At 43.3% G+C, this 130846-nt stretch overlaps 7 protein-coding genes, 1 long non-coding RNA gene and 1 pseudogene across 19 annotated transcripts; 6 read left to right on the top strand and 3 right to left on the bottom strand.

Moving 5' to 3' along the window:
• Positions 1–9254: 9254 nt before the first annotated feature.
• Positions 9255–17306, top strand: LOC111951284 (interferon regulatory factor 5). Of its 3 annotated transcripts, none has more exons than XM_023969339.2 (10): positions 9255–9344; positions 11291–11332; positions 11606–11839; positions 13887–14073; positions 14285–14310; positions 14423–14450; positions 14576–15055; positions 15626–16015; positions 16436–16557; positions 16659–17306. In XM_023969339.2, exons 3-10 carry the CDS (start codon positions 11663–11665, stop codon positions 16827–16829), a joined length of 1581 nt encoding a protein of 526 aa, XP_023825107.1. In that variant the 5' UTR covers positions 9255–9344; positions 11291–11332; positions 11606–11662; the 3' UTR covers positions 16830–17306. The 3 variants fall into 3 exon arrangements, with proteins under 3 accessions (XP_023825107.1, XP_023825108.1, XP_023825109.1); XM_023969341.2 differs by having other exon boundaries at positions 9292–9344; positions 11288–11332; XM_023969340.2 differs by lacking the exon at positions 11291–11332.
• A 918-nt stretch (positions 17307–18224) lies between these two features.
• Positions 18225–34826, bottom strand: LOC111951283 (transportin-3). Of its 2 annotated transcripts, none has more exons than XM_023969336.2 (23): positions 34563–34826; positions 31983–32183; positions 31569–31642; positions 31148–31304; positions 30485–30628; positions 29980–30155; positions 29647–29785; positions 29404–29550; positions 29093–29200; positions 28878–28969; positions 28593–28732; positions 28109–28300; positions 25932–26023; positions 25696–25772; positions 25473–25533; positions 25070–25210; positions 23208–23324; positions 23004–23098; positions 22621–22777; positions 22197–22364; positions 21770–21882; positions 18844–18935; positions 18225–18694 (listed from the first exon to the last, which is right to left on the bottom strand). In XM_023969336.2, exons 1-22 carry the CDS (start codon positions 34674–34676, stop codon positions 18875–18877), a joined length of 2766 nt encoding a protein of 921 aa, XP_023825104.1. In that variant the 5' UTR covers positions 34677–34826; the 3' UTR covers positions 18225–18694; positions 18844–18874. The 2 variants fall into 2 exon arrangements, 1 of the variants encoding a protein (XP_023825104.1); XR_011474013.1 differs by having other exon boundaries at positions 18456–18694; positions 21770–22074.
• A 7992-nt stretch (positions 34827–42818) lies between these two features.
• Positions 42819–44965, top strand: LOC111951390 (putative violet-sensitive opsin). The gene is made up of 5 exons (XM_023969443.2): positions 42819–43191; positions 43343–43511; positions 43860–44025; positions 44142–44381; positions 44536–44965. The coding sequence occupies exons 1-5, from the start codon at positions 42852–42854 to the stop codon at positions 44623–44625; spliced, it is 1005 nt and encodes a 334-aa protein (XP_023825211.1). The 5' UTR covers positions 42819–42851; the 3' UTR covers positions 44626–44965.
• A 1132-nt stretch (positions 44966–46097) lies between these two features.
• LOC111951391 (calumenin-A) lies at positions 46098–53242 on the bottom strand. Of its 6 annotated transcripts, none has more exons than XM_023969445.2 (7): positions 53138–53242; positions 52092–52313; positions 48403–48596; positions 48026–48192; positions 47841–47901; positions 46852–47051; positions 46098–46685 (listed from the first exon to the last, which is right to left on the bottom strand). In XM_023969445.2, exons 2-7 carry the CDS (start codon positions 52310–52312, stop codon positions 46581–46583), a joined length of 948 nt encoding a protein of 315 aa, XP_023825213.1. In that variant the 5' UTR covers position 52313; positions 53138–53242; the 3' UTR covers positions 46098–46580. The 6 variants fall into 6 exon arrangements, with proteins under 6 accessions (XP_023825213.1, XP_023825212.1, XP_023825216.1 ...); XM_023969444.2 differs by having other exon boundaries at positions 53216–53239; XM_023969448.2 differs by having other exon boundaries at positions 48415–48596; positions 53216–53239.
• Positions 53243–58401: 5159 nt separating this feature from the next.
• Positions 58402–75929, top strand: LOC111951397 (regulator of nonsense transcripts 2). 4 transcript variants are annotated; one of them, XM_023969462.2, is made up of 23 exons: positions 58402–58488; positions 59358–59726; positions 59870–60649; positions 60829–60989; positions 61190–61378; positions 61473–61616; positions 62103–62206; positions 62363–62448; positions 62737–62845; positions 63000–63113; positions 64247–64363; positions 64923–65108; positions 66369–66572; positions 66997–67272; positions 67462–67645; positions 70712–70872; positions 71319–71423; positions 71497–71595; positions 71692–71865; positions 72862–73003; positions 74527–74647; positions 75516–75563; positions 75726–75929. In XM_023969462.2, exons 2-22 carry the CDS (start codon positions 59359–59361, stop codon positions 75520–75522), a joined length of 3831 nt encoding a protein of 1276 aa, XP_023825230.1. In that variant the 5' UTR covers positions 58402–58488; position 59358; the 3' UTR covers positions 75523–75563; positions 75726–75929. The 4 variants fall into 4 exon arrangements, with proteins under 4 accessions (XP_023825230.1, XP_070290845.1, XP_070290846.1 ...); XM_070434744.1 differs by having other exon boundaries at positions 61473–61628; XM_070434745.1 differs by having other exon boundaries at positions 61473–61628; positions 75729–75818.
• A 4666-nt stretch (positions 75930–80595) lies between these two features.
• Positions 80596–88371, bottom strand: LOC111951520 (uncharacterized; annotated as a pseudogene).
• Positions 88372–97214: 8843 nt separating this feature from the next.
• LOC111951535 (serine-threonine kinase receptor-associated protein) lies at positions 97215–106874 on the top strand. The gene is made up of 9 exons (XM_023969709.2): positions 97215–97732; positions 97970–98105; positions 99539–99620; positions 99824–99896; positions 99984–100083; positions 100430–100567; positions 100871–101007; positions 102511–102660; positions 106063–106874. The coding sequence occupies exons 1-9, from the start codon at positions 97621–97623 to the stop codon at positions 106128–106130; spliced, it is 996 nt and encodes a 331-aa protein (XP_023825477.1). The 5' UTR covers positions 97215–97620; the 3' UTR covers positions 106131–106874.
• Positions 106875–107084: 210 nt separating this feature from the next.
• On the top strand, positions 107085–124766 carry LOC111951451 (lamina-associated polypeptide 2). The gene is made up of 6 exons (XM_023969544.2): positions 107085–107634; positions 115311–115428; positions 115830–115979; positions 116199–116308; positions 123534–123637; positions 123849–124766. Exons 1-6 carry the CDS (start codon positions 107404–107406, stop codon positions 124210–124212), a joined length of 1077 nt encoding a protein of 358 aa, XP_023825312.1. The 5' UTR covers positions 107085–107403; the 3' UTR covers positions 124213–124766.
• On the top strand, positions 121955–122927 carry LOC111951452 (uncharacterized). The gene is made up of 3 exons (XR_002875604.3): positions 121955–122043; positions 122620–122685; positions 122839–122927. It is a non-coding gene; the product is annotated as an uncharacterized lncRNA (long non-coding RNA).
• Positions 124767–130846: the final 6080 nt, after the last annotated feature.

Raw genomic sequence — 130846 nt, 5'->3', positions numbered from 1 at the left:
GAATGTGTTCACTGTTCTATGAAGTTGGTGTGTGTTGTCAGTTGTGTGTTTGATTTAATCTCGTTCCCAGACACTTTCGCCCAAATGTGCAAACAGTCTGGTGGTTCATTGCGACAAACTGTGGTCAGAGGGGGCTGGATTTCGGTTTCGATTGTCTTTTACTTCGAGCAAAATAATTTTTTGCTAAATTCAAACAGAACCTCTGCAACTGAACAAGGACGTTTTATGAGACTCGGTGGACTCCAAGTTGTAGAAACATCTGAAGGATGATCAATGGAAACAGGATGCACCTGAGCTCAATTTCGAGTCTCATAGCAAAGGGTCTGAAGACTTATGTAAATTAGGTATGTTTTTTATTTTTAGTAAATTTGCACAAAAAAAATGTTTTCACTTTGTCATTATGGTATTGTGTGTAGATTGATGAGTAAAAAATTATATTTAATACATTTTGGAATAAGGTTGTATAGTAACAAAATGTGGAAAAAGTCAAGGGGTCTGAATACTATACTCACTAATTACTATATGATTGAACGATCTATCTTAATTCCTTTAATCGCTGCCATTATTAGGTGGAGCTAATTTCTTGACAAAAAAACGAATTCCAAACAAATAGACATAATTTTTCTGTCAAACTGAATCTATGGTATTATTGACGATGCTAAAGACATAARCTTATACTTTTCTAAATAAAACTAATTGTTTAAACAATGTTTGGTGTGGTTTCACTTAAAACTATTTTCTACATAATATGCCTTGGCTGGTATTCAACCCCATTCCCTTGTTCTTGTTCACCCCATTCTCTTGTTCACCTGCTGAGCTACCGTTCAGGTGACACTATATGAAAAAATCCCAGGTRTTTGAAAGAAAGCCCCGGAACCACAGCAGAATTCAGGGGGATCTTGCATTTAGCTAAATACAGTTTGAAAAACCACGTGATCAAACAAAGCTTCTGATGTCATTGATCGCGTGATAATGTTACTTTGAAACAAGCTTCCGTACATTGTAGCGCTTTGAAAACTACGTCGGGAAACTCCGGTATCAATCATCCCATCACTCGGTCTATCCATAGGTGTGTATCATGACTGTGGGAAATTTCCCCCMAAATTATTGCCTGCAATATTCAACAACAGATTACATTAGTGTTACTCAAATCTTGCAGATGTTGGTGGACTGTATATTCTTCAGATTAGGTTTTACTTTATGTGTTTGCTCCCGTGTGCTGGTAAGGGCACAGATGACAGACAGGTAGAATTCCAGTTGAGGTGGTTTAATAASGCTGAAGATGTACAGGCATGGAACAGCACCACACACTGTATGTAGTCGATGGGATATAAGGCACTTAGTGGTCTGGCATCTTGCTTCAGCCAAAGTGTGTGTGTGTGTGGTCTGCAAATAAAGAGAGAAATAAAGATACAATAGTGAATGACAGAATACAAAACACATATCCTATAAACAATATGCATGGCTATAACATGACTGTGATGACTTAATGATATACAKGACCATACAGCGCAATAAAACGTGAATGTGACTGCACTAATTTAAGATTAAAGTGGTGCTGCTGCATTAGTGATGGGCATTCCGGCTCTTTTCAGTGAGCCGGCTCGTTCGGCTCAGCTCACCATAAAGAGCCGGCTCTTTTGGCTCCCAAACGACTCTTTAAAAAAAATATATGTTTTGTATTTTTTCAAGTCAGACAGATAGCGATAGTTTGACTATGATTGGTGTTAAAACAATTCTAATGAAATTATTTAATGAAATCATACTCTACCTTAACCACAATGTATTTAAAAATGATTTGGTTTGTTATGAAAAGAATGCTATTAAACATTTGCATTTAAAGTATAACTTTTTAATGTATATAAACAAAGTGCATATAAATCTAACCATTCAAAACTAATATAATCTGAACAGCATAATAATATAATATTGCACCATATCAAAGAAAAATAAATAATGTGCAAAACTGCAGCATCCCACTTAAAACATTAACCTGGTCCCTCTTTTCTCTCTTCTTCATTGCCATGTTATAACCAGCAGCACACAGCAATGCTGACTATATTTTGCTTTTATGAGAGATTTGCATTTAGAAATGCAAGCTGCCTCACTTGAGGGGCTGATGCGGTTTCTTCTCAGTAATTATTTGTCCCGTTTTCGAGAAGACCCTCTCAGAGGGAACAGATGTGGCCACTTTCATCACTGTCATGACTTTAGTAAGCCGTGGGGAGACAGAGGCCTTGTTCTTCAACCAGCTCAGAGGATCGGACCTCCATTATGGCATCTGCTGAGGGATTCCTGCTGAGGGATTCCTTCGTGCTGCATCCCCAGTTGCTCTCGTCAAACAGCATCTAAACAGCAGATGTTTGTGCCACTACTGCTGGTGCTTCTGCTCCATCTGATCCCTCTTCTTCCTGTTGCCCTGGTGCCTAAGTCAGCTGACTGCTGGGGCTGTCCCTCCCTGCTGCTGAGGTTATTCTTTGAAGAGCCTCGTCAATCGCTCTGGCATCACTGAATCACTGATGGCTAACTTCTTAAACCTGGGGTCAAGTGCAGCGGTTTCTGATAGCACGTGATTATATTCCATTCTGTGGAACTTTCTGTCCATTGATGAACATAGGGTGTCCATCAACTCTGTCACATGTCCTGTGGTTACATTTGCTTCTCTCTGGTGGCTGGCTGTGATTCGCTGCAGACCCTCACACAGGAGTATCATTTTTGAGGCTGTCACATAGTTGAAAAGAGAGAACAGTAGTTCAGGTTCATGTTTTGTCTACTGATACTACATTATCATCTACTGCTCATATATATACAGTTGAAGTCGGAAGTTTACATACACCTTAGCCAAAGACATTTAAACTCAGTTTTTCACAATTCCTGACATTTACTCCTAGTAAAAACKCCTTGTCTTAGGTCAGTTAGGATCACCACTTTATTTTAARAATGTGAAATGTCAGAATAATAGTAGAGAATGAWTTATTTCAGCTTTTATTTCTTTCATCACATTCCCAATGGGTCAGAAGTTTACATACACTCAATTAGTATTTGGTAGCATTGCCTTTAAATTGTTTAACTTGGGTCAAACGTTTCAGGTAGCCTTCCACAAGTAATCCCACAATACGGTTGGGTGATTTTTGGCCCATTCCTCCTGACAGAGCTGGTGTAACTGAGTCAGGTTTGTAGGCCTCCTTGCTCGCACACACTTTTTTAGTTCTGCCCACAAATGTTCTATGGGATTGAGGTCAGAGCTTTGTGATGGCCACTCCAATACCTTGACTTGTTTGTCCTTAAGCCATTTTGCCACAACTTTGGAAGAAGTATGCTTGGGGTCATTGTCCATTTGGAAGACCAAGCTTTTGTCTTGAGATGTTGCTTCAAAATATCCACATAATTTCCCCTCCTCATGATTCCATCTATTTTGGTTAAATGCACCAGTCCCTCCTGCAGCAAAGCACCCCACAACATGATGCTGCCACCCCGTGCTTCATGGTTGGGATGGTGTTCTTCGGCTTGCAAGCCTCCCTTTTTCTCGAAACATAATGATGGTCATTATGGCCAAACAGTTCTATTTATGTTTTATCAGACCAGAGGACATTTCTCCAAAAAGTATGATCTTTCACTCCATGTGCAGTTGCAAACCATAGTCTGGCTTTTTTTATGGCGGTTTTGGAGCAGTGGCTTCTTCCTTGCTGAGCGGCCTTTCAGGTTATGTTGATATAGGACTCGTTTTACTGTGGATATAGATACTTTTGTACCTGTTTCCTCCAGCATCTCACAAGGTCCTTTGCTGTTGTTCTGGGATTGATTTGCACTTTTCACACCAAAGTACGTTCATCTCTAGGAGACAGAACGCGTCTCCTTTCTGAGCGGTTATGACGGCTGCGTGGTCCCATGGTGTTTATACTTGCGCACTATTGTTTTTACAGAATGAACGTGGTACCTTCAAGCCATTTGGAAATTGCTCCCAAGGATGAACCAGACTTGTGGAGGCTCTACAATTATTTTTCTGATGTCTTGGCTGATTTCTTTTGATTTTCCCATGATGTCATGCAAAGAGGCACAGAGCTGAAGGTAGGCCTTGAAATACATCCACAGGTACACCTCCAATTGACTCAAATGATGTCAATTAGCCTATCAGAAGCTTCTAAAGCCATGACATAATTTTCTGGAATTTCCAAGCTGTTTAAAGGCACAGTCACTTAGTGTATGTAAACTTCTGACCCACTGGAATTGTGATACAGTGAATTATAAGTGAAATAATCTGTCTGTAAACAATTGTTGGGAAAAATTACTTGTGTCATGCACAAAGTAGATGTCCTAACCGACTTGCCAAAACTATAGGTTGTTAACAAGAAATTTGTGAAGTGGTTGAAAAGTTTTAATGACTCCAACCTAAGTGTATGTAAACTTCTGACTTCAACGGTATATAATACTGGATTAAATAATGTAGAATAACTGCTTACTGTACCTCTCTCCACTGTTCTCCACAGTGACCTGCTCAAAGGGTTCCAGGACTCTGCACACCTCCATCACCACCTCCCATCCTCTTGGGTCAGAGCATCAACAGGTGCATTGACAATGGCCAGGGTAGAGATGATGGTATCCTTTGATCACAGAAACCGCTTCAACATATAAAATGTTGAATTCCACCTTGTAGTGCAGTCTTGTTTAGGCCTCAGCTCAGGATCCACATCTGGCATTGTGTAGACTTTAGTTTTTCAGCACCTACTGTGCTCCTGTGAAGTATTCCACAGCTGCTTTCACTTTTGTCCCGTGGGCTTTCATCACCTTCAGAGCATCTCTAACAATCAGGTGATTTTGAAAGGGTTTTCCTGCTTCGAAATTGTGTATATTGGATGTAGGCTATTGCTATAATTTCTAAAACCTCTGTCCTCCACGATCAAACATGGCTGGAAATCGGTGGCAATCATTTTAGCCAATGCAATATCAATTTGGCCTTGTTTGCTACTGACATAGACTTTTGGGCATAAAACTGTGCCATAAACTGCAAGCTGTGGGTCGCGAGTTAGGCCTACTTGACTGAGTGGATACATCTCCACGTGTGGAGGTGCTGGCTCCACCACTATCACTAGCAGGCCCGCTAGTTTCTCGAAGCTCCACTACAGCTAGCTTCACAGTTGGGTGCACAGTTCGCATATGCCGGTGTCGGTTGTGCGTAGAACCGGCTTTATATGAGATTTTGTTTTGGCAAATTCTACACTGTGCTCTAACATTGTCTACATTATTAAAATGCATCCAAATGCTACTGTGCTTCCGACTCATTTTCMAGCTGTTGTTTTCACAGCTGTCCTTCCTCTGTCTCMTCGGCTGCTAAGTGTGTGACTAAGTTGGCTCGGCCCTCCCTCACGCATCTTTGGTTTATTCGTTGACACTGCGTGTCTGATTGACAGGAACAACAGGTGAGGCTGTTTGTATGAGCAGACATTCAGAACGAATGTGTGTGCGCTTGAGCATTTAGGCCTATATTATTTTATTTCTTTTTTCGTTCTTTGAATTAGTTAATTCTATTCATTTAAATCTTTTGATTATTCATATCTTCATTTTTAAAATATTTGTATAAATAGATTCGGCTCTTCTGATATGTGAGCCGGCTCCCAACGTTCACTTACAAGAGCCGACTCGTTCGCGAACGACCCATAACTACGCTGCACGTGTACTACAAAGCATAGCACCATCTTCAGTACAGGGCTACAAATGCACAATGAACTTGAATACCTCTAAACAGTCAAATACAATGTAATACTCATATAATAGTGTACCATACACGTATACAATTACAGGGCATATAAATGACGCACTGGGGGACATTATCCTATACAAATACAGGGTTAAAATGTCCGAAATGATTTGACAACCAAAGCAGAGCTAGCCACCTCACAATACTAGCTAGCTCGCAGTAGAAAATACTAATTAGCATAACCATAAATATGACATTATCGTTGCAAGGTGCATCTTCAGACATAAATACCTGAAAGATATGAAATATTTACTAACATATCAACAAGGACACACACTGGCCTTGGCTAACACTATGAMATCTAACTAGTGGGAATGGATGCAAGGATGGCTGGAACTTTCTCTCACTTTACTTCTCATGAGCTGATCTTCTCTGAGCTGGAGATCGCCCAGCATGCTCTGCTCCACTTCACCACTGGGCGGAGCTACAGCTCTGATATGATGAACTAACATTACTGATATGATTAACTACAAAGTCTTCACAGCCTTTTGTACAGCCGCCCCTAAATTCACTATATTAATTCACTCCTAAGAAAGGCTCAATAGTTAACTTGACTATCTTGACTTACTTAACTCTTACTTACATATCTTACCCAAACTTAACAGGCATGAGACCAGATGTCTAGGGATGTCTAGCCGCCCCATCAACAGATGGCCTGGCTAGRTAWAACCACTAATAACAAATAAACTCTAGTCCAGTACTTAAACGATGTAAAGGGTTCTCTGTACTAGTAGAGTAGAGGAGCTGCTGTCCGTAACAGCCGGGCAGGAACACTTAGTCCATCAGKGGCACACTGTGGTGAGAATGTCCTCCTGGGAGAGGGGTGAATGTCATTGATGGAACGCTGCATTGTTCCAACAGCAGGAAACAGTCCAAACAGTCACCTGGCAGGAAACTAGGGGGAACACCTGACTGCTTAGCTAGTASGGCACCAGGGACACCTGAAAACCCATGCTGAGGGCAAATGAAGAACCAATGGCAGGGACGGGTAGACACACCCTGGCACCGTAAGCGGGCTGGTACTTCACACTGGGAGTGTTTAGGAGCTGACACTGGTGGAGGAGTAGCCTCCTGACAGGTGGAGTGAGCGCCGGGACTGAGGGAACTCAAACATTTSATTTGATTTGATTCATAGCTCCGGCGGGTGGGTCTTGGTAGCCGCACTGTAGGCTTGGAGTGTCACTCTGATGACACAGCAATAGTGACTTATCACTTGCTGGAGGTCACATTGGGGGGGGGGGGGGGGGGGGGTTAGGCCACTCACTGTTGTCATACTGTCCATCGCAAGCTGTATCTTATTGTTGGGTGATGGTTTCGTATGCTCAACCAGCTCTGACGCGGACCGTTGTGCTGCCAGCAGACATCTATCTGCTGGAAGGGTACCTCTGGGTGAGGGCTCTGTAGGGGCTGGCTTAGTGGGAGAGAGACTAGCTATTGACTGGGATGTGAGCTGTGGCAGCACAGAGCTGTACCATCTCTTCTTGTTGCTCACGTAGCTGAGTGAGCCAGACTTGTATGGCCCGCTGGGACTGCCGCAGCTGGGCTCTCTCTTGCTCGATGTACTCTCTCACTAGCTTGTGCTCTGTAGGTGGCTTCCTGTGTTCCCAGTGACTGTTGTAGACCATGGACAGACCTCTGTTTCTCCTTACTCTGCTTACTGTGGCTCATCCTTCTGCTCACGTGGGTCAGATGAGGGTTTAGGACAGACCTGTACTCTCTGAATGTCTCCCACTCATCTGGAGTTGTGTCCCATCTGGCCTGGCTGGATAGGAAGGGACTGGGTGGAGTGAGGGGTGTCATCTTGGCAGCTTCCTCCATGTGAGGCTGAAGGTCATCTTCTTGCCAATGGACATACTGTGCTGTGCTAGTATACCTTGGATAAGGTGAGGCTTGGTACCTTTGATGATCAGACCAGGTCCAGGCTTCACCGGTAACATGCTGCATCTAGAACCGGGAGTAAACACATTTATCCGGCTCGAACGGACCCCTATCTAAATGAGGACTTGGTGGACTGTATATTTCTTCGGTTAGATTTTACTTTACGTGTTCATTCCCGTGTGCTGGTAAGAGCACAGATGACAGGCAGGGAGGATTCCAGTTGAGGTGGTTTAATTACGCTGAAGATGCACAGGCATGGAACAGCAACGCACAATGTACGTAGTATGGATAGCACCATCGTCTTCATTGCACAATGAATGTGAATACCTATAAACAGTGAAATACAATGTAATACTGATATAATGATGTACCATACATACACCTATACAATTACAGGGCATATAACGAGGCACTGGGGGACATTATCCTATACAAATACAGTGTTAAATGTTCCCGAAATTATATGACAACCAAAACAGAGCTAGCCAGCTCACAATAACTACTAGTAGCTTGCAGTAGAAACTATAATTAGCTTAACCATAAATATCACATTATTGTCGCTGAGTGCGTCTTCATACATAAACACCTGAAAGATATGAAATATGTACTTACATATCAACAACACTGACCTTGGCTAAAACAATAATCTAACTGGTGGGAAAACATAATGATGTCTGGAACTTTCTCTCACCTGACTTCTCTCAAGCTGATCTTCTCTGATCTGGAGATCGCTCCCCCAATAATCTATCCTTATTGGCATCAAAATTGACAGTGGTGTAAAAATACTTTAAAGTAATAAGTCGTTTTTTGGGGTATTTGTACTTTATATTTGTGACTACTTTTACTTCCCTACATTCCTAAATAAAATAATGTACTTTTTACTCCATACATTTTTCCTGGACCCAAAAAGTACTCGTTACATTTTTTATGTATAGCAGGACAGGAAAATGGTTCAATTCACACACCTATCAAGAGAACATCTCTGGTCATCCCTACTGCCTCTGATTTGGCAGACTCACTAAACATACATGCTTAATTTGTAAATGATGTCTACAATAAGGAATTTGAAATTATTTTTTACTTTTGATACTTGAGTATATTTTAGCAATTACATTTACTTTTGAAACGTAAGTATATTAAAACCAAATACTTTTATACTTTTACTCAAGTAGTATTTTACTGGGTGACTTTCACTTTTACTTTAGTGATTTTCTATTAGGGTATTTTTACTTTTACTCAAGTATGACAATTGGGTACTTTTTACACCACTGAAAATGTATACATTTTCAACCACTAGGGTAGTACTTTAGCCTATCGAAAATGTAGCCTATCGAAAATGAAACAATGTTTGCATATTACTTCTGTCTGTCAACCGGAAGGGTGGTATCTAGGCAGGTTCAGCAAACACACGCGCACCACGTTTGTTCATGTTTAAAGTCAAATCATGTTTGGCCRCTGTTTGTGGAAAGTCTTCTGAATAAGCCTTGGACTTTCTGACTGTCATTCTCCCACACACTCCTTGAACTTGTGACGGTGTTGGGCAAGGTTTTTGTCAGTTAGACTACCAAGTAAAAAGCTTACCTGTGGCGGCGCGCATACTCTGCCTGGCCTGTTTCTGTTTGTGGAAGGAGGGATCACTACAGTCAGCGTTCTTGAACTCTTCGATACAAGGGAGCGAAATCATTTTGTGGAGAAGACCTATCGTTAAAAGGTGGGTGCCGCTTAAAGTTGTACTTGTTTCCTAAAACAACTATAGTAGCCTATTGAGATTTTTTTCAGACCGATTACAAATCTTTTATTTTTTGAAGATTGTTTACATGATCATGTCAGTGTCAGGCAGGCGGCCTATTTTCAACTTTTGTTGTCGGTTTATGTATAAAAAAAAATGTTTATCAACCTGTCTTCTGCACACCCTGAATGAAACCTAGTGAAGCTATTACTGTTTTAATATGTTTAAATAAAAAAAAATGTATCTATATAGTTTAGACAATGTAATTCAGACTTGCGCAATTATTGTTAAGTTCTTAAAACTATTGGGAAGTCCCTATTTTAAAGCACACCATGTCCCCACCAACATTGTAGTTACTCCACAATACTAACCTAAATGACAGTGTGAAAAGGAAGCTTGTACATAATAAAAGTAATCCAAAATATGCATCCTGTTTGCAATAAAGCACTAAAATAACACTGCACTAAAAAGCTATGTATTGAAAGTGTTATGTTTGGGGCAAATACAACACATCACTGAGTACCACTCTTCATATTTTCAAGCATGGTGGTGGCTGCATTATGTATGGGTATGCTTGTCATCAGCAAGGACAAGGGAGTGTTTTTTAGGATAAAAAGACATGGAATAGAGCTAAGTACAGGCAAAATCCTAGAAAACCTGGTTCAGTCTGCTCTCCAACAAACACTGAGAGACAAATGCACCTTTCAGCATCACAATAACCTAAAACACAAAGCCAAATATGCACTGGAGTTGCTTATCAAGACAACATTGAATGTTTTTCCGAGAGACTTAGTTACCGTTTTGACTTAAATCGGCTTGAAAATCTATGTCTAGACTTCAAAATGATTGTCTAGCAATGATCAACAACCAACTTGACAAAACTTGAAGAATGAGGGGGGCTAGTCCTCTCTCTCGCTCTCTCTCCTCCCCCCTTGTCCGCAAGTTGGACAACTTAGCATTTTTCAAATACCTGAAACAGCCTTTACCTGCAATCTAGAGCCATAATCATTATTCTTAATTYTATGTAAAAAATAAAAAGCATATACAGTATTTTGAGCTGCCTGTGTCCCCCTGGTGTTTTTATTTATTTTAAGAAATATGCTTCTCTGGATTTCTGCAACAATCTGTATGAAAGATTCAAAGGAATGTGAGTCTTATTTAGTAATTGCTTGCTTTTCGAAAGTCTAACAACCTTGCCGGCAGGCATGCCAGCTAAGAGAAAGACAAGCTAGTTACTCTAACTTGATTGAAAGCCTGAAATAACTTATTGGTAGCTACTAGTTATGAGGTTGAAAAAAGGCAAACCTATCTGGACTAGTTAATGCCAAAAATAAACACATGCCCCTTTGCCCCCTATGGCCATGACGCCTCTGCACCCAGTTGTTGTTCTGTGTTGCATACTCATTAAAGTTACCTTGCCCTTTTCAACTCACACGTGTGTGTGTGTGTGTGTTGGTACAAGGGCTCAGAAGGACATTTGTGGCAGCCTCGGGAAGAGGACATATTCTATCTAGATGCATTAGTTTGTCTCCGCGCATCCAGCGGCAAATACAAGTTGGCCTTATATTTGACTCTGATGTGYTGCTTGAGACAGAAGTTGGTCTTTGGCTGTAAAGGAGTTACCTGTATACCTCTGTTGTTCATATGATCCTCTGTGATCTCATTGTGTGACAGTGGACTCTGCATCTGTGCCCGGGGGGCCTAGGCTTGTTGTCCTAGTATCAAATCCATCATTTTAGGATGACAAAAGCAAATTTGGGACTGTCATGAAATGGAGTAAAGGATTAAGGAATAGCCTACAACTGTTGCATGTTGTGTATGTTAATTCACCCAACTCTATGATGTTGTTTTTTATTGCCTTAAGTGTTTTTGTTCTGTTTTTGTTTTTTGTATTCTTCAACCACGGAACACTTTTTGTTTCCCAGCAGATCATTTCCTAATCAGGCCTGTTGCCATCATAAATAAAAACGGTAAATCTGACTTGTTGACTACTCTCTCCACCTTCATACCTCTCTTTTCCCCACCCATCCTCTCTATTTTCCCCAGCCTTCTTCCTGCAGATGGTAGGGAGTATCTTCTCTTTCAACCCTCCCCCACGTTCCCCTACCCCCATTGCCTCATCACCCATCTGAACCATTACTATCGTATCACGCTTCAAGACAATCCCTCAGTGCCCACTCTCTCCCCTACCCCCAGTGCCCAATCACCCATCTTAACCATTACTTTTCTCTTCACCTTTCCAGCCCCTTCACTCACCCCCTCTGAAGCCCCTTTCTCCTCCCTGCGTGGTGCCCTGCCCCATGATGAGTGTGCAGCCTCGGAGGATCCGCCTGAAGCCCTGGCTGTTAGCCCAGGTGAACAGCGGGAGGTACCCCGGCTTGCAGTGGCTCAGCCCGGACCACCGGATCTTCCAGATCCCCTGGAGGCACGCCACAAGACACCTGCCCACCTCTGAGGAAGAGAACACCATCTTCAAGGTGAGAGGGGGGGGTTCATGTTGAGAATGGCATGACAGATCTGGGTACTTCAACTCTGTCGTCATTCTGATATCACAATGTAGTTAGATCAAAGTTCTGCTTACTTTGAATACGTAGATCAACTTTTTCTAGTAAGTAGCACATTTCAAGAGTATTTCTAAGGTACTCAGTTACTATGTCACCCACACACTTCCTTATCCCATTCAGCGATAAATGTATCAACTGTTTTAGTGAACTGAAATAGCCTTAGTTTCATTTCCACTGAATCTCTTAGTGTCAAACCTCTGGGTTTTTTGACCTCGTGTGTAAGGATGTCCACATGATATCCACTGCACTAACAGCGGCAATAGCCTACTCTCTGCCTCTTTTGACGAGTCATTTCCTCATTAGTCATTACCCTGTTCTCCATTTACAGTGCATTCTGAAAGTATTCAGACCCCTTGACTTTTTGCACATTTTATTACATTACAGCTTTATTCTAAAAATTATTAAATTACTTTTTTGCCCCATCAATCTACACCAGTATCCCATAATGACAAAGCGMAACCGTAAATATTTTTGCAAATGTATTAAAAATAAAAAAAATACCTTATTTACATAAGTATTCAGACCCTTTGCTATGAGACTTTAAATTGAGCTCAGGTGCATCCTGTTTCCATTGATAATCCTTGAGATGTTTCTACAACTTGGTTGGAGTCCACCTGTGGTAAATTCAATTGATTGGACATGATTTGGAAAGCCACACGCCTGTCTATATAAGGTCCCACAGTTGACACTGCATGCCAGAGCAAAAACCAAGCCATGAGGTCAAAGGAATTGTCTGTAGAGCGCCGAGACAGGGTTGTGCCGAGGCTCAGATCTAGGCAAGGGTATCAAAAAATGTCTGCAGCATTGAAGGTCCCCAAGACTACATTGGCCTCCATGATTCTTAAATGGAAGACGTTTGCAACCACCAAGACTCTTCCTAGAGCTGTCCGCCCGGCCAAACTGAGCAATCAGGGGAGAAGGGCCTTAGTTAGAGCGGTGACCAAGAACCCGATTATCACTCTGACAGAGCTCCAGAGTTCCTTTGTGGAAATGGGAGAACCTTCCTGGACGACAACAATCTCTGCAGAACTCCACCAATCAGGCCTTTATGGTAGAGTGGCCAGACGAAAGTCACTCCTCAGTAAAAGGCACATGACAGCCCGCTTGGAGTTTACCAAAAGACACCTAAAGGACTCTCAGACCATGAGAAACAAGTTTGAACTCTTTGACCTGAATGCCAAGTGTCACATCTGGAGGAAAACTGGCACWATCCCTATGGTGAAGCATGGTGGCGGCATCATGCTGTGGGGATGTTTTTCAGCGGCAGGGACTGGGAGACTAGTCAGGATTCAGGGAAAGATGAACAGAGCAAAGTACAGAGAGATCTTTTGATGAAACCTTCTCCAAAGCACTCAGCACCTCAGACTGAGGCAAAGGTTCACCTTCCAACAGGACAATGAACCTAAGCACACAGCCAAGACAACGCAGGAGTGGCTTCGGGACAAGTCTATGTATGTCCTTGAGTGGCCCAGCCAGAGCCCGGACTTGAACCCGATCGAACACCTCTGGAGAGACCTGAAAATGGCTGGGAAGCGACGCTCACCATCCAACCTGATGGAGCTTGAGAGGATCTGCAGAGAAAAATGGGAGAAACTCCCCAAGTACAGGTGTGCCAAGCTTGTAGTGTCATACCTAAGAAGACTTGAGGCTGTAGTCGCTGCCAAAGGTGCCTCAACAAATTATTCGAGTATAGGGTCTGAATACTTATGTAAATGTGATATTTCTGCTTCAGTTTCTAGTGTATTGATGAGGGGGGAAAAAACGATTTAAGGCTGTAATGTAACAAAATTTGGAAAAGTCAAATGGTCTGAATACTTTCTGAATGCACCCTAGTTGTGACTAATTGATTTTAAGTTAATTTAACCCTCACCCATTTGATTCCATCCAGATGTGACTCCTTCTCTAATTCATTTAAAATGTAACTTCCTTCTCTTCCTTGCCTCCCCATCTCTTCCCCCAGGCCTGGGCTCTGGAGACAGGGAAGTACCAGCAGGGTCTGGATGAGCCGGACCCTGCCAAGTGGAAGGCTAACCTGCGCTGTGCCCTCAACAAGAGCCGGGAGTTCAAACTGAAATACGACGGCACCAAGGAGACACCCGCCCAGCCCTACAAGAACTACGAGGTCTGTGACCAGCCCTGCAATGGAGGTAAGAGTGCGTGCGCACACGTGCATAAGCATGCAGGCTCATTGGCAGCTTTGCAAGTCTTATCTGATTGTCTGTCTTCAAATTTAAATTAGTTCTTTAGAATAACTTTGTTGAACTGAACGTCAAATAATCTCAGATATTCATGTTTTGTGAAATTTAATGAGATTTTCTCCTCCATGTTGATGGCATATTCCTTTTGATTTGGTTTCAGACACAGTTGATGAAGATGAGGAGGAGGTAAGGTGTAGAAAAGTAGACAATTACTTTTCCATTATCTCAGAGCAATCTGAGAACAATACCCATATATCAGCTTTGTWACATAAACATTCAATCTTGTCTTTGTTTTCAGATGCCGAATATTGTTGATCTCTCCATTGGTAAGTGTCAATACACCTTTGCTACTGAGCCCTCTGTGAATTAGGCAGAAAACCTTTTGAAATGTGTCACTATTGACATTATGCAAGGTCTAATGTGTTTGTGTTTGTCCTCTTGTCTCTCCCAGACCCCAGAATTAGTGACCCACGCATTTATCAGGCATTCCCTACCTCACATAGGATAGACCTTCCCTTTAGCTCCCCCCTCAATGACAGATATGGCACATCCCACCACGCCCCTATGTACCCCAGTCCCAACATGTACGCCAATCCCAACGGGGGCAATACCATGGCAACGGATCTCCCTCAGCCAACCATGGCTCCCCCAGAGTTTTCTGCCCACGTTCCATTGGTGGTGAAGTTGGAACATGGGGTCTTTGTGCACCATGGACCCGCAGAACACTCCAACGGCCTGGGGATGGGTGGAGGGAGCATGCAGCCTCCTATGGTCACTGAGATGGCCACCATGGTTCCTTCTGCTGCATCTGTGGCTCTGGTTGCCCCTAACCCAGATGCCGCCCCAATGGAGGCCATGTCGGGAGTCCAGAACCAGGAAGAAGGGCAGGCGGTGCCACCCTACAAATATGACCTGCTGAACAGCTTGCCATGTGAGTGGAGTAGCACCTATGCTGTGTTGAGAAGAATACTGCTTTATGTACTATGGCTTTACTTTGGCAGTCAGGCACTTCTGCAGTAGTTCCTTGCATGTTATCCCCAAAAAATATTCATTGTAATTCCCCTACCATAAAAACAGGGCGTCAACTTTATTTGGTATTGCTGCATGCAACACAATGCCAACATTGTAATACATTCACTCAAAACAGTTGCCTCCAATTGACTCATTCGATGGATTATAGGCTATCAGGCATTAGTGTAGTAGTCTGGAATAGCTGTCTGTCTGTCACACCCATCAAATGGAACACACTGGCAGCTGTCTGGAAGTGTGGGGGATGGTAAGACAGGTTCTGTAGTTAACTGGAATAGGCAAAATCGAGTTTTACCCTTTTGTAGCTAAAGCGGTAATGTGTTATTCATTGATAAACACCCCTTTTTCAGTCTTATGATAACTTGGTGTCAGMATACTGTTAGGCATGATTAGAAAGAGCTGTATTAAATGTTGACTATTGTTGAAGTGCTTACAATTCTTCCAACACTACATTCTTTGACTCTGGTTTCAGTGACTGACCTAGACATGAAGTTCCAGTACCGGGGTCGCAAGATGGGCTCCCTGACGGTGAGTAACCCCCAGGGCTGCCGGCTGTACTACGGCCACTTGGAGCCCACCCCGGAGCAGGTGGACCTGTTCGGCCCTGTCAACCTCAACCAAGTTCTCTTCCCTGGCTCGGCCGACATCCAGAATGAGAAGCAGCGGTTCTACACAGAGCACCTGCTGGATGTGATGGATCGAGGCCTGATCCTGGAGATCTGGGAGCAGGATATATACGCTATCAGGTTGTGTCAGTGCAAGGTGTATTGGTCTGGGCCGGGCGTTGACGAGCAGGGGCCTCCCAACCCTATGGAGAGGGAGAGGAAGTACAAAGTGTTCAGCCTCAATAACTTCCTGCACGGTGAGTCAGTCAATCCATTTTATTCCTTGGTATTTTAGTCATCTAAGGCAGCAGTTTCATAGTGTTTGAATCCCCATCTGATYCCTCAAAAAACCTTTTTTTWTTTTTATTGAGATCAATTAATCACATAACACCAAATGATCCTGTCAGATAACAATGCTGGACTCCATTGTCATGATTTTTCAGTTCACTTGAGGCTGTCTGAGTTTGTTGATCCTTGAATATTTCAGTCGATCCCTGAATATTTCAGTCACAGGCCCTTTCTGTGAGTAAGCTCTTGAGTAGTACTTATTGCTTGTACTGCTATTGTTGCACAGCCCAGGCATCCAAATGGATTAGCTGTAGAACAGATATCACATACACAGTGATTATCGCATTACAGGAGATTCTCTTTCTCCCTCTCATGCACACCAACAACAGGGCTCATCCTGTTCCAGAAGGGTGAAACTCCCACCCCACCCCCGTTTGAGCTCTGCTTCTGCTTCGGGGAGGACTGGCCAGACCAACGGAAACCCAAGGAGAAGAAGCTCATCGTTGTGCAGGCGAGCAGAACGAATTGACCCCATACCCATCAGATACAGTACACACGAAATTATCACATTGACTTAACAGGGACCCTCTCCTCCATCCATTTCATGTCCAGGTGGTCCCGGTGGTGGCGCGGATCCTAACAGAGATGTTTTCTGGAGAGCTGTCCTGGTCAACAGACAGCATCCGGCTGCAGATCTCCAACCCAGACCTGAAGGACCAGACGGTGGAGCAGTTCAAGGAGCTCCAGAGGCTTCTCCAGAGTCAGCACGGCCTGGGATCCTAACAGGGCTTGTCCTGGATCAAGGCCTCGACTGCTCATGGACTATTAATAGCACACTGCACTTGGATTAATAACCTTATTCAACGTTTTGTGTGTGGGGATATTAGCCTTCTTTCAACCCTGAGCCTATGGTAGATGCCTAGAGCCCTGTATGTAATTAATCTTAACTGGATCTTAGGCAGAACTACTTGTACATCATCAAAACCCAGACTGCTGTATCCTCTTTTTTTGGTCCCTTATATTATTTTTTTGAATTTCAATAAATACCATTGCAGTATTTTTTTTCTAATGGTGGCAGGTATTACTCAATTGTCACTTTAATTTCTATCCATTTTCTTTTGCAGACACCTGCTACTGTACTAGAACCCTGTAACTGAATGGACACGGGTGCCAAAAATGGGACTTAAGCCATACATGCAATGTAAAAAGTATTGGAATGTTTTTTAAATAAATGAATAAACTACTACATTAATCAGCAAAGTGGTAATTTATTCCATGACAGGACAATTTTGTACTTTTTGCTGTGAAGGTGCTTTGGTGAATGGGTGAAAGCACCCACCGGTATTGTTACTTCACCCTCAGATTCTAGGGAGGGGGGGGAGGTGTTCCAGAACAGTGAAACACCTACCTCCATGTTCACTTTACAGCTGGAAGGGAACCTGTTTGACTTGAACACAGACCGGGTTGTATTGTGGACTTGGCAATGAGGGTGAACCTGTGAGCAAATTACCCTTGGAAGGGTGGTGAGTGACATCAGCTATATGGAGTTCAACATGCAGCCMCTGAATGTTATTGATCGAAAAGTAGGGGCTTGTTAGCATGTGTGGAAATGTCTCTGRATATTTATCTAAGTAGAACAACACCTATAGCATACTACCAAAGTGTGTARTGTGTCTGACGGACAGCAGTGGCTCTGCAACAAAGAACACCTTGGCTAACTGGTTTCTGCCAGAGAATGAGTGRGGTTGTGGGTCTGGGATGAACAAATGTCTAAACTCTAAAACATGATACACAGACAAGGGCACGTTTGTTCCTCACTGYCGTTTTTATTGTTGTTCACAACATGACGGTGTCTGCCTCCCCAAGAATGGACGATGCCAGAGGTGGAACACAAAAAAAAAAAAAAAAGAATATATACTATTTGCCAGAGTCCCACTCGACCGGTCACAACTCTCCTTCCCTGGCAATAGAGAACAGTAAAACTCCAGCCAACACGTTTAAAAAGGTCAAAGGTGACGCCAAATCTCCCAGCATTCCCTTCAACCATTTCCTAAATTCCTCCACAAGGCAGTGGTGACCAATTTGTGAAGGGCATCGTGGGTTTGCTATTTCTTTTTCTATATGGCACCGACAGCAAGACCATGTTAAAGTTCTAAAGACACATCCATGAAAATAAATCATTTCTCAATTTAAAAACGTACAAGTCTTTTTTTGATGCATTATGATTTGCAACCAGGCACATCCTTTGTTTTTTTTTTCTTTGTTTTTTCCTTCCCTTCTCTTGTTCTTTTTGAAGATGGATCCAGAACTAATCCCATTCCATTTCTTTGAGTCGGTGAATTCTCGTTCCTCCTTGGACATGCCCTCCTGCCCCGCCCCCTTTCAACCCTCATGCCACCTGTTACTGTGGCGACAGTGAGGCAGGGGAGCGGAAAGGGGGCGTCTCTTCTCACACGGCCAAAGTCGAAGGCGCGTTTCATTTACGGGTTCACCCTGTCACTCCAATCCTTGCGATGCGTCTTGATTGGCTTTCCACAGTGCCAAGTCCCGCCCATCTTCTGTCCAGTAGGAGATCCCTTTAGATTCTCGTCTGCTGCGGTCTTCAGCCTCTTTGCCGTCACCTCTGAATGTTCGCCAAAATATTTAACCTGAGGAAGAAAAACAATGGCGATCTTACTGACACTACCAATGTAAATCAGATCAGATTTTTTTTTTTTAACCATCTAAAGACATGGAGCGAGAGGAGTCTGCAGATCCCAGTGTGGGGGCTGTTTGGGTTTCTGGGTTGATGCCGTACCTGGTGTTCTGGCAGAGCTCTTTGGGCGTGGCTATCGGAACAATCTAGTGAACTCCCGGATAGCCCAGCACACCTGCTTACACTCCTCCGCACTGGAGAGATGGACAGATGGAGAAAGAGGGGGTGGCAGGGAGAGAAAGGGCAACGTTATTAATGTGGTGCATTTACATGGTAAAGGTTATTTCAAATGAAATCGGAAAAGAAAGGTCATTGAACACATTCAGGCTTSCCATTTATTCAAGGTCACTTTATATTAATCTGAACTGAAATGAACCCATGTCTAGCCTGCAGTTTGTCTCACAAGTCTCCTACTGTGAACTCAAGGTGCTCCCTCAGAAATACTATCGGATTCCTGCTTACAAGCCAAATTAAAGCAGGAAGCACCAGTGACTACCGGTATATCAATAAAAGAGTGGTCAGATGAAGCAGATGCTCAGCTRCAGGACTGTTTTGCTAGCACAAACTGGAATATGTTCCGGGATTCCTCCAATGGCATTGAGTAGTACACCACATGTCATTGGCTTCAATAAGTGCATCGATGACGTCGTCCTCAGTGACCGTACATACATACCCCAACCAGAAACCATAGATTACAGGCAACATCCGCACTGAGCTAAAGGCTAGAGATGCCGCTTTCAAGGAGCGGGACTCTAAACCGGAAGCTTATAAGAAATCCCGCTATGCCCTCCGACGAACCATCAAACAGGCAAAGCATCAATACAGGACTAAGATCGGGTCGTACTGCACCGGCTCTGACGCTCGTCGGATGTGGCAGGGCCTGCAAACCATTACAGACTACAAAAGGGACGCACAGCCTACTGGACGAGCTAAACTACTTCTATGCTCGCATCGAGGCAAATAACACTGAAATATGCATGAGAGCACCAGCTGTTCCGGAAGACTGATCACCTTTAGACAGGTAAACATTCGCAGGGCCAGGCGGATTACCAGGACGTGTACTGCGAGCATGCGCTGACCAACTAGCAAGTGTCTTCAATTACATTTTCAACATCTCCCTGTCCGAGTCTATAATACCAACATGTTTTAAGCAGACCACCATAGTGCCTGTGCCCAAGAACACTAAGGTAACCTGCCTAAATGACTACCGACCCGTAGCACTCACGTCTGTACCCATGAAGTGCTTTGAAAGGCTGGTCATGGCTCACATCAACACCATCAACACCATCATCCCAGAAACCCTAGACCAACTCCAATTTGCATACCGCCCCAACAGATCCACAGATGATGCAGTCTATTGCACTCCACACTGCCCTTTCCCACCTGGACAAAAAGGAACACCTATGTGAGAATGCTATTCATTGACTACAGCTCAGCGATCAACACCATAGTGTCCTCCAAGCTCATCAATAAGCTAAGGACCCTGGGACTAAACACCTCCCTCTGCAACTGGATCCTGGACTGCCTGACGGGCCACCCCAGGTGGTAAGGGTAGGTAACAACAAATCCGCCACGCTGATCCTCAACACAAGGAACCCTCAGGGGTGCGTGCTCAGTCCCCTCCTGTACTCCTGTACTCCTGTTCACTCTTGACTGCACGGCCAGGCACGACTCCAACACCATCATTAAATGTACCGATGACAACAGTGGTAGGCCTGATCACCGACAATAACGAGACAGCCTACAGGGAGGTGGTCAGAGACCTGGCCGTGTAGTGCCAGGACAACCTCTCCCTCAACTTGATCAAGACAAAGGAGATGATTGTGGACTACAGGAAAAAGAGGACCGAGCACGCCCCCATTCTCATCGACAGGGCTGCAGTGGAGCAGGTTGCTTGGTGTTCACGTCACCAACAAACTAACATGGTTCAAGCACACCATGACAGCCGTGAAGCGAGCACAACAAAACCTATTCCCCCTCAGGAGACTGAAAAGATTTGGCATGGGTCTTCAGATCTTCAAAAGTTTCTACAGCTGCACCATCCTGACTGGTTGCATCACTGCCTGGTATGGCAACTGCTCGGTCTCCGACCGCAAKGCACTACAGAGGGTAGTGCGAACGGCCCAGTACATCACTGGGGCCAAGCTTCCTGCCATCCAGGACCTCTATACCAGGCGGTGTCAGAGGAAGGCCCTGAAAATTGTCAAAGACTCCAGCCACCCTAGTCATAGACTGTTCCCTCTGCTACCACACGGCAAGCGGTACTGGAGCACCAAGTCAAGGTCCAAGATGCTTCTGAACAGCTTCTACCCACAAGCCATAAGCCTCCTGAACATCTAGTCAAATGGCTACCCAGACTATTCACATTGCCCTCCCYTCTCCACTGCCACTCTCTGTTGTCATCTATGCATAGTCACTCTAACTCTACCTACATGTACATACTACCTCAACTAACCGGTGCCCCCGCACATTGTACCGGCACCCCCMCTGTATATATTGTTATTTTTTTTACTGCTCCTCTTTAATTACTTGTTACTTTGATCTCTTATTCGTATCCGTATTTTTTGAAACCGCACTGTCGGTTAGGGGTCATAAGTAAGCATTTCAGTGTAAGGTCTACACCTGTTGTATATGGCTAATGTGACAAATCAGATTTTAGCTGTCATCTATCTGAAGCACCCATTCCCTCAGAGACACTGCGTGGGAGGGAGGAGCGCTGGACAACTGGAGCAGGGACGCTTCTAGGCGAGCTTGAACTTGTGGCAGGGAATCCATGAGGTTTCCCTACTCCGGTTTCCCAGCGTTCCACTGGAGCAGCTTGTTTGAGCACGCCCAGTGACACATGAGCTCTTCCCAGAGTCAGAACATCGACAGCTGACAGGGAGGAAACTACTATGCAGAGTTTCACCTGACATAACTCCTGAACCTATGAGGACAACATGTGGCTAGTTAGATCATTTCTGGCAGGAAGGAATGCATCTGATTACATTTGAGAAGAATGGAAGGAGCGTGGTTGTGATATGCTCACCTGGTGACCTGCTTGTGGAAGTCTGTGAGCTGTTTGTGTGTGACGGTCACCGCCCCGCCTGACGTCTCTTTAGGAAGCCCCTTCAGCGCATTCTCCAGCCAGCGGCAGAACGTCTAGAAAACATATCCGCAACGTTTAAACATCAAACGCACATCAGGACGCAATGCAATTGAAGCACTACAACACTTATCTCACGAGTGAAAGTGCTGTCATGCCAATGTCATTGGAAGAGTGTGTGAATATGAATTGTGGTCCCTGTTGAAAGATGTTCTCTTATCGCCATCTTGTGGTATGACAGCGAGCACCTGTTGAAGACACCAGTGTATGTGTACATTCAACTGCATATGTATTGTACAAGTACTGTCAGAACCGAAAGAGCTAAGTGTGTGTGTGTGTGTGTGAGGTAATGTACGTGTGAGAGACTCACCGGCCTGTCGAACACCATGATCTCCCAGAGCACCTCAGCCACATCGGGGAGTGTGTAAGGCGGCAGGCAGAAGCAGCATGTGTGCATGAGCTGGGTGACCAACTGCTGCCCGTGCTGCCCCATGGCCTGGCCTATTAGCTGCTTCCGCAGCTCAAAGTCATCCTCGTGCTGAAATGGGGGGGAAAAACATGACAATCTGACTGACTGTTGTTATTCAGAGGAGACTTGATTGATCGTCAAACAGTGAATCCCCATGTTTGAGGGGACCAGTTTGAGCAAGGCGAGGCACAGATTTGCTAATCTTGATGACATAAGGAATAATTTGGGATACAAATATATTTGTAGATCAGGGATTCTGTGCATTATGCAACACGAGACGTCAAACAAACTGACTTGAAATAGATTGACTGTTGGGCTGACTCACGTCGTTGCTGACGCCCGTGTGGATGAGGTCTCTGACAAACTTCATGACGCTGCAGTTGGCGTCCCGGTGGTCCAGTGTGGTGGCCGCGATGGCACACTGGATGATGTGGACGATGATGCCACTGCTGAGCAGGGTGACGGGACTACGCTGGACAAACCTGCAGAGAGAAGAMGCGAGAGAGACAGACGGGAAGACAGACATGTCAGAGAGAGAGAGAATCTTCTTTATAACCTGAACGCTGTAAAACAAGTACGCCTATGTCAGGTCCCCAGCAATGGTTAGGTTTCATTCCTGCCACTCAGACAAGACCCATTGAAAGTAAGTGAACTTATTATTTCGAGGGAGAGGAGCAACAGTTTGAACTGTGTTCCAGTTGATYATACCTGGTGGCGAGTCTGAAGAGGTCATCTACTGTGTCTGGGTGGTTACGGAGGCCGTTGGTCTGCTCCAATAGCTGGAAGGTGGGCATACAAAGAGCCTACGGGTAGAGAGAAGGGACAAAGTCAGGTCAAAACCAATAACAACCAGAGTTCCACTGCCACTCTAGTGAACTATGAGTACCTATGAAAGTGGTGTGCGTCCCCTACCTGTAGCATGTCCAGTAGACCTTGTCTGCAGCCCTCCTCCATACCGTACTCATCCACCAGGATGCTGCCCAGATACAGGAAGCAGGAGTGGGGATACACCTGATACACACTGACCATCTGAAACACAACATCTTTACACCTGATACACACATTTTTACACCTGATACACACTGACCAGGGCTTGACACAAACTTTTGTGACTGAATTTTTACCTGTCCAAAAGCTCAGTCTCAGTCCCCCCCCTCCCCCCTCCACACAAAAAAATAACACCAGGGCCAAAAAGTTTCCTGAAAATTGTTGTATAATGCAAGGAACCACTTCACAAAATAACATTCATTGTAAATCACTGGTGTTGACAATGGAATGCTGCTGGTCTCTGATCCCATGTATTATATCTCCTACGGTTGGGCCTTGAGCATCCCCCACAAAGTAAAAAATACTGGACTGATAAGTTACTGGATAAAACACATGGTCCGTCAACCCTCCATCTGGAGAACTACTGGGTGTGCGGGATTTTGATCCAACCCTGCTCAAACACACCAGTCAGCTTATCWAGGACCTGTTGAGCAATGTGGTGTGTTCGAACAGGGAAGGAGCAAAATCCTGCACACCCAGTAGTTCTCCTGGATGAGGGTTGGCCACTCTGCAACATTACAATCAAATACTTTGTCTTTATAAAATAATTCCCTCATTCAATGAACCAGGGATTAAATGGTTAAGGTGGGCGAGGTAGAACATTTAGAAGTTTATCTATTTGTAAGGTTAAATTATTTAGTGTTCAGGGGAGATCTTGACAGSATAGGAGTTACTTGTCAATTAGGCTATTCTAAGAATAGTTGTTACTATTGAACAGAGGAGAATCCTAGACAATTTTGAGCGCGAGACGGTTTTACAACTGGAGTACGCAGTATTGGTTTCATCAACTGCGCACCCATATCAAATGCGCGTTGGCCATTTGCGGTTATACCGAATTGCCGGTGGAAAGTTATTTTAGGATGTCAGACATGACATTTAAGGCATGCTAATAGTTAATATAGTTAACTARCGAGATTGAAATTCAAAACATTGTATAGTTTGGCTGGTTATCGAGTCTGTCTTTTGCATATCATTATTTTWCCTGCTGCGCAAATGTCCCTCTCCGTCTCGCTCTCCCTCCCTCCCTAATCCGGAAACTGGCACACAGCTGACAGACACCTTTACTTTACCAGGATTCTTGTTACTGACCAAACATTTGCTATAACTGGGCAATTAGCTCACTAGCAATTATCATCAACAAATGTTCTAACGCGGCTCGCTATGATCTCAAAAACACACCTCGCGACTGCATGATTGAAACACCACTTTGCGTGTCAGTGCAGGCCTACAATAATTATAGAGTACTCCGTTGTCTCTGCAGAAATTGGGAGGACAGTGAGCAAAACATCGTATCCGGATGACAGTAATCAAATTATGATCGAAGTAACCTAATTGTTTGATAGTGATTTGTGTGTTTTTTTGTTTTTTTTTTTTTACTTTCCCCAGGCAAGCAGACAAGCGTTAATGTTAAGTTCCGCTGACCATCTGAAACGCACACATTATATTAAGGACCTATACTAGAGTAAAAAATTCCAGTAACTTCACAAATTCCCAGAAATCTAGWTTCAAGAGAGAATAATCAGAAAACCAGGGAATCCTTCAACCCAGGAGTTTGGAAAAGTTGCAACCCTATACTGTACAATCAGCCAAACTGACAGTCACCAGCTGCCCTGGGCTCAACAAGCACCCGGTGGCAAAGGATTTTGTATACACAAATAACAGACGCCATCCAAGACTTATCCATCTGTATATGGGGCGTATCGTGAAMCAAACACAGGGACACGCACCTGTGTGACGAGTGGCTGTAGTAGAGAGGCAGAGCCCTTGCCCACRCAGCGCACAGCAAACCGCAGGCAGCGACAGCAGCGTTCCACGATGCGGTTATCAGCCTGGTGTGTGTTCAGAGTCTCTGATAGGACCGGCCAGATCTACAGAGAACCAAGGAAACGCCCAATATAGATTTACCCTGAGAAGCTGCTGGGAATGACTGTACTCAATCATGGACCAAAGTTGAAGTTAAAATCTGCAGGTGAGAGGAGCACCAAAATTGCCCTATTTGAGCCCCGTTAAAACATCGTCCAATTAATGGGTTGAACAAAGCAGGGTCGTATGCAATGGTAGCTTTGTCCAAATACAACAACAAAAATTGATATAAAAATCTAGAGGGTGAAAAAACTGACAGTTGCTTACCTCCTGGATAACTTTCTGACATGGGTGTGTCTGTCCATTCTCTACGATGGGGTTTGTGTGTCTGGGGAAAAAAAAAAAAAAAAAACATTAAGTTGAACATTTCTGCTTAAAATATTAAACAACCAACCCAAATCATCATATCTGTATAGCTACATAAGACAGGTCATGACCTGTGCAACCAGGATATATATAGTATAATGTGTTATAAATGGGTTGAGCGTACCGGAAGATGACTGCTAGTCTGTCCAGCCAGACAGTGGGGTCAGCAGCTTTCCCATTCCCGGGGTCCTGAGAGAGAAGCTGAAGATAAGAGACAAATAAGCAAACCTGTTGGTATCACACAAATACCCAATCCACAAAACTGTTCGTAGAATTGTGCAACACTACAATAGTGTTACACAATTCTACTAAGGTACCTCATACACACAACCAACAACCAAACGGCAGAACACCACACACCTTTTTGAGGGCCATGACCTGCACAGCACACAGGTCACTCAAACACTCGGCGATCTTCTCCAGGGGCAGGCGAGCCAGGACCAGGGCTGTACCTGCAAGGTAAAACAACCAGCGTTACCACGGTGACAGAGCAACACCGCTGTTTAATACAAATCAACCTCAGTAGGCAATCAAACAAAAAGACAAACGGAACGTCGAGCCACAGTTCAGAATGAACAAATTGCTGACAGATATGGAMCAGCAATTGAGACACATTCATAAAACAAGAGATTGAAAGTGAGAGACAGAATAGAGAAGGAGYGGAGCAGAAAGGTGTCATGGTACGCTGACGATTCATGTTTTTAAAATCGGCAATTCTCGTCGATGGGGCTGTAGTGGAGCAGGTTGAGAGCTTCCAAGTTTCTTGGCGTCCACATCACAAACAAACTATCTTGGTCCAAAAATAACCAAGACAGTTGTGAAGAGGGCACAAAAACCCATTTTACCCCTCAGGAGACTGAAAAGATTTGGCATGGGTCCTCAAAAAGTTATACAGCTGCACCAGAGAGCACCCTGACTGGTTGCATCACCTGCACAACCTCCAACCACAAGGCACTACAGAGGGTACATCACTGGGGCCAAGCTTCCTGCCATCCAGGACCTCTATACCAGACAGTGTCAGAGGAAGGCCCTAAAAAATTGMCATGGGCTCCAGCCACCCTAGTCATAGACTGTTCTCTCTGCTACCGCACGATAAGAGGTACCGGAGCGCCACGTCTAGGTCAAAAAGGCTTCTACCCCCAAGCCATAAGACTCCTTAACATCTAATCAAATGGCTACCCAGACTATTTGCATTTTCCCCACCCCATCTTTACACGGCTGCTACTCRATCCCTGCAGTGTCACTTTACCTCTACCTACATTTGACCTCGACTAACCGGTGCCCCTGCACATTGACTCTGTACCGGAACCCCCTGTATATATAGTATCATTACWGTTATTTTATTGATGCTCCTTAATTCATTTGTTATATTGATATTTTTTCTTAAACTACATTGTTTGATAAGGGCTTGTAAGTAAGCATTTCACACCTGTTTTATTCGGCGCATGTAACAAATACAATTTTAWTCGATTTTTGATCCTTTTTCGARCCTCGCTGGATTAAATGCACCATAKTAAAAACATTAAATACAACTTTAACATTAGTGTGTATTTTACCAATAAAATGGTCCRACGGTGAAGTGGAAATACTCTGTATTCATATCCCAAAAGAAATAAATTCTCTCACTACAATAGAAAGTTACCCAAATTAGAGAAGATCTTGCTACCATGGAAAGGACAACACCTGTCTATTTGAGGAGAAAAAATATATATAAAAACACCCGATTMATTATTTARTCATATCCCAATTTACCTTTTTACTCGTGGCCCTACCTACACTCAATTACTTTTTTTTATTATTCCACTTCATTTGGAACGGGCCTATTTATATAAATAAATACGAATTAGGAAGGCAGAAATGACTAAATATTAAAGCATTGGACCTCTCACTTAAGGCATACAAAATCTATACTTATATCCGAACTGGTTCTCTAGCAGATTAGTAAGAATGGCTCACCCAGTGTTCAAGAATGACCTTTTTTATCTTCATTCAGAATTCAACTTMACACTTTCGGATATTTTTTAAAACAAGACATAGAAAGCTGGTTTCAATTTCAGTTTAATCCACCAGAAAAGACAGAACAAATATTTCATAGTTTTGATGTCTTCACTATTATTCTACAATGTAGAAAAYAGTAAAAATAAAAACCCTTGAATGAGTAGGTGTCCAAACTTTTGACTGGTACTGTATGTAARTGTATATATGGCAACTAGATATCAAAACGGGATGATCTTCAGAGATAGAWGGGAGGGGTTGAGGGTAGCTGAAGGATGGGACTAAAAAACAAACAAAAGATAAGTCATGTAAAATATATTGTGTCCGTAAAAGGTTAACAGTATGTATAAGCTGGAAGTAGAAGCCTAAGTATTGTTTTCCATTAGTTTACTACAATTAGGGGAGGGGTGGTAGGGTTAGGGGAAAATATACATACAAAAAAAAAGTGGGGGATTGAAAATACAGACAATTACACTGACAGATTGTGGCTTCTATCTACACCATACAAATGATGTAAAAAAATAAGGGTGGCATAAGGTTACCTTTGAGGAGGCCTACGGCGGCTTCGGTCGTCAGGGCGAAGGAGTCGAGGGCACGCGCGATGTCCAGCAGGCCCTGGAAGTGCTGGGCCATATGGTCCCGACACACAGAGCAGATGTTATGGATGGCCTTGGCCGCCACGGAAGCCAGGGTCTTCTCCCTCAGGCCCTTCATCAGGTAGTTCAGCACGGGGTCTGAGACATAGAGCGGGGCTAAGGTCATGCACACATCCAGAGTATACAGCCGACAGAGGCGCACAGACAGAGGCGCGCATTCGTAACACAGCAGGGACATAACAAAACAGAGCGACAGGCATTTGACACAGGAAGGAACAAGGAAYGGAAAAATAACRAAAGAAAAATGACAAGGAAATRGAGATGTGCTCAAAACGAGGGGCACATGAAGATGAACCTCTAAAATCGACGAACTCAAAATCACTCAGGACCCGAGCTAAGATATTGACCGTAACGTGACGACTGAACCTACCTAGGAACCGCGGGTTGCGGTCAACGACTTCGCTCATCTCCCCCACCAGCTCAATGCTGGTGTAGCGCACGGCGATATGGACAGTCTCTGGCAGCAGCACCACCTGCTCCAACACCTCTGTCAGAGTGGGGTTGTTCTCACTGACAGGGGGAAAGCATTAGCATGTTACACAAACACCTTGGTGGAAGGATATACAAATCAACAAGTAGCTGTACACATTCTACACGGGAAGCGATTTAGTCGCCGCACATTATTGCTCATTAACAGAACGAAGAGGACACTCACGGGTCTACACTCTTGGCGATGGCGGCCATGATGAAGAGAACAGCCTCGGTCACCTCCCAGGGAGGGTTCCCTTCTTTTAGAGTGGAGTACAACTGAGAGAGCAAGAGGGAGGAAGGGAGAGAGAGAGAAAATAAATAAAAAAAGAGAGAAGGAAGTCGGTAGTTTGTCATCTTAATGACGTCATTTGAACTTGTAATTTCCAAAAAGGTAGCTACCTGGGAGAAACATTCCATGGAGCCCACAAGGAAAATGACATCCTTCACAAGATCAGACACCCTCATCCTGAACTCCCCAAAGTCATCAGTGTCTTCTGGGATGCCCTCCTGTGGATCAACACAAAAGTGGACACCGTGAGTGAATGATACTATACTACCAAAGCTAAATGATGTACTGAACTACTTCGTAATACGTGCACATGGTTAAGGGATTCTACAATCAGATACGACATAAGCAGAGTATTGGGGAGTATGCTTGGCATCACTGGAATTGGTTAAGGACTCCTTGTCATGTGGCGGGTGGTCCTTACGTGGTCGGGGTCTAGTTGGCAGTGGCGGGCCAGGCCGTGCAGCAGTCTCTGGATATAGGGTCTGAAGATGCCGTGGAGGGCAGGGTCGTTGGTCTTATACAGGTTCTCTCCCAGACGATACCAGAAGTTAAAGGAGATCTCCACGACCTGAGATGAACCAGAAGAGAACGCACACACTTGAAATCCACCCAAAGCAACAGAGTGTGTGCGCGCGAGCGTGTGTGTGTGTCATGTGTTGTGTACCTCATATTGAGGGTGTCCTGCACAGATGAGCAGTAGCTCAAGTGTCCGCAGGTCTCCCATGCCCTGGCCTGGACTCCTGACTGTCGTCTCYAGAAACGTCTCACACAACTCAGTGAAGATCCTACAGTAATTCAACACTCTGAGAACAAAAGGAGAAGGAGAGAGTTGTGGATAAAAGTTAGTCTTTTCTTCCACACAGAGGACAGCCGAGAAGAGACAGAAGAGCTCAACWTCAAGAGCAATGGAGAGGGATAGGTTTGGGGCAGGAAGGGGTGTGGTGATTGGATAGGTGATCTTGGTGTACGTATGAAAAGGGRAGTAGCGTGTTTGTACTTGTCGAGGTCCTCCCGTGCCACGGCCATGTGGTAGGCTGTCTCCAGCGTGAGGACGCCCTGGAAGAGCTGCAGGGCCAGGGGCATGTGCGTGTCCACGTTCTCGATGGCGTACAGCGCTGAACACACGCAGTCAGACGCGGCCTCGTGCAGGTTAGTGGASGTCTCGTCTCTCTGCTGCCAAACAAAGACAGACAAAAAAAAAAAGAGAACAGTACATCAAAGAGATGTTCCGGCTGAAAACTATAAACCATGCACTGTGCATACAAGCGACTGGCATTCTAAACCGGCATAAATTATTGCCCTGCCCCCCCATGGTTGTTGCATAAATAAGGGTTAGGAACAAATGCCGCTACAATGTTGAGACTTTGGGAGTATTCTAAAAGTTGTTTGTTTTTTGGGAGTGTGTCACTAGCACTGTTAATTTGTGATTCCAAAATGCGATGAGAGAAAGCGAGAGAAAGCMAGACAAAGAGGGAGAGAAAGAGACCGAGACACAGACATACCAGCACTTGGAAAAGGACCATGAGAAGCTGGTTGTTGGCCATGAAGTTGCTGTCCAGGACTCCCAGGTTGAACCAGCTGCCCAGACAGCGGAACACCTTGATCAGCATTTTCTCATTGCTGCCAGACTTCTCCACACACGTCACCTGTAGACAGAGTGACAACACACACACACACGCGCTAACACAGATCCTTATCAAAACCACAATGCTGTGTTCAAAGCCAAATGCACAAGGAAGTTCACCCAACAAAACAGTCACGACAGGTGTAATCAATATTGACTCCAGGCAAATTGTTGATTGAAGTAACCCTCAACAAACAGTATAGTTCTGTTTCTTTTCTGTTCGTTTTGGGAGGACAACTCCTACATTCTTACACTTAACATCTACAGTCAACCTTGGACATTCTGCAGAGAAAGATATACTACAAAGTGAGTGGTTCAGTTTGTCCCTCTAAGGTAGTGGTAGTAGTTGAAAAGCATTGTGATAATGAGGCTGTACACCCCAGGGTTTTAAATTGAGATGATGAACCCAYGGGAGGTCTGCTTATCCAGTAAGGGGGAGTGGTGGCGGGTGCTCTAGTTTAGACCAGCTTAATCAGGTGGGTAAAATAGGCTAGTATGTGAGAGTGTTGGCAAGAGRAAGAGGAATGGATAGAACTCTCACCAGTAGGGTGACCACAGTACTGGAGTAATAGGCCAGGTCCTCGATGATCTCTGTCCTGCGATTGGCTCCGATGCGTAGGGAGCGGCTGTGGACCTCCTCGGGGAGCACTGTAAGGATCTCTATCAGAAACGTCATGGAGCTGACGTCATTGCTATACCTGAAAAAAAAAGAGAGACAAAGAGAGAAAGAGGGGCAAGGAGAGTGGAGGAGAGACGGCAGCAGTCGGTTATGAGAAAATGAGCATGAAGGAGATGTATTTTAAGCTTAATGTCACCTCAAACATACCAACATTAACTATTTTCAATAGCATTCAACTTTATAGAACCACCTACAGTGGTCTAATATCCTGTAAATCTTGCATTCTGTTATCCACAGCGGTGATCCGAGATGGGTGGTTGAGTGCTAATGGGAGGGGTCTTACTTTTCAATGAGGGTGTGGACACAGCCCTTCCAGGAGGCCATCTGTAGGGCGAGGTCTGCAATGGCCAGAGCGAGCTGAGAAYGGGACAAGAGAAATGAGACAAGCAACCAGGAAGAACTTGTAAGGATTAGAGTATCTTAATGCCACATAATATTGTACTTGTTAAATTGTACCACAGCTACTCCTCTGTAGTGGTACATTGGGGTAAATGCTAGATTTCTATTGTGCATTGTTAATCCTTTGGGACATTTAGATGTTCAGTGGGACATTCCTTGAGAGCATTCTAGGCGCATGAAGTCKGCAGACAGAAATCCAAGTCATCCTGGAGTTTCAGTGGTCACTGTGACAGGGTGGACAATAATTTGATGGGAAGTGCATTACTCCAAGTTACATTGAGGGCGAGGCTGCCATTACCTGGGTGACGATGATGGGGGAGAGGTCTTTGAGGCTCTGTATGTGTGAGAGCAGGGAGTCTCGGAGKGCGATATGGGTCTCTGGGGGGAGCTCAAAGAACGACATCTGGATCTTCATCTTCATGGTCTGGGCGGCAAAGTAACAAGATTCCACGTCCTGTTTCAGCTGGAGGAGCTGGTCTGCCATCTCCCACGCATACATCTGCGGGGAGGGGAGACGGGGAGCAAAGTTAGCGCCACCATTAACTTTATTCAGACAGTACATTATTCGTACTCATTCCTTTACACTTGTGTGTATAAGGTAGTTGTTGTGAAATTGTTAGGTTATATTACTGCATGGTCTGAACTAGMAGCACAAGCATTTCGCTACACTCGCATTAACATCTGCTAACCATGTGTATGTGACAAATAAATTTGATTTGAAGGTTACCGAAACAAGTAAGTCAAAAAAACGGGATACTGGTAAACCCGCCAGTTTTACACACACAGGCCTACACAGCTAAATGGTCTGTAAAGGATACCCAGGAACAATCAACTGACTAAACAGGGTGGAAAGGACACACATTGCTGCTTGCAGGACTGGTAATAAAATATTTTATAACATTCCTTTTTGTAATAACTGCTACAGTGGCAAATATGAAAATCAAAGCTTATTCCAAAATAAAACAAACCCCCACCTCATTGTTTGTAACTTGCTATAAATGGACAATATATATGGGGCAATTTAGCAATTAGGATTTGTTATCTGTTATGGTTATGATAAATTAGGCATTGTTGCACACTGTTGGCATAGGCCTACAAGAAAAATATGAACATTGTATTTTTTATATATTTTTTCCCCCCATTCGAGAACTCAGAAAAAAATTGTGAGTACTCGAACAGTCRAAATGTTTTTAAATGCCCATCCTAGTAAATGGATCACTATGCTTACATTCTCAGTTCTGCATCCCAGCCTACTCAAAATATTTCTAAACCCTATTCWCGCAAAGACCCAAAAGGAGTAGGCCTATTTACAAATACAGTAGGCCAAATCTGATATCCTTCCTATCAGGTGTCTTTAGCTAGCTGCCTTCATAKAGGGCTTGTTGCCTTAACCAACAGTTGGTCTGCTGTTAGACATTCTGGAGTATGGTATAAGGACTGTAAAGTATAACCTGGTAAAAATGTGTATGAGAATTTATATAGTAAAGTTTAATAGCCAAGCCCCTTCCCCATTTGTCCCCAGTGTCCAGTATGTCCTGGCAGCCTGGGTGAAAAAGCTGCTGACAGCACAGACCACATACAGTACTCATCACTCAGATGGCTCCTGCTCTCCCAAATTAGACCGTTCAGATCCCCATGTGCCAGCAAACTCAGGAGGTTGCTGGTGTCACAGTCTAACGTGTTTAAAAACGTGTTAAGCAACATTGCATTTTTTTCATAGGGAATCAATATTTGACTTTGTGGGGCCTTTCTGTGGGAACTTCATGATAGTGGGGGGAAATTGCGTTTTTGAATCAAGTTACCCTCAATGCAACCTGCGGGAAGGCCATTATTATATAAATTATTACAGTMATAAATTAAAGTTGGTAGGAATACGTAGCAGCAACATGTAGGTGGGCCGTATTTCAATCACTGATTGTCCGATGACAGACAATGATTGCATTTCCTGCAGGAGTCAAGGCAGTAACCAATGAATATGCGGAAACCAGAACGATGCAGCACCATGGGAGGAAAAAAAACAAACAGATGCGGAAATAATAAAACGGCTAACGTTAACCAGCAGCAAACAACTAAGTGGCACATACCATTTACCCAACAGTATCAACATAAATGGAAGTTGTTAGTGTAACTAGCCAAGTTAACGTTCGCTGACTAACTCAAAGCAAAAGCCTACATGGCAATATCGTTAACGCGCTAACGTTATCTAGCGAGACAACACGCCCCTCTACTTAGCAATTTAGCCATATGTGGCTAGAACAGCAAGTTTCCTAGCAAGTATTGGACGCTATCATGGTAGCCACCCTCGCCTCGCGCTCTTCCTGTGCTATGACCGGCTAACGTTGCTGTCATTAGCGCGAGCTACTAATTATGTAAAGACAGCTACTGTAGTTGGCTAGGGTTAACTAAACAACTAGCTAGCAATAACTGGATGTTAACTTGGTGTGTGGCTAACTAGCTAGCATTTTCAAACACCATGGATTGTTTGACTACACGCGAGAAAAGCTACCTACTGTTTGCCTTCATTATCTTCGTTGCACCGAGAAATCCCCCATAGATTTATCCCCGTTTCCATTTGACAGTTACTAGSGGGCTAGTAGTAGAAAGGGGAACTGTGTGGCTAATGCTAACTAGTTAGTTATCTAACGAAATAGCTTAACTAAGCTAACTGGCTAATGCTATGCAGTTTGTTGCTAGCTAGCGTGTGAATCTATGCTCATTCATTCGTTGTTGGGTTAGCATACACAAATCAGATGGTTTTATATCACCACGGTATTACGCATTCTGATGCAATGTTTTGTTTTCGGCCTCACACGACCTGCCTAGCCATGTCTTGTTCTAGGCCCATTCCAAGTCCCCCCCATCTCTCAAGTTTACTTACCGATCTCTGTAGCTCCCCCAGCCACACAGAGGCTCGCTCTTTGCCGGCGGGGTCCGGATCATGATAAAGAGCCTGAACAGCTTGATACACAAGCGCGACTGTCGGTTTCTCCATAGCGCTATGCTACGTTCCGGGTTACAGTTTAGGGTAAATGCGAAGGCGCTACAAGTTCCAMRGTTTATGTTCAGACGGGGTAATATTTATTCGTTAGTTGTGCTCGCTGTTCCGACCGCCATCTCAATCGCACACAGGTTCCCCGTGTGTGTCACCGACAAACGCCCCCGTCTAGAAATACAGATACAGGAACTAAAAGCTATACTTCACATATTCGAGGGACACAATGGGTCTCTTTTACTGTTATTGTAAAACAAGTAGTAAAAACGAGAAACACCATATCAATGTAATTGAATTCATGGTTGCAATGTATAACTATGTAGCTAGGCGGTATGTAAATTTTTTTTTGTAAGAGAACCCCAATATTCACTGAAAGACCACTAGATATCAGCAAAGCGCATGATTTACAACAGTTGTTCTCAAACTGGGGTACCTGTACCAAAAATACCTATTAATCTGTGCTAGGAGTACCTACCTGGTCTATCCACAGGAGGTGTTTGGGAATATGCATAATAACATTTTCTTAACTATCAGATGGACGTGAGGGGGGTACTTCCGTTCAGACTGAGTGAAACGTGGTTATAGTAACCAAAAAAGGTTGAAAACTACTTACAGCAATGAACCAGATACATCAAATCAAATCAAATGTTATTGGTCACATACACACGGTTAGCAGATGTTAATGCGAGTGTAGAAAAATGCTTGTGCTTCTAGTTCCAACAGTGCAGTAATATCTAACAAGTAATCTAACAATTCCCCAACAACTACCTAATACATACAAATCTAAAGGGGTGAATGAGAATATGTACATATAAGTATGTGGATGAGCGATGGCCGAGCGGCATAGGCAAGGTGCAGTAGGAAGATGGTATAAAATACAGTATATACATGTGATATGAGTAATGTAAGATATGTAAACATTATTTAAAGTGGCATTGTTTAAAGTGACTAGTGATCCATTTATTAAAGTGTCCAGTGATTGGGTCTCCATGTAGGCAGCAGCCTCTCTGAGTTAGTGATTGGGTCTCCATGTAGGCAGCAGCCTCTCTGAGTTAGTGATTGGGTCTCCNATATGAGTAATGTAAGATATGTAAACATTATTTAAAGTGGCATTGTTTAAAGTGACTAGTGATCCATTTATTAAAGTGTCCAGTGATTGGGTCTCAATGTAAGCAGTAGACTCTCTGAGTTAGTGATTGCTGTTTAGCAGTTTGATGGCCTTGRGATAGAAGCTGTTTCTCAATCTCTCGGTCCCAGCTTTGATGCACCTGTTCTGACCTCGCCTTCTAGATGATAGCGGTGTGAACAGGCAGTGGCTCGGGTGGTTGTTGTCCTTGATGATTTTTCGGCCTTCCTGTGACATCGGGTGCAGTAGGTGTCATGGAGGGCAGGTAGTTTGCCCCCGGTGATGCGTTGTGCAGACCGCAACACCCTCTGGTTGGCCTTGCGGTTGAGAGCAGTGCAGTTGCCGTACCAGGCTGTGATACAGCCMGACAGGATGCTCTCGATTGTGCATCCTTAAAGGTTTGTCAGGGTTTTGGATGACAAGCCAAATTTCTTCACCCTCCTGAGGTTGAAGAGGCGCTGTTRCGCCTAATTCACCACACTGTCTGTGTGGGTGGACCATTTCAGTTTGTGATGTGTACACCCAGGAACTTAAAACTTTTCACCTTCTCCACCGCTGTCCCTTCGATGTGGATAGGGGGGTGCTCCCTCTGCTGTTTCCTGAAGTCCACCATCATCTCCTTTGTTTTGCTGACGTTGAGTGARAGGTTGTTTTCCTGACACCACACTCCCAGGGCCCTCACTTCCTCCCTGTAGGCTGTCTCGTTGTTGTTGGTGATCAAGCCCACTACTGTTGTGTCGTCTGCAAACTTGATGATTGAGTTGGAGGCGTGCATGGCCACTCAGTCGTGGGTGAAYAGGGAGTACAGGAGAGGGCTGAGCACACACCCTTGTGGGGCCCCTGTGTTGAGGGTCAGCGAAGTGGAGATGTTGTTTCCTACCTTCACCACCTGGGTGCGTTCCGTCAGAAAGTCCAGGACCCAATTGCACAGGGCGGGGTTGAGACCCTGTGCCTCAAGCTTAATGATGAGCTTGGAGGGTACTATGGTGTTGAATGATGAGCTGTAGTCAACGAACAGCATTCTTACATCGGTATTATTTTTGTCCAGATGAGATAGGGCAGTGTGCAGTGTGATGGCAATTGCATCATCTGTGGACCTGTTGGGGCGGTCTGCAAACTGAAGTGGGTCTAGGGTGGCCGGTAAGGTGGTGGTGATATGATCCTTGACTAGCCTCTCAAAGCACTTCATGATGACAGAAGTGAGTGCTACGGGGCAGTAGTCATTTAGTTCAGTTATCTTTACCTTCTTGGGTACAGGACCAATGGTAGCCATCTTGAAGCATATGGGGACAACAGACTGGGATAGGGAGTGATTAAATATGTCCGTAAACACTCCAGCCAGCTGGTCTGCGCATGYTCTGAGGACGCGGCTAGGGATGCCGTCTGGGCCAGTAGCCTTACGAGGGTTAACAAGTTTAAATGTGGCTCATTACAGGTTTGCTTCCTCCAAGCAGTTGTCAATAGTTGCACTGCAGGAGAGTAACCTGATGCAAAGGAAACATTGGACCCCAAGTTTTTCCTGGTCAGGTCACATGGTTAGAAAAACACTTGGCACTACAGGCATGCTTCATGGGTGTAAGTACACTACATGACCAAAAGTATGTGGACACCTGCTCATCGAACATTTCATTCCAAAATCAAGGACATTAAGATGGAGATGGTCTTCCCTTTGCTCTTATAACAGTCTTCACTCTTCTGGTAAGGCTTTCTACTAGATGTTGGAACATTGCTGTGGGCTTTAGCAGGGCAGAAATTTTACGAACTGACTTGTTGGAAAGGTGGCATCCTATGATGATGCCACATTGAAAGTCACTAAGCYCTTCAGTAAGGCCATTCTACTGACAAAGTTTGTCTATGGAGATTGCATAACTGTGTGCTCGATTTTATACACCTGTCAGCAACGAGTGTGGCTGAAATAGCTGAATTCACTCATTTGAAGGACTGTCCACATACTTTTGTATATATAGWGTATCTCAAGTTTGTTAATTGTTACTTGCTCTATAAGGAGTGTTGTTTTACATTTACTATGGGTGTTTAGAAGCCTGTGWGTGAAAGCTTTGATTAAAGCATCACTATATTTTAAAAAAAGCAACTCTTAGGTGCACTTGATCTAGCTTRCCTTGCACACCAAGAGGGTGTGGTTAATAACCCCTTAGGGATCATTATGCTGTTACTCCACCCTCACAAGATTACATTTATTTCATAAATCCCTTTTAAAATCAGCAGTTGTCAAAAAGTGCTTTACAGATATCCAGGCTAAAACCCAAAAGAGCAAGCAAAGCATTGGCAGAAGCATAGTGGCTCAGAAAAACTCCCTAGAAGGCAGGAACCTATAAAGACACCTAGAGAGGAACCAGACTCCAAGGGGTGGCCAGTCCTCTTCTGGCTATACTGGGTAGATCCCACTGGTGTCACCAACCCCCACAATGGCTAATCTAAGGGTTTTCAAATGGATGCATTTCTATTGGCCATGGTCTCACAAGGGCAGAGTGGACAGAAGTACCAGGGTCGTTCCATTCAGTTTATTTTGTGGATCACTTCACAAAATACAAAAGTCAAGAGTGTCATTTTAAGCAATTTTACAGCTGTTAAAACAATTCCCTTTTGGCTGCTATTACATTCTTCTCTTGGAAAAACGGAAAGGAAAAGTAAAAGGGAAGAAAACACACACTAAATAATCAGTTATAGAGAGCCATTGGTGTTAGCATCCTCTGTTTGAAGGYAGCAGCAGACCACCGCCAAACCCAGGTCGTATCATACCCATACTTCTAAACCATACAGGTTGGTTATGATACAACCCTGAGTCTGGGGATGATATTTTTCTTGCACCCGTTCTCTCACTCGCTCTCCATCTTTTCTTCACCATGTATCTTGAAGGACTGTAGTGCTCCTTCATCTTCACCTAGTTTGAGGGAAAAAATCTTCAAGATAAGGGTCATCACAATGCATGCACTTCGGTTTGCTGTACAGTACAAACACAGTTTAGCTTGTCAATAGTGTCAAACTATATAAAATACTTTTTCATGCTAAAAGTTATATAAATTTTTCCAAAGATCCAATCTCGGTCAAATAAGCATTGTCGACTGAGATTTCTCCTTCAATCTAAAATCTTAAACTGATCAATATACCTCAAATTAAACGACATACCCAAATGCYAAACTGAAATACAGCCTGTTAAACAAGCCTACTCACCCATACAAAAATACTGGAAATTAAAAAACGCATACCTTTATTTCTGCTGCAAAAACGAGCTCAAAACTAGATCAAACTAGCTGGTCCCTACTGCCTCAAACTTAACTAGAGTAGCACTGATCTGAAAAGACATGAGCGACAGACAGAGGAGGGMGGAGGAGGAGGATGGAGGAGGAAAAGGTTCCTTGGAAAGGTTCCAAGGAAAAGAGGATTGGCTGACTGTGTGCAAGTGTATAAAAAGGAGGACGGGGGGCACGTGAGGAGGAGTAGGGAGATTTACCAGTAAACCCACCCTTGATCCTTCCTCAAATTAGTMATTTGACCCAACAATCTGTGGCTAAAGGGATGATCCTGTAGTTTGATCCTAATCCCATGTTACATCCCTGCAGTTTGCAGAGATTGGAAGGATTGGCCAGGTACATCTCAGGTAAATCTTGTTTCCAGATTAAGGCTCATCCCTGTATTGTGGCATTTTAAGASCCCAATGTCATGCAATCTAATATGCATGGCAGGCAACAGGCAGCAGGTGGATGGCAGAAAGGTTTCACATGTGATGAAGCTCAGGGGAAGGGCCACTGACAACAAAACTAAGCATCTTATGTAGCTAACGCTAGCTGTACCTGTTAGCCATGACCATTTATGAGTTTAAAAAATAACTCCAACTACTATAGCACACAGTTAATCAAGTAAATCAATAAGATGGGGGAAAACTTTTCCATGGATACATAGTGGGGTGGTGTCGCTACTATGGCCTATTTATTGCCTTACCTCCTCACGCCATTTGCACACACTGTATATAGACTTTCTTTTTTTCTATTGTGTTATCGACTTTACGCTTGTTTATTCCATGTGTAACTCTGTGTTGTTGTTTGTGTCGCACTGCTTTGCTTTATCTTGGCCAGGTCGCAGTTGTAAATGAGAACTTGTTCTCAACTGGCTTACCTGGTTAAATAAAGGTGATTTTTTTATTTTTTTTTATAAATGCAGACACACCGATAGGCAACATACTCTCATGAGTTATCAGTAAAAAACAGTAACTGAAGAAAGTAGCCTGAGACACTTTGCAGATCAAATGTCTGAGGCTGCCATACCAGACAACATATGCAACAATATCGTGAAGAGGACAAATAGACAAAACATTCTGAATATCCATGTCCTTGCACAGAGAAGAATCACAGTAGTGTAAAAATATTCTTTGTTAGTGAGGTATGTTGATCAGAATTCACCTGATTACAACTCTCAGAAATGTACTAGACACCCTTTCCAGTGAGGGAGGGAGGGAGGAATGGACGAGGGGGTGGGGTGTATTGGGGACTGATGGTGCKATAATTGGCTTGCTGCCAGCTAGTCGTAAGCTTTCTGTTTTCACCYGATCAAGGTTTATCTAGAACTCTAAACCGTAATCTCTGTCCCACGTCAAAACCAATGAGCAGTTTAATGGTTAAATGTCTTGCTCAAGGGCCAGATTTTTTRGTACAAATTGGGAATTCAAACTGTCAACCCTCAGGTTGCTGTCCCACCTCTCTAACCTACCTGCTGTTCGTTATATGGCACTCCTTTTTTGTTCCATGCAAGCTACATCTTGATACCAGTAGGTTAATTTAGACCTGAATGTGCACTGTTCAAATGAAGTGCTTTGTAATTCCCAAAATAGTGGCAACTGAGCTGCCACCAACTTGAAGGAGACAAAGCTTTATTGAAACACATCATCCTGAAATGTTTTGAAACATGACATGGTSTATTTTAACAYCACTTAATCAAAAGTAGTGMAACACCTTGCTAGGAACTGAGAGCCCTACTGAATAAGGTTGTAAACATAATTTTGGTGTTTTGAGTTGTGTCCAGCGCAAAATTAGATCACTTCATTTTATGTATTTAATCATTTGCCATTTTGGCAGGCATTGTCAAGCACAGTGTTCACATCACCATTCGTAACTGGAAGTTGAACAGCAAGAATTGAGAATTCTGCACTTGCATCTTCCATTGACTATCATGAGTGTGGAAATGGGTGCTGTCCTCAATGAACGTCAATTTGTCTAACGGTTTTGATATCCGCTCATCATAATCCATTACACCTCATGGCACAACAAGCTAAATACTAATATGAAAATATACTTTTCTTTCATCGAACTTGTATACAAYATTGTGTGAAATAATTATGAAGTAAAAAAAAATTGAATTACCCACAATCATAGTCAAGCGGCAAGATAGAAAATGCAAGCTGATTAAAACCACTTCCAATGAGTTCAGTCACTAAATGTTCTCTCTGGTAATCCTCATGAAAGACACTTACATTTTGAGCAACACATTAAATTGTATTTAATCTTACATTATTTTGGTCAAATTCAATTAACAAATCATTTAAACGACTGCATAATTAAATATATATATATATTGKGGTTATTTTTACACTTTATTGAGACAGTTATGAAATGACAGAGGGGATACCGAAAAGTGTGAGAAAAAGATTGAAGGGTTGGATCAGGGAATTTAACCCCAGTCTTCGGTGGGGAGAGGGGTGTCTTAGTGTTACTGCTAGACTATAGACTCTGCATGACTTGCATACATTTTTTTTGTTGGGGGGGGTCAATTTCAATTCACCCCAGAATCATTTCTTACAGTGTGGCTGTGTTGTTGARTGGATAAAATTCCAACGAAATGTACAATCTTACTGCCCCTCCTGTTTCTAATCTGTCTAAATAARGCATTGAAAAAATAAAGATGGAATTACACAAAAAATATTATTCATAGTCCCTTATCATCAATCAATATATAAGCTATAAACCATGTCCATTTCTAAACCATTGATTGTATGAGAAACACAGTTTTTGTGTTTTGGTGCTGCCTTTTACATGCACTGAAAGTCCAACATGTTTTTTTTGCTCAGCACTCTCTTAAAAAGACCAATATTAAGGTTGAACAACCACTTTAGGTGTTTCAGAGWACTTCATTTTGGTTTTAAAACACATTCGGTGTACTACAACACTTACATTGGGTTTACATTCAAACACCCTCCAAACACCAAATCTCAGTTTACGTGCATTACTTTTCATGGTTTCATTACACAATCATGGTGTTTTGAGACTTTCTAATTTTACAGTGTGACTTGTAAATGTAAGATTGAAAAATTTGTTGAAACGTAAACAGTCTTTCACAGTGCTCAGTGTKCTAGAGCTTCCCTGTACTGTAGACAGGTATACAACAAGAGCAAAGCTCTCTATGTTGGCTCTCTATGTTTGCTTAGAATCTATAATGAATTMATTCATTGGTTGATGGATTAGCACTAAACAATAATGAATTGTTAAAGTGGAGATTCCAAACATTGTGGAGGTGAGTGCCACTGCCCAGTCAGCTTCTTCYTTCTACCACTGTTCACCACATCCCCTTCCCCCCCTAGGTTATGTTCGGAGGAAGGTTAATGTCCATCAGGGATTAATAGGAACTGGATWAGGCAGTTACCACCTCATAAGASCAGCCAATACAGCCTAGCTTAAATCAGTGATATACATTACAAACTCCAGAAGTATGGCAATGCTTTCTATCCTAGCACTGTTCCCACCAACAAAGAATTGCTATAAGTTCAATTCTTCTTCTAAATTGTATTCTYTYTCACTGGCTCTTTAAGATGGATTACTGCGCCCAACAARGTAAGGTCACTTCTGGCAGGTCATGGTCACGGGGGCAGCTTAATCCTAAAGTTTATTCATCCACCTACAAGATCAGGAAGATCCGCAGGAGAAGCTTGTTCCTGACATCAGTTATAAGTGGTTTATGGTCATATAAAAGGGAGCCTTTCAGCATCATAGTTCACATCTAAGGGACGGACAGGTAGTGGTCTGAGTCAGAGAGGAGCCAAGATGGGAAAGGACTTCCATCTGTACGAGAACATCTCTAAGGTCAGCCCATTTGAGGGGCCACAGTATCACCTGGCCCCAATATGGGCTTTCTACCTGCAGACTGCTTTCATGGGCTTTGTGTTCTTTGCTGGAACACCCCTAAACTTTATAATTCTCTTGGTGACAGTGAAGTACAAGAAGCTGAGACAACCGCTGAACTACATCCTGGTCAACGTCTCGTTAGCAGGTTTCATCTTTGTGACGTTTTCTGTGAGTCAAGTGTTTGTTTCTAGCGCGAGAGGATACTACTTCCTGGGTTACACCTTGTGTGCAATGGAAGCTTGCATGGGTTCAATAGCAGGTAAATTCAAACATCATCATAAGAACAACAACAAAAAAACGTACTTTAACGATTCATTTTACTCTTCTGATTATTTGCATGCAAACTTGTTCTTGTGTTCGATGTCTTYGATATCTCCTAACATGGTGATGGCTTCTTCTCTCTTCCTCAGGGTTGGTGTCAGCTTGGTCCCTGGCTGTCCTTGCCTTTGAGAGATATGTGGTCATCTGCAARCCCTTCGGCACCTTCAAATTTGACAACAACCAGGCTCTGGCGGCTGTCGGCTTCACCTGGGTCATGGGGATCGGATGTGCCACCCCACCGTTCTTCGGCTGGAGCAGGTACTGATCCACAGCCTCTCACAAACACTTTGATCTTGTACTGTGTTATAGTCTGGATTAATATATACTCTTTGTATTTGGCTACTATTAGGCTATTTGGTTCACATTGCACACACAGGGAATGGGGAAAATGGAAAATATCCAAAAATTAGTTAAAAGTACATGTATAYGTCTTGCTGTACGTGTAAGGTTCTGAGCAGCAATTAATGTCACTAATTGGCTTCAACGTTTGCATCGCTCGCTGCTTTTCAAGATAGATAAGTCACTGATTGATATAGGCAAGGAGGAAACCCTGCAGAGAGACAATGTGTGGGGCTTTAGTAGAAGTAACTTGGGTTTGTTTTACAGGTATATCCCTGAGGGTCTGGGCTGCTCCTGTGGACCTGACTGGTACACAAACAACGAGGAGTACCACTGTGCCAGCTACACCAAATTCCTTATTGTTACCTGTTTCCTCATGCCCATGTCCATCATCTTCTTCTCCTACTCCCAGCTGCTGGGAGCACTACGGGCTGTGAGTACAATGCTTTCTGGGTAAAAAAAAAGAAGAAAACAAAGTATAGTAAAGTCATGATTTGGAACCCAGATGTGACCAGCTTGTCCGGTGTGTGCGCGTGTGTGTGTGTGTAGGTGGCAGCTGCGCAGGCTGAGTCAGCTTCCACCCAGAAGGCAGAAAAGGAAGTATCCAGGATGGTGATTGTGATGGTGTGCTCCTTCATTCTGTGTTACGGCCCCTACGCCTTGGCAGGCTTGTACTTCGCCTATACAACAAGCGATGACAAAGACTACCGACTGGTCACCATCCCTGCTTTCTTCTCTAAAAGCTCCTGTGTATACAATCCTCTTATTTATGCCTTCATGAACAAACAGGTGAGTCTATAACACCCAAATGCCTAGATATACACCAACAAAGTGGCACACACACACTCAGTCATTGAAATGAAGCACATCAGAGGTGAGTCAGAACAGGACACACAACCTTATCATGTTCACTGTCTGTCATATACATCTACTTCTCCCTCAGTTTAACGCCTGCATCATGGAGACTGTGTTCGGAAAGCAGATTGAGGAGACTTCAGTTTCAGCCTCCAAGACTGAGGTCTCCACAGCATAAACTGTGACGCCGGTCTCAGTCCATCAGGAGCCCATCCCCAACAGCCAAGACCTGACCACCCCTTACCTCCGCTGCTTCATACCAGGAAGGTCCTACCGTCAGAGAACTTTTCCCAAACTCCATAGTATTATTCTTATCATAATCAGTGTGCGATTTGTATAGGGTTTGTGGTGGTATTGTTGCCCATTTTATTTCTTATTCAAATGGAAACACCCCTTAGCACACCATGAGAGCCAAAAAGAAGGGGGTTATTTTCTCCTGCGCTCTTTCTTTCTCTCTTCCTCCTATCCACCTCTCTCTCTCTCTCTCTCTCTCTCTCACCTCTCCCTCTCCTCTCCCCCACAAATCGCACCCTGTTTAAGACAGTAATGAATCATGTACATTTAATTCTGAATATTGACCGAACTTGTCTGATGATGGCATATATTAGCTTACCAAAGCTGCAGTCTAAAAATAGCAATGCATGAAAAAAATGAAGAAAAAAATGATTTTAGCACTTTTATTTTTGTATCTCCGGAATGGGGGGGTCTTGGGGTGGATTTAATAAACCATCTAAGGTTCCCTAACACTTGATTGAAAATGTGAGTTCAGGGCAAATAGGGTTTACTGAATCTACTCCTTGATGAAATACTCAACATGTTGATTTATTGTAACATATCTAAGGTAAATAAAGATTTATATTGTATTACGATGCACTTTTATAACAGTGGTGGACAGTGTTTTATTTCAACCACGCTCACCATTTATTGGATGTCTTAACAAAATCATTAACACAAACACAACCAGACATACAAACTGTTAAAAGAAGATGTGCTTTGAGGCTCAAACTTGAACAAATAAGTTTACTCAATTMGTTTTTTTTATTGAGAAATGGGCTGTGGAATCAAAAGTACAGTATTTMATCCAAAATATGAATGTCCATACATTCTGTACATAAATTCAGAAAATAAACACTTGCTGAGTATGTAAATACTTAATCTTAATTKAATTTTGAGCAAGCGTAATTCAGTAAACAACGCTGCAATGCACCAACCTTTCAGTTCAGCATGCCCCATAGGATGGAAGTACAACCGCTCTTATTTCTAACCAACAGAACAACAGATGCGATCTCACACTTGTGCTGCTACTCAATAGTCCAAAATGGTTTCCTTTTCTTGTTTCACATTGGTCATCWAACATATTTCTTCCACCTATCATTTGTTTCTAGACCAATGCAGATGGAGGCAAGGAGAGGAAACCACTGTAGACTGTTGCGAGGCAGTGATTGACAGCAGAGAAGGCTACAGAAGCAGTGATGAACTGCTAATAATAACGGGCCTAATCATGTAATAACGGCCCTAGTCATGAWAGACAAATACAGTACATATGAAGAAAAGGGGGTCAAAGAGAGTGTTTATGGAGAAACAGAGCAGGGTGAGGGATGATTTCACTGTAGTGGACTCACGTTCCCATGACCCTCGGATTCACTGATATTTAGTGTCAGTTTCATTGGTTGAGCTCCCAAAAGACTACTCAGAGAAGGCACACACTGGGTAAAAGGAAATGTAGGAGGCTAACGTTGGGTAGCATCTCTCATCTACTAACTATACTAAGAAATGACGGGCTATCACTACAATCAGTGTCATTCAAAACATGACTGTAAAAAACACCAAATCATTCCCACATATGAAGGGTTTGGTGGAAGAATTATAAATGATTACAACTCCAAAAGGAGTATTCAGTGCTWTCATCATATTTCAAACCAAGGCAAAAACAATGACCAATCTAAACTACCTATGTACGTAACAGAACAATAAAATGAAGTGTTGGGATGGGAAGTCAGTATATATAAAACACACATAACTATTAGGTGCTATCAACCACAAACTAATTGGAGACAATGTATGAATAGGTTTCGTACAAAATMAAAATCAAACCAAGTTTAAAACTGYTTTATCTAGCTAGAACTAAATCRTCTAAAACTCCTCGTGCCGTACCAGTGCCTCGCCAAAGTCAGTTGCTTGACTTCCTACAAACAGGTCGTACTTGTTCAGGATTTCTTCCTTGCTGAGCTTTCCATCCTGAAATCAAAACAAAAAGGATATTCAGTCAACAGAATGCTTAAACAGACACAGACATTGTGAGTGAAAGAAAGAAAGGGGGAGAAAGAGAGAATGAAAACCAATAGAGAGAGAGAGAGAGAGAGAGAGAGGAGAGAGAGAGAGAGAGAGAGAGCGATTGTCTCACTTTGTTTGAGTCCGACTCGTAGACGAGGTGTTTGGCCTCGGCCTCTGCGTGGTCGTAGTCTGAAGGAAGGATCCAGTCCATAGTCTCCTCCCGATCCATCTTCCCGTCTTTGTTCTTGTCCCGGAACTCTGAGAATTGCTCGCGCTCCGTCGCAACCCAGTCTGGCTCCTCCATCTCATCTTCATGGTTGTACATGTCACCTAGGAAACGAAGGAGAGGGGGAGGTAGAAACATCAATATTGTACATCTATTGAATGGGGACCTCAGAATGAAGTGACTACACACTGAGTACACCAAACATTAGGAACRCCTTCTGCAACGCTTCCCACAGTTGTATTAAGTTGGCTGTATGTCCTTTGGGTGGTGGACCACTCCTGATACACACAGGAAACTGTTAAGCGTGAAAAACCCAGCAGTGTTGCAGTTCTTAAAACAAACCGGWGCGCCTRGCACCWACTACCATACCCTGTTCAAAGGCACATACATCTTTTGTCTTTCCCATTCAYCCTCTGAATGGCACACATACACAATCCATGTCTCAATTGTCTCAAGGCTTATAAATCCTTCTTTAACCTGTCTCCTCCCCTTCATTTACACTGAGTTAAGTGGATTTAACAAGTGCCATCAATAAGGCCTAGTCACTTTACCCTGCCTTCATGTACATATCTACTTCAAGTACCTTGTACCTCTGCACATTGATCAGGTACTGGTACTCCCCGTATATAGCTCCATTCTTGTGTATTCTATTGTGTTAGTTACCATTACATTTTTCCTAATATTTTTTTAAACTCTGCATCATTGGGAAAGGTTCGTAAAGCAAGCATTTCACTGTAAAGTCTACACCAGTTGTAGTCGGCACATGTGATAAATAACATTTGATTTAAGGGATCATAGCTTTCCCCTGGATTCACCTGGTCAGTCTGTGTCATGGAAAGAGCAGGTGTTCATAATGTTTTGTATACTCACAGTCTGTCCACTTCAGTCCTTACCTATGTATTCATTCAGGTCAATGAAACCATCACCATTCTTATCAATGTCCTCCATGGTTTCCTGTGGGGTAAACAAGGAGAAAGAGGAGGATGGTTAGGGAGCCGACCGGTGAACGCTGGTCCTGTGTTTCATTTTTTACAAAWACCTTTTAATCTAACGAACACAGAGAATGAAACACACATACCAGCACCACTATGCCCTTCATGTGGTCGTACTCCTCTGGGTGTAGGAAGGCGGTGAACTCCTCTTTGTTGGCGATCTGGTCTCCGTTCTGGTCGGCCATTTTGAAACGCCTCTCGTCCCTCGCCATCATGTGCTGGTAGTTGTAGCCATCATCTGGTTCCGGGTCATCTGTGGGGTCAAAGGGAAGTGGCTATGATCTCTAGTTAATCACACGTGATASACCCTGACCTGAATTGATACGGTAAATCAACCAATCAGTGAAACTAATACTAAAGGCCCTGCAATTATCCAACCAATCATAACCAAAACATTTATGTTTTGGACCAATTGCATTTCCCGGGCTCATGCTCATGCATGCTCACGTCATGCCCTTCTTACCCAGATAGGTACCATAAGTTACGTTCCTGTATTCCTCCCAGGAGATCATGCCGTCATTGTTGACATCAAAGTCCTTCCATTGGCGGTCCACGTTCTCATAGATGTACTTCTTCTGAGCCTTCTTAATCCAAGCTCTCAGCTCCACCTCAGTGACAAAACCATCACTGTCCCCATCAATCTTCTCTACAATCACACTGTATCAGAAAGGGGAAGAGCAAGAGAAAGAGACTGTTAAAAAATGAAAAATGTAGTTCAAAAGAGGACAAACTATATTTACTATACCAATATAATAACAGTCAACACCAAGATCTAGTACAGTCTACGTGAAATTGACAGCCTGTTCTTTGAATCTGATAATGGGAAAGGGGGAATTCTACCTCCTCTCCATTTACTGGCAAACAAGTCTATACGTTGATTAACTTTTACTGAAAAGAGGACATACTTCCTTGTATGAGTGACAGCATTAGTTTTACATTGCAATAAGTACTTTTACATTTATATTACTCTGCCACGTTAACATACAGGTAACTTGTAGGTAGCAAACTACATGAACAGTCTCTGATTGGCTCCTCAACTAGGGCTATGACAGTCTTGGAATTTGAGGTAACGGTAATTGGCAAGGCCAATGTACACGGTCACCGACATAACCGTTCMAGGGATAAGCGGTCAAAAAAGGAGAGATCACAACTCTGTTTGTACAYTTGTTTACATGGATATGCTTCTTAATAAAAKCCTACTTGAAACAAGCCATTACACATTGTTATTATCATGGCATTTCATTATTATTATTATTCAGGTTATTACTTATAAATATTAATCAACAAATTAAGAAACRAATGATTCTGTCTCTTCTGCTACGAAGAGGCAGAATCATTCGATCACTTCTTTTGGTATTGCAGCTATGTAGCTTGTTTCTGGTCACAGGTTCAGGAATGGCTGAAAAATCACAACRTTTATCCGAAATGAATCCTACAAATAGTACTGTTGGGAGATTTGGAAAGCCATAGTCAAACAATCAACAACATAATAATACTTTCAGTAAAAATATGTATCTTCAATTTACAATCTGTAGATGCTATGCAARTAGAAAGAATTTYAGAATTCTAGRGGCGCCACCTGGSCGAGCCTGACGAGCCGGCCGAGGCATGAGCGCTGGACAAGCCGGATGAAGCGTAGAAGGTGTGAGGAAGTGTGATGGTGTGGGGGTGCTTTGTGGGTGACACTGTCTGTGATTTATTTAGAATTCAAGGCACACTTAACCAGCATGCCTACCACAGCATTCTGCAGCGAATTAAACCCTCAAGTTAGGGGAGGGTTTGGCCGGCAGGGATRTCCTTGTCCCATCGTGCAATAATGACTCCTGTGGCGGGCTGGGCGCAGTGCATGCTGACACGGTCGCCAGGTGTAACAGTGTTTCCTCTGACACATTGGTGCAGCTGGCTTCTGGGTTAAGTGGGCATTGTGTCAAGAAGCAGTGTGGCTTGGTTTGGTTGTTTTTCGGAGGACGCAYGGCTCTCGACCTTCGACTCTCCGTACGGGAGTGGCAGCGATGAGACAAGAATTTAACTACCAATTGGGGTATCCAATTGGATACCTCAAAACATACAGTCCAACGTTTGTAGAACAACTAAAGATACATAAATAACTCAAAATTAAGCATTTAGGAATACCTATTTCTTTGTTAACCGCTCAACACAGAATAACCGCATGTGCGCGCACTCCCTCAAATCGTTTGGAGAAAATATCCTTTCTATTTTATTCAGTTTTGTTCACAATGTATTCTTCATACTATAAAATAACGCCACGGAATTCTAAGCAAATCTTTTCTGCATATGAACTAGTGTAGCCCTCAGCAATTTGGCATAGCCAGATCAGGGCCTAACATAAGGACAACTCAGAGTATGCTATTCTGTTATTCTGAAATAGACTACATTTTCTTCATATCATGCTTCTTTAGACCTGTCTAAAATAAATAATGGATTTCTTAGACTTTTTAAAATGTAGATGTTCCAAAGGTCTGCATCAGTGGCTTGTAGGCTATGAGTGGAAGCCAGGAGATGCTAAATGTGTTTATGTTAATTAACGGTCAATTACCGTGAGACCGACAGTTATTTGCAGCCCTAGTTCAGATAGGCTACTTWARGAAACTTTCTGAATGGACATTTTGGCCTATAGAGAGAATCAGCGAACTCACACACGCACACCCCCATAAAAGCATCCATCAATCAAAACCACCAGCGAACTGTATGTCAGACACAAGAGCAAATATTTATCCTGTCACTAAAACAYAATAAAAAACCTAGGCCTACCTTAGGCTTTCCTGAGAGTAGGTTGGAAGATAATTAATTGACAATGAAAGTATGAAGGGGACAGCTATGCTATAGAATGAAGATGAAATTGACCATCATTAAAATAGAAACAAATACACGCRACATGTCCATAGCCTATTTATCAGTAACGTTGATTATCGAGGGGGAGAGTGTTGGAAAGATTTTTCAAATACTGTGAGGAACAACTATAATGGACTTCGTTGACTTACTATGTGAGGTGAGGAAAATATGACTTAGAAGCCCAGCTGGGCACTTTCCTACTTTTGACATTTGCGAAAAGCAGGCCAGGTACTTCTGTGCGTGTTCAGGCGCGCGCTCCGTCAACATTAACAGGTCAGAGAAACCAGACACATGCTCATTGCTCACATGGAGCGCGTAAATGATGATATGAAATAAACCAAACCTTGTTTATCACAAGTGTAGCGGGTTTTGAACTGTGCAAACAACGAGAATGAGAACGGTAAATTACTGTAATTAATACATGCATTAACAGAAATKAATGTAACCAGATGACAGGAATTAATGGTACATTTCCTGTTTTACAAACGGTATCCTACCACGTAGGCATTCCTAAAAGTGCATTGCGAGCCTAGGCTACTATTCTACTTTGCGGGGATAGGAGGACAGCAATWTTTGGGGTCTAGCTTGGGGYAGCATATCAGCCAGAACCGGGCTTGATCAGCGTTGATTTGTTTATAACTTWAAAAAAGATCCTGTATCAAATTATACCATGCCAGGTTGGAGAGGCTCRGCGAATTGTCCATTTGACACAACATTAGCGCATTATAGGCCTCAGAGCCAGAACGACCTTGCCGACAGCTGTTGAATRATTAATGAATAGTCAGAAAAAACTAAACTTTMTTTTTAAGGAAGACAGATTTATTTACTAGCAAGCAACGAAAACGTGTATTGTATAAAAGAAAGTCCAYACATCACACAATGTTTTAACTGAAGTGCCATAGCCTATAGCACTCTACATCCCGCTCTACAAGCAATTAGCTGCTCAAGCAAAGGAAAGCTGTAAAGAGGAGATGTAGAAAGTTTAATAGACAAATTAAGTTAACAAAACATTTGCTTATAATCATTAGTACACACTCCCACTATTAGGTCAAGTTTATCTACATGAAAATAATATTAATACCATTTTTTAAATCCTAAAATTAATGTAGGCCTATTTAAACGGTTTTCACGGTTTTGTTTTCATGACGCTCTTCATCCATAATCGTCAGTTACACGGTTACGCAATTACCGTCACAGCCCTACCCTCAACTTGATACTATTAATACACAGCCGAGCCGAGGAATGGTGGCCACATTGGACAACATAGACGCAGCCAGGCAGAGACTTGAGCCTACTCACCCTAGCCTGYGCTTGCTCTCCTCTGGGCTGAGGTCGTCAAAAGATTTGGCCTCCTTTTGTCCCAGGAAGGCATCGTGGTCGTAGTCGAAGCCCTGAGCATCGTCGTGCTCGCGGCTGCTGAGAGGTGCATCGTGGTGAATGCGTTCCTTTTTCTCGGTGGGTTTACTGGTGGCATAGACCACGCAGAGGGCAAAGCACATGAGCAACGGCCTGATCTCCATCCTATGAGAGAGAGCGAGAGAGAGAGCGAGAGAGATAGAGAGAGAGAGAGAGAGAGAGAGAGAGCAAGATTAAAGACACCTCCTCCAGAGTGTTAACATCACATCTGCTGCTCATTAGGGCTGTTCCAAGTCTTTCAGAATGTAAACATGTCTAGCTTTGGTTCGTTGACAGGCTCTTTGACATTATGGTGTTCCAGTACTTGTTTCACATATTCAACTGTTGGTYGTTTATTAAACTGTTGCTGCTGGCAGCATGTCAGYATAGACTTGTGATAGGACATTTAAAATGGAAGAAAAKAGATAGTCCTGTAGACAGGATAGGACAGATGAGTCAGGCAGGAAAGCAAAATACACGTCTGCAGGGCATTCATGATGTCATGATGTGGTATTTGTAACATTGAGGTTTTTATATAGTTAACAGTACTTGAATGCAGATCAGGGGAACACAATATCAAAATTGCTCACTATAACGGTAAAGTGGAAAGAATGTAGCGTTTGGCTTTCWGAACACAAATATTGGCACAGATTGTTAACATACATGTATCAACGTATACACCATTCACACACGGAATACACTGTTTATTTAATATGTCACATTTCTCTACCAAATGTGGAACAATAAAACAGAATTGTTGACTGTAATGTAAGATATTTTGTCTTCAGTCACTTCATCATAATAAGATCGCCTGCTAGCCGCTAGCTCTCTTGTCAGACTATTGGAATGTGCCTGAATATGCATATCCTACCGTTTAGGGTTAGCTGATCATACAAAGTAACAGTATCAATATTAGCTTGTAAGAGAAGTAATATCATTGTATTACCTACCTACCTGCCTGCCTGATGATTCCAGACACAATATCTACACTATCTCTGTTTCACAAGCCAACAGTTTAATAAACACACCCTAGCATCGTCCTCCTTCCTTCTTAAAGGAGATCCAATGAGATTACAAATATGAGCCTTTACGAGCTTTGATTGGTCCACTTCAGCAAAAAGGCACATTTGGACGATGACCTAAAGTTCCATAATAAAACGTTTATTCATCGCATTCGAGTTTGATTGGCTTACACGAAAAGCGTTGTAGTGTTTGAACCAATCGTGTTTAAGAAAATGTATTTACGTTGAGTAAAATCTTCGCTGTGGTCCYTTTGTCCGAAACCTCATCCTGGGCACCTGATTGGCTACTAATTGCCACGTCCCCAAATTTGAGTAAATCTTTCTAGAACTGTTATCAGCCGCTGAAGTTTACATGGACATGTTTTGCAGTTGCTGTTGAACATTGGATAAAATATAAATATATGTAAAGTTAACATGTTCTTCTGCGTTTCAGTCCATCTATCATCAGTCTTGAGTGGACCTGACAACTTTAACTAGCTAGCTTCAGTGTCTTGAACAAGACCTAAACGTATGCAGCTGATTAAGTATTACATTTGTGGGGAGATGGATATGGTAGAGGGTAAATAAAGAAATACATTTACAGTATAATAAATGTTGTTTAACATTTGGGTTTGAACTTTTGTGGGATTAGATGTCGCCCTAACATGAATTGTTATTTTTTTCCCGCTATTTCACTGTCAATGGAGGTAGGCTAAACTCACTTTGGCATGAATGTATGTCCAACATTGACTGAAAAATCGAATAAAAGTTTATTGGTCGAGTACACAGTTGAGCAGATGTTATAGCAGGTGCAGCTAAATGCTTGTTACTAGCTCATAACAATGCAGTAAAATGCCAAACATGTACACAAATAACAATACAAATAAATAAAAAAGATATTGAAATGTCGGAACAAATCCAATTAACCCAAATAGCACTGTAACAGTAATCCAAATGCAATCTATATATATATATATATATATACACCGGATAAATGTACACATTATATACTAAGAATGATACAGTATGTACAGCAGTAGATAAATTAGAGTGAGCTATGTCAAGAATCTATATATATTAATCTATAAATATGCAGTGTGTATAAACAGTGTAACTAAAATGCTATGTCCAGTAGTAGAAATAATAGATTAAGCTATGTCGAGAAAATAGTGCTTAAATACATTCCACAGGGATGCTGGCTCATGTTGACTCTAATGCTTCCCACCGTTGTGTCAAGTTTGCTGTTTTTTATTGAACCTTTAGGCAAGTCAGTTAAGAACAAATTCTTATTTACAATGACGGCCTACACCAGCCAAACCCAGACGATGCAGCGCCAATTGTGCGCCGCCATATGGGACTCCCAATCACTGCAAGTTGTGAAACAGCCCCGTTATACAAGCGGGAAACGGTTCTTGACACAAACCGGTGCGCCTGGCACCTACTACACTGAACAAAAATATAAACGCAAGATGTAAAGTGTTGGTCCAATGTTTCATGAGTTGAAATAAAAAATTCCAGAAATGTTTCATACACACAAAAAAGCTTATTTCTCTGAAATGTTGTGCACAAATTTGTTTACATCCCTGTTAGTGAGCATTTCTCCTTGGTCAAGATAATCCATCCACCTGAAAGGTGTGGCATATCAATAAAATGATTAAACAGCATGATCATTACACATGTGCACCTTGTGCTGGGGACAATAGAAAAGCCACTGTAAAATGTGCAGTTTTGTCACACAACACAATGCCACAGATGTCTCAAGTTTTGAGGGAGCTTGCAATTGGTATGCTGACCACAAGAATGTCCACCAGAGCTGTTGCCAGATAATTAAATGTTTAGTTCTCTACCATAACATTGTTTTGGGGAATTTGGTAGTGGGTCCAACCGGACTCACAACTGCAGACCATGTACTCCCAGTCATGTGAAATCCATAGATAAGGGCCTAATGAATTTATTACAAATGACTGATTTCCTTATATGAACTAGTAACTCAGTCAAATCTTTGAAATTGTTGCATGTTGCGTTAATATTTTTGTTGAGTATGGCCTGAAGATAGACGTTGTTTATGAGTTTCTCGGTTCCAGCTTTGATGCCCCTGTACTGTCTCCGTCTTCTAGATGTTAGTGGGGTGAACAGGCTGCTCTTGATGGTGCATCTGTATAARTTCCTGAGGGTCTTAGGGGCCAAGCCAAATTTCTTCAGCTTCCTGAAGTTGAAGAGGCGCTGTTGCGCCTTCTTCACCAAGCTGTCAATGTGAAGGGACCATTTCAGGTCCTCAGTGATGTGCACGCAGAGGAACTTGAAGCTTTTGACCATCTCCACTGTGGCTCGCTTCGGTGTGGATGGGGGCGTGCTCTCTCTGCCRTTTCCTGTAGTCCATGATCAGCTCCTTCATTTTATTGACATTGAGAAWGAGGTTATTTTCCTGGCACCAATCCACCAGGGCTCTCACCTCCTCCCTGTAGGCCAGGGTTCCCCAACAGGCAGCCCGCAGGCCAAATTGGGCCCGCAGGTGAATATATTTAGCTCCCTAAGTTATCTCTATCTCCAAGTTATCTCTATCTAAAACATCTGGACCGGCAGTGGCGACCCGTCATTCAGGGCCRGTGGGGCAGAGACCGACCTGTTTTGAGCCCCACCTGTTTAGCYAAAAAAATATATAGATACTTTTTTGTGCCTGTTTTGGATGGTATTTTGGCATTAATACGTGTCACATACCAGTTTGCAACCAATGTATATATATWTTTTTTTTAGTTAATAAAGCCACATACAAACATGGTCTCTGTTTTGCTTTTTTGAATAAGGCAGCTCCAAAATGCAGGTGTTTTAGCCTAGCTCGGTGCTTTCCGTGGTGGGACAGCCAGCGGAAAATACAGAGCATAGGGGTTGGTAATGTTCTTTAGTTGCGCCATGATTGCCTCAGTGTTCTGACACTCATGGGGACACTACGTCACCGCAACATCTACGGGGATAGCTCAAATATTCAAGCCCCTTGGGTGCTGCCATAGAGTTAAATCAGAAATGCCCATCMAAGAAGGCTCAAGGTCATTGGCTACAGATAAAATKATATGGAGGTTTTTACATTTAACTAGGCAAGTCAGTTAACAACAAATTCTTGTTTACAATGACAGCCTACCAGGGAACTSCCTTGTTCAGGGCAGAACGACAGATTTTTACCTAGTCAGCTCGGGGATTCAATCCAGCAACTTTTTGATTACTGTCCCAACGCTCTAACCACTACAATACCTGCSACCCCAAAATCACATTATATCTACCGTAGCTTTGATTGGACCGATCATGTCAACATCATACTTTCAAAATCTTACCTAGCAAGATAGACAAGCAGTCATCATCATGAATCACGTCAACAATCTACTGGAAAATCCTTTTCAATCCAACATTGGAAATKGCAAATTCAACAATGAGTGGTTTGGAAGGAATCAGTTGCTAACTGCAAGCATTGCAAAGCAATCACTAGCCTGCTATTCATCAGTGGAGAGGGTGTGTGGTCCAAGTCTGGGTTTAAGGGTCTCTATTCCAAGCTTAAATGGATAAACATTCAACACCATGGGTAAGAAAAGGTTGAATAAATTGGYCATGCCGTCAATCCAGCATGACTTCTGCAGAAATCTCAGACTTCAGTGAGTTCAAGACAACTGGGAACTTGGRAWAAACAAGCTCCGACTGGGAAAATATGTTTTGAACGGTGATCCAACTCTGAATTCCAAGTCGGGAACTCAGGCCTATTTCTAGAGCTCCGACCTGAAGATCACTGATGCCATGATTTAACCTTGTTTTTTCTGAGTTTCCAGTTGTCTTGAAAGCACCATAAATCCAGAKAATTACTTTCCTGTTCAAGTSAGCACAGCACAACAAGGTGAGTCCAAAAATATATTGTATGCTGCTGCATAAATTATGTAAAATGCCAGGGAGATATGTATACTGTAGCTAAGAAAGTAATACTCAGTGTAAGTTRTGTAGTAAGCTGTTAGTAGCCCATGTGCCTCACCGTAATTATTTGGTCCCTTTCCTCCTCATAACTTGGCCTACTGTTCTGACTTGGTGTTGAACATGTAGCCTAAAGCCTGTTTTAGAGAAATGCAATAATTTAATATTGTAAGAGCTTTCATTGTCTGCTTACATGCCCTCTTTATTTAGCTTGCGGTTCTGACTTGGTATACAGGGAGAATACTGTAAGAACGGCCCATGTTCTGAATTCTGTCGCTGTACATTTCAAAAGTTCTGAACAAATAGTTATATTGACTACGTCCRTCCTAGCTCGCTCATTAATGTCTTAATCGAAATTACTGATGGCCTCTTATCCGCTCGTCGTCCTCTAATGCCATCATTTGTACATCTCTATTGTCAGTAGAATCCACATTTGTTTTAGCAAGTCAGCCATATCAACTATGTTTTTGTTAAAGGCAGTAAATGATGCTTTGCCCCGCCAAGATTTACATGCTAAAATCGCCAGTGGACCTGTAAAGCAGATCCCCTGAATGTTCTCTCCATAGAATGTGTTCTCTTATCAGTAATAGATGAGGGAAAACTCACAAAAGAGAGAGGAAACCTTTAGACTATTGAAACCATAACACATTTATATGAATGTATATAATGGATAATAGGATGATTTATGAATATTTATAATATTTCGTACCATTAGTTGTGTTTTCTATGATGCATGCACAGATCTGACAKTAAAGTGAAAAATAAAACATGATAACCAACTATTTATCAGTGAAGACTGGACCAAAATAATTCTCTACCCACAGCAGGTAGCTTAGCGGTTAATAGTGTTAGGTCAATAACCAAAACATCGCTGGTTTGAATCCCCGAGCCGACTAGGTGAAAAACCTGAAGATGTACCTTTGAGCAAGGATAATTGATAAAGGATAAAAGCAYAATTGCTCATGTAAGTCTGCTAAATGACTGAAATGTTATGTGTGTGTGTATATATACATMATTGACTGGAACTCTCTCGGCTGCAACTGTTGCTCCAGCAGACACAACAGAGACACACTCCCTAATGTCATCTGCGACATTGCCTGTCTGAATTAATGAATACGTAACTCAATTATATAATTTGTGTAGGTAAAGTATTATCTATTGAAAAAATATTCCTTAAAAAATACTTTAAAGATATTCGATCTGCATATCGATTAAATAAACAAAGAAGATTAGTCCTACATTTCCTTTCAGGCAGAATGTTTKGTGCCTAATCAAAGGGGTCCTTTCCCGCACAAGGAAATCATTTTTACTTATTAACACAAGTCTGATGTTTATGTTGACAGAAATCGAAGGTAATAATGTGTTTTAGACTATATTCCATAATTAACGACATGCAAAGATTACTAATATATATATTGCCGCTTATTTTTGGTTWAATGCAGACGATTGACCTCGACGATCTTAGTGCTCGCGGGCTACCAAGCCATTTGTTTACCTCTACTCAAGCCGAAGCGGCCTAACAACAGTTAGCTAGCTGACGCGTTAGCAACGTAACGTTGGCTTAGTGTGGGCTGTTTTGTCGACTCTTGTGGTAAAAAAAAKGTTTTTACACCTTATTGCATTGTTCTAAAATGATTGTACGTAATCGTCGTAATTTAGCAATTRTACAGCTAACGGTTCTCACCTAACYGTTGTGTGTTCAGCAAGTTGGCATGCTATGTTAGGCTAGCTATACGTGCGTCGTAGGTAAGACAATGTCAACATAGCTAACGTTACCTTAACAACACGATCAAATAACTGCGATTTAAGAGGRAAATAGGCTCATAACGCACGTTGATAAACATTTAATTGGCGTGTAGTCAACTTTTTGGGAGGTGGGGGGTTATAACGTTACCTATTAATTAGATATGGTAGTTCGCGGATATTAGAAAACTAACTAGTTAGCTAAGCTATTGGAATGTTCAATCACTGACATTTAATCTTATGACGCTTTCACCAACGGCTGGCTAAAACTTTTAGCGGCTCGACCAGTCACAGCACAGCTAGTATTGTTAAATCGACATTTTTTGATGCGTGTGTAGTTAGCAATGTGAATTAGCCAATGTTATGATCAGCGAATATTAACGTTATGTCAAAGTGTATGTTATTAACTAGGCTTGCCTAGCTCTGATGTGTAACACTGCTAATGAGAATGACTCAATTTTGTTTTTTGTTTTTCTAGAATGCCTGCTGAGGGCAAGAGATCATTAAACATGGATGARAAAGAGGTGAGCTCCTTTAGTAACAAGGAGAAAGACAGGGATGGTGATAGACGGCCCGCCTCCTCCCGGGATAAAGTGAAGGATGAGGCAAAGATGAGTGGCAAGAAAGATATTGGTAAGGCTGCAGAGGAAAAGAGGAGGCGGCTTGAGGAGGACAAAAGAAAGAAGGAAGAAAAAGAGCGGAAACGGAAAGAGGAGGAGAAACAGAAGGCAGAGGAGGAGCAGAGGAAGAAGGAGGAAGAGGAGAAGAASCAGCAGGAGGAGCAGGAGAGGAAAGTTCAGGAGGAGGAGGCCAAGAGACAGCGTGAAGAGGAGGCAGCTCAACTCAAGTAAGAGCTCAGGGGAGGAACCACTATAATAATGTATCATGTTCTACTGTAGGTGCTCTCAACATCATGAACTTTGTGTATTGTCAGTATTTTTTAATTCAGATAACTGCTAACTTGATTCTCCATCTTTCTTCCCACTTCAGAGAGAAGGAGGAGGGCCACCAGCTCCACCAGGAGGCCTGGGAGCGCCACCAGTGCCGGAAGGAGCTTCGCGTCCGCAACCAGAACGCCCACGAGGGCCGTCCCGAGGAGACCTTCTTTAGCCGCCTTGACTCCAGCTTGAAGAAGAACACAGCCTTTGTCAAGAAGCTGCGCACGCTCACCGAGCAGCAGCGCGATGCCCTCTCCAACGACTTTGGCTCGCTCAACCTCAGCAAGTACATCGGCGAGGCGGTGGGCTCTGTGGTGGAGGCCAAGCTGAAGATCTCTGACGTGGGCTGCGCCGTGCACCTGTGCTCCCTCTTCCACCAGCGTTACGCCGAATTCGCCCCACTGCTTCTCCAGGCCTGGAAAAGGCACTTTGAGGCGCGCAAGGAAGAGAAGGCACCCAACGTGAGCAAGCTGCGCACCGACCTGCGCTTCATCGCAGAGCTCACCATCGTAGGCCTGTTCACCGACAAGGAGGGCCTGTCGCTCATMTACGAGCAGCTGAAGAGCATCATCGGGACGGACCGCGARACACACACGCATGTGTCAGTGGTCATCAGCTTCTGTAAGCACTGCGGGGACGACATTGCGGGYCTGGTGCCTCGCAAGGTGAAGGCTGCACGGGAGAAGTTTGGCCTGGCCTTCCCTCCCAGCGAGATCATCAACACGGAGAAGCAGCAGCCCTTTCAGAACCTTCTGAGGGAGTACTTCACCTCGCTCACCAAGCACCTGAAGAAGGACCACCGCGAGCTGCAGAACATTGAGAGGCAGAACAGGTGATGGGGCCTAGGTTACTTGGAGAAACTTTTCTACATGACCTATCCCACTTCTTCTCTTGTATTATTGATTTCAGTGTATACTCCTGCCACAGTGCATGACGATTKGCCATTTTGAGTAAYATGCTAAATGTGTTTGAGTGTACATACTGACAGCTCCATGTTTTTTCTCCCTCCAGGCGTATCCTCCACTCCAAAGGGGAGCTGAGTGAGGACAGACACAAGCAGCATGAGGAGTTTGCCACGTCCTACCAGAAGCTGCTGGCTAACACCCAGTCTCTGGCTGACTTTCTGGATGAGAACATGCCAGAGCTTCCACTGGACAAGACTGTGCAGGAAGGTAAAGAGTAACAACCCTTGTATACKGTTTATTACTTTGTTATAGGAACAATGTAAAGAATTAGCTTTTTGTTGTACTTTTGGGTGATTTGTGTTATAAAGCCACATTGTTATCATAYTTTATTGCTGTTGGTTATATGTAGCCTACAGTCTTTGGTGTCTGTGTGTATCTAGCCATCTCCTCTCCTCTCTGTGTAATAGAGCACGGCCCTGGCATTGACATCTTCACCCCTGGGAAGCCCGGAGAGTATGACCTGGAGGGGGGCATCTGGGAGGACGAGGATGCCAGGAACTTCTACGAGAACATGGTGGACCTGAAGGCCTTCGTCCCCGCCATCCTGTTCAAAGATAACGAGAAGGGCAAGGACAAAGAGGAGGCTGCTGCTAAAGGTACAGCCACCTACACATATGCACGCATGCAGACTCACACAGACACTCATGCTGTCTGACTGAGCCTGTTCTTGTTGCTGTGTCCTTTCCTCAGAGGCTAAAGATGCTGCGGCCACCACAGAGGAGTTGGAGTTGGAGCTCGAGGCTCTAGACATCGCTGATGACCCTCTGGAGCTGGATGGACCTGACGAGGCAGAGAACGAGGCAGAGCTCGCCAAAAAACTGTTGGACGAGCAAGGTAAAGATGAAGGTATTCTCTATCCACCCACCAGCCACCAAGCAGCACACACCACCCAGCGCTTTGCACACCCAGCTTTCCATTTTTGACAAAGACAACAAGAGGGCGGCAATCATCTAATATCTACAACCTCTGGATAAAGGAACCATGTTGGTTATTGACATGGACAGTGTCTTGGTGTTTGTGTGTCTTTTCCAGGGATCAAGTTAGGTTATGAGAGAGGTCAGGGAAACAGAGCTAGGGCCCACTCATGGGTGCTCAGGGCCAATCAWCTAAACAGAGGTGTGTTGCTGAGCATGTGGAAACCAGACAGTCATTCACAAGGTTTCTAATATACCACATGTATCAACCCCGTTCCTAGGCTTATACCTATGCTATGGCTTTTGCTCTTTCTGTTTCTGTCGGTGAGTGACTCTTAAGTTAGCTAAGGAAATATTTGGAGCATGACTTTGCTGTATACATGTTTGACTGTGTTTATGTATGAAGAACAAGAGGATGAGGAGGCAAGCACCGGGTCCCACCTGAAGCTCATCGTGGACGCCTTCATCCAGCAGCTTCCCAACTGTGTCAACAGAGACCTCATAGACAAGGCAAGGAGAGAACACACACCTTCAGCATACCAGAAGGATCTATTCCCAGCTTGACAATTTGAGTTTAGCCACAAAGGCAACGATTCACAGTGAATATGGTACTAAGTACACAGTTGTGCAGTGAATTAGTCTGACTGTGGGTGTGTTTGTTCACAGGCTGCCATGGATTTCTGCATGAACATGAACACCAAGTCAAACAGGAGGAAGCTGGTCCGGGCTCTCTTCACCGTTCCCAGACAAAGGTACCAGACTCACTATAAAGCAGATAGTTAATTTGAAAGGATTTGATCAGGAAGCTGGTGCAGACTCTCTTCGCCGTTCCCTGACAAAGCACACGCGCACACACACACACACGCAGATAGTTCATTTGGAAGGATTTGATCATGGATTGATTTGTGTGGGAACGTTTTTTGTTGTTGTCCCTTTTACCCACTAGGTGGTGCGGTTGCTCATTTAATTTGAAATGGCATAAAGGAAGTCAATGGTACTTATACCATTGTAAAGCTCATGGTTGAGTTGTGTTCTTCCAGGTTGGATCTGCTGCCCTTTTACTCCCGTCTGGTGGCCACCCTTCACCCCTGCATGTCAGATGTGGCCGATGACCTGTGCTCCATACTCAAAGGAGACTTCAGGTTCCACGTAGGTCCCAAGACTTTACTACAGCTATTAACACCTTCCTCGTTGTGTCTTTCATACAGAACCACTGCCTCATTTAAAATATGATCTATACTGAAGGAAACAAACAGTTTTGAAAGAGTTTTCAATACACACTGCTTGTTGTGTTTCCTTGTAGATCCGGAAGAAGGACCAGATCAACATCGAAACAAAAAACAAAACTGTAAGGTTTATCGGGGAGCTGGCCAAGTTCAAGTTGTTCTCAAAAACGGACACTCTGCATTGTCTGAAGGTAGGGGGTGCATCTCTCTCACCAGGAAGCTGTGCTATCATTAGCTAGGTTTCCATCCAATTGGCGACAGATATTCATGCGACTCTTCTAAAATCTGCATGAAAACAATATTCACATTTTCACACCATTTTCATGTACCAAATAAAAAGCASAAGTTCAATGTTTCCATTTCATTTTTACCTCTACCAATAGTTTCATCACAAACTGTTGCTATAAATAGGTAGCTTGCCCAATCTGGTTTTGGCACATGCTCTCTAGATAACAGTTTGCTGATAAAGTGGACAATGGTAGGTTATAAGTTATATGCTGAGATATGGATAAGAGCAATATAATTAAGCAATAAAGCACGAGGGGGTGTGGTATATGGCCAATATACCACGGTCTAAGGACTGTTCTTAGGCAYGACGCATCGTTGYTATTATAAACTGGTTACCAACTTAATTAGAGCAGTAAAAATACATGTTTTGTCATACCTGTGCTATATGGTCTGAAATACCACYGCTGTCAGCCAWTCAGAATTCAGGGCTCGAACCAATCAGTTTATAATTTGTATCTGATAAYTGGCAGCCATGCATCAATCATCATGTCACCAGCATTCAAATAACACCTTCGAAGCTCATCACCCATCACTTAACCACCATGAAGTTCATCAGAACTTATTTCATCTGCCTATAAACTCTTNTCACCAGCATTCAAATAACACCTTCGAAGCTCATCACCCATCACTTAACCACCATGAAGTTCATCAGAACTTATTTCATCTGCCTATAAACTCTTTGTACATTTCCATGTCGTAGTGGTGGTACAACTTAGCATATCTCGTGACTCCAAATTTACATCAACACGATGGTTTATTATATCAATATTTTCGCATACATGAGTTTTCACTGCAAATTTCACATAATTAGTTTTACCGACACAAAATGATCCCACCATGTCGAACTAACAAATTGTTTGTCGACATTTCTGAAATTGTATTGACACTTCCTGTTTCCATCACACCTGTCGTGATTAAAAAATAAATAATACATGACTTCACTCGCATAAAAACTGTGGATGGAAACGTGATTACTGTTACAATTATTGTATTACACTGTCATCATCATGTTACTGTGTGTGTGTGTGTTCTACAGATGCTGCTGTCAGACTTCTCCCACCACCACATAGAGATGGCCTGCACCCTGCTGGAGACCAGTGGACGCTTCCTCTTCAGATCCCCCGACTCCCACCTCCGGACCAGCGTCCTTCTGGTACACACACACACGCATGCACACGCACACACGGCAATGAACGGCACACACGGCAATGAACGCACGTACGCGTACAACACAGGATGTTGGTGGAACCTTAATTGGGGAGAACGGGCTCATGGTAATGACTGGAGCGGAATAGGTGGAATTTTTTTCAAACCAGGTGTTTGATGTCGTTCCATTTGCTCCGTTACGGACATTATTATGATCCGTTCTCCCCTCGGCAGCCTCCACGAATGTACAAGCAAACACACACACACACCTATCAAACACTGGAATTCCCCTAAGGTTGTGGAGTGCATCCAGAGCCCTGGAGAGAGACCTGTTTTGGCCTTCCTAACTGGTGCCAAAATCCGGGGTTAAATCTGGTTTATAAAGCGCTATTAATCCAGCTTTATTGTCCCTAAATTGCTTTGGGACGAGGTTATTCATGTCACGTGCACAGCTGCCATATTTTCTAGGTTACGTTTGGCAAGATAATAATATTTTTGAGGGCTTTTAGCTGTGTTCTGGGCTATATTGAATGACTCACTTGTTTTTGTATGTTTGTGTGTCTCAGGAGCAAATGATGCGTAAGAAGCAGGCGCAGCACCTGGATGCTCGCTACGTGACCATGGTGGAGAATGCCTACTACTACTGCAACCCCCCGCCCATGGAGAAGACTGTCAGGAAGAAGAGGCCCCCGCTGCAGGAGTACATCCGCAAACTGCTCTACAAGGACCTCTCCAAGGTCACCACGGAGAAGGTATGAAGATTTTACATTTGAGTCATTTAGCAGACGCTCTTATCCAGAGCAACTTAGAGTTAGTGCATTCATCTTAAGATACAGTGAGCTCCAAAAGCTATGAGGTTAAAGTGCAGACTGTCGGCTATAATTTGAGGGTATTTTGATCCATATCGGGTGAACCGTTTAGAAATGACAGCAGTTTGTACATAGTCCCTTCATTTTAAGGGACCAAAGGTATTGGGTCAAATTTACTATGTGTATTAAAATAGTCAAAAAGTATTTGATCCCATATTCCTAGCACACAATGACTGTACAAACTTGTTGGATGCATCTGCTGGGTTTCAGATTATTTTGTGCCAAATAGAAATGAATGGTAAATCATTTATTGTGTCATTTTGGAGTCATTTTTATTGTAAATAAGAATAGAATGTGTTTCATAACACTTCTACGTTAATGTGGATGCTACCATGGTTACGGATAATCCTGAATGAATCGTAATGAGTGTGATGAGTACAGATGAGTACAGATGCACAAATATCATACCTCCCAAGACATGCTAACATCTCACGATTACAATTACAGTGGAGGTTAGCATTTTTGGGGGACTATGATATATCTGTAACTTTCTTAGGCCTCAGCGGTCTAAAGTGCCTGAGGCATCACTACAGGCCAGGTTCGATCCCAGGCTGGGTCACCACCGGCCGTGACCGGGAGTCCCATAGGGCGGCGCACAATTGGTCCAGCGTCATCCGGGTTAGGGGAGGGTTTGTCCGGGGTGGCTTTACTTGGCTTATCGCGCTCTAGTGACTCCTTGTGGCGGGCCGGGCGCCTGCAGGCTGACTTCGGTCGTCAGTTGAACGGTGTTCCCTCCGACACGTTGGTGCAGCTGRCTTCCGGGTTATGCAGGTGGGTGTTAATGAGCGTGGTTTGGCGGGTCGTGTTTYGGAGGACGCATGACTTGACCATCGTCTCTCCCGAGCCCGCTGGGGAGTTGCAGCGATAAGACAAGATCGTAATTGGATATCACGAAAAAGTGCCTCATTTATACAGTCACTGGCTTATGCATATTCATCATAACACTATAGAGAGATATGAGGGGGAAAAAGAGGTGTGATTTCCCCCCCCCCCCCCACCGCGATTAGTCTGGAATTTCTTTAACCAACATTACCACAACAGAAGTATCCCAAACACCTGCCAATTATCATCTTACCTCTCCCTTCTTGTTCTCCGCTTCCTTGTCTCCCTCGTTTCCGTCCTCTTCTCTCCTCCCTCCCCTAGGTGTTGAGGCAGATGCGTAAACTCCCCTGGCAGGACCCAGAGTCTAAAGGCTACCTGATCTGCTGCATGGTCAACATCTGGAACGTCAAGTACAACAGCATCCACTGTGTGGCCAACCTGCTGGCCGGCCTTGTGGCCTACCAGGAGGACGTGGGCATCCACGTGGTGGACGGGGTCCTGGAGGACATCCGCCTGGGAATGGAGGTGAGCACCATGGGAGGGGGTGGGAAGGGGAAGGCAAGCCCAGGGTGGTGAGCTGTTTCTGGGATTGGAGGTGAGGACCAGGGAAGGGGAWCTTGTTGGAGTCAGGCCCAGATTCAAGAGTTCATTCCTGGATGTCAGGGCCATGTGAAGAGCCCTAGCAGGAGAGATTGATGGTACGTTTCTTATGACTTGAATGATTGATTGTTGAGGCTACGTGTTGTATACCGTGTAAACAGGCTGCATGTTAGGTTCATGTGGGTTAAGTCTTCCATGGAGCTTCATATTTATGGTGTTTCTGAGCACCTCTCTGACATTCCATCTCACCTGCTTTCTCTCTCACTCTCCTCTCTGTCTATCCATGTCACCCCCTTTTCTCCTCTACCCCCCCCTCCGTTGTCGCTCCTTCTCCCCCTCTCCKTTGCAGGTGAACCAGCCCAAGTTCAACCAGCGTCGGATCAGCAGTGCCAAGTTCCTGGGGGAGCTCTACAACTACCGCATGGTGGAGTCAGCGGTCATCTTCCGCACCCTCTTCTCCTTCATCTCGTTCGGGGTGAACCCGGACGGCGGCCCCAGCCCCCTGGACCCCCCCGAGCACCTGTTCCGCATTCGCATGGTCTGCACCCTGCTGGACACCTGCGGACAGTACTTTGACCGAGGCTCCAGCAAGAGAAAGCTGGACTGCTTCCTCATCTACTTCCAGGTCAGTCGGTATGACCGTTTGACCTCTCCTTATTTCACTCCTCTCAGCCTCTGTCTCTCGCTCTCTTACTCTCTTTCTCTTTCTTTCCTTTAAGAAGCGTTTTGATACTGTTGTGACATAATGTCAATTACATTMATTTATTACAAGACTGTCCCTAAATTCTGATGTGGTGTTGTCTGTCCTCTCCAGAGGTATATCTGGTGGAAGAAGAGTGTGGAGGTGTGGAGTGCAGAGCACCAGTTCCCCATCGACATTGACTACATGATCAGTGACACCCTGGAGCTGCTCCGACCAAAGATGAGGCTCTGCATCTCCCTGGAAGACTCCGCGCGACAGGTCACCGAGCTGGAGAGGGAGTTCCTCGTTAAACTGGGTAAGAGACCGTGAGAGATTGACACACAGGAACGCATGCATAAGGGCACACACACATGTACGCACACGACAACAAGGTCGATAAAGATCCTTGTCATACGTCAGTCCCCCAGATGTGTGTGTGTGCCTGCAGGCCTCGGAAATGTATTTGTGTTTCTGTAGAAGCTAGCTCCTTGGGTTGGCCCAGTCCTGCTCTCTGTCCTCCCTGCTGAGCAACATTCCCCTGTGTGTAGGAGGGTGCTTCAGCTCTGGGCACTCTGTCTGTCTGTCAGACAGGTCTAATTCCCTCATAATAACACGCATACCTGGCCCTCTCACACACAAACACACAGCAGTCAGACCTGCCTGTGCTGTAGACTGACACTTAAAAACACTCACTCTTAAGTCTGGACGAATACATATTTTCTCAAGTAAGGGGAATATTAATCAATACCTGAGTAACACCCCAATGACAAGATATGTGAATATATCGTCAAATATATCGTTGCCCTATTGCACCTGCTGTTCTAATGTGGCACAATACTGAAAGTGTTTCTTTAGCTGAAATGCTCATTTGTAGTGCTCTCTGAACAGTTGATCAGTATCTGATGGAGAGCAAAGAGATGCACCGAGATAAAAACACAATCAAGAGACAGACAGGATGTAGATAATGAAATACCCTGAGCGACTTAGAGGAGGAAGAGGGAAGCATTCCTTTTGCAGGTGTAATGGACACTCAACAAGCACAGCACTTATACAAATGACTGATGATTGGCTGAGAGAAACTGATGATAAAATGATTGTGGGGGCTGTTCTTGTTAGACTTCAGTGCAACTTTTGACATTATCGTTCACAGTCTGCTGCTGGAAAAACGTATGTGTTATGGCTTTACACCCCCTGCTATAATGTGGATAAAGAGTTACTACTTCTAACAAAACCCAGAGGGTGTTCTTTAATGGAAGCCTCTCAAATATAATAGAATCAGGAATTCCCCAGGGTAGCTGTTTAGGCCCTTTGCTATTTACATTTTTTACTAACGACATGCTACTGACTTGAGTAAAGCCAGTGTCTATGTGTAACCGATGTGAAATGGCTAGCTAGTTAGCGGTGGTGCGCGCTAATAGCCTTTCAAACGGTGACGTCACTCGCTTTGAGACCTTGAAGTAGTGGTTCCCCTTGCTCTGCAAGGGCCGCGGCTTTTGTGGAGCGATGGGTAACGATGCTTCCTGGGTGACTGTTGTTGATGTGTGCAGAGGGTCCCTGGTTCGCGCCCGGGTCGGGGCGAGGGGACGGACTAAAGTTATACTGTTACATATGAGTGCGGATGACTCACACAATACACGTCAGCTACTACAGCGCCTGAAATGATTGTAACACTCAACAAAGAGCTGCAGTTCGAGTGGGTGGCAAGGAATAAGTTAGCCCTAAATATTTCTAAAACTAAAAGCATTGTATTTGGAACAAAACACTCACTAAACCTTAAACCTCAACAAAATCTTGTAATAAATATTGTGGAAATTGAGCAAGTTGAGATGACTAAACTGCTTGGAGTAACCCTAGATTGTAAACTGTCATGGTCAAAACATATTGATGCAGTAGTAGCTAAGATGGGGAGAAGTCTGTCTATAATAAAGCGATGCTCTGCCTTCTTAACAACACTATCAACAAGGCAGGTCCTACAGGCCCTAGTTTTGTCGCACCTTGACTACTGTTCAGTCGTTTGGTCAGGTGCCACAAAAAAGGACTTAGGAAAATTGCAATTGGCTCAGAACAGGGCAGCACGGCTGGCTCTTGGATGTACACAGAGAGATAACATTAACAATATGCATCACTACTTTTATTTATGAGAGGTATTGTTGAATGCACCGAGCTGTCTGTCTAAACTACTGGCACACAGCTCGGACACCCATGCATACCCCACAAGACATGCCACAAGAGGTCTCTTCACAGTCCTCAAGTCCAGAACAGACTATAGAAGGCACACAGTACTACATAGAGTCATGACTACATGGAACTCTATTCCAGATCAAGTTACTGACGCAAGCAGTAAACTTTGATTTTAAAAACAGATTACAAAAAACACCTTATGGAACAGCGGGGACTGTGAAGCAACACAAACATTGGCACAGACACATGCGTACACACACAGGATAACATACGCACTATACATGTGGTAGTGGTGGAGTAGGGGCCCGAGGGCACACAGTGTGATGTGAAATCTGTGAATGTATTGTAATGTTTTTAAAATTGTATAAACTGCCTTAATTTTGCTGGACCCCAGGAAGAGTAGCTGCTGCCTTGGCAGCATCTAATGGGGATCCATAATAAATACAAATACAAATATATCCTGACTCACAGAACAAGTAATCAGCTGTATTAACACACACAGAGCATTGTTCAAGGTTTCAAGGTGTTGACGCAGTGCGTCTGTCTGTACTGTGTGTGTTCTGAGTGATCGATGAGGGTGACGTAAGCCACAGGCTGTACAGTAGCCTCATTGTTGCACCTTTCATCCTTTAACCAAGATAAGGCAATGAAGGCATTCCTCTGCCTCTGTTGAACCCCGCTCAACTAAGTTCTACTGCTTAGCAGCAACTCTTAACTACACGCCTATCTGCTCCTCTGCTGCTCTCAGCTTGTCAGGCTTCTGAAGTTCTATTCGTGGTCTCCAAGCACCGTGTTGAAGCACCTGTTTTAGGTTCACCGTGAATGTCACAGTGACTTGTATTTCTTGCAATGACTTGCTTTTCCTGCAGTTCCAGTTCCTGTTTCTAAATGGGCTTGTTGTTTGCGTCAAATCTGTCCTCACTCCTGGACGTACTTCAAGTAGTTTAGGATATTATCTGTGGTAAATGTCTATGCTTTGTGTATAATCTGATTTATTATGGAAAGAGCCAGGGTAAAGCCTGTTCAGAAGATGGAGCGGTGGCTCACGGGAGGAGCTTGTTACCAAGGACTGTAATCAATGACTATTATGCAAATTATTTTTGCGTTTTCTCTTGATCTCTTGCCTCGAGACTTAGTCTCGCAACCTGACGTCGCGCCGTTCCAATAAAGGTGTGTGTGCACGTACGTTTGTGCCCTGCAGGACTGGCCATGGATGGGCAGAAGGACGGCCGGCCCTCCAGTGCCATGGGGAGTGAAGGCGAGGCGCTAGACGAGGATGATGACGACGACGACGAAGAGGGAGGGGCGGACACAGAGGAACAGTCTGGCAATGAGAGCGAGATGAACGAGCCAGAGGAAGAAGTGATTATGTCAATCTTTTATTCACGGGCATCAGACCATTCATTGCACGTCTAAGATACACAAGTCTCTCATAATAGGTGGATACTAGATCACTCACTCATTCCCTCATCTGTCCATCCATTTATTCATTCATTTGGCACTCACCCCTAGTTTTGTAAGGGCAAACTGAGGACAGAAGCCCAGTCCTAAGCAGGATACTGTATAAGGAAGTGGGTCATCTTGTGCGGCTAGATTGATGTGTTGACTCCACGGTCAGAAAAGCATGACGGGTCAACCTTCGGTAACTCTTTGTTCCTCCTTCATAAATCAACTCTATCATGCCAGGCCTAACCCCCCCCCCCCCCTTTAGCTTTCCTGGTTTAGTGTTTGTTTTTCTACCTTCCACAAGCTAGCACACAATCACACACCCCCCCCCCCCCCATCTAAGAACCCGCTGTGTGTTCCAGGAAGGGTCTGAGAATGAGGAAGAGGAGCGGGAGGAAGAGGAGGAGGAGAACACCGACTATCTGACCGACTCCAACAAGGAGAACGAGACAGACGAGGAGAACAATGTAAGAACATGTCATGGAGGGAGGGGGTGAGGGGGAGAGAGGTTATTGTGTTACTGACGGCCTTGTCCTGTAGGAGGTGACCATCCGTGGTGGCGGTCTGAAGCATGTGGCATGTGCGGAGGATGAGGACTTCATCCAGGCTCTGGACAAGATGATGCTGGAGAACCTGCAGGTACAGTATCTCTCCTATTCTCTCAGTTCACTATGTCTACTACTTTTGTTAATAAACGGGTATTAACAGGAGTTGTGTGTGTGTGTGTGTGTGTAGCAGCGGAGCGGGGAGGCGGTGAAGGTGCACCAGTTGGACGTGGCCATCCCCCTGCAGCTGAAGAGCCAGCTGAAGAAAGGCCCTGGCGGACCCGTCTGCTCTGGGGAGGGGGACGCAGACATCTCAGACACCATGCAGTTTGTCATGCTCACACGCAAGGGCAACAAGCAGCAGGTGCACACACGCACGCACACACGCACGCACGCGCACACACACACACACACACACACACACACACACACACACACACACACACACACACACACACACACACACACACACACAGAGTATGGACACACACACACACAAACTTGTTTAGGTCTTCTTCGCTGTGAGATCAGTTAGATCCCTCCACAAAATCAGCACTGTCAGACAGACCCAGCGATAATATTGACTCTTAACTGTGTGTGTGTGTGTGTGTGTGTGTGTGTTTAGGCCCAGTCCGCGGGTGGAATGTAAGGCTTTGGGGTAGAGACGACAAGCTCTTGTACTGGAGTAGGGTCAGGGTGTGTCCACAGTCTCTGCCCAGAAAATCAAGACGTTAAAGTAGAGCTCACTAAACTCAGTCCACTACACCTCCAGCAACTACATTTACCAGATTATAAACCCTATGTAAACATTATGTTTTGACCAAATAACAGTACCGGCTATAGACGGTTTTTGTTGGTATAAAATTAAGCTATATAAATGACTTAATGCATTATAAATGACATGTCTCTCCATATGATAAACACAATATCCTCTCCTGTAGTGTGTTTCCTGAGGTGAGAATAATGGGGTTCAGTGTGTGTTAGTCAGCGTCACGGCTTCTCTATGTGACGTACCTGGACCCCTCCCTGTCAGACACGTTCACTGCATTCCTCTGTCAGCTCCACACCATGGGAGTGGCCCTCCTTTTCTCTGCTGCCTGGGCCTTCGTCCGGGAAACACATTTAAGTTTTAGCACAGCCAGAGGAAAAGTAGGGATCACAGGGAATGTTGTCAAAGGTTGAATAGTAWACCAGGAGAGCATGTTTCTGCCGTGTGAATACTGAGCACTTGTCCCGTTGTCTGCCTACACCATGAGATGTCCTTCTTGCTTCTTCTCAATCCTTAATGTGCCTGTTTCAGATCCCCCAACTGCAGTTGAAGTTCTTGAATGTGTGTCTGTTTTGTCTCTCTTGTTTCTAGTTTAAGATCTTGAACGTGCCTTTATCTTCCCACCTGGCTGCCAACCACTTCAACCAGCAGCAGGCAGAGCAGGAGGAGAGGATGAGGATGAAGAAGCTCACTCTGGACATCAACGAGAGACAGGAGCAAGAGGACTACCAAGGTATTATATAGGGTGTTCCACTCACTCTGAGCGGGTGAAAACACTCTTTTGGTGATGAAATTGAACTTCCTTATGTCATAAAATACATTTGACCAAGACAAATATAATTATTCATGTCCTGAATCATTCAGCATGGTCTTTCTCTAACATATCACTCGCGTTATATCCAAAATGTCGGATTTCGTAACCTAATACAGCCGATAATAAACAAAGAGTCGCCACTAGCCGGCCTCCGCCCAGCACCCTGCCCTGAAACTTAGTCACTGTTACTAGCCGGCTACCACCCAGTACTCTACCCTTAACTTTAGAGACTGCTGCCCTATGTACATAATCATTGAACATTGCTCACTTTAATAATGTTTACATACTATTTTACCAACTTTATATGTATATACTGTGTTCTAGTCATGGCTCATCCTATATAACTGCGGCTGTACACACCTTTTCTATTCATATACTGTCTATACACACCATTTTTATATATACATACACATACATACATACATACTACCACTCATTCAAGGGTTTTTCTTTATTTTTACTATTTTCTACATTGTAGAATAATAGTGAAGACTTCAGAAGTATGAAATAACACATGAGGAATCATGTAGTAACCAAAAAAGTGTTTAACATATATTTAATATTTTAGATTCTTCAAAGTGGCCACCCTTTGCCTTGATGACAACTTTACACACTCTTGGCATTCTCTCAACCATTCTCTCAAACATGTTTCTGCAGGTTGCAAAAAAGTTAAATTAGCATGACACGAGCTGAATTAAATGTAAAAGGCTTTGAAAATAAAAAGCTTGGTATACGCTCAGTTCTCCTTTGACATTTCACAGAGATGCGCTTGTTTTTGTGTGAAATCTTCTAAATGAAAAAGCGTATAATATGAAATGTGTATACTTAAATATGAAAATACTATACGTCACGTCTCAAAACCGATATCCATCTCACCTCTATTGTTTTATGTCCTGACGATTCAACAAAAAGATGACGTGTTCAATGGGAAAGTAAGCCTGTCAGGTAGCAGGACCTTAATTCTTTCACAGAATCCTCCTAGCTGACGCCATGCAATTATCCTGACTTTTGCCCACTTTTCTTCTCGCACCTCCATTGATTTTAGTTCTGGCCATCCTACAAGAGTAAAAACTCACGTGACTTTTGTAACGGGTTATGATAGAGACATCAGGTTTGGACAATTGGTTTTCGTAGAGGAGTATCTACACAACATTATTTTACACATTGGTCAAAATATGTGTTTTTGATTGAACAGTACTGATAAGAAGAGGGACAGATGGCGAATGAGGCATGCGTTAGGGAAAGAAATGGGGCGTGTGTCTGAGAGATGACGAGAGAAAGTAGCAGGAGTACTACCAAAATTCAACAGGCCTACACTTTGTTGGTTTGTGTAGCATTGTGTTAACATTGTTAGTTTGTGTAGCATTGTGTAATCATTGTTGGTTTGTGTTGCCTTGGTTTGTGCAGCACTGTCTTAAACTCTCTTGGTTATTATAATGTAGAAATGATGGCGTCTCTGGCCCAGCGGCCTGCTCCTGCCAACACTAACCGGGAGCGGCGCCCGCGTTACCAACACCCTAAAGGGGCACCCAACGCCGACCTCATCTTCAAGACCGGAGGAAGGTGAGACTCGCTCCTCAACTTACCTACCGACTACACACACACACACACACACACACACACACACACACACACACACACACACACACACACACACACACACACCACCAGGGCCAGGAATTAACAGCAGACCACCAGCCAAATGCTGGTAGAAATAGGGTTGGCATTAGAATGGGATCCTGTCGAAGGACGTGGTGCTTGTCAACTTACTGACTCTCCCTCCTTGTCCTCTGCACCTGAACAGAAAGCAGGAAACAAAGCAGGAGAGAAATGAAAGGCACGAAAAGCGTGACAGACAAGAGAGGCAAGAGAAACACGAGAGAAACGACAGATATGAGGGCCAGGAGGATAGGGCCAGCCAGCTCAGCCGGACACGCTACTGACAGACTCTGCACTCAGGCCTGCTTATGTTAAGACGGGAAAGGGTTAATGTCTCCCAACTGTCAAACCGTATTTTGTTGGCATGAGTATTCTGATCAGAGACAGACTTGTCCCCCTTTTATTTTTGCACTGTGAAAGAAACTGCTCTGCTTTGCAGGCACTAAAGTGAATTTTCATATATTTCCTTAAATGCTGTAAAGATTGCTCTCTATTTTTGGAAATAAAGATTGCATGAACTTTCTATTTTCATCAGAACAAAAACAGTTTGTGGTTCTTTGTCCTCCTCCTCACATTTGTCTTGGAAAAGTGACGAAAGAATTCAGAAAGGAGATCTTTAGATCCGCGGCAACATCACGCATCATATTCATGCCTGACATACATTTGACAGATGCTTACATGATACTGATGGCAAAGTACACAATGATGTTTTTGACGAATAACACAACTTTATTTTGGATTGTCACTCACAATGACTTTTTCTCACGAACAGACGCTAGACCATTGCAACCTATGGATGGAAGGAGCTGCAGTAATGATGGTACTGAAGGAGGGAACGGGGACGGATATTGGGGCAGGAGGTTGGGGGAGGGATGGGTGGAGAAAAGGGGATGGATGTTTTGGGGATTTGAGGAGGGGATAAACATTACAGTGAGTGTTCTGGAAGACAGCTACTGCAGTAAAGCCCTGCTCTGTCCCCTAGGAGAAGCTGATTGGAGTCTAGCTGAGGGAGCGAGCGAATGAGAGAGCGAGAGAGGGCGAGCGGACCATCGGTCTCGCCTGAGCAGGGAGTGAGTCCGCCAGCCGCCCACTGACGCAAGCGCAGACACCCCCACCTAACCCCGCCGCCGGAAGAAGAGAAAGAGAAAGGGCATCAACGAGGGGTGGGGAAGAGGGGGGCACCCCCTTCATCCAGCTAAGGCGTTCCAGAGAACTCCCCTTCCTTTCTGTGCGTCGCCCGGGACGACACCAGCAAAGCAGCACAAACACCCACCCCGTCTCAACAAGAGGATGAACCAAAAGATGAATGAAAGAACGACTGACCAGCTGACGGACGGATATATGTACGGACAGACATAGACGCAGACAAACAGACGCACGGACAGCTAGGCAGCAGGACAAGGGACCACAGTCGTCTTCTCTACGCTCCCGTGCAGGATGTGGATGTGGTGTACAAGGGCTCACAAGAGGAGGAGAACGGACAAAGGGATAGCAAAGGGGACGGGTGTAGGTGTGACATCTTTGGAGATGGACTGTGCTTCTCTTACTAGGAACAGATCTGTCATTCAGTCTTTTTATCTCTTTATCTAGCTAAATCACACACTGTTCAAAGGCAGCTTTGAGAGGGGTATGGAGGAGGAGGAGAGACAGACGGGGTCACCACTACTAAATGACTTGATAAACAAGGGAACAAGGAGGACAGGATTATGTACAGAAAGGCGCGGTTGCTTGTGTGTGAGGATGGGTTACACATGTAGGATCTTAATTTGAGCCAGTTTGCTACAGCGGGACAATAATCCTGCAGCAACAGGAAATGGGAATTATTATGTGGATTATGATTAGTGGATATTTTTGTAGGGGTTGATACATTTTTGTAAGGGAAAATCAAGTCTGACATTTCTAAGTGGAAATTACAAACTTCAGAAGCATTTTTAAACCTCATACACTAAACGTTTTAAAATGTCCTGCATTGCAGCACAGTTCTCCTGCAACAGGGTGATCAAATTAAGATCCTGCATCTGTACCATAGAGATGGTTTGCTCCTCCTAACCCTGTTGGAAATGGAACACCTTGTCACGGTGACGACCCTGACCCAGAGGCGGGTACGAGACCAGTGTTGACTGACCAGCGTTTCATCATCAGAAATAAAAAAATAAATATAAGTGATGAATATAATACATATTCTTTATTTTTTCAGCATTTTGGCTTTCTAGATGTTTCCTTTATTTTCATGAAAAATCTCTACTTTCTTGKGGTGATATACAGTTTGTTGATTTGGAATTTGTGTGCCGTATTGTAGTTTTTGACAAATGGATAAGATACTTATCTGTGCTCTTGCCTCCTGAGTCCTACTCAGTGATGATAACTTCTGTTTGATTATTTCTGTCTGTTGAATCTATAGATAGATAATCTGTACTCTACTGCATGGGCCTTTCTGTAAACCAATTTCTGCCTGTTTCAGTAAAAGTGTCAGTTTGTGACTCACTCCTCTGGCTCGACTTCTTTACTGTGTCCATGATCTTTGTCCCACCCAGAGTTGGGTAGGTTACTGTCTAAATGTAATCTGTTAGTTACTAGTTACCTGTCCAAAATTGTAATCAGTAATGTAACTTTTGGATGACAAACTCGGTAACGTAATCGGATTACATTCAGTTACTTTTAGATTACTTTCCCCTTAGAGGCATTAGAAGAAGACATAAATGTATGTTACCAACATAACCACATCTATTGCAGGATAAATAATGTTAAAATTGACATAGCTGGCCATATATGGATGTTGCATTTTACTTTATGGGTTGGTTATGTAGGCTTCTTCTAACCCATCGCTTTCTACTACATATGATTAAATGAATATCATCATTATAGTCACTCCAGTAAATGTTATACCCCTTGATCTTCAAGAATAGGACTTGGAAATATGGAAGTATAGATTAGCCAAATTGTTTTACCTGAGCATAACCCCAAAACTAAGGATTTATTAGCCAGCCCTACTCTGTTTATGATTTTTGTTGTCATGGAGGACTGATTGGGCTCATTGATTCAAGTTGAAAAATAAATGCTGCGCTCTTGGAATGGCAGATTTGAGCACTACTGAAAAGTGCTATTTACATGTGAAAAAATGAATGCCATGTGTTGCATTTGCTATAGGCCTATTGTTTACCTTTTTGTTGGTGACACTTTGATGTCTTGATAATATGCAGCTGTTTAAAGGGCAAATCCACAGATGAAACAAGAACAAAATAACCACCTCTGTTTTGTTAAAAAGCTGAGGGATGGGCCTGGAGAAATGTAATCACTCTCAGATTAATAGACAGACCTATGGATGCAAGGACTGACCATCCATGATATCAAAAGTATYGTTTTAACCATGTTAAGAGGCTATACAGTGTTTGTTTACATTCACAATGTTTACAAACATTGGAGAAAAACAAGCTTATATTTTGGGTTCTCATGGAGTGTGACAGTTGAACTTAACTCATGAGGCATTTATAAATTATATTCTTCAAGAATCAATGGATATATATAATTTATAAGTCCAAATATGGATGTAGCAACTACAAATTTCCCCTTTAAGTATATGAAAAGTGTGCGAGTTTGAACATGTGTCCATTAGGGCTATGGATTAAAAAAATGTACCAGCATGAATTAGATTGAGCAATAAAAGCCCCACTTTTATTCCATAGGCTGAGATCCGCACTGTGTAGCTGTTGCAAGAGCACATTTTTCACTGGCTGACCACTGGTTTCAAAAACAATGATTGATAGGCATCTTAAACTTCTTGAATTCAACCATTATTGGGTTCAAATACAAATTTAGATTTGTGAACAGCCATCCACAACAACCACAATCCGTAAGGCGCAATTAGCTAAAGGAGAGAGCAGCAGTGTGATTCACATCAATGCGCTATGTAGATATCAATAAGAGGTGATATCCGTATCGCCGTAGACTACACCACTGCTGTCATCCTTACTTCCAAGCGTTTATTCAAGTTGGATAATCTTTGGAATGCCGACAGCAGTCTCACCATTGGAAGACATTGCTTGGATTGTAGCCTACAAAAGCCTATTCCTGTTTTTTTTCCCCGCGATCCATCAAACCCATGTGCTGTGTCATCATAGTGGTCTCTGACTTCTGGTCAGACTCGCTCAGGTGGAACAAACTTACATTTGCGCCATTTTTCAATGCGGATTTGAATGTCATTGAGAAAACAGAAATGTCAAAGATTTCTTTTAGCAAACCTCCTTTCTGAATTTAAAAGTAATCCTTGAAGTAAGCATCTAGTTTGTCAAAAGTATCTGTAATCTGATTACAATATTTTTTACTGGTAATGTAACGGATTACAGTTACCGTTTTGTAATCCGTTACTCCCCAACCCTGGTCCCACCAATATGGCTGGGCGCCTTAGCTCCTCCATTGATGTACCTATGTGTGTATGAGAGGGAGTGCAAGACTGTATTAGTGCATCTGTGTGTAAGAGAAAGAGGTAGTATGGCAGAGGGAGTGTGTGTGTGTTTGTTAGAGGGCACTCTTAAAGGTTTTTTATGCTGCCTCTAATTACAGACCCTAAACATGCTTATTTCCTCACTTCCTGCCTTCGTACCTCCCCTCAACACACACACACACACACTCCTTACCCAACCACAGCTTTAGTTGCCCTCGCTCACACTCCCGAAATAGCCAATGCCCCAGATGTTCTTGGTCACACACACTCAGACCCATGCCCCACAGAGGGAAAGAGAGGCTCTCTGTTGGGGCTGGGTAAAGTGGTCTGACTCTGCAGTGTAGACAGCATACCCATGTGAAACTGGGAGCGGCCGTCCACCTAGCAGAGAGAGTACACAGTGGGCTACAGCTCTCCAGGGAAATATTCTGTACGAAAGAGAAAGTATCTCAATAGTCTTACGTCTTCCTCTGTCATCCGATCTGAAAAAGGGAAAGACAAAAACAATATAGAGGAAGTCTTATGGGAGTTTGACTGTCCAATTATTTCATCTTAGTGGCAGAAAGGAGACAGGGAACTTTGGAATCATGATCTTCATGGATGGACAGTCAATTAAGTAATAGAATGAGGGGTTTGAGTGTAGGCTGAGGTGAGTTGATGCCCTGGAAAGCTTGTCTGTTTACTGTTCCATTAAAACCATGGTGAAGTATTTCCCAGGGAAGAGAAATCATTATAAACCATACACTGAGATTCTACTCATTCATAACATGGTAAATGCCCTGCGAAGAATAACAAACTCTGGATAGGATAAGTCATGTATATTAGTCTCTTTATTAGGTGACACAGATGTACATTAAACGTTGTGTACAATATGACAATGAGCAAAATATATAAAGCCGCTGTTGTACCACAGCAGCAACTTTTGTTGACAATTTGTAAATGTTAATTGAATGTCAAATAAAGATTTTGTACGTGAGTCTTTTCCTCTCTGGGTCTGCAAACTACAGGTATATTTTCCGAGTATGTGTTTGTGTGTATTAGATACTTCATGAGTTACTGTAGATGAACTACAAAACCGGAGTCTGACTTTTTTCATTAAAAAAAAACTTTAAAATGGACAAACATGTTTCATGCATGCACGTACTCACGTACTCACTCACTCACGTACTCACTCACACACACACAAACATGTTTCACGCACGCACGTACCCACTCACTCACGTACTCACTCACACACACACCACATGTCACGCACGCACGTACTCACTCATGTACTCAATCACCTACCACACACCACACACACACACACACACACACACACACACACACACACAAACACACACACACACACACACACACACACACACACACACAACACACACACACACACACACACACACACACAACACACACACACACACACACACACACAGAGGGTTATGTACCAATATATCTGCAGTCCAGCGAGAAACAAGAGGCAAGAGTTATGATGACAGTTAAATGACATATTGCAAATGCAAGTTCAGCATACAGTACATGAACAAAAGAAGGGCAAAACAAGAAAAAATTGTCCTTGTGAGTATTTCTGGATTCTGTGGCTTCAGTGTTTGTGTTTTGGACATTGCAAGCCCTTGCCCGTCCTCACCAAGTTACGTTTTTCCCCCCTCAAAGTAGTAAAAGTCTACATTTCAAACCACATTCAGTGGTTTTGTGTGGGAGGAATGTCCATGGAGTAAAAATAAACTTTAGCCAGCGCTGTAGTTACATATCACTCCTTTCCTAGAAACTCAAGCCTGTCTTGCACTCCCTCTTTTCTGTAACTTACATTCACAAAAATGTCATATGAGGAGATAAACACATGGGGTCACTTCAGAACTTCCAATAATTTGATATCCTTCGAGCTGAGTATATGAGGTACATGAATGCAAACTATTTTAATTGCTGCTTAGTTTGCTTGGTATGCCAATCAATTGTTACGTTTCTAAGCTTTGCTCTTGCATGAGGGAATGTACCCCCTTCCGAGTGACCTGTCTTTAACATACCATAAGGCAGCAGTGGAAATCAATGGGTGCATAAATACCTATTAAGTAGGATATCATCAATATTTATGAGTAGGATGGTTACCGTCCTCACAGGGAATATAGATACATTCTAATAGATTAGTGTAACGTGTACGCTGGGAGTAGGGAAGCACGTACAGGGAGTGAATTTAATAAATAAATGAACATGGAACAATGCAAGTAACACGAGTAGCATATATACATGAACCAGCTAGTCAGAAACAGAGTCAATAACACCTGAGGAAAGAGCCAAGGGGAGTGACAGATATAGGGGAGGTAATCARGAAGGTGATAGAGTCCAGGTGAGTGTCATGAGGCGCAGGTGCGCGTAACGATGGTGGCAGGTGTGCGTAATAATGAGTAAACTGGTGACGTTGAGCGCCGGAGAGGGGGGTACGTGACAATTAGTGAGTGAAGTTAATTCAACCTTATTCTGCCAGGAAAGTCCCTCAAACTATGTCCTTGTTAAGAGCTGAACGGTGAGATACATCACACTCTTAATAACCCCCTGGATAACAACGACGCTGAAATCGGTAAACAAAATAACATGTTGTGAGGCTCTTCAGTTCTCAGGTGACTGCACAGCCAGTTTATAATGATTCAAGTTCACTTTATCAGTACCAGGCTCAAACTGATCAGTAATCATTATAGTGTCATACAAAGTCAATGTAATTACATTGGGTATATAAATCCATCTTTGGAGAGTGAGAGCATGTAAGGATTCTCACTGGTAGCTGAGGATGTGACATCAGAAGGTGGCAAAGGTAGTAAAAAGTCTGTCTCTGCCAAATGTGCCAATGCCAAAGACATTCAGCTGTCTGCATTACCCTTTGAACAGGTCTGTTTTTTTTGTCTGTTTTGGCCCAGAGAATATTAGAGGTACATGTATACTGTAAAGTACAATATGTCTTGATTCAGAGGCAATGTAAAACACTTAGTCGGACTACAGTTAAATAGAGGACAATTAAGGGATAGTGCTTTGATGCATATAAGTGTGGGATTGTTGGGTGAATGTATTTGTGGGTATGAGTGCACGTGTGTGTTTGAGTGCGTGTATGTCTGTTTGACGAATGTGTGTGTACATGTCTGCGTGTGTGTATTTGTCAACTAGGCCATGTGACRTGTCGGACTCGTTTGTCAGCATTCAGCGCTCAGAACCGGGTGTGCCGGTTTCAGCCCGGATCATTCCACAGTAATGTAGGTATCCTCTCCTGCCACGCCTCACACCCTTTCAGAAAAACTCCAGAGGCCTTCGTTACGTCTGTCCACCTGGGAGCTGAATAGAGGTTATGCAGAGAGTTAGAAAGTGTCTTTCAGCAGTCCCAGTTTCCGAAGAGCTTCTCTGCGTGACTCATCTGTCACTCCCCGTCCGGAGAACTGCACAGTGATCCCCTGGGAGCGGAACGATGGCTTGGAGACGGCGGACTTCGGCCGGGACTCCGGAGAAGAGGGAGACGCCCCCACCCTGTTGGCGCTAGGGGGAGTGCTATAGCGGAAAGGTCTGGAGGCTGGAGAAGGCACTGGGGCTGAAGCTTTGCTGGGGGACCTCACTAGGGTGTGTGTGAGGATGTCAGGGGTGGTAATGGGAGAGGGGGTGGTGTCGGATGGGGTGACCATTCTGGTCTTCCCCCCGTAGCTCTTGACCTCGTAGGACATGGTTTCTCCTTTGGTTGGGATGGAGGTGGAGTTTGGTGGAGGCATCCTTTTGGCTGGCGTGGAGGTGGAGACTGGGGGAGGCATCACTCTGGCTGGGGTTGAGGCTGGGGAAGGCATCCCTCTGGCTGGGGTAGAGGTTGAGGCTGGGGAAGGCATCACTCTGGCTGGGGTTGAGGCTGGGGAAGGCATCACTCTGGCTGGGGTGGAGGTTGAGGCTGGGGGAGAACATCACTCTGGCTGGGGTGGAGGTGGAGACTGGGGGAGGCATCACTCTGGCTGGGGTGGAGGCTGGTGAAGGCATCACTCTGGCTGAGGTGGAGGCTGGGGGAGGCACGGCCCTCCTCTCGATGTCTGGCTGGGTTAGGTCAGCCCTGGTTGTGGTAACAGGAGCAGGTTTCATTACCTTAGTCTTACCCCCGTAAGGGTTGAAGTCACTGTGAGAGGTCACTGGGTGGGCCTTACTGCCATGGCCACTGGTGGAGGGAGCTACAGCAGCAGCAGCAGCCTTAGAGGGGTTCACCACGATGGACTTCCCGCCATAGCTGTTAAAGTCCTTGGACGAGACTTCGGGCGACGGAGAAGCAGGCTTGTTGTCATGGATACTTGCATGAGAGGTGTTGGTGTTGACTGTTGCTGGTGGCAAGGTCTTTGCCTGTCTGGCCACATCTGGTTTACTCACGGGTGTCAGTGTAGGGGTAGGCATGGGAACGGGTGTAGGGGTGGCAACCGGAATCGGGGCAGCAGCGGGTTTGGTGTTTGTGCTGCTGTTGTGGGTGTGGTTTCGGGTCAAGCCCAGTTTGGACAGTGCCTCCATCCGGGACTTATTTGGAGTGGGATCCCTGAAAGACACACTGCGGGTTGGAAGCCCATGGAGCTCCTCCGCCTCCACAGGGTGGGACGTCCCTGATAGGTTAGCCAGCATCTGAGACTTCCTATCCTGGAGGTTCACATTGGCCAGCGAATGGCTGTGGTGCTGGTTGCTGCCCATTATCATGCTGATGTTGTTGGGGTAATGGGTGGGCTTGGCTGAGGTGGTCGGGTCCTGTTTGATTGGATAATCCGGGGAGGTGGGTGGTCTCTCTACGTTCTCTAAATCAAGGTTCCTACGGCAGTTGGACAGGAGGGAGGAAGAGAGGATGTTGGTGTTCCCCACACTCCCCTGGTGCTCTGCAATCTTCTGGGCGATGCGGACGGGGGTGGGGACGGAGCCTACAGGCTGGTACAGGGCGTGGCCATAGGGGGCACTGTCCTTGCCAGGGGGCGGCAGGTTGTACTCTGTAGGGAAGTTTTCCATCCCCTCACGCCTCGGCTTGTTCTCAAAATGCCTCTCAGGGTTGTTCATTACCATGTTCTGGGTGAAATCTGCAAAGAGAAAGAGTTTGAGAGGTAAACTCATCAGTTCGCTGTACGTTCTGTATCTTCAAAAGACAAGGTCAATGGCAAATCTATATCTTCAAAAAACCATTGGGTCAATGGAAAGTCAATCATATTTCTTGTTGTAACGATGTACGCTGAGAGTCGGGTTAGCAAGTTCGGGAAGTGAATACATTTTAATAAATGAACAAAACAAGAAACACAAACAGAGCACCGACATGAAACAGCAACGATGACGACTGGGGAAGAACCCAAAAGGAGTGACATATAAAGGGCAGGTAATCAAGGAGATATATGGAGTCCAGGTGAGTGTCATTATGCGCAGTAACGCTGGTGACAGGTGTGCGCCCTAACGAGCAGCCTTGTGACCTAGAGGCCGGAGAGGGAGCCCACGTGACACTTGTATATTCACTATACAGTACAAATGTCAATGTTGAGTAATCTGTCATGCTGATGATTGTGATGAAGTCTGATCTCATTTGACTGTGGTAATTCTAATGATCCAAGGGACTGATAATCAAATGTAAACAGTACTGTTTAGGGTGGAGCAAGGAGCGAACTGTGCTGTACCTGGCATGGGGGGGTTGAATGGTGCATGTGTGGGGTGGACCAGATCAGGCTGTGCTGGGCGAACCAGGTCTATGATGTCCTTGGGGCTGGTGCGTCTGTCTGAGGCTGAGAGGGGTGGTACGGGGCTGAGGCTGGGGGCGGATGCCCGTATGGGGGGTCCTGGTCCATCAAGCTCATCTACTGCTGGGGGAGTCAGCAGGGAGTCGATGGTCTTCTCAAAGAAGAGGATACAATCCTGCTCCTCCTGGCTTAAGAAATGCAGCGCCTTATCCTCCTGTAGGGGGCGACACAGGGCAACAACACACGAGTTACTTGGATGGGAAGCGCCGACTACAGGGACACACAAGTAGATCATCAGAAACGTAGGTTAAAGGTGCTCTTTGGTTAAGGGGTAATTGTAACACGAGTTACATTAATGTGACATACAGTATCTCCTATACCATAATCAGGTCTAGTGTATGGAATATACTTCCTGTTGCCCAAAAAAGTTATGTAAAGGATGTAAACAAACACAGATCCTGTTGGTTTAGCCTTTCCCCTCATACTCGAAAGGACCACACACACTACACTGAATGTTGATCTGCCGTTCGCTCGGTGTGCTGTGTTTTAGGGACCATCCGCTCGTGGACATCTGCCTGCCAACATTTTTGCATGATTCTTAACTTAAGAGACCCTGTGTCCCAATCCATCTAGCTGCTTGCCATCTCTCGTATGTTTGTGTGTGCGTATGAGCCACGGTGAGAACACAGTGCTGCTTGTTCGTGCTCTCCCACCTCTCAACCTTCTAATCCCCCCCAACCTAGCACAGAGACCTGGAGGAAGGAGCCTACACCCTCCAACAGGGAGGCCTCACTGCCTACATGTTACATCACTACCTGTCCCTCTGTACAGAGCACATACAGCCACAGAACACAACACAATAGGCATAGGGTATACAATGATAGGGCTGCTTTGACAGCTGCTGGATGACCCTGACTATAGATTTTTCCACTGTTCCCTGGGGTCTGTTTCACTCAAGATAATACACTGAATCAAAGGGCAACCTGGTTAGATTGTTTCAAATGAACCTTAATGGGTTTAGGAAAAAGGTACGAGGTCAACAGAATGCACAAATGAGCTAGAGACTAGCTATATATACTGAAGATCCCCCATCAAACAATGTGTCATCTAAATACACACATGTAGGCAGTAGACACACAAACCCAGGAAAGCGCACACAGACACAAATACCTGGCTGACAATGGCCCATTTTTTATTGCAACAAGAAAATAAACAACGGATGCACCCATACCACTTTTCATCAACCATTACCACCACTGTCAATCAGCGACAAACCAAATATTTTTTGTTTGCTGTTTCAAGTTACGACCCTGTGCCTGTGATTACGAGGGTGAACAGGTTACCGCAGCAGGATGCCATCTCGTTGCTAGGCATCACTGTAGGGATGGAGAGATCAACCTTTACCAGAGGTAAATCTGTACCACAACACAGACCTGTTCCACTCAGCCACACACACCAGCCATACACACACATGTATGCACGCACCCATGTGCACACTCACACACGCACCAACACACACGCGCGCACATCTGTAGGCAAACTAATTTCGAAACCAAACACAAAGACCACTGACTTCTGTTGTGTGAAGCAGGACCAACAAAACTGCACCTTAACCGGTTTCCCTCAGTCTCTGTGGTGTGTGTGTGTGTGTTATCCCTGAGGCATGCAACAGGATGTAGTCATTAATCCTGTGTAAATTCTCAGTGACAGCATGACAGAGGGGGGCATGGAGACAGACTTTGGTGTATAAACAGATAAGTCAGGTTTTTCTTAAGTCACACGATGAAAAACACCTGCTCTAAACCAGGAACAAGTGGGTGAATACTTCAACGCCATGCCCCCTTAATATGGGTGCGTAAATTGTGAACAAAGGGAGAAATATTTACATTTTGACCTAAGATACCAAAAGAATAATGGAAAGGGATTCATATAAGTTATACTCACAAATGGTTTACTGTGGGAGTTTCTATCAGCGCCATCATGACCCCCGTTGACCCCGAAGTAGAGGTTCGGATTGGCTTGCACTCGGACGTCCATGGTTATAGGGTCAAATGCCAGGCGACTCCTGGGCATCTCATGAAGGGTCAGGGGTTTCCGAGCAGTCCTTGGAGAGAAAGTCGAGGGAACGTGTCTGCTCTCACTCTGAATAACCTTTTAATCTCCTCAAACAGTCTGGAAACAGAGAGAAGAGGGACGGCTTTAAGGAACGGAGGCTAGGTCAAACAATAACATAGTAGTAGGTGTACAGTATAAGACTACTTCCCTGATAGCCTGAACAAAGGGTGTACAGTAATAGAATGAATGTAATAATACAGTGGTGTTTTGGTTTACTATAACATCAATATCATGTTGACTGTCTCAATACTCTCAGGGGAGACAGCTGGTGAGAACAGAACACTCTCCCCTGGGAAAATGTCTTCCTCATTCCTTCCACCCCCAAACACTTATTCAGGGTAAATCTATTTAATGTAAATACCAAACTCTCAACCCAAAGTTTGAACTCCAAACTGACACTGACTCAACCATTTCAGCTGAAGTATCAGTCATTTTGCAACAGGTTGTCATGTTTGCCAATGCTGGTTGCCTCAGCGGGGCAACACATCCAAGTCACCGCCATAAACACGGTTCACCTTGTTCAGTAGGTCCCTCGACTAGTGCGTCGTTCTCATAATACAGTTATTACACCCTCTATAGCAGGTAGTTATTACAATATACCTAGTACATACATTGGAGTTTTTTTTGGCACAGCATCACTAGTACAAAACTCATAAACTGATAGACGAGTTATTCTGGATCAGGTATGTTAGCGACGAGCAAACAGGCTCCACCGGATAAGCCCTCCTTGTTTATGACCTTCAAATAAACTTACATTGGATGCTCAAAGCTGTTGATGGGTGATTTGTCAAGGTGACTGCTTTGACACATTCCATTCTCGCCATTGGTTTCGATGTAGCCTATGAGTTTATGTCATGATCAAATAAAGCCTAAAATTAAGATATTTTGCTGTGGGACACTGGGACTTCATATTCCCATTCCCAGTATTTTCATTGCAGATTTGAAATATTATACCAAATTAGTCCAAAATAGGCTTCCATAGACACAAGGTATGGTAGACACATTTACATTGAATGTACTGTACTTAACTTTCTTAAACATTTAGATATACACTTACCTTAAAATAACCATAGGCTTCTGAGAAAAATATATACAAATGTCCCAAAACGTCACTCTGTATACAGGGATGGAGTAACAAACTCTTCCTTTTCGTAGAACAAAAACATAAAATCGTTAGCTTTGTTCTCAGAGTTCTCTGCCCTCCAGTCTCCTCGCGGTACTGGCGTACTTGGAGACCTCCCCGTGCGTAATGTAGCAGGTCTCCTGTTCCAGTGAAGCGTCAAGCGCACAAGACTCCACCCAATACCGCAGCTGAGCAGTGAACTGGAGCTTTCATTCAAGTGCTGGAGACCGCCCACTGACTACTAGAAATGATTAAGAGCGCTTTTCTCTGAGTCCCAGTTAAATATGTAGGCTATTATAGGCTTTTTCACTTAAACAATTAAGCAATCTTGGCTAATGACAGCATGGCCATCCCTTGAACTTAACGCACGCACTAACGTGTCACATCTGGAATGTTCTGCAATCCTTTTGCTTCAGACCCTATGGCCTTAATAATTATGAGCTAATATCATGCACGAGATGTAATTAATAATCCGGTTTAGCCTACAAATCTCGTGTAGCAGCTTTTGCCCTGCCCTGGTTGGGACCAAAACTTAACAAACCCGACTCTCTGGACTAGAGTTTCATTACAGTTTCTACTTTGGTACAAATGAGGTTGGCACCCAATTCACGCCATACCCTGGCATTGTTATTAACATTTCATTCATAGGCAGGCATGTCTGATATTTTCATGAATCATAGTGCTTCTTTTTTTCCAGCCTAGTGAATGACATAATTATTGGAATTCCAAAGAACTGTTATCATCATAACAACAACCTAATTAAAATGCAAGAATTGTTATCTAGTTTGGTTTACGTGCGAACATTGCGTTTAATTTGAGGACATTTTTGTATTTTTTTGGCCATGACCCGGTAGTCTTTGGCCGCACTTTGTGCTGCTGGCATTACACTATTCGCCACCCATAATAGAAAGAGAGTTCGTCTTTGTATCTGTACCATAACGATTCCGGTGAATGCACGGGCAGCACCATTGAGCGCTATCCCAATTTTAAAGTAACATTACTTCTTATTTTGTGTTTGAAAAAAGCATAAAGCTAATATTGGTGATTTTACGCCACCTCTAGTGCTGGAGTACCCAGTGGCGATCCGTCATTCAGGGAAGGCACAGCAGTGCCCCACCTGTTTAGCCAATATATATATATATATATATAGTTACCTGTTTTGCATGTTATTTTGGCATTAATACGTGTCACATATCAGTTTGCAAACTATGTAAAAAAGAGTTAATAAAGCTGCATACAAACATGGTCTCTTTTTTGCTTTCTTGTGTAAGGCAGCTCCAAAATGCAGGTGTTTCAGCCTAGCTCAGTGCTTTCTGTGGTAGAGGGGCAGCCAGAGAAAATATGTGTAGGAGTAGGTAATCTTCTCTAGTTGAGCCGTGATTGGCTCAGTGTTCTGTCACTCATGCGGACACTATGTCACCGCATAATCTACAGGGAGAGCTAGAAAGTTCAAGCCCCCTTGGGTGCTGTCATATATTTACTTTAGAAGTTCCCATCCAAGAAGGCTCAAGGTCATTGGTCACATATAAAATGACGCCAAATCACGTTATATCTACCGTAGCTTTGATTGGACTGATCATGCCAACGTCATACTTTCAAAATCTCATCATGAATCACGTCAACAATCTAGTGGAAAATCATTTTCAATCCAACATTGGAAATCGCAAATTCAACAATGAGTAGTTTATAAGGAATCAGTGGCTAACTGCAACGGTTGCAAAGCAATCACTAGCCTGCTATTCAGTGGAGAGGGTGTGTGGTCCACGTCTGGGTTTAAAGGTCTCTTTTACAAGCTTAAAAGGATAAACAGGATAAACACACGCAACACCATGGGCCAGAAAAGGTTGAATACAATTGGCCATGCTGTCAATCCAGCATGACTTCTGTCGCGATCAAAACAACTGGAAACTCGGAACTGTGAAATCTCATACTTCAGTGAGTTCAAGACAACTGGGAACTCAGGGAAAAAACGCTCTGACTAGGAAAATACATTTTGAACGGTCATCCAACTCGGCATTCCAGTTCGGGAACTCGAGCCTCTTTCTTTTTTTCTCTTTTTTTTTATTAACAACAAATCAATACAGACAGTACATAAGGGAACACAAGTATATATAGATTATATATAATGGACAATCGAGCTAGGGGGTACAATATCACATTACAATTACACAAGGACCTTAAGGGACATACATACACTTACAATTCTAACAGCTTTTATGTTAGAGTATTTAATAGTCTTCAAATACAGTTACATTTATTTTTGTAGGGTAAGAACATGTGTTTTTTTGTTAGTAAATTTACATTTGTGTATATGAAATTTGGCCAAAAGAATAATGAAATTAATTACATAAAAATGTTTCAGCTTATTTTTATCGTATGTAAAGAATCCAAGCAGTACATCTCTCCACAATTGTAACGTTCGTCTAAGTCGTTCTCCTCCTCTAACGAGGAGGAGCAAGGATCGGACCAAAATGCAGCGGGTGATGAATACATGTTGATTTATTGAAACAAGACGAACACGAAGCACACTAGATAAATACAAAATAATAAACGAAGTCAACAGACCTGAACAAATGAACTTACAGAACACGAAGAACGCACGAACAGGAACAGACTAGACTAGACAAACGAAACAGTCCCGTGTGGTAAAAACACTGACACGGAAGACAATCACCCACAAACAAACAGTGAGAACAGCCTACCTTAATATGGTTCTCAATCAGAGGAAACGTAAAACACCTGCCCCTGATTGAGAACCATATCAGGCAAATACAATTAACCCAACATAGAAACACATAACATAGAATGCCCACCCAGCTCACGTCCTGACCACTTAAACACATACTAAACAAAGGAAATAAGGTCAGGAACGTGACAACAATAGTGTAAAATCTTCATAAATGTGTTCAATTATAAATCTACTGATGTCTTGCCACAGTTTTCTTACATGTATACAATGCCAAAAAAGATGCAACACTGTTTCTGGGTGGTCATTACAAAAGGAGCAATTTGAGTTGATGTTTTCCTTAAACTTCTTCATATAGTGGTTGGCAGGATAATATTTATGAATAATTTTAAAGGAAACCTCCTTAATTTTGTTAACAAGTAGGTATGTGTGTGGCAACATCCAAACTTTTTTCCAACAGATATTATCAATAAATCCATTCCAATAAGGCATGACATAAGGTATAGATACAACATCCTGCCGAAACAAGGTTCGTATCGCTCTGTTGTTGAATGGACCAAAAGAGAAACAAATCTTTCCTACTGATGAGTCAACAGGGTCAATAGAAGGTAGGCTCTGAGGGTCAGGTCTTGACACGTTCCTGAATAACAGAGCAACACCTGAGGGAATGGCGTCTAAAACAATTGCAAAATCTTTAGGTGTTACAGGGACCTTGTAAAGAGATAAGAATTCCTCATAACTGAGTAAAAGACCCTCTGCATTTACCTCGGGCCTCTTTCTAGAGCTCCGACCTGAAGATCACTGACGTCATGATTCAACCTTGTTTTTTCAGAGTTCCCAGTTGTCTTGAAAGCACCATAAATCCAGAGAATGCCAGACTTTGATGACAACATTTGCCCACAAGAAGGACCGTCGCGCAACCTTCCTGTTCAAGTGAGCACAGCACAACGATGAGTCCTAAAACGCCTTGTATGCTGCTGCATAAATTATGTAATATGCCACGGAGATATGTATACTGTAGCTAAGAAAGTAATACTAAGTGTAGTAAGGTGTTAATAGCCCATGTGCCCCACCCTAATAATTTGGTCCCTTTCCCCCTCATAATTTAGCCTACTGTTCAGACTTGGTGGTGCATGTACAAAATTTACATGCTAAAATCGCCACTGATCACTGCCCTCTAGTGGCCCCAACAAATGAATGCATTTTCTTCTCATTGTTTTGTTTAGAGACTCCCAGTGGCGATTTTAACATGGAAATCTTGGTGGGGTAAAGTCAACTTTTTTTCTTTTGGGATACATGCCAGCAAAGCCACTGCACAACACAACACTAAACAATACATTAATTGCACTATAACGGTGACAAACAGTGCATACAAACTGTTAGGGCCTACATAAAGCCGTCCCAACAGCAGAGCTTTCTTTTCAGCACCATGGAGTGAATCCTTACCACCGCTACACCTGGTTATCAGCAGAGACTTGTCTGGCAGCGACACAGTTCATTCAGCCTCATTTACTGCCTTTTAAAAAAGACATAGCTGATATGGCTGACTTGCTTAAACAAATGTGGCTTCTACTGATAATTGAGATGTACAAACTATGGCATAAGGGAACGACGAGCAGATGAGAGGCAATCCGTAATTTCGATTAAGACCTTAATGAGTGATGAGTGAGCTAAGACGGTCGTAGTCAATAACTATTTGTTCAGCACTTTTGAATGGGCCGTTCTTACATTTTGCCAAAAGGCACCTAAAGACTCTCAGACCATTAGAAACAAGGTTCTCTTGTCTGATGAAACCAAGATTGAACTTTGGCCTGAATGACAAGCGTCACGTCTGGAGAAAACCTGGCACCAACCCTACGGTAAAGCATGGTGGTGGCAGTATCATGAGGTGGGGATGTTGTTCCGCAGCAGGGACTGGGAGACTAGTCAGGATCAAGGGAAAGATGAACAGAGCAAAGTACAGAGAGATCCTTGATGAAAACCTGCTCCAGAGCGCTCAGGTTGGGGCGAAGGTTCACCTTCCAACAGGACAACGACCCTAAGCACACAGCCAAAACAACGCGGGAGTGGCTTTGGGACAAGTCTCTGAATGTCCTTGAGTGTCCTATGCATTAGAATCATCCACTTTGTCACATATGCATTATTTGAATCGAGCATTGACGACTAGCAGTTTTTTCCTTGAAGAGATTTACTTTGGTATTTTGGTAATGAGTAATGGTAATGCCCTTTATTTACTTCCTGAGGGTCAGATAAACTTGTGGATACCATTGTTATGTCTCTGCGTGCAGTTTGAAGGAAGTTGCTCACTAACGTTAGCTTAATTGCTAGTTAGCATTGGCTCGCAAAACTACCTCTAACTTCCTTCAAACTGGACACAGATACATAATGGTATCTACTGAGTTCATCTGACTCTGGGGAAGTAGATAAAGCCTCATTGGCAAAATCCTGAAGTATCCCTCTAACAAAAAAGCTTGACACGAGGGGGCCTCACACCTTTTAAGAAGGAGAAGAAGTCTAAAAGTAAACTTTAAAAAAAAAATATTCGCAAGTATGTTCCTGGTATGTTAGTTTCCCTGGCACCGTTTCCATATGCTAACGTTTTAGCATTTGTGGCAAAAATTCGATCTCAAATTTTATTTGTCACATTCGCCGAATACAACAGGTGTAGTAGACCTTACAGTCATGGGACGGATATTAGCATTTTTTACTCATCATGTCCAAATCATCCAAAACTATATAAAATGTATTGTGAAGCTCAATAAAATCACTTATAGATGATTTGAACATGATGCAAAAACAATTATAATATCGGTCCCATGACTTAAATGGGAAAGCATGTCAATCCTTAGACTGCTTACATGGAAGTAAACCCAATATGACATTTTGTAATTTGGGTGAATTATCCCTTTAATATCTTTGACTGTGGGGGATGAAAAAATTATTGGCATCTGCAACAATTATTATTTGAATAATTCAATGGATGTTTTGTGCATAAAATGATGATTAAAGTGTCTCCATGTCTATGGGAATTGTCTTCCTGGGCCGGGCTATAGTTAAACTGCAATACCGAAAGTGTCCTCAACATCAGCAAGAGAAAGTAGCTGATCGTGAACTACAGGAAACGGACGAGCGAGCATGCCCCCATCCACATTCTTTGGAGCTACAGTGGAATGGGTCGAGAGCTTTAAGTTCCTCGGTATCCACATCACTAAGGAATTAACATGGTCCACACACACCCACACAGTTGTGAAGAGTGCACGACAGCACCTCTTCTCCCCCAGGAGTCTGAAAAGATTTGGCATGGGCCCTCAGATCCTCAAAAAGTTCTACAGCTGCACCATTGAGAGCATCTTGACTGGCTGCATCAGGTCTTGGTACATCAACTGTAAGGCACCCGACTGCAAGGCTCTACAGAGGGTGATGAATACGGCCCAGTACATCACTGAGGCCAAGTTCCCTGCCATCCAGGACCTCTATACCAGGCAATGTCAGAGGAAGGCCCCAAAAAATTGCCAAAGCCATATGTTCTCTCTACCACCACATGGCAAGCGGTACCAGTGCACCAAGTCTGAAAACAACAGGACCATGAACAGCTTCTACCCCCAAGCCAATAGACTGCTAAACAAGACTGCTAAATAGCTAATCAAATGGCTACCCGGACTGCCTGCATTGACCCCTTTTTGCACTAACTCTCTTGGACCCACTGGACTACCCAAACACTGACACACACACACACACACACACACACACACACACACACACACACACACACACACACACACACACACACACACACACACACAAATGCATACTGACGCCACACACACACTCACACACACACATTTTCACACTCACCACATATGCTGCGGCTACTGTCTTATCTATCCTGTTGCCTTGTCACTTTACCTCTACCTATACACTACCGGTCAAAAGTTTGAGAACACCGACTCATTCAAGGATTTTTCTGTATTTTTTCTATTTTCTACATTGTAGAATAATAGCAAAGGCATCAAAACTTTGAAATAACTCATATGGAATCATGTAGTAACCAAAAAAAGTGTTAAACAAATCCAAATCTATTTTATATTTCAGATTCTGCAAATAGCCACCCTTTGCCTTGATGACAGCTTTGCACACTTGGCATTCTCTCAACCAGCTTCACCTGAAATGCTTTTCAAACAGTCTTGAAGGAGTTCCCACATATGCTGAGCACTTGTTGGCTGCTTTTCTTTCACTCTGCAGTCTGACTCATCTCAAACCATCTCAATTTGGTTGAGGTCTGGGGATTGTGGAGGCCAGGTCATCTGATGCAGCACTCCATCACTCTCCTTCTTGGTAAAATAGCCCTTACACAGCCTGGAGGTGTGTTGGGTCATTGTCCTGTTGAAAAACAAATGATAGTCCCACTAAGCCCAAACCAGATGGGATGGCGTATTGCTGCCGAATGCTTTGGTAGCCATGATGGTTAAGTGTGCCTTGAATTCTAAATAAATCACAGACAGTCACCAGCTAAGCACCCCCACACCATCACACCTCCTCCTCCATGCTTACGGTGGGAAATACACATGCAGAGATCATCCATTCACCCACACCGCGTCTCACAAAGACACAGAGGTTGGAACCAAAAATCTCCAATTTGGACTCCAAACCAAAGGACAAATTTCCACCTGTCTAATGTCCATTGCTCGTGTTTCTTGGCCCAAGCAAGTCTCTTCTTCTTATTGGTGTCCTTTAGTAGTGGTTTCTTTGCAGCAATTCGACCATGGCAGTCCTCATGAGAGCCAGTTTGAGCCAGTTTCATCATAGTGCTTGATGGTTTTTGCGACTGCACTTGAAGAAACTTTTAAAGTTCTTGACATTTTTCAGATTAATTGACCTTCACGTCCTAAAGCAATGATGGACTGTCGTTTCTCTTTGCTTATTTGAGCTTTTCTTGCCATAATATGGACTTGGTCTTTTACCAAATAGGTCTCTATCTTCTGTATACCCCCCTACCTTGTCACAACACAACTGATTGGCTCAAACGCATTAAGAAGGAAAGAAATCCCACAAATTCACTTTTAAGAAGGCACACCTGTTAATTGAAATACATTCCAGGTGACTACCTCATGAAGCTGGTTGAGAGAATGCCAAGAGTGTGTAAAGCTGTCATCAAGGCAATAGGTGGCTATTTAAAGAATCTCAAATATAAAATATATTTAGATTTTTTAACACTTTTTTGGTTACTACATGATTCTATATGTGTTATTTCATAGTTTTGATGTCTTCATTATTATTCTACAATGTAGAAAATAGTAAAAATAAAGCAAAACCCTTGAATGAGTAGGTGTTCGAAAACTTTTGTCCGATAGTGTACATAGCTATCTCAATTTACTGTAAGTACTACTTAAGTTGTTTTTTAGGGTATCTGTACTTTACTTTACTATTTATATTTTTGAAAACTTTTACTTTACACCCAAAAGTACTGGTTACATTTTTTATGATTAACAGGACAAGAAAATGGTCACACACTTATCAAGAGAACATCCCTGGTCATCCTTGCCGCCTCTGATCTGGCGGACTCACTAAACACATGCTTCGTTTGTAAATGATGTCTGAGTGTTGGAGAATGCCACTGGCTATGCATGAATAATAAAAAATTATACCATCTGGTTTGCTTAATATAAGGAATTAGAAATTATTTCTATTTTTGCTTTCATTTTTGATACTTAAGTATATTTTCTCAATTACATTTACTGTTGATATTTAAAACCAAATACTTTAAAACCTTTACTCAAGTAGTATTTTACTGGGTGACTTTCACTTTTTATTGAGTCATTTTTTATTAAGGTATCTTTACTTTTACTCAAGTATAATAATTGGGTACTTTTCCCACCACTGGTGGAAAGTGTGCTTCTAGACTAGAACCCTGGGGGCCTTAATCCTCTTTCTACCTCTACGTTTCATGTACAATCTGTGTGTGGCAAACCCATCTAAGACAAGTCTACATGTTATTTTCAACATCATAGAGCTCTAAGAGCTTTCTTTGCACAAATTGTACCCCTCACACTCCTGATGCTCTAGATTTACACATGTCCCCTCAAAAAGTTCTGTAAATTTTACAATATTATAATATTCAATGGAGCACGTTAAAATATGAGTCTTAATGATACCGATAAATACAGACAGGATGATCAATCATTTGGAGTCTAAATGTAATTAATCAAATATTATTCGAAAAAGTTGGTGGACACGTTTAAAATATTTGACAAAGTGCAAAATTATAGATGATTTCATTGTACCAGCAATGATCTTAAGTCTTGACCATTAACTTAGATCTGGGACTTTTATTTAGAAAATTACGTCAGCGTTCATGATACCGGAAGTATTTCTATATTTACAATGTTTTTTAAATACCTAAGGCCGCTTACTGCACGTTGCTAGTTAGTTGCAATATTGTAGCTATTAGCGCTCTTTCCTAGCTGGGAGAGAAGCCCTTTGCCTTCACTGAAACATCAATATCTTCGCTTAATTCCTTCTCTTTTTTTCATAAAATCTAGTTAACGGTGGTTGCGTTATCTTCAAACTATCTTGAATCGTTGGCTAGCTAATGTCTGTCAAGCTAACTTTGGTTCCATTGGAAGCTAACGTTAGCTATTCAGCACGAGCCAGAGTTTTAGCAATCTCATTCCATACATTAGCTAGCCAGTTGCAAGCTGTCATTTATATTCATTAACTAGCTCCATACTTTTGGTGATATTATTTAACAGTTTGTATTGTTTACTAGCAAGTCAGTCTGAAACAAAGGTGAGCATGGCAATGAGACAGACACCACTCACCTGCTCTGGCCACACAAGACCTGTGGTGGATCTAGCCTTCAGTGGAATCACCCCATACGGGTATTTTCTCATCAGTGCCTGCAAAGGTAAGACATATTTGCTAGATAGTCCTTGTTGTAATAGATAACCATAGATCATTGTTTAGAAAATATTGAATGTGAAGTAGAGGTAAACAAAGTTCCATCACACAAGGGAATTGAATAGATGTATTTTGAAAATGATCATCAGACTATTTCACTTATGTATGTGCTACAGTTGGAGGTACTGTAGTTGTCTAACCACTTGTGAATGTACTAACCGCTTATTAATGTTCCTTCTTGTAGATGGCAAACCCATGTTGCGCCAGGGAGACACAGGGGATTGGATCGGAACGTTCCTGGGTCACAAGGGTGCTGTCTGGGGGGCCACTCTGAATAATGAAGCCACCAAGGCAGCCACTGCTGCTGCAGACTTCACTGCGTATGTATTTAGGCCTACAACATAGCCTGGCCATGACCATGTTATGACAACAATATAGAGAGCAATAGTAATGGTGTCTTTTTGTAATGGAGGCTAGCCCTTGATCATGACTCCATTACACATAGGAGTCATTGGACGAAGGCGTTTTGTTAAGAGCAGCCACGCTCAATCTGAACATTAACACGTGTCGCTTGCGGTACGGTTTTGGAAGAACAGGGACCTTAACTTTCATATCAGCAAGAAATAGTTTTCAAAATACAAAAAGTTAAATTGATACACCTTGATAGGGTTAGTGTCGCTGCACGGCCATATTCCCATGTTACAGCGCTTGCTTATGGGAAACGGATGGAAGAGAAGCAGCGACCACCTGTACTAATTGGCTATCTAGCATTCTCCAAACACTTGTGTGTAGATTAACTCGCCAGTTGTGGGCGCAGCTGTTGGCTGAAAACTGTAAGGAGAAGGCAGAATGCCGACTAGAGTTTGCGGGCTATAACGGAGGTTAACTTTGCCATGGCTCATTGGCCAACGCCTATGGGGAAATTCATGTTTTTAGGTGGATAAACGCCGAAAATAAGGTCTGCGGTAAACAAGGGCTTATGAGATAATTATGAAGCATTTATGTAATCCAAACAAGTAAAAAGTTAGTGACTTGTTAGCAGCGTACTTATTTTGAGCACATAAGCTTTATAATTCATAAAGGTCATGGTAACTGACTGATATTATCTCCTAGAACAAAACATATAAGATCTCCTAAGCCTGTGTTAACCTTATTTTTGGCGTATATCCCAAACCACCATTATTTTTCCCATTAATTTCCCCCATATGAATGGTGAACGAACCACAGGTAGAAAATGCCAACCGATTTCAGATTTTTAGGACTACAAGCTGGTGGGCTCTATAAGTCTCCTGAGTGGCCCAGTGGTCTAAGGCACTGCATCCCAGTGTTAGAGGCGTCACTACAGACACCCTGGTTCGAATCCAGGCTGTATCACAACTGGCAGTGATTGGGAGTCCCATAGCGCAGCGCACAATTGACCCAACGTCGCCTGGGTTTGGCCGGTGTAGGCCGTTATTATAAATAAGAATTTGTTCTTAACTGACCTAGTTAAATAAAGGTAAAATGATTAATAAGTGTTGGCTACTGCACATACAGTATACAACCAGGCTATAATCCTATACTGCACTACAGAACAGAATGAGTGTTAAATCTTCCAATTCTTCAAATTGTTCAATGAGAGATCTCCAAGATTTCTGACATTAGCTTATTACTCTCCTAGCCTAGGCACTAGTCTGTCTGCTTTAGCCAACTCATTTGTCGTTTCAACAACAGAGTTGGTGAAAGCAAACGCATGTCTGGCAGGTGGTAACTAGGCTACTGTATTATTTTTTTGGGCTGACATACTGATGATGACTATCTATTTGCTCTTCAGGAAGGTGTGGGATGCCGTGACTGGAGATGAGGTCCTCACGCTGGCACACAAGCACATTGTCAAGTCAGTCAATTTTACTCAGGTACTACAATTACTTGGTACTGATTTGGGTTTTACTTTATGTGTCAAATGTATGAGATTGAGGACTTAAATGCTCCCTGTCATGACAGTGTAAACCTGTTTACATGTCTTGCGTATCTTTTTTGTTCTAGGGATATTCTTATGGGACTTTCATGTATTGGATATTTGAGTCAACTTCTTCCCCCCTCTATTTCTCTCTGACAGGATAGCAGTTGTCTGTTAACAGGAGGGAATGATAAGATAATACGCATCTACGACCTCAACCAACCGGAAGCAGGTTCGTACCAATGCAACCCCTCGTTTAATTGTTTGCGTCAACGTTTGGTTGGTTGTTTAGATATGTATTGTGTTTTGTTTCCCTCAGAACCGCAAGAGATTACAGGGCACACGTCTGCCATAAAGAAAGCCCTGTGGTGTAACAACGACACACAGATCCTCTCTGCCGCTGATGACAAAACCGTACGGTCAGTGCTCTTTGATCTACCTGGTTCTACATTTGTCATGGATATTATTATGATGCCAAAAGGCTGATAGGATGACCACACACCTTATATACTATTGGGAACATTTGGAGCGATTTGCAGTCATTTTCCTTTGCAGCAAAAAGTCTCTGCCCGCTATGAACACAGGAGGGCAGTGTGGCATTATCAACATTGAAAGGTCATTAACGTACTATGGTCATACGAGTCTGGCCGTCACTCTCGCTTCGATTTTTGCTGTCATTTCTTGATGACTTTTCAATCAAGAAGGTACTGTATCTATTGATCTAAAATGGGTATTGCTATATACGCACTCTGTTCCCTTGTGTAGACTGTGGGACAGGAATTCCACTGAGGTTGTGAAGCAGCTCTCCTTCGACATGTCAGTCAGCAGCATGGAGTACATCCCTGACGGAGAGGTTTTGGTCATCACCTATGGAAAGACCATCGCGTTCTACAATGCCCTCAGGTACAATACACAAAACCCAGGCATTGTCCTCAGGCATAGCTCGAGGTAGACATTGCCACTAACCACAGATCTAGGATAAGATTTTCCCGCTCCCAAACCTAGCCTAAACCATTAGGGGACTGATAAAATATCTGACCCTGTATCATTGGTTTAGGGAAGGGACTACTTCAACCTAATCCTCAGGGTCAGTCATAGCATACAGTCTATGACATCCATTATAATTTGATTTCTCTCATATTTGATTGTGATGGCTAGTGCTAAAGCTGTGTGTGTTTCCTTACTCTGATTTGTGTTTCTCCCTAGCCTTGACATGATCAAGACTGTGGATGCCCCTGCCTCCATTCACTCTGCCTCGCTGCATCCAGATAAGGACTTCTTTGTTGCCGGGGGAGACGACTTCAAGCTCTACAAATTTGACTACGGCACCAAGGAGGAGTTGGGTAAGCAGCAGCTTACACTACAAAAAACTTCACAAGGAGTCATATAAAATCACACCAATTTGCAGTGCCTTCGGAAAGTATTCAGACCTCTTGACTTTTTCTACATTTTGTTACGTTACAGCCTCATTCTAAAATGTATTAAATTGTTTCCCCTCATCAATCTACACAACAGCCCATAATGACAAAGCAAAAACAGGTTTTTATAAATTTTTGCACATTTATAAATAAATAGAAAAACACATAAATATCCATTTACATAAGTATACCCTTTACTCAATACTTTGTTGAAGCACCTTTGGCAGCGATTACAGCCTCGCGTATTCTTGGGTATGACGCTACAAGCTTGGCACACCTGTATTTGGGGAGTTTCTCCCATTTCTTCTCTGCAGATCCTCTCAATCTCTGTCAGGTTGGATGGGGAGCGTTGCGGCACAGTTCAAGTCTGGGCTCTGGCTGGGCCACTCAAGGACATTGAGACTTGTTCTGAAGCCACTCCTGCGTTGTTTTGGCTGTGTACTTAGGGTCGTTGTCCTGTTGGAAGGTGACCCTTCGCCCCAGTATGATGTCCTGATCGCTCTGGAGCAGGTTTTTATCGAGGATCTCTCTGTACTTTTCTCCGTTCAACTTTCCCTCGATCTTGACTAGTCTCCCAGTTCCTGCAGCTGAAAAACATCCCCACAGCATGATGCTGTCACCACCATGCTTCACCGTAGGGATGGTGTCAGGTTTCCTACAGACGTGACACTTGGCATTCAGGCCAAAGAGTTCAATCTTGGCTTCATCAGACCAGAGAATCTTGTTTCTCATGGTGTGAGAGTCCTTTAGGTGTCTTTTGGCAAACTCCAAGCGGGCTGCCATGTGCCTTTTACTGAGCAGTGGCTTCCGTCTGGCCACTCTACCATAAAGGCCTGATTGGTGCAGTGCTGCAGAGATGGGAGAACCTTCCAGAATGACAACCATCTCACAGAGCTCCAGAGTTCCTCTGTGGAGAGTGACCATCAGGTTCTTGGTCACCTCCCTGACCAAGGCCCTTCTCTCCCGACTGCTCAGTTTGGCCAGGCGGCCAGCTCTAGGAAGAGTGTTGGTGGTTCCACACTTCTTCCATTTAAGAGTGATAGAGGCCACTGTGTTCTTAGGGACCTTCAATGCTGCAGATTTTTTTTGTTACCCTTCCCCAGATCTGTGCCTCGACACAATCCTATTTTAAGTAAATCATGTATTTCTGTTTTGTCATTGTGTGTAGATTGATGAGAAAAAAAGTAATGCATTTTAGAATAAGGCTGTAACGTAACAAAATGTGGAAAAAGTCAACGGGTCTGAATACTTTCCGAATGCGCTGTATATAAGAGAATGCTCACAATCCTAACCAACTCGCTGACATTGACCGTATACTGTTGGACGATAGTGGCTGCCTCACATGTATGGCTTTATAACCTGTGTGTGGACATGTTTAGGGTTAGGGTCATGTCTAACACTGCTGTGGCTCTCTCTCCACTCCTGTAGAGTCGTACAAGGGCCACTTTGGGCCAGTACACTGTGTGCGGTTCAGTCCAGACGGGGAGCTGTATGCCAGTGGCTCTGAGGACGGTACGCTCCGGCTGTGGCAGACTGCGGTCGGCAAAACCTATGGCCTGTGGAAGTGTGTCCTTCCTGGTGAGTTTTGATGCTTAATTACAAATTAATAGGGATTCCTAGAAACTTTAGTATCTGAAATGACTGGGTAGGTATAAGTAATATGGCATGGTATTGGCCATGTGATGAGCGGTGCCTGGTTTCCTCCAGACGTGACAATTGGCATTAAGGCCTTAGAGTTCAATCTTGCTTTCATCGGTCTGAGAGTCCTTTAGGTGCCTTTTGACAAACTCCAAGTGGGCTGTCGTGCCTTTTACTGAGGAGTGGCTTCTGTCTGGCCACTTTACCATAAAGGCCTGATTTGGTGGCGTGCTGCAGAGATGGTTGTCCTCCTGGAAGGTTCTCCCATCTCCATAGAGGAACACTGGAGCTCTGTCAGAGTGACCATCTGGTTCTTGGTCGCCGCCCTAACTAAGGTCCTTCTCCCCTGATTGCTCAGTTTGGCCGGGCGGCCAGCTCTAGGAAGAGTCTTGGTGGTTCCAAACCTCTTCCATTTAAGAATGATGCAGGCCACTGTGTTCTTGGGGACCTTCAATGCTGCAGAAATGTTTTGGTACCCTTCCCCAGATCTTTGCCTCTACACAATCCTGTCTCGGAGCTCTACGGTCAATCCTTTGACCTCATTGGTTGGTTTTTACTCTGACATGCACTGTCAACTGTGGGATCTTAGTGGGGCAAAAAAGTATTTAGTCAGCCACCAATTGTGCAAGTTCTCCCACTTAAAAAGATGAGAGAGGCCTGTAATTTTCATCATAGGTACACTTCAACTATGACAGACAAAATGAGAAAAGAAAATCACATTGTAGGATTTTTAATTAATTAATTTGCAAATTATGGTGGAAAATAAGTATTTGGTCACCTACAAACAAGCAAGATTTCTGGCTCTCACAGACCTGTAACTTCTTCTTTAAGAGGCTGCCCTCTGTGTCCTCCACTCGTTACCTGTATTAATGGCACCTGTTTGAACTTGTTATCAGTATAAAAGACACCTGTCCACAACCTCAAACAGTCACACTCCAAAACTCCACTATGGCCAAGACCAAAGAGCTGTCAAAGACACCAGAAACAAAATTGTAGACCTGCACCAGGCTGGGAAGACTGAATCTGCAATAGGTAAGCAGCTTGGTTTGAAGAAATCAACTGTGGGAGCATTTATTAGGAAATGGAAGACATACAAGACCACTGATAATCTCCCTCGATCTGGGGCTCCACGCAAGATCTCACCCCGTGGGGTCTTAATGATCACAAGAACGGTGAGCAACAATCCCAGAACCACACGGGGGGACCTAGTGAATGACCTGCAGAGAGCTGGGACCAAAGTAACAAAGCCTACCATCAGTAAACACCTACGCCGCCAGGGACTCAAATCCTGCAGTGCCAGACGTGTCCCCCTGCTTAAGCCAGTACATGTCCAGGCCCGTCTGAAGTTTGCTAGAGAGTATTTGGATGATCCAGAAGAAGATTGGGATAATGTCATATGGTCAGATGAAACCAAAAATATAACTTTTTGGTAAAAACTCAACTCGTCGTGTTTTGGAGGACAAAGAATGCTGAGTTGCATCCAAAGACACCTACCTACTGTGAAGCATGGGGGTGGATACATCATGCTTTGGGCTGTTTTTTCTGCAAAGGGACCAGGACGACTGATCCGTGTAAAGGAAAGAATGAATGGCGGCCATGTATCGTGAGATTTTGAGTGAAAACCTCCTTCCATCAGCAAGGGCATTGAAGATGAAATGTGGCTGGGTCTTTCAGCATGACAATGATCCCAAACACACCGCCCGGGCAACGAAGAGTGGCTTCGTAAGAAGCATTTCAAGGTCCTGGAGTGGCCTAGCCAGTCTCCAGATCTCAACCCCATAGAAAATCTTTGGAGGGAGTTGAAAGTCCGTGTTGCCCAGCACAGCCCAAAACATCACTGCTCTAGAGGAGATCTGCATGGAGGAATGGGCCAAAATACCAGCAACAGTGTGTGAAAACCTTGTGAAGACTTTGAAAACGTTTGACCTCTGTTTGACCTCTGTCATTGCCAACAAAGGGTATATAACAAAGTATTGAGATAAACTTTTGTTATTGACCAAATACTTATTTTCCACCATAATTTGCAAATAAATTCATTAAAAATCCTACAATGTGATTTTCTGGATTTTTTTTCTTCTAATTTTGTCTGTCATAGTTGAAGTGTACCTATGATGAAAATTACAGGCATCTCTCATCTTTTTAAGTGGGAGAACTTGCACAATTGGTGGCTGACTAAATACTTTTTTGCCCCACTGTATATAGACAGATGTGCCTTTCCAAATCATGTCCAATCAATAGAATTTACCACAGGTGGACTCCAATCAAGTTGTAGCAACATCTCAAGGATTATTATATATATATATTTTATGTATTTCACCTTTATTTAACCAGGTAGGGCAGTTGAGAACAAGTTCCTATTTACAACTGCGACCTGGCCAAGATGAAGCAAAGCAGTGCGACAAACAACAAAGAGTTACACATGGGATAAACAAAAGTACAGTCAATAACACAATAGAAAAATCTATATACAGTGTATGTAAATGGAGTAAGGAGGTAAGGCAATAAATAGGCCATAGTAGCAAAGTAATTACAATTTAGCAAATTAACACTGGAGTGATAGATGTGCAGATGATGATGCGCAAGTAGAAATACTGGTGTGCAAAAAAGGTAAATTAAAAACAATATGGGGATGAGGTAGGTAGTTGGATGGGCTATTTACAGATGGGCTGTGTACAGCTGCTCAGATAGCTGATGCTTAACGTTAGTGAGGGAGATGTAAGACTCCAGCTTCAGCGATTTTTGCAATTCGTTCCAGTCATTGGCAGCAGGGAACTGGAAGGAACGGTGGCCAAAGGAGGTGTTGGCTTTGGGGATGACCAGTGAGATATACCTGCTGGAGCGCGTGCTACGGGTGGGTGTTGTTATGGTGACCAGTGAGCTGAGATAAGGCGGAGCTTTACCTAGCAAAGAATTATAGATGACCTGGAGCCAGTGGGTCTGGCGACAAATATGTAGCGAGGGCCAGCCGACGAGAGCATACAGGTCGCAGTGGTGGGTGGTATATGGGGCTTTGGTGACAAAACGGATGGCACTGTGATAGACTGCATCCAGTGTGCTGAGTATCAATGGAAACAGGATGCACCTGAGCTCAATTTCGAGCTTCATAGCAAAGGGTCTGAATACTTATGTAAATATGGTATTTCTGTTAGTAAAAAAAAAAAATGTTTTCGCTTTGTCATTATGGGATATTGTGTGTAGATTGATGACAATGTTTTAAATACATTTTAGAATAAGGTTGACTTCGTTAAGATGCTGGAAACCGAAATGGAACGAACCATGAATCTGTCACACTAATAGCTAGAGGCAAATGTCATTGAGTTGTCATGTTATTTTCCTCAACAGAGGAGCTGGTGTCTGAGAACTCTGACACAATATACTGCACTCCTGCTGCTCCTGAGATCAAGGCCTGAGACAGGGGAGGGGATTAAAGAAAGGTGAAGAGAAGAGCAGGGTGTTCCAGTCTCTTCAGAACACCAAGCCCCAGCAAGGACCTGAGCCCCTCTTCACCGGGAACTGATCTGGAGTTGAGCTCCCGATTTACACACGTGTTCAGGCAGACCCAACACACAAATGTAGACACACAAAAGGGGTTCTATTGGTAATTAGAACACACACACAGAGAGAAGGATTGGGCTCCAGTGAAAAGTAGTAGACCTGTGAGCATCAGGCTCATCGCTGCCTGCTTTCTCTGATCAGCTCAGTCTGTCCCCCCTCATCTGTCTGTCTGTTCAACACTGTGACCCCATTAGCAATTTTTGTTTAAAATGTATTGACTTTGGGGCAATTTGGTTCTCTGTGATTTATTTTCATTTTCCAATAAGGGATACACACATAGTTACAGGGGGGAGGGAAACTGATGCTATCTTTGAGAAATTATGTTAATTTTCTCAATTAAATTATCTTAAATTCAGTAAAAGTGGTATTTTGTCCATACTTGTACCCTAAACTAGTATATGGAGAAATGTTCTCCAACAGGTGAGAGAGTAAAATTACTTAAGTTGTTTGCTTTGTATTTTTGTCCTTGGTTGCAACTTTGCAGTTATGTAGTTTAAATAAAGAGACACATACATTATTTTATTTTTTATGCACAAAAAAAGCTTTTTGTTGCAGCAAGATAAGTTATTGTATCAATTAAAGGATAGTGCTTTGCAGTGCATTGTGCAAATGACTTGAAAATGTAAGTAGAGGGAAAATAGATCATTTCTATGCATTTCGGTAGCTCATGAACGCCTAAAATGTGCATGTACCCTCGACCAATGGCAAAGCCCGGTGTTACCTCTCTTGTCCAATAGTGTCTGCTTTCACAGGGCAGTGATTCTCACACACACAGATGGTTCCATTCTCACGGCGTTTGTTCCTTCAATGTTGGCAGAGGGCCGGTGTCCTAGCAAGCTAGCACATATTGGTATAATAGTCCAAGACCACGTACTTTAAAGGGGAGGTCTGTCTTATGTTTAGCGCTTTCACTTCTTCATTCTACTGAGAAGAGTTTTACAAAAGAGTCGCCACAACTAGTAAGCTAACGTGCTAAAATTGTTCCAGGAATTATCAAGTTTGTGTACACGGGTAGTTTCACAGATTTAATCCAACAAGAAGCGTTACTTAGTCAGTTAGCTAACATAGCCAGCTAAATACTTCATTTTGTTGTTACGGAGGCGGAGTTGCTTTTTCATAGCGAGCAACATGCCGGAATATCTGGAGGACCCATCGGTTCTCACCAAAGATAAACTCAAGAGCGAGCTTTTGGCCAACAATGTTGCTCTCCCGACCGGAGACCAGCGAAAGGACGTTTATGTGCAGCTGTATCTGAAAAACTTGACCGTGCAGAACAAGAAGATCTCATCTACAGACGCCTTCTCCAGCGACGAGGAGTTTCCAGTCCCCGTAGTCTTAAACAAAAGTCGCTCGGGCAGGGTGAGTTATTTTAAAGATTTTTCTTTCCCGCGCGCGAATATAATATTTGTAACAATGTTTCCAGTGTGAATGTTGCAAGTACATGTCTGTAGGAAAGACGTTACTCTTTTGTAGGGTGTTTTAATCTCCCTTAAAAACTATCGATGTTATTTGGTCTTCTAGGTAATTACATTTTATTTTTTAAATACAATTGATATCTCCCATCTTTTCAATTACAGCGAGTTCCATCTCGTTTTAAATATAAAAACAAACACATGTTGGCTGTATTGTATTACAAATCAGCTGAAAGTTTCCCGCTTAAAATATCTGCCAGTGTCACTGCTGAATGCTTCCTTATGGAAACCATTCTCGCCACTCAATTGTGTGTAAATACCCATTCTATTTGAATATGTCGAGATATGTAAGTAAACATGGCCATACAAAGTCGAAATTGACTTTTGTAAATCAAGGTTTCGAGATACTAACTCGGTTTCGAGACAGTAGAACATAGTTCCTTCAGAAAGGTCTACCAATGTTGTATTCGGCGCAGGTGGCAGTCTGATTTAATTACAGCTGTGAGTTTTTCTGATTATTAAGTCTCCAAGAGCTTTGAGCTCCAACATGCAGGACTAGTGAAATAAAATAATGAAAATGATAATAAAAACAATAGAAATAGCACTATATACATAACTGTGGCAGTAATGGATTAATAAATACATGTCCGTTGGGGTGGAGGCAGAGTAGACTCACGGGGTAGGGTGGAGTGACCATAGGGGGAGCAGCAGCATGATCATTTAAGTGAAATAAAAAACAAAAAGTAATATACATATTAACAACTGCAACAATTATTCATGTCATTGGGCTGGGGAGCAGCAGGAGAAAGAATGTCCACAGGGGGAGTAGCAGTGGGGGATAATGTTCATGGGGGGGGGGGTAGCTGACTAGTGGGGGGTATTCAGCAGCCTGATGGTCTGAGGGTAGGCACTATTGGCCCATCTCTCAGTTTTTGCCATGATGCAGTCACTGCGTCTGAGTGATTGAAGCAGGGAGAACAGGGCGTGGCTTGTTGGCCTTCCTGTGACACCTGGTGTTGTAGGTGTCTTGTAGAGCAGGCAGTGTGCGTTCGGCTCCATTATCACCCTCTGGATAGCCTTGCGGTCAGCGGCGGTGGAGTTCCCGTACCAGGCTGTGATGCAGCCCGACAGTATGCTTTCGTTGGTGCTCCTGTAGAACACTGTGAGGGCCCCCGGGGACAGGCCAAATTTCTTCAGCATCCTGAGGTTGAAGAGTCGCTGTTGTGCCGCCTTCACTACAGTGTCTGTGTGGTAAGACCATTTCAGCTTCTCTGAGATGTGTATGCCGAGAAATCTGAAGTTATTTACCATCTCCGCTGCGGCCCCGTTGATGAGTATGTGAGCATGTCCAGCCTGGTTCCTCCTGAAGTCCACAATCAGCTCCTTTGTTTTGCTAACATTGAGGGACAGGTTGTTTACCTGGCGCCACGCCATCCCAGTGCCTACATCCTCCCTGTAGGCTGTCTTGTCGTTGTTGGTGATCAGGCCTTCTACTGGCGCGTCTTGATGATGGAGTTGGAACTGTGAGGCCACGCAGTCGTGGGAATACAGGAGAGAGGACTGAGGATGCACCCTTTTGGGGCCTCAGTGTCGGAGGTAATGTTGCTTACATTCATCACTTGGGGGCGGCCTGACAGGAAGTCCAGGACCCAGTTGCATAGGGAGGAGTTCAGACCCAGGGCTGTGTACTGAGATTATAGGGCACAGTCCGCGGGAAGCTAGAAGTTAAATAAAATTCCATTTCAACTTACTGTTGCTGGTGGGCAGGACGGTTGCTCATTATGAAGGGTGGAATTTGAGACTAAAGACAACAGACCCACGTTTGTAAAGTCTGTTTTAATAATACGTTATTTTAGAAATGTCTTATTTTCCCCTTCATAATGACCAACCATCCTGCCCACTGGCACAGTAAGTTGAAATTGAATTTTATTTAACTTCCTGCGGACTGATTTTGTGCAACCCAATACAATAGGAAGCAACGATGGTGTATGAAAATAGACACGCTTTGCTAAAAGCAGCTAGTGTCATAAGTGGTGGAATCCATAGAAGGGATGGAACTGGACAGGAGAAGTTTTATGTTAGGGGGAAAGCCTTGGTATGCAGAGAAGAGGAAAGGAACTTTAAGGAGTTTTGAGTGTGCTGGAAATGGCATAGGTATAGGTAATGGGATTGAAGGAAATCAAGGCTCCTGGTGTGGAGGATGGGGCTGTTTTCCTATGGGGTTTGGTCTCTTTATTGAGGAAATTCTTTCCCTGGAAGAGGAATGTGTGCACGGACTATCCCTGAACAGATGTGTGGTTAACTGTGTGTGACAAGTGGGGGTGTGTAGGCTAGTACTTTCATTAGATTTAAATGCTATTGCAGCAGTGCTCTTCCTGATGTTTTCATTTAGTCACCTGACTCCCAATCATGTTTGTCTATGTGTTTTTATAGCTTACCATGAAGCATTTGAGGCAAACATCCACTGGCACACTCAGAATATTAAACACACGTTTTCACTCATAACAGCTATCAAAATAAACCCTTTGGGATTAAAAAAAAGCGAAGTACTGTTTTTCTCTCCTACGGTTTAGTTCAACTGAGGTTGAATGGTTTGTCATTGGGAGTTTAGGAGTTTTCCGCTTGCAGCGGTCATCATGAGGACCACAGATATGAAAACTATCATGTCTGACATAACCATTCATAAAGGTGGTTAACCATATGCACATCATCATAATTCACAACCTAGCAATTTGTTATAGTCTACCCCCAAAAGCCACATAAAATGGTCAGTTTCAATATTACATCACCAAGCTGATTTCTGTGTGTAGAAACAACCACTTAGTCAGAAAGAGCATTTTGGACATCTAGGCGATCATGCGACTGAACTATATTGTTCTGCAATACATTGATGCAATCTGTATTCCATATAATTTAAACCTCTAGTCTACAAACCTTCTGCAAGTAGCCTAACACAAAACTTAAAGCACAGGGATGGTCTGGGCCTTGGGGCTAGCCATGAGCTCAGTGCCTTAATTTCCCTTTTAAAGTGTGTGGTCAGGGAGCGGATGAAAAGTGAGCGAACAAACAGGAATTCTCTAACTTTCCTTTTCCCCACCCCTTATTTCTTCCTTGGAATGCTGTGATTATGAAATGTGCTGTGCTGGGCTGAGATCCAGCTCCAACTTTACTGAGGCCCACAGTAAAGAGTCTAATATAGGCTAGTGGGAGACTGATAGCTGCTAAATCCCCCTCTCTGTCTGAGATTCTTTCCCTCTCTCCTTACTACTCCCACTCCTTCAAATGTACTATGGATAAGAGAACCATGACAGAGTTCCAATGGAATGTGGCAAGAACCATAGAAAGAGTTATAGAACTTCCTAATTCCTGTCACTTTTTTTGCTTGCGTCATTGTAAGTCAGTCAGGCAGAGTATTCCCAACTCTTACACGTTAAACCGACCATGGCAGAGATGGTAAGGAATTGGATTTGTTATCGGCTGGGGAGTATGCCGAAACAAATTAGGCCGACGTGCTTTATTTAATTAATTGTCTTACCGTCAGTACCGTTTTTACATTGAGTTGAATCCAAAGCTCATAGGATGGTGCTATATTATCATGGCAGGTGTGTTTGCTTCAAACAAAAAGATTCTAGACTGAAGAGCAAACAGAGTAGCTGCGTGGCCGGGGTCTCTGGACTTCCTGATAGCTAAAAATCCGTACCTTATGCGTATTTGCAACTTTATGCACAAGGCACAACAGGCTACTCTGGCCAATTTCAATGATGTGCGGTGTTGCATGGTCACTGAGAAGCTAAATAATAGTTGTATGTTATTTTATGGTTAAAACACAGATTGTTTTCCCCCGATGCAATGTGTAGACGGGGCTAGGCTACATGTTATGCTGTCATGTAGGTTAAATGCAATTGGTTTACCCTACATTTGTCTGCGTCCTGCTTATGTTTGCTTCTGCAATATCACTGCTTCTTAACCTTTGTGCAAATAGCCTACAGATGTGTCTGTGTTACTGTCCCGCGCTCACTGGCGTTGGAAACTGAGGGCCCAGAATATTTTATACAATGTTTCAAGCGTCCGGATGGAAGTTAGTTGTTTCAAGTTTGTTGCAGACAGGCCATGTGTAGCCAATGTGATTTATAGGTTACTTTATTATTATCAGGATATTTTTTTTAACCTGCAGGCTGCAATGTTTTTATTTGTTGGCTTTATGTAGGCTATTTGTCTATAATTCGCAATGGCAATAGAAGTTCCTTTTTACATTGTACAATTTTAGATTTGGATAGAATTTTATTTAACCACATCACAATCATTTTGAAGACGTTATTATGAATGAAATGAATCTGTTTCACAAATATTTGCATATGGAAATCATAACTGGCACACAGATTGGTAGAAATGGTAAGATATATTTGCATTCCACATGAAAGGTTGCCGACTCCTCGTGTAGTCTATTACCAGCAACTTCAGGCGAGTAATGGCAGAATCTGCAAAAGCCAGCAGGAAGAGAATAGTTGGGTCAGGTTATCTAGAACTCTGCCACCCTCTTGAGGCATTTGTCTTATCTCATCCAACCGTGAGCTTAAAGCATCAGACAAGCTCAATGCATGGAGTTGATTTTATTGAAACACTGGGTGTGTCTATGTATAGAAAAATACACATTTTAAAAATGTCGACCAAACAATTGGTCGAAAGAGCACTTTCGGTCGACCAAGATTTTGTTTTTGTTGGGGACAACCTTTACATACGTGTGTGTGTACGTACACACAGTATATATACATATTTGTTCAAATAGACGCAGGGCTTTTATTCTAGCTGTTAAGAAATATGAGTCAGAGTAACACATGCACAGAAAGTGATAGTTGTTTAGCTCTGCCGTAGAGGCGTCCTGGGGGCGGGGCGTTTCGATACGGTTGCACAGCCTAGGCCAAGGGGGAAAATACCCTTTGGCTGTGAGCAACTACAATCATCAACCTCTGTGGAGGAATACTCACTAAAAACGAATACTAGGTGACTGCCGGTAGGCCGCTATACCTTGTCTAATGACTCAAACTGAATTTTTCCACTGCTGTATTTTTCAGTCTGAGACTGCCATCATTGAAGTTGTTTGTGATAACATCAAAATGAGTTGTTATACAAAACAAAGTCATCAGCGATCGGATTATCTCTAACTAATCAGAGTATCAAATCCAATTACAAATTTTCAAGCTGCCGCTTTACCCATGTGTGTTCTGGGTCTGGCCCAACCCATCAGTTTCTGGGACTAAACAGAATGGCTAGAATGTTTTTCCATTCTAGAAAAATACTTGTCAGCAGAGTGGATACATTCTCTGCAGCCTGGTTGAAGGGGATTGAACCTGAGCCCTATACTACGAATCAGGTTTGAGGAGTTAACTTTGGTCAACTGGTTCCATGAAAGTGGCTCACCTTTTTAGCCAGGTACATTTCTACGCCCAAAAATCCTTCCTAACTAACCTGCTCCAGGGCAGGCTAACTCCATTTATCCGTAATGAAATGTCTGAGCCACGAGGTTGAGGACCAATGAAATCCGATACCATTCCTCTAGCAAAGTTTGTCATCATCCCCTTCATTTGAGGAAGAGGACTAATTTAAATATTTTATGAATTATACTGAACAGAAATATTAATGCAACATGCTCAAATTTAAAAGGTTTTACTGAGTTACAGTTCATATAAGGAAATCAGTCAATTGAAATGAATCATTAGGCCCTAATCTATGGATTTCACATGACTGGGCAGGGGTACAGCCATGGGGCATAGGCCCACCCACATGGCAGCCAGGCCCAGCCAATCAGAGTTAGTTTTCCCCCACAAAAGGGCTTTAGTACAGAGAGAGATACTCCTCAGCAACCCCCCACCCCCCTCAGACAATCCCGCAGGGGAAGAAGCCACATGTGGAGGTCCTAAGCTGGCGTGGTTAAATGTGGTCTGCGTTTGTGAGGCCTGTTGGACGTACTGCCAAATTCTCTAAAACGATGTTGGAGGCAGCTTATGGTAGAGAAATGAACATTCAATGCTCTGGCAACAGCTCTTGTGGACATTCCTGCAGTCAGCATGCCAATTGCACGTTCCCTCAACTTGAGACATCTGTGGCATTGTGCAGTTTTGTCACACAGCACATTTTAAAGTGGTATTTTATTTTCCCCCAGCACAAGGTGCACCTGTGTAAGGATCATGCTGTTTAATCAACTTCTAATCTTGGCAAATGAGACATGCTCACTAACAGGGATGTAAACAAATTTCTGCACAAAATGAAAAGCTTTTTTTGCATATGGAACATTCTGGCATTGTTTTTCAGCTCATGAAACATGGGACCAACACGTTACATGTTACATTGTATATTTTTGTTCAGTGTAAAAGAGACAAATACAAAAACATTTTTAATGTCTATCACATTACACATTCAGTAATAACAGTATTTGCTTTCCAAACAGTTTTTTGCGCTATTATATTCTGAATGTTGAGAAAGGCAAACTGCCAGCCGCAACCAACCATAGACATATAATCCATAGATGGCAGTTCCCATTCAAGACTGGCAGCCATTGCTAGTGTATCCATGAGTTTAACAGTCAACACCCTTCTATGGATTATATGTCTATGCCCACAACGCAACAAGAGATAGAAGGAAAAAGGTGCTTCTGCATTGATAAGCACACCAAAGATGGCATTAACAATAAGTAATAAAAATGCTTCGTAGTATACCGCTCTGTTTGCTCTCTGGTTGTTTACCACCTTTAGTGGTTGAGTAGTTCAACCAGCGTGTAGCATGTGTACGCCACAATGTGGAGAGTATTGTTATTTTATCTCTGAACGTCTAGAGGAGGAAATCTCTTCGTCCTCGGGGAAAGGCGGACACACTACATGCCCTCAGAACAGCCTCAATTCGTCGGGGCATGGAGTACAAGGTGTCAAAAGCATTCCACAGGTGACATCAATAAGGGATCAAATATTTCACCTGGATTCACCTGGTCAGTCTGTCATGGAAAGAGCAGGTGTACTTAATGTTTTGTACACTCAGTGTATATGATGCATGTCTTGCGTTAGGCAAACATATCTTTCTGATGATTCATCTGAGCGGAGACTTGTTTCTTTACGTGCAGTGTTGATCAATCATGATGGTTTAGGTCAGGAGAGGGCGTTAAACTAGCTCTGCTGATAATTAGTGTGTGATTGGAAACATTTTTAAGGGTTTTAACATCTGTGGTGTTGCTTGCTGAAGCAGCCCAAGGAGCTGGGTAAAGAGAACACTAATCTAAAGATCAGTCAACTCTCTCACACACATTCACACACTGCAGAGTTACATTGCAGAGAGGTTATTTGGACATTTCAGTTTGTGGATTTCAAATGTTAAACCCTGTAATGTTCAGTAGCACAAAATGGATTTCTTTGCTTTGCTTCTTTGGATTTGTGTTTTGGCGAGCTCCAGCACAAATTGAATCCAACCTTTTTATTTGAAGTGCATTAAAAATAACTCAAAGAAATATAATTACTAGAATGGGTGTGCCAATTCAAGTCATCCTTCTGCGATGGGTGGTAGGCTAATTTTGTGACCTATAGATCTCAACACTTTTCATGTTGCATCAATCTGACCCCTGTGGCCCTTCTTTCACAGAAAGCCACGAGGAAAACGGACAAGCCTCGGCCTGAGGACTTGGATGTGACTGAGCTGACCAGTGAGGGCCTGAAGGACGAGCTGCTCAAGTATGGATTCAACGCAGGACCCATCGTGGGTGAGTCAGTCAGTCTGCTAGTACATTTGCCAGGGGCATTGTTTTTAGAAAACATTGGGTTCATTCTGTGTTATCGAGTCTATGATTGCCTGTTGGTTATATGGTAGGTGGAATATATATTTAATTGTGATGGGCTCTTGTATACCGACCATGTAAATAAAACTACTACTTTGATCGAGACATAGAATGCCTTCTATATTTCTACAGAAGGGAATTAAGAGTTGTATTGAATTTATTTTAATAATGGCCATTATTGTTGCAGTCTTCATTTGTTTATTAATAAAGTTGTGTTGAATTCATTTGAATAATGTCTGAGCTTTTGGCAGCCTCCACCCATAGACCGTATGAGAAGGGGATTCATAAAGTTTCATTGAATTTATTTGAATGTCTTGTCATGGCAGCCTCAACCCGTAAGCTGTATGAGAGAAGGCTCCAGAAGCTGTTGGACCATGGTCCTCCTGAGGCCGTTGCTTTACCGGTGGTCATCACTCAGGTAGACAGCAACCACAACGGCAACTCTGACTCATACCACTACAGCGACAAGGAGGAAGGTAAGAAACGTAACACTTAATCGTCCTCTTAGACCAGGCTATTACAGATTCAAATCAGATTCATCTCAGCAGTTGACACATTACATTTCCAGAGATGCCTACTTCAAAACCAAATTGGTCCTCTGGGATAATACAAATCATGCGATTTGATTTGTTGGTTAATAGACTGACTGACAGAGCATGACATTGATGGAAATTGTGTGGTGTGTATGTGTTTAGAGATGACAACAGTCCCAGGACCAGAGCCAGTCCCCGTGGTTGAGAGACCTGTCAGAAGCAGAGGGAAGACCCCAGTCACCACCAGGACCCGCAGCAGCCAGCACAACCGGGTGAGTCCCTCTTTTTATTTTGTCTTTATTTAATCAGTGGACAAAAGCACATCCTCACCCTAGGCCAACGTCATGGTTTTTATTCCTTCAAAGCTTGCCATACAGAATGTGTTGAAATATGAGTTAAATAGCATGCATATCTCAAGTTGTGATTAGTAGACATAGGGTTGATTTTAAACCTGTCTCAAATATTAATTGAGAAAGATGAATTGTGTCCTTTGAGACTCCTATTGGGGTGGGAATTACATTTGTGTGGAAAACAAAGCACCAAATGTCTGTTTGAAGGACCCTCTGTGTGTCTGTCTGCTGGGTGTTTGTGCAGCAGGTTTTGATTTCAGGACCAGCCAATTGACTTGGATTAGCTTGTTTTCTCTCTGCCACTGGGTGCCTCTAGTCCACTATTTTCTGTCTCTTTGACTCTCTCTCTCCCTCTTTCATTCTTTCCTTGCAAGAACATACTCATTATTTTCACACCTCCTATGCAAAACCTATCTTTTGAGTGGTTACTTTTCTCCTCCTTTTACTTTTCTCCTCCTTCTTTCCTGATACTTTGGGAGATGTTGGTGCCATCTGGTGTCAATCCTGAACCTACCAGATGGTAACCTACTCAACTGAAGCTGCCTGTCTCATGTGGATATTATAACCACATTAAACTTCTTACGGCTGAAATCCCGTTAACGGGATCGATATGACAACAGCCAGTGAAAGTGCAGGGCGCCAAATTCAAACAACAGAAATCTCATAATTAAAATTCCTCAAACATACAAGTATTATACACCATTTTAAAGATAAACTTGTTAATCCCACCACAGTGTCCGATTTCAAAAAGGCTTTACGACGAAAGCATACCATGCGATTATGTTAGGTCAGCACCTAGTCACAGAAAAACACAGCCATTTTTCCAGCCAAAGAAAGGAGTCACAAAAAGCAGAAATAGAGATAAAATTCATCACTAACCTTTGATCTTCATCAGATGACACTCATAGGACTTCATGTTACACAATACATGTATGTTTTGCTCGATAAAGTTCATATTTATACAAAAAAAATCTCAGTTTACATTGGCGCGTTATGTTCAGTAATGTTTTGCCTCCAAAACATCCGGTGATTTTGCAGAGCCACATCAATTTACAGAAATACTCATAATAAACATTGATAAAAGATACAAGTGTTATGCATGGAATTATAGATATACTTCTCCTTAATGCAACCGCTGTGTCAGATTTCAAAAAAGCTTTACCGAAAAAGCACACCATGCAATAATCTGAGTACAGCGCTCAGAGACCAAAACAAGCCATACAGATACCCGCCATGTTGTGGAGTCAACAGAAGTCAGAAATAGTATTATAAATATTCACTTACCTTTGATGATCTTCATCAGAATGCACTCCCAGGAATCCCAGTTCCACAATAAATGTTTGTTTTGTTCGATAAAGTCCATAATAGATGTCCAAATACCTCCTTTTTGTTCGCATTTAGTTCACAAATCCAAATTCACGAGGCGCAGGCCAGGCAAAAAGTCAAAAAGTTCCATTACAGTTCGTAGAAACATGTCAAACGATGTATAGAATCAATCTTTAGGGTGTTTTTATCATAAGTCTTCAATAATATTCCAACCGGACAATTCCTTTGTCTTTAGAAATGAAAAGGAACGCAGCTACCTCTAACGGGCGCACGCCTGACTGAGCTCATGGCCTTCTGCCAGACCCCTTAGTCAAACAGCTCTTATTCTCTCCCCCTTCACAGTAGAAGCCTGAAACAAGGTTCTAAAGACTGTTGACATCTAGTGGAAGCCTTAGGAAGTTAAATATGACCCCATAGACACTGTATATTGGATAGGCAAAGACTTGAAAACCTACAAACCTCAGATTTCCCACTTCCTGGTTGGATTTTTTTCTCAGGTTTTTGCCTGACATATGAGTTCTGTTATACTCACAGACATCATTCAAACAGTTTTAGAAACTTCAGACTTTTCTATTCAAATCTACTAATAATATGCATATCTTAGCTTCTGGGCCTGAGTAGCAGGCAGTTTACTCTGGGCACCTTATTCATCCAAGCTACTCAATACTGCCCCCAGCCATAAGAAGTTAGAGAGTTTGAGATTTTGGAAATTAAGCCCAGTTCGTTTTGTCTCGCACCTTTTAACTTCTTACATACTGGACATAGACTTCAGAATGGTATCCCAGAGTTCGTCTGAGTCTGGGGAAGTCGATGGGCTTCATTGGAAAAATATCAAACTATCCCTTTAAAGCATGTTTGTGGACTGCCAACTTCACTCACTGAAGTTGTGGACTTGGCTTTGTAAGGTGTGTTCGAGAAGAGGTGGAAGGTCGGGTGTTCTGAGAAGTATGTGTGTTTAGATCTATGCTCAGGAGGGGGAGGAGGATGATGATCTTGAGAAAGAGCATCCTGTATTGAAAATAAAGAGCCCATTGAGGAGATCCTCTCATAGAGTCGACCAGATGGTCCCTGCAAGCGATGATTCTGTAATATACACTAAGCCTATCCATCTCACTAGGTTTGTGGTGTGATGGAGTAGTGTTTCGCTTGATAGTCACCTTTTTGTGGATAGTGTTAGTCATGTTATATACTGTATATTTAAGGTTTATTTGGAATTGTACACATCTGCAGCTAAAAGCTGCGTATAAGTAAGTAATTGAAATGAGATGTAGTATACAATTAGTTAAGCAGTCTCACAAAGTAAGGCTTAGACTAATGTCTTAATTCACTGGGTTCTCTACATCCACTATTTAATATATGTTTGGATTTGTTTGGGAAGCTACTCTCGTGTGGGTGGGTGTGTCCCCCCTTTCACCACATCACCTGCTGCCACGGTCTTCCTCAGCTATAGTGAACAATGAACACTCCATTATTAGGCCGCCTCCTCATCCTCCTGCTCCATCTGAGCTATCAGCTGGTGAGGTAGTTCTTCCCCCTCCCAGAGAGGCAAGGCACCTCTGCTTCTAGTGAGTTTGTGATGTCCTGAGTAAACTTCCCTCTGATCCATTTGTCAGTCTTCCCTCTATTTAACTTCCTTTCGCCTCTCTCTCCCCCTCTGTCATGTTCCAGGAAGTCCCTAAGGAACCTAAGCCTATATTGGCAGACAAGCCAACCTCTAAGCCCTCTCCATTACTGCAGGGCCTAGCCCATGCCCAGTCCACTAGGACTATCTATCACGTTGTCCTAACAGCCAGGGCTGAGTCTCCCTCACCCAGACTGACTCGGGTATCTAGGTTCCCAGCTCAGGCGGTGGGGTTCTTTGTGGTTACTTGTCACTCACTGTCGCTATGAATTGTTGTTGTGATCATGGCACGGATTGATATTGGAAGTTGTTTAATGGGTGTACATAGCTAATGATCACGTAGTTACAGTGGTGTCTCTTAGTTATAGTAAGATATGTGTGACTGTGCCATTTTGCATATATATTTTTCTTAATGCTGAACCTTAATGTTGAAGAGTCACCCACCCACCTGGCATTTTGGCTATTTAGTCAAGTACTCTAAAGTCTCTGTGTCTTACCCTCAGTCTGTCCCTGACCAAGACTTCCCCCTGAATGTGAATGCTGCTGCGCTCTGGGTCCCCAGAGCCAAACCCAGCGGCCCCCCCAGTCAAGACCCCCAGCCACAGTGTCCCTGAGGGCCACAGAGATCTGGAGAGCCCCCACTCCCTCACTCCCTGGCAGACCAGTAGGAAGGTGCTTTCCTTGCCCCCTCATTTATTCACTTACTGGGAGATAGAAACAGCCTTTTGGTCAATCACTGGGAACTAAAAATGATTTGTCACGTTAGAACAATGTATTGTTAGGCTACATTTTAACTTGTACATTTGTGCGTGGGTATTATTTCTTAACTTTGTTGGTGTTGATGTGCTTCTCGCCTGTGCGACTTGACGTTAATGATGGAGACATAAGATGTAATCATAGTCGAGAGAGCCTGCTTCGTCAGAATCGGGATGTCTGTCTTAAGATGGAATGGGTGTGGCATTAGATTGAGTTCATTAGTCACATGTACAGGGATGCATATATAACTGCAGGGTACAGTGAAAATGTTATGCTCCGGGCAGGGGAAGAGTCAGTTGGCGAATGTCCATAGGGGTGCAGCAGGGGGGAGTGAGAAGTGAATGGAACTGTAATAAAACATTTATTTATTTATTTACGCTGTGACAATGATAAATGTTCATTGGGGGGGGCAGGGTAAATGTTTGTTGGGGAGGTGAAGGAAGCGGGGAGAACAGGCCGTGGCTTGGGTTTTATCTTGGCCATCCTGTGACACCTGGTGTTTTGTAGGTGTTCTGGAGGGCAGGCAGATGAAGTAGGGTGTCCAATCAAAAACACATCTTTTGACTAATTGGTAGATTTATGTTAATTGTGTAGATGCTCCTCTAAGAAAACCAATAGTCCAAACTCATGTCTCTGTCATAATCTGTTCAAAAGTTATTTTCGCTTTTACCGTTGGGTGGCCCAAATTAGGATGACTAAATCAATGTAGGCCAGAGACAAGAAGTGGTTAAAAACCAGGAAAATACCATTGCTTCAGCTAGGCTGGTTGCTGTGCGAGAATTGAGGCTAAACTGACAGGTTCACCGTTGAACTCATCTTTCTTCTGAATACAGAGGACATAAAACAATAGAGGTAAGATGGATATCGATTTTGAGACATGACAGAATATTTCTCACAAAAACAAGCGTTTTCAATGCCTTTTACATTTAATTTAGCTTGGTTCATGCTAATTTAGCTTTTTGCGACTCAGAAACGTCTTTGCAGACTACCACCACAACATGCAAAAATCCTCAAAAGTTCCTGTGAGAAAGCGGCACCGCTCTGTCAACAGCTTATGAAATCCAAATTTTGCATATAGTGTTGGATGATATGTTCGAGAAAGACCCCACTGAACGATTCAGAACATTGCCTGTCTCCTGGTAGCGCCTCCATGCTCTGGACACTACGCTGACAGACACAGCAAACCTTCTTGCCACATCTCGCATTGATGTGCCATCCTGGATGAGCTGCACTACCTGAGCCACTTGTGTGGGTTGTAGACTCCGTCTCATGCTACCACTAGAGTGAAAGCACCGCCAGCATTCAAAAGTGACCAAAACATCCGCCAGGAAGCATAGGAACTGAGAAGTGGTCTGTGGTCACCACCTGCAGAATCACTCCTTTATTCGGGGTGTCTTGCTAATTGCCTATAATTTCCACCTTTTGTCTATTCCATTTGCACAACAGCGTGTGAAATTTATTGTCAATCAGTGTTGCTTCCTAAGTGGACAGTTTGATTTCACAGAAGTGTGATTGACTTGGAGTTACATTGTGTTGTTTAAGTGTTCCCTTTATTTTTTTGAGCAGTGTATTTGTCTTGGTAAAATGTATTTGATAAAATAAGGAAGTGAAAGTTCATCACTAAACCGTGTTTTCACCCACTCAGAATGGGTTGACACCCTAGAGGAAGCCAAATGAGGTGTGGCAAGAGAGACAGCGGAAACCAAAAAGGATCGAGGAAGTAGAGGGGGGCTGGTGGTAGAGGGACTATGGAAGGTATGCTCACCACTCTCTTCTATAGTTCTAGCTAGTCTCTAGTCTCCGTATTAAACAGGATGAGCTACATGTCGATGTTTGGTTCCAACGGGCATTCCTTTGACGCCAGCCTGATTTGGTTAAATGAACATGGTTTGATTTGATCTACTTGGAACTGAGTTTGGATGGGTTTGGGAACAATGCCTACCTTGTGTAAACGGTGAGTGCAGCACAAAGCTAAACAACTCGACTGTTTCAACTCAGTGGACAAGTTTGACCTCTGGTGTAAGGAGAACGTCCTGGAAGATTTCTCTGCCACCAAGACCAAAGACTTTTTCATCCACTTAAAAAATTAATTTTCGTGACTTTGTTTCTTGTGTAATGTTTGTATCTGTCTTGTGTGTGTTGTTTATCTAATTCGAAAGCCACAACTTTTCTTTCCCTTTTGTGAACAAATAAATCCATTCTCTTCTATTCTAGCTGTGCTGTGAGGAGGATGGTAGTCTTCCTCTCACTCTGACTGATTAGGCTCCCAGTCATGAGCCAACTTCCCTACTCAATACTGCTCTTTTAGAGGTTTGGGACATCTCTCTCACCTGCTGTAGTACTTGGGACATCACTCTGTATTCGGTGTTTTGTCTGATTTTCAATCTGTTCACAATTTCCTCAGTGCTCTGATCACTGGCTATTCGTTTTTGTCTCACTCTCTTGCCGTCAGTCTCTCCTGGGTCTGTATGTATATCAACCAACCTCTTCTATAACTGATATTTCTAATCTGTATCTGTGGTCATCTCAGGAACCTGCACCAAGTGTCCATGCTCCAGTAGGACAGGGCATTAGACCCTTGAAACAATGGCCTCTGGTGGGTATATGATCATAATCACACTGTCCTCTTAGGATGCCCACAACTGTAATATTGCTCACTAGATTTGAAATGTACCTGTCTAAGAGATGGCCCAACTCTACGAGTATAGGATACTGATCCAGTTTGTTACTTACCCACTCCATATTAAAGGGGGTACCGCAGGAAGTCCGCCCGCTCCTAGTAGCCAAGCCTTCCTCACTACCTCATTTGTCTGGAAGGGACCCCTTTGCCTCCTTCACCGTCAGGTCTGTGAGCCATGTCTCACACACCCCCATCTCAAGTCCTGAAGGAACAACTGGAATCCCTATCATCTCTTTCTGCCAAGTTTGACACGCTGTCCAATCGCTTTACTCTGGTATACAGTCTTTGCACAACAGTTGTTCTCAAATAGAGTTCTGTTTTTCTCACAGTGGTTTGTTGTGGTGGCACCCGGAAATGGGAACTTTAAGGTGAATTTAATTGTGTTGTGGTGTCACGTCTTTTCCTCACACATGGTGTAATTGTAAACAAATGGGTGACAATTATGAATGGGGCTACTGTAGTGTGTGTGTGGCGCACAGCTGTCTGTCTGTACCAGTACAGCTGCTTAAGTGCCAGCTGAAGTGAGGGGAGTGAAAGAAGACTCTAAAGTCTTGTGTGTTCACATGGGAAGAGGACTGCAACAGGTCCACCTAGTGGTTCTTAGGTGTACACACACCCTCTCTAGCCTTTTCCAAAAATAATACCATATGTGAATGTGGCAGTGACTTTGTAACAAGTAAAATGGAACAATGTCTCATCCTCACCTTCATCGCTCCATGTCAGCTTCAACGTCTAAAGAAAGTGTACTAAAATGTGTGTTGCAGGTGGAGAAGATAGCAGCTGGTGAGCAGACACCCAGCAGGGCGGATGAGAAGGATGTCCTGAAGGAGATGTTCCCCTACGAGACCAACACTCCAACAGGAATCAAGTAAGACACACGCACGTTATTCTATCAACATAAACAACTTCAATAAAACATTGCTATATCTGGCAGACTGCCACCCACAGTCTTGTCATTCCTGTAAAGCGGTGTCCTGTAACTAATTTGTTAAGAGCTTGATAGTAATACTTGCCTGATGGCAACTCATGTGTGAAATGTCACCATGAAACTCAACTTTCTACCTTTCCTGTCCCTCTAGCGCCACCTGTCGACGGCCCATCCGAGGTGCAGCCGGCAGGCCCCTAAAGTCTGGTGACCTGTGGACAGATGAGACCCTCTTGCGTTCCGCCTCTAACTCTTCCTACACGGAGAGCCGCACCGCCACCGTCCACAGAGTCACCACCCTGCCCCCCTCTACCAGGCTGGTAACGTCAGTGGCGCCCTCTGCTGGCAAGGCCGTAGCACCACCCCGTGGCCTGCCTGTCTGGCTGAAGCTGCTGCTTCTCAGCGTTGTAGCTGGCTTCATATTCTTCGTCTACCAGACCATGGAGACCAACGCTATGGCGCCCTTTGGAGGGTCCTCAGATTCCACGCAGACCAGTGGCAGTGAGGTCCGCAAGTGAAGGCAGCATAATGTTACTGCCACCATTTTCATTGTCATCGTCCCTCGCTTCCTTGGCATTCTTGTATTTTTTCCCTTCTCCTGTATCTGTCACTTATAATTGGTTAAGTGGTCTGGTACAGTAGCCTAATCTTTGTCAACACCTCCTGGAGACGACAATGTCCAATATGACATATTGAACCTTGAAGATGACCACCGCTTCTCATTCTGAAATGACAATACCGTCTTCTGTTTGTTTGTCTGTCCTTTCCCCATCTGAGCCTGTGAGGCTGAGAGAAAGCCAGTCGCACCACTCATCTCCAGATAACGTACGTACACCGAAACAGTGGCTTCCAAATTATGTGAACTTGCTTTATGTGGTCTATTTTTGTTTTATGTCTCTGCACGGTGTAGTCTTATGATTGCATTTGCTTGAGTCTGTGAGAGAGAATTGCCTGTGTGCGTGTCTGTGTTTCACGCGGTTTGCTTTGTAATGCTGTCGCTGTAATCTAATGCAGTTATTGTGGTCCCGTGTGGCTCAGTTGGTAGAGCATGGCGCTTGCAACGCCAGGGTTGTGGGTTCATTCCCCACGGGGGGACCAGGATGAATATGTATGAACTTTCCAATTTGTAAGTCGCTCTGGATAAGAGCGTCTGCTAAATGACTTAAATGTAAATGTTATTAGCAAAAACAGTCAGGAAAAGACTGAAGGAATTTCAACCAATTGTAATAATTTTTTTCTTGATCGAACCATCTATACAGCGTACGCGCGTGTGAGACGGGGATTTTTAAAACTCATGCACACATATAGCTCTTATATGCCCCTGCCCCGTTTTTTTTAATTGAAATTGTCTGTGTAGCCAAATTAATAATGTATGTATTCATTGTAATAAATAATGGAATATCTTCTCAATAAAACTGTTATTGTAATACGTAAGGATAATTTGTCTTAGATTTTTATTTTACTTGAAACAATAATAAAGCACCATTCAAAAAAAAAATAAAGAAATATTTTTTTTTTATATATATTAGCTGCAAGCAGCAATGAACGGAGTTCACAGCATGACAGAAAATAAACAAGATTTGTTGGATAACAGCAAGTGCTCGGTCATGTAGAAACAATCAGTGAAAGCATTACCAAGTTTCTCTCAATACCATAAGGAGGATGCAAGTGAAGTTTAGCCTAGTGCTGTAGGTTGGTTATCTTTGAGTGCAGCAGGTAATCATTACTTAATGTATTGAGTTTATATACCAATCCTGGGGTCAATTTGACTAATGGTTTATGTTAAGATTAAATATTTAGTTAAATATTTGTCTAAAGGATTTAAGTCTGTTGGTACATGCTTCAATACTCTCCGCTGTAATACTTTGACTGTACAAGCGGCAGGACTTCTGGTTTCTAATTTTCCAAAATAGAATCTCCACTTTTCACCACGTTCGGACCACATACTTGGGCAACAATATGTGATTATACTAATAAGGATATTTCACATTGTGTGTCTGCATAATTGAAACCGTACATTAATTTGCATTAGACCAAGTCCACTTGATCAATAGTTATTGCACTAGTATCCTATGGCGCCACTAGTGACAATGACATCTATAGTGCCACCAATTGGTCTGGTGCAGCCATCTAAGGTTGCAGAGGCTTTATTTTCGCATAGCTTCTAAGGGATGTATACATAAGGTTTACATACCAAATTTCATTGCCCAATGTCCATCGGTTCAGTTCTTCCAGCCCTGGTGTGATCTGCCATCTAGTGCTGTAGCGTGGCTGACAATGAATGCAGCAACTAATCATTCTCAAAGCCATTAGACTGATATAATGAGTCAATATAACATCTGGAGTGAATCTCATGCATGGTTCATGAGGGGAAAATTGCAGATTTTGAGCATTAGTGTTACATAGTTTCCTTGTTTTTTTTGTTGATAATACCAATTCAATTAATCTCATTTTAGGGACTGATTTGTCAGTAACTGAGCCACCTTTTGACCAATCCCTTAGCTTTTCTCAAACTAAGTTAAGACGTTCCATGGGCTTACATTCCACGTTTGGTGTCATTTGGTCATGAGAAGAAGCATAGGAGCAAGAAGCTTTTGCATATTTTGGCATATTAGTGTATCTGTTGATATAGTGTGGACATCTTTGAATGCATCAATGTTATTTTCTCAAACTCTAGGGACTATTGTGATGAGTCCAAAGACCACATTTGGAGTGAATCTGACTTTGTCCATGAGAAGGAAGATTTTGTATGATTTATTTTAAGCATTAGTGTTAAATAGTCAAAGTTCATTATTAATAGCTTCCTTTTTTTTAAGATATCAATGCCAAACGTAACATGGTTCATCATGGTAATGTCTTTGATGCCAAAGACCCTAAAAAGTTTCAAGTTGAAAGGCCATTGTAGAGTGGATTTACAGAGGATTTAAATGGATACAAAGTCAGATTTCCTGATTTGATCAATAACAGCCATCTCTTAACCAGTCCCTTAAGTGGGCCTACATCCCGAATTTGGTGATATTTGGACTGGACTTTTGTTATTTGGTGTTATATGGTTCAAAAGGTTTTCAAAAATGTCCAAAATGGAGGGAAATCTACCCTGACGGACCTTACGGGTCTTTGAGGTAAATTTGTTCAGCATGAAGATAAACACCTACATACAAAGTTTCAAGTCTAGCTCAAATGGGCGGCAGATATGAGGGTTTAAGTGAGACTGCTTATAACATCGCCACCTATAGGCCAATCTGTGTCATTATTTTTGACCAAGTTACTCATGGCCTCCCTCTGTACCAAATTATTTAAAAAGTTACCAATCTATGCTTGATTTATTTGACCATGTCAAGAAAATTAAAAAAAATCTAAGAATAAAAGTAGCTTTCTCTGTAAAACCCTAATTAAAATATAAGCTACTTATTTTAAGCTTGGGTTAAACTGAGGGGAAAGCCAGACTGAATAGGTGGAATTTTAGTCTGCTTTTGAAGGTGGTGGAGTCAGAGTTGTGGGTGGCTGGGGGGGAGAGAGTTCCAGAATTTGGGGAGCTGTGATACTGAATGCCTGGTCCCCCAATCTTTGTTTTGGGGATGGTGAGTAGTCCTGTGTCAGGGGAGCGGAGGAGGTTGGAGAGGTATGAGGGGGCAAGGCTATGGAGGGCCTTGTAGGTGAGGAGTAAGATCTTGCAGGTAATGCATCATTTGACTGGGAGCCAGTGATGGTAGTGCAAAGTGGGGGTGATGTGTTCTGAGGGTTTGGTGTGTGAGAAGACCCTGGTAGCGGAGTTCTGGACATACTGGAGCCGCAGTAGTCCACCCGAACCTGAAATTCTCACTTTTTCCTTGGGTTCGGGTCGGGTCCTGTTTGATTGTCATCGGTGAATTCATAAAGTATTCAAACCCCTTGACTTTTTCAGCATTTTGTTACCTTACAGTCTTATTCTAAAATTGATTAAATGTATGTTTTTCCTCATCAATCTACACACGTAATGACAAGGCAAAAACAGAAAACTTATTTACAAAAGTATTCAGACCCTTTGCTATGAAACTCGAAATTGAGCTCAGAGACATCCTGTTTCCATTGATCATCCTTAAGATGTTTCTACAACTTGATTGGAGTCCACCTGTGGTAAATTCAATTGATTGGACATGATTTGAAAAGGCACACACCTGTCTATATAAGGTCCCACAGGTGACAGAGCATGTCAGAGCAAAATCCAAGCCATGAGGTCGAAGGAATTGTCCGTAGAGCTCCGAGAGAGGATTGTGTTGAGACACAGGTCTGGGGAAGGGTACCAAAACATTTCTGCAGCATTGAAGGTCCCCAAGAACACAGTGGCCTCCATCGTTCTTAAATGGAAGAAGTATGGCCGCCCAGCCAAAACTGAGCAATCGGGGGAGAAGGGCCTTGGTCAGGGAGGTGACCAACAACCCGATGGTCACTCTTCCAGAGTTCCTCTGTGGAGATGGGAGAACCTTCCAGAAGGACAACCATCTCTGCAGCACTCCACCAATCAAGCCTTTATGGTAGAGTGGCCAGACGGAAGCCACTCCTCAGGAAAAGGCACATGACAGCCCGCTTGGAGTTTGCCAAAAGGCGCCTAATGAACTCTCAGACCATGAGAAACAAGATTCTCTGGTCTGATGAAACAAGATTGAACTCTTTGGCCTAAATGCGTCTGGAGGAAACGTTGCACTATCCGTAAGGTGAAGCATGGTGGTGGCAGCATCATGCTGTGGGGATGTTTTTCAGCAGCACAAACTGAGAGACTAGTCAGGATCAAGAAAGGATGAACGGAGCAAAGTACAGAGAGATCCTTGATGAAAATCTGCTCCAGGGCAATCGGGGCCTCAGACTGGGGCGAAGGTTCACCTTCCAACAGGACAAGGACCCTAAGCACACAGCCGAGACAATGTAGGACTGGCTTTGGGACAAGTCTCTGATTGTCCTTGAGTGGCCCAGCCATAGCTCGAACTTGAACCCGATCGAACATCTCTGGAGAGACCTGAAAATAGCTTTGCAGCGATGCTCTCCATCCAATCTGACAGAGATTGAGAGGATCTGCAGAGAAGAATGGGAGAAACTCCTCAAATACAGGTGTGCCAAGCTTGTAGCGTCATACCCAAGAAAACTTGAGGCTGTAATCGCTGCCAAAGGTGCTTCAACAAAGTTTTGAGTAAAGGGTCTGAATACTTATGTAAATGCAATATTTCCGTTTTTTTTATTTTATACATTTGCATACATTTCTAAAAACCTGTTCTTTGCTTTGTCATTATGGGGTACTGTGTTTAGAATGATGAGGGGGAAAAAAACTATTTAATACATTTCAGAATAATGCTGTAACGTAACAAAAAATGTGGGAAAAGTCAAAGGGTCTGAAGTTTCCAAATACAATGTATGTAACCACAGCTCTGCATAGCCTGTAAGATATTTATTTTACACCAATAAGGGGAATTTATTGACTTATAGAAGGCCTAGCCAACATATTAAGGTCTGTTTGTCCGCGGGTTCATTCGTGTTCGGGCCCCCCCTTAAAAAAATTATCGGGCCCGAACGGGTCCACAGTTTTGGACCCGAGAAGACCTCTAGTCCAAACGTGATGTACCAAGTGATGGTGGAAGAAGCCAGATTTGGTGATATATTTTATGTGGGTCTCAAAGGAGAGAGTGGGACCAGGATGACACCCAGGTTTCTGACCACAGATGACGGGCAGATGGAACAGCCCTTGATGGACATTACGAGGTCTCCCACTTTCTTGAGGAGAGCCTTGGGAGCCAACAGCATGACCTGTTTTATTACTGTTGAGTTTGAGTAGATTGGATGTCATCCAGTTTTCATATCCTTGATATTTGATCAGAGACGGGGTACAGAGATGAGAGGTGGGTTTGGTGTGGATGTAAATCTGGGAGTTATCCGCATAGCAGTGGATGTTGAGACTATAGCGGCGGATGATCGGGCTCAGGGGAAGCATGTAGATAATGAAAAGCAGAGGTTCGAGGATGGAGCCTTGAGGCACTCCTTGGAGCAGCCTTTCCAAAATAGCTACAGTACTTTCTAGCTGCAGAGAGGGAGCTGAGCCTGCCCTTACAAAAAAAGATTGCAGTTTTGAAACTGCAGTGAAAGTGCAGTAACTGCAGTCGACTGTGGTATTTTGGACGCAGTAATTGCAGAATAACAGCAGTGTACTGCAGTTGAACTGCAGTTATACTGCACTGTAATAGCAGTTACACTGCAAAATTACTGCAGTAAAAAAAGGTGTTATTTTGGACATAGTGTTATTTGCAACATACTGTACTGCAATTCTACTGCACTCTGATGGCAAATTTTGTTTTGTAATGGTGTCAATGATAAAATACAGGCCCCACTGAATACCCTCTACTTAGCCCAGAGTGGAAATCAGTAATAGTTTCACCTATTGCACTCATATAGGACCCTGATGCTAATTTTAACTTCACACAGACACCTACACACAGTCAGCCAGAAGCAGGGTTGAGCTGCCTACTGACTGCCCATTGCCAAATAATTGTTAAATATAGGTTGTAGTAGAGACATGAAGGCATTCTCTGTGGTTTCTGCTCTCTGATTTGATATTTATTAAACTGGTCCAATCATTCAGAGGTCCACTTGATAAGAGCTTCACATGCTACTCGGAACTAGGACATTCTGATATTTCTGACTTGCTAACTGGTTGAACGTGGTATGTGTATAACTATAAAATAAAGGAGAGCCGCACACTCTAGGAGCTCAGATGCAAAAATGTAATGTCCAACGTTTCGACAGCCAAGCTGTCTTCATCAGGGTAGGATTCAAACACTGCGGTATGACTCGTTTATATAGTGTCAAAAGACAGGTGTCTGTAATCATGGCCAAGTGTGGCCTAATATCATTGGTTAATTATCAAATATTAAAATGGCATAAAAAGAACAGCATACAAAAAAACAAATGGATATCATACGATCATAGATTCATTTTAGACTACACACGCTTACATACAATTACAATGGCAAAGTCACGATAATCACAAGAATGGCTTCAGTACTTTTAATTCGCGCTTTGTTTTACCCACATCATTTTTACCACAAGGACAAGTTATAAGATAAATAACAGACTTAGTGGAGCACGTGATAACACCTTTGATTGGGATCTGTTTCCCTGTTTGTGGGT

Source organism: Salvelinus sp. IW2-2015, linkage group LG24 (genome assembly GCF_002910315.2).
Source record: "Salvelinus sp. IW2-2015 linkage group LG24, ASM291031v2, whole genome shotgun sequence".
Classification (NCBI taxonomy): domain Eukaryota; kingdom Metazoa; phylum Chordata; class Actinopteri; order Salmoniformes; family Salmonidae; genus Salvelinus; species Salvelinus sp. IW2-2015.
This window is presented reverse-complemented; position numbering and strand designations above follow the sequence as displayed.

Coding starts and splice junctions, on each gene's coding strand:
- LOC111951284 (XM_023969340.2), top strand. CDS start 11,663: ATGATGAGTGTGCAGCCTCGGAGGATCCGCCTGAAGCCCTGGCTGTTA. Junction 15,056..15,625: donor CCTGCTGAACAGCTTGCCAT/GTGAGTGGAGTA, acceptor CTCTGGTTTCAG/TGACTGACCTAGACATGAAG. Junction 16,558..16,658: donor AGAAGCTCATCGTTGTGCAG/GCGAGCAGAACG, acceptor TTTCATGTCCAG/GTGGTCCCGGTGGTGGCGCG.
- LOC111951451 (XM_023969544.2), top strand. CDS start 107,404: ATGCCGGAATATCTGGAGGACCCATCGGTTCTCACCAAAGATAAACTC. Junction 115,429..115,829: donor CAACGCAGGACCCATCGTGG/GTGAGTCAGTCA, acceptor TTGTCATGGCAG/CCTCAACCCGTAAGCTGTAT. Junction 116,309..123,533: donor GCAGCAGCCAGCACAACCGG/GTGAGTCCCTCT, acceptor TGTGTGTTGCAG/GTGGAGAAGATAGCAGCTGG.
- LOC111951535 (XM_023969709.2), top strand. CDS start 97,621: ATGGCAATGAGACAGACACCACTCACCTGCTCTGGCCACACAAGACCT. Junction 98,106..99,538: donor GCTGCTGCAGACTTCACTGC/GTATGTATTTAG, acceptor TTTGCTCTTCAG/GAAGGTGTGGGATGCCGTGA. Junction 99,621..99,823: donor AGTCAGTCAATTTTACTCAG/GTACTACAATTA, acceptor TCTCTCTGACAG/GATAGCAGTTGTCTGTTAAC.